General features: G+C 35.3%; 10 protein-coding genes and 1 long non-coding RNA gene across 13 annotated transcripts; 5 read left to right on the top strand and 6 right to left on the bottom strand.

Annotated features, from left to right (window-relative positions):
* Positions 1–6,885: 6,885 nt before the first annotated feature.
* On the bottom strand, positions 6,886–7,407 carry LOC102807183 (uncharacterized). The gene has a single exon (XM_006818510.2). It carries the CDS (start codon positions 7,405–7,407, stop codon positions 6,886–6,888), a length of 522 nt encoding a protein of 173 aa, XP_006818573.1.
* A 452-nt stretch (positions 7,408–7,859) lies between these two features.
* LOC146742732 (uncharacterized) lies at positions 7,860–9,134 on the bottom strand. Its single transcript, XM_085500677.1, has one exon. It carries the CDS (start codon positions 9,132–9,134, stop codon positions 7,860–7,862), a length of 1,275 nt encoding a protein of 424 aa, XP_085356803.1.
* Positions 9,135–9,209: 75 nt separating this feature from the next.
* Positions 9,210–21,825, bottom strand: LOC100372071 (syntaxin-16-like). Of its 2 annotated transcripts, none has more exons than XM_006816850.3 (9): positions 21,535–21,825; positions 20,211–20,305; positions 19,067–19,119; positions 18,849–18,955; positions 16,831–16,993; positions 16,018–16,127; positions 15,345–15,488; positions 14,945–15,025; positions 9,210–14,193 (listed from the first exon to the last, which is right to left on the bottom strand). In XM_006816850.3, exons 1-9 carry the CDS (start codon positions 21,676–21,678, stop codon positions 14,092–14,094), a joined length of 999 nt encoding a protein of 332 aa, XP_006816913.1. In that variant the 5' UTR covers positions 21,679–21,825; the 3' UTR covers positions 9,210–14,091. The 2 variants fall into 2 exon arrangements, with proteins under 2 accessions (XP_006816913.1, XP_002735079.1); XM_002735033.4 differs by having other exon boundaries at positions 21,598–21,825.
* Positions 21,826–21,827: 2 nt separating this feature from the next.
* LOC100371920 (putative ATP-dependent RNA helicase DHX35) lies at positions 21,828–38,834 on the top strand. The gene is made up of 16 exons (XM_006816849.3): positions 21,828–22,035; positions 24,424–24,557; positions 25,212–25,382; positions 26,333–26,499; positions 27,703–27,876; positions 28,581–28,649; positions 29,256–29,384; positions 29,969–30,147; positions 30,472–30,673; positions 32,480–32,706; positions 33,483–33,577; positions 33,982–34,059; positions 34,372–34,420; positions 35,884–36,118; positions 37,229–37,340; positions 38,243–38,834. Exons 1-16 carry the CDS (start codon positions 22,002–22,004, stop codon positions 38,279–38,281), a joined length of 2,094 nt encoding a protein of 697 aa, XP_006816912.2. The 5' UTR covers positions 21,828–22,001; the 3' UTR covers positions 38,282–38,834.
* LOC146742731 (uncharacterized) lies at positions 38,515–44,988 on the top strand. The gene is made up of 3 exons (XM_085500437.1): positions 38,515–39,097; positions 40,027–40,302; positions 40,449–44,988. Exons 1-3 carry the CDS (start codon positions 38,887–38,889, stop codon positions 41,636–41,638), a joined length of 1,677 nt encoding a protein of 558 aa, XP_085356563.1. The 5' UTR covers positions 38,515–38,886; the 3' UTR covers positions 41,639–44,988.
* LOC100374170 (AFG2-interacting ribosome maturation factor-like) lies at positions 44,929–46,896 on the bottom strand. The gene is made up of 4 exons (XM_002735044.4): positions 46,547–46,896; positions 46,220–46,399; positions 45,574–45,686; positions 44,929–45,061 (listed from the first exon to the last, which is right to left on the bottom strand). Exons 1-4 carry the CDS (start codon positions 46,807–46,809, stop codon positions 45,012–45,014), a joined length of 606 nt encoding a protein of 201 aa, XP_002735090.1. The 5' UTR covers positions 46,810–46,896; the 3' UTR covers positions 44,929–45,011.
* Positions 46,895–56,927, top strand: LOC100374019 (borealin-like). Its single transcript, XM_002735043.4, has 8 exons — positions 46,895–47,046; positions 51,013–51,153; positions 53,462–53,590; positions 53,807–54,036; positions 54,171–54,265; positions 54,614–54,724; positions 55,301–55,439; positions 55,621–56,927. The coding sequence occupies exons 2-8, from the start codon at positions 51,018–51,020 to the stop codon at positions 55,765–55,767; spliced, it is 987 nt and encodes a 328-aa protein (XP_002735089.1). The 5' UTR covers positions 46,895–47,046; positions 51,013–51,017; the 3' UTR covers positions 55,768–56,927.
* Positions 56,928–58,771: 1,844 nt separating this feature from the next.
* On the top strand, positions 58,772–77,899 carry LOC102802226 (nibrin-like). Its single transcript, XM_085500434.1, has 15 exons — positions 58,772–58,871; positions 59,306–59,356; positions 63,821–63,903; positions 64,006–64,157; positions 64,544–64,703; positions 65,478–65,581; positions 65,870–66,184; positions 67,602–67,693; positions 69,100–69,424; positions 69,869–70,382; positions 71,738–71,845; positions 73,185–73,352; positions 75,784–75,900; positions 76,924–77,025; positions 77,456–77,899. The coding sequence occupies exons 1-14, from the start codon at positions 58,841–58,843 to the stop codon at positions 77,008–77,010; spliced, it is 2,307 nt and encodes a 768-aa protein (XP_085356560.1). The 5' UTR covers positions 58,772–58,840; the 3' UTR covers positions 77,011–77,025; positions 77,456–77,899.
* Positions 77,900–78,194: 295 nt separating this feature from the next.
* On the top strand, positions 78,195–83,026 carry LOC146742730 (uncharacterized). 2 transcript variants are annotated; one of them, XR_014929725.1, is made up of 4 exons: positions 78,195–78,582; positions 79,316–79,385; positions 79,850–79,902; positions 82,327–83,026. It is a non-coding gene; the product is annotated as an uncharacterized LOC146742730 (long non-coding RNA). The 2 variants fall into 2 exon arrangements; XR_014929726.1 differs by lacking the exon at positions 82,327–83,026 and adding an exon at positions 82,145–82,267.
* A 1,716-nt stretch (positions 83,027–84,742) lies between these two features.
* On the bottom strand, positions 84,743–107,526 carry LOC100373864 (xaa-Pro dipeptidase-like). Its single transcript, XM_002735042.4, has 15 exons — positions 107,440–107,526; positions 97,456–97,639; positions 96,926–97,053; positions 96,680–96,743; positions 94,772–94,819; positions 94,481–94,542; positions 93,505–93,549; positions 93,194–93,316; positions 92,605–92,673; positions 91,694–91,771; positions 91,288–91,436; positions 90,401–90,585; positions 87,308–87,415; positions 85,602–85,685; positions 84,743–85,084 (listed from the first exon to the last, which is right to left on the bottom strand). The coding sequence occupies exons 1-15, from the start codon at positions 107,457–107,459 to the stop codon at positions 84,974–84,976; spliced, it is 1,458 nt and encodes a 485-aa protein (XP_002735088.2). The 5' UTR covers positions 107,460–107,526; the 3' UTR covers positions 84,743–84,973.
* Positions 107,527–112,001: 4,475 nt separating this feature from the next.
* LOC144352606 (uncharacterized) lies at positions 112,002–116,103 on the bottom strand. Its single transcript, XM_078009530.2, has one exon. The coding sequence runs from the start codon at positions 116,039–116,041 to the stop codon at positions 113,420–113,422; it is 2,622 nt and encodes an 873-aa protein (XP_077865656.1). The 5' UTR covers positions 116,042–116,103; the 3' UTR covers positions 112,002–113,419.
* Positions 116,104–121,896: the final 5,793 nt, after the last annotated feature.

Genomic DNA, 121,896 nt, shown 5'->3' with positions numbered 1-121,896 from the left:
CCTGAACTACTCCCGTTGTACCAGTGCTACCAGTAGCAGCAGATAGCAGTGCAGTTGCCGATACTCCCTGGACACAGAGCACGAGTTTAAATTGTAGTGCAGCTGCTTCGCCAGTGTGCCAGATACGAAGGAACGCAACATTGCACATTGCTGTTCAATGGAGAGTGGAGTGTTCCCTGCAGCATCGATCAAGTCTCTAATTTATTTTATTTTACAGTGTACCCCCACCCCCTGCTGTTATTTGTTCATTAAAGTACAGGAAACCGTATATATTGTGTTGTGTTAATTTGTTATAATCGTTACTGGTATATTTCTTTCTCTGCACAGTCTCAGTTGTGGTGATATACATTCACCAAACGATCCCCACCCCGTGACAGCGGATGAGCTGAGAGGGAGGAAACTTATAAGATAAGCACGCTACCAAAGACAAAGACTATTAGACCGGTATTAAAGACAAGCTCCCCGATCCTGAATACGGTGTAGCCCCATAAAGGCCCCCCCGCATTTAACGTCACATTGGTGGCAGCGGTGGGATACAACTGGTGCAGAGGAGGTGAACCAGAGAAAGCAGATCAAGGCGACTCCAGTAGCAGATCCAGAAATTGCAAAGCCGATTCCAGTAGAGAGTATCCAGATTGAACCAGTAGCTGATACAGAGCAGGGAGATGATCAGCAAATTTTTGTTGATACATTAAGAGAAATACAGTTTGCACAGGCAGCAGCTGGTGATACTGCAGAGCTTAAAGATCCAGTGGAGACTGAAAAAGAGGGGTTTGTGCAGCCAGAAGGTAAAGCAGAGGAGCTGCCCCCACAGGTGACACCAACCTCTGGCTATGGGACCCAAGAAATGAGTAAAGCTGACCTGTTGACTGGCAGTAGAGTTACAGCGGAAAAGCGGAGTGAATCAGCAGTAGCAGAGAAAACAGATATACCATGGAGGCTGGATACAGCCACACCACGGTATCGATCAGCATTGAGAGGGAGACCAGCTGACAGAGCAGATGACTTATGGCTTGGGTACACCTGGGCACAATCAACTGGCAGATGGCTGACAAACCCCACCTCAGATTTATTTGAGGAGGTAAAAGAGAATCCAGAGCTGGTAGTTAGACCAAAGTTGTACAGAGAAAAAGCACTGAAAGGAGAGGAGGCTTTCCGTCAGAGGGGCATGTATGCTGTGACAAAGCCTAACATAATTCCAGAAAAATTTAATGGGAAAACGCCATGGAGAAATTACAAAGCCTATTTTGAGCAAAGTGCAATTGTAAATAATTGCGATATGGTACGCAAGTCGAGGTATTTAGCAGTGAGTTTGTCCAGTTTGGCGCAGAAAGTGCTGACCCAAGAAACAGATGGTGGAGAAATACCACATCAAGAGTTAGTTGCAAGATTGGACAAGAGATTTTGTCCCGGTGGGCAAGCAGATACCCATGCGGCAGAACTACAGTTTAGGCAGCGCAAGAAAGATGAAAGTTTGCAAGAATTGGGTGAAGCTATATGTGATTTAACAGAGATGACCTACACAGGTATGGACCCTGCTTCCCAAGAAAGGCTGGGCAGGCAGTATTTCAAAAATGCAATCCCTGAGAAAGGAATAAGAGACGGTATATTTAGAGCAAATCCAAACACTTTTGACCAGGAGATACAGGCTGCATTGGAGACTGAGTCACACGTGATGTCAGAGAAACAAAGACTGGCTGAGCAGTACCCCAAATTTAGCAGAGTGCTGAATGCTGATTGTGACTCGGAGGTGATGGAGCTGAATGAAGGAATGAAAGAAATGGGGTAGGACAATTTCAACCAAGCCTAATAGCAGAACAGCCATGCAGTAGGGGACCAGGAAGGATCAGAAAGGTGGCGCCTGATAGGAATTGAGTGTTATAGATGTGGTGGACGGAGGCATATAAAGAGAAACTGTACCACCCCACCAAGCAGATACGCTGGAAACGCATCAAAACTAACCCCAGGGACCAGGGCTGGGTCGGAAATGCAGACAGGCCCAGGCAACCCCAACAAGCAGTAAAAATGGTGCAGAGACGGAGGGGCAGGGTACACAGCAAGGAGAAATGAAACTAGAGGAACCAGATACAGAGACCCCCCCCAAATGGAAAGTAGACCCCTCCCTACCGTACATGACTATACTAGGGCGACAGGCCGGATATTTGTGACAGACAAAGGAGGTGGATTGCAAAGATATTTTTAATAGATACTGGGGCATCAGAAACACTGCTGTAAAGAAAACAATATCAACAGGTGGTGCAGAGACCTGCATTGGAAGTAGAAAAGATGCTAAAAGCCAGTTTTATTGAACCAGATTGTAGTTCCTAGACCTTAGACGATATTATTATGTACGGCAGAGATGTATATGAGTAGTTAGAGCGTTTGGAAAAAAATATTGGACAGATTACTGGTAGCCGGGTTAAGACTCAAGCCAAAGAAATGTGACCTGTGCAGAACCAGTGTAATGTATTCGGGTCATATACATGTAGTGTCAAAAGATGGTGTAGCGGCGGATCCAGACAAAGCGAGAGAACCATAAAGGAGTGGCCAACGCCAAAAAGTGTGAAGAATGTAAGAAGTTTCTTGGGGATGGCGTCCTACTACTGCCGGTATGTACAAGGATTTGCCAAAATAGCAGTACCTTTGCATAGATTACCGGAGAAAAATGAAGTGTTTAATTGGGATACAGAATGTGAGATTGCTTTCCAGGTATTAAAGGAGTGTCTGATGTCTGCCCAGTACTAGTGTATCCACAGGAAACGGGGGAATATGTGCTGGATACAGACGCAAGTGAAACAGGTATTGGTGCTGTCTTATCACAGGTCCAGGATGAAAAGGAAAGGGTGATAAGGTATGGCAGCAGGACGCTGAGTAAAGCGGAAAGGAATTATTGCGTCACAAGGAAAGAATTACTGGTATTGGTGAATTTCGTGAGATACTACAGGCAGTACTTGTACGGTAGGAAATTCACCATCAGGACTGATCATGCAGCTCTAAGGTGGTTGTTGAGTTTTAAGTGTCCAGGAGGAAAACTCGCCAGGTGGATCGAAGTCCTTGGGGAATCCGAGTATAAGGTTATAGGCCAGGGAAAATCCACGGGAAAACTGACGGGTTATAAGGAGACCATGCGGGAAATGTGGTTGGCAGGGGAAACATAGCGCTGTGATTTCCAGGGCCGGAGAGTATAGCAGTTCATTGCAGGATACTCCCACTTGCATGAGGGACACAGAAAAGGTGAATATGGGAAAAGGAATAGTGGACACCAGGATGGTGGAAGCGGAAATGGAGACCCAGGTATGGGCTGTCAGAATTCAACCTAAGGTGAGCGGTGATCAGATAAAGGAAGCCCAGACGGCTGATGCGGAAATAGGTCCAGTAAAGAGGGCGAAGGAATGCGGAATCAGACCAAAATAGGAAGAGATGTCACGGTTGGCGCCCGCCGTGATAGTTAATTGAGGAAGCTGGAAGCAACTCGGAATAAAGAAAGGTGGAAAGTATGCGACGGTTGTGATAAAGACATTAGAAGAGATCGGATGAAAGCGAAAATTATGAACCAGTCAAAGTGCATTTTTGTGGAATCAGATGAGGAAGACATGAAATAGAACTGAACTATAAACTGTGAGTGAATAACCCTGTATGGGAAATTTGCACTGCCGTGAAAAATGTATTTACCTTTATTTGGGTGGCATATATATATTTCCATTTGGATTTAGTGTAACTAGAAATTTAAAAGTAGAAAACCTGCACTTGTGCGTGAAGAATAAACTACTCCATATTTAATTATTTTTGACGTATTCATGAAAACTAGTTTTTATTTTATTTGTGGCCAGAAAGATCTCAAACCACATTCCTACTGCTGGGCTGCAGACCAGCATTGGGAGTTTGGGGAGAGAGGTTAAATTGACAAACAAAATGGCAGTCAAAAGTCAACTTGAGCTGTGACTTGTGTCCTTGATTTTGTGTACTATTTCAATTGAGAGGATAGACTTCAGATACTAATTATCACCCCAAAGTATAACCAATTTCAATTTTCCAAGATAATTTATGTCTGTGAAAAAATGCTATGAAATCAACCCTGGTGTGTTGAACTCAGGGGGGAATAATGTGACATAAATTGTAAGTTAAAAGTACAGAGCCCTGGCTGTGTGAATGAAAAGCGCACATGTTTGGATACTTTGCAACAACCCATTGCACATGTTTATTTTTAAGACTGCTGATACAGTCACTGGATTGTGTTGTCAGCAGAAGTTGAGATACATACATCCTGTCTCTCCCTGTGGCATAATGGTGTGTCTCAGACAGTGACATGGTGATTGTGAAATACCTTGGAATGTGCTGAGCCCAGTGTTGTTGGCAATGAAAATAGATATGACATCATTGACCCGAGTCTCCTACTTTAAATTGGTAGAGCTTGGATTAAGAGTGGTTTATTCCACTACCAAAATTGGCATCCTCTGTACACTGATTTGTCGACTATTTCGAGATAACCAATCATTTCGTTATATACATTTTATTATTTGCATGGCCATAAATTAACTAAGGTATTTAAGTTGAGACATAAGGGAAAATCTTTAGTCAGGAAGGTGACCTGACTTGATCCTGTAACATCTTGTGATGCTGATTCCTGACTCCAGTGAGCTGTACCCTATATAGGGGTACATATGCAGACGTGCTGTGCAGTAATCCCTGCTGATCAACAGGAACCACTGAAGCTCACTGCCTGAACTACTCCCGTTGTACCAGTGCTACCAGTAGCAGCAGATAGCAGTGCAGTTGCCGATACTCCCTGGACACAGAGCACGAGTTTAAATTGTAGTGCAGCTGCTTCGCCAGTGTGCCAGATACGAAGGAACGCAACATTGCACATTGCTGTTCAATGGAGAGTGGAGTGTTCCCTGCAGCATCGATCAAGTCTCTAATTTATTTTATTTTACAGTGTACCCCCACCCCCTGCTGTTATTTGTTCATTAAAGTACAGGAAACCGTATATATTGTGTTGTGTTAATTTGTTATAATCGTTACTGGTATATTTCTTTCTCTGCACAGTCTCAGTTGTGGTGATATACATTCACCAAACGATCCCCACCCCGTGACAGCGGATGAGCTGAGAGGGAGGAAACTTATAAGATAAGCACGCTACCAAAGACAAAGACTATTAGACCGGTATTAAAGACAAGCTCCCCGATCCTGAATACGGTGTAGCCCCATAAAGGCCCCCCCGCATTTAACGTCACAATATATTTCTGTGAACGATTATTTGAATATTTGCTCAAAACTGCCAATTCCACTACTTCTAAAAATACCATACTGGTGTTTTGATATATTTATTGTTGATTTCCTAGGATGAGCTAATAAAGAAATTTTATTTTTGTGACAATATTTTATAATTTGGGAAAATAGTTTTTGTCAATTTCCTGAATGGACAATTAACATTGACAAGACAAATGTTTTTCACAAAGAAAAATTGTATTAAAAATTCAGTTTTACAAAAACAAGAAACCAGAGAATAAATTAGCTTGATATTAATGCCCAATAAAAGACACAGACACAAGAGTTGCCGAAAAATTAAGGAGGGATGAGCTCGCGCCGGCAGGCGTCGTGGCGTTCCTGCCTCATGATGTAAGTCGCCTGTGACTGACATCATCAGGCCTGAAGCGTGGTACCTGGGCGTAGCCTGCCACCAGCAGTGACTGTACGCGCAGGCGTCATAGATGGTTATCTCATGACCGGAGTCTCAGATTTGACTCGCAAGGCCATAAGGAATGACATCGTGGTACCTGGGTCAGCCTGCATGCCCTGTGGTGGCAACCCCCTTACTTTATTCATAAAAGAAACAATTGAGCACAAAGAGTGCCAAATGGTACAGTATGACTTGAAAGGTTACATAATTACACATGTTAATGACCAACAGCAGGGTGGGTGGGTGGTTTGCTGATTTCTGGAATGGACCGATGTGGACTCGTGTAGAATCGAGAGTGAACTGATTAGCTAAGGTTTTTGGTGGCTATTTAAGCCAAATGATAAAATGCCAAAGGTCAGTGTTAATCCCCAAGCGACGCGATGGGTTAAGACTGTGTGTGCTTGAATGAAATGCCAAAGTTCAGCCTAAAGTCTCATTATGCAAAACAATAGGTGTAGGGATTAAATACTGTGTCCAGTGTGCATTAACACTGGTTACAAAATATATGCATATTTGTAACCAAATAATTAATGCCCAATAAAAGACACAGACACAAGAGTTGCCGAAAAATTAAGGAGGGATGAGCTCGCGCCGGCAGGCGTCGTGGCGTTCCTGCCTCATGATGTAAGTCGCCTGTGACTGACATCATCAGGCCTGAAGCGTGGTACCTGGGCGTAGCCTGCCACCAGCAGTGACTGTACGCGCAGGCGTCATAGATGGTTATCTCATGACCAGAGTCTCAGATTTGACTCGCAAGGCCATAAGGAATGACATCGTGGTACCTGGGTCAGCCTGCATGCCCTGTGGTGGCAACCCTCCAAATTTAGAACATGACGATGCAGAATAGGAATGTGGGAAAGCTAGACTATTAGTGACAATAAGTGGAATAACAGGAAATTATGCTAGATTACAGACTTAACGAACTACTAAATTCACGAAACATGATAATTGCGACATAATTCAAAGTTATCGATATGACAATAAGTGGAATAACAGTAAATTGTGCTAAATTACAGACTTAACAAAATACTAAATTCACAAAACGTGATAATTGCCACGTAAATCGAAGTTATAAAACGAAAGATACGAATGCCAAACATTGATTAGAAATAAAACTTAAGCAACCAATAAAACGGCGACAAAAGGTGAGTGCTGGGTGACAATGTCCGGTGTCATGGAAGTGTTCTGTATTGCCATGTGTCCGCTTAGGCACTAACAAGACGTGAAGGTACTGACCGCAGGACTGCCACTGGTGTCGTGATGTAAATTTGATATGAATCGCTTCGCCATCTACCTAAGGTTTTGATGAGCCAATCAGGGAGGTTGGCCTTGGCAGCGGATGTTGCTGCACCACTGCGAAAGCTGTGTGTTGAGTACAGGTGTGCATTTTGGACACCAGCGCGTGTGATTAGTTGACGCGTTATGTCATTGAGGGCTTGACGCGTAAGAAAGAGACCGTTTCGGAATATGAAGGCTGGGTGATGGTCAAACCTCTGTTGTAGCTGCTGATATTCTTTGTATGCTTGTACTGCGCAAACAGATGATCCAGATGGGGCAATGACAATGTCACAACCCCGTCTGTATGGATCTGTCTTTGATGTCTTGATTCGTATGGTAAGGTCGGTGCCTGCGAGGATATCAGAGTTTAGAAGGGTGCGACGGCTGTCGTATGATGTAGTTGTTGGTGCTGTAAATTCACTCACACGTAAGAACCCGAAAAATGCCATAGTGATAGCTGCCTATAGCATTGTTTTATCATGTGCATGTAGATAGGGATGTGATCGGATTTCTGGTTCTAGCAGTTTCATAATATCAAAGGTGATTGGTAGGCGTTCACACGATGTCTCTCCATGAAGACGCTTGATGCCCTGGAGGGTGTAATGCAGCACCATGTTATCATTGATGGTGTCAGGGAAGCCGCTTTCAATGTTCATGCGGAGTATAGCTGCTAGGTATACTTTAATTGAACGATATGCAAGGCCTTGTGAGGCCAAGTATGTGATGAAGAGCACTGTGGATTGCTGAGTTAGCGGCAGCGGGGTTATGCCATGGCTGTGACAGAAATTGGTGTACTGGAACAGCCCAGTATGGTATGTTCTTCTCGTGTTCAGCGCAATGCTATGATCAATATAGTGGTGAGCTTGCCTTACAAGGTTCTGAAGGTTTCCAGTTGTGGTGGTCATATGACGTCCAGCTGGCGTAGATCTGGAAACTTGGTTGGGTATCGATCCGCTTGCGGTGCCAGGCTGCGAAATCTGGAGATCTGTTGACGAGATAGAGAATCAGCAATCTCATTGTTGATACCTTTAATGTGTGTAACCATAACATAGAAATTGTTCTGAGCTGCCGTGAAGAAAATACGTCTGATGAGGTGCATGATGCGAGGGCAAGGTGTCGACCCTTTCTTCCAGATCTGTACAACTGACAAATTATCACAATGAAATAAAATACGCCTCCCATGCAAGAGATCGCCCCAAATTAGGCAGGATAGTAGGATGGGAAGAAGCTCTTTCCAGGCGATTGATAGGGTAGTGTCTGATGAAATGTATGTTGGCCATGTGGCTGAGATCCACTGTCTTTGGAAAAATGCACCAAAACCCAGAGTGGCTGAAGCGTCAGTATAAAGATCTATATCAGCTGCTGATGTCCAGTTTGATGCAAGCAGTGGTGCCGTGCCATTCCAGCTGGGTAAATAATCGCACCACCATTTAACATCTAGTCGAAAGTCCTCTGTGAGTTGTATGGTGTCTTTGAGGTTGGGAACTGATGTACTAATGTTGATCATACGCCTGAGAAATATGCGGCAAGCTGGAATGCACTTGCATGCAAAACTAAGAGTTCCAATCAGGGAGAGTAGTTCACGTTTTGAACACGACTTGCGATAGAGCCAAGTTGGTAATAATGATGATAAGTCACTGAATTTATCACTTGGGAGCCTGATGACCATGTCAACAGTGTCCAACTCGACACCTAGAAACGTTATTGTTGTAGATGGGCCTTCTGTTTTGTCAGTAGCAACCGGGACTCCTAGTTCTTGGCAGGTATACAACATTTTGTCTATATTTTGCTGGCACTGGCTTGTATTTGGAGGCCCAACAGTAAGGTAGTCATCAAGGTAGTGCAAGATGTCTGTAGAGCCAATGCGATGTGCAACTATCCAGTTAATGGCGTCTGCTAGTTGGTTGAATAGGTATGGTGCAGAGCGTAATCCAAATGGTAACACACGATCAAAGAAATAGTGATCTTCCCAGTAGTAGCCCAGAAGGTGCCAGTCTTGTTTCCTCACTGGACATAGACGAAAGGCATGTTTAATGTCCATTTTTGCCAGTAGTGTTTGTGGGCCATAATTGTTAATCATAGCCACTGCATCATCAATACGGGAGTATGATAGGGAATGATCTTCCTTGGAGATGTTAAAGTTGACACTTTCAAACTTTGGCTGTGACAGATCCATAATTATCCTATAACCACCGTTTTTCTTTATGTATTAAAAATTCAGTTTTACAAAAACAAGAAACCAGAGAATAAATTAACTTGATATTATTATAATTTATTATCTTTTTACAGCATGGCAATGACATTTATTCTTACTTGTGCTTAACATGCAACAAATAGTATTCCCCCCAACACGTGTCCAACCACGCATGAACATTATAATTGATTTACAGCTAACTATTAAATCAAACAACAGTCATCCATTGTACAAGCTTGAGCAGTGACATGGACTGTCCTAATTTTAGTCTGACTGATGCGCCAGAGCTTTGCAGAATAGAGGGAGACACCTGGATTGTCAATCCAATTGTTTCCTTTGCATATAAATGACAGATTTCAAATGGAAACAGTTGAGTTTAAAAATGTTATAAGTATATTTACAATAATAGACTTCAGTGTAATACACAAGTCATTTTTATAAATTTCCTCTTCTATACAGCCATTTTGTAGGAAACCAGTATCTGGTTCCGGGTGATTGCAAATCTGTTTCATACTCTACAAGCAACATTGCCTTGTGGAAATCTGGAGGGTTCAGACTTACATCATTTTAATTTAAAGAGCGAGTTCACCTCACAATGAGTAATTAGTCTGAACAAGTGTTCTATTTTTTAGTATAGTACATTGGTTATCCTGTTCTATCTTACAAGTCAATTTCAAATACTGTGGAATACTTTATTTTCGCTGGAATTAATTTTCGCTGAAAGAGCTTTTTGGGTGTTTTGTATGGAATTTATTTTCACTGATTGTTGTTGAGTTTAATATGAAATATAGGAAAAAAAGTGTATTTGCTGGATTTTATTTTCACTGAATCATCCCTTCAGCGAAAATAGCGAAAATAAATTCCAAGCGAAAATAAAGTATTTTACAGTAATGAAAAAAATTGAATACAGTAAATTACACAAACCACTATGAAAAGTTATACTAGCTAATTTTTTGCAAGATTGGTCAGTTTGAACTTTATATTAAGTATGACTTTATACTTTATAATGAATTCCAGACTTCCCATTGGTGACATTGATGCCGCAATCTAATTAAAATAACAAGTACTGTATATACAAGCACTTGTTTTTTTCTGAACTCTCATTTTTATGTTGGATTTTGCGGTAATGAGACATAAACAAATAATTGCGAAAGGTGAAAAAATTCAGAAAAGTTCACAATTTAATCAAATTGTTAATGCTGCTGAATAGAAGTACAAAACAAGTTTACGAAGCACAGTACAGGTATATCAATCACAAGAAGAAATCATAGAAAGACTGAACTCATGTGATCAGCCTACTCATACAAGGCCAATACATCTTACCCTAGTAGACATGTGTACCCAATGAACAGTTAAAGCAGATATGGAATACAAATACCAATCCCTGAACTAATAAAAATGATGGATGAATAAATAAACTATTTACATCTCACAATTGCATAAAATTATTTTTCCAAAAAGTAACAACATGTATTACCACAACTAAGTTTTGAAATCTTGCACTTAAAAATATATAATCTTGCATTTGTATTCAGCTGTGCATTGACCAATACATATGCAGTGGCACAGGCAGGCTATACAACATGACCAATTCCGTAACTATTCATATTAACAGATTAAAACGCTGTGTTGTGTTGGTTATTATCTCAGTAGCTCCATTAATAAGGAAAGAAATTCAATGTTCGAAAGATTAGCCAGAGAATGGCAACTTTGGTACAATTTACATCACAGCCTCTGACCACATTGTTATGCCATGCACTCAGTAGTATTGCAGGTTGTTTTGAAGTTGTTCTTAACATCCCCGGCTTGTGATACAAATATACAATGCTTGCTATGAAATGAACATCTATATAGAACACACTTTATAGTTTAAATCTTTCACAAAGAGTCTGAAGTGGACAAATCCCATTATCATCTTTTACTATAGCATTAACAAATTATTACAGTAATAAATAAATTTCACTGCTCCAGGATACTACCGTAAATACATTCTCATAAAATTGAATGGAGTCAACATTCAAAAAACAATTCAGCACAAGTTTTTTTGACAGGTGCCAATTTGAAACAAAATTATTCTCACTAAAGCTACTTACCCAGCTAACTGTATTTTGACACAATTAACATGTAGTGTTACAATTATGCTGAATGTCGCCCTCTAGAGTACAAGGCACCATCAACGATAAGAAAATACGGCATATACTGTTATGGTAATATTTCAGCACCGATGACATTTATTTCTATAGTCATTACACAAAGGCGACCTGATAGACCTTGAACAATAATGACCACAGAGATTCCAATGAAAGCGAGAGCACAAGAAGACTTGTTTATACCACTCAAATAGGATTCCTTTCTTTGTCTGTTGGCTCCAAAATTTGAGTCAATTTCCAAAGATATTGAGGAATATAAGAAAAAATGCTGAAAAAGGTTAAGGGGTAAAAACAAGTCCTGTGATTCAATGAGATCGCATCAGTCATATACGTCTAAGACCTATAAAACCAATGAAAGTTGAGCTGTACAGTACATGTACCAGTCTTTTTACGACTCCAATTTCATTTCACTCATTGGCAATGTTTGAAGATTCACATTTGCTGAACAAAAAGAACATCAATTAACAATAATATATTTTGATGACTATTTACAATTCATTTCTCACTGTCCATTCTGAAAAGTATGTGGGGAGATTTAGATGTGGACAGCGATGGTTAAAGCATCATGTAGTCCCATATGACATGTACAATGTGTAAAAAATACATTGTTTATATGAATTTGAACGGATGCTACGTGACGGCTGTGGTGCTTTAGAAAGCCGGGCAAGCGTAATTGGATCTGGATGCTAGTACATAGCAATTGGGGAACAAAAAATGCATCGGCAGAGTAACGGGCATTGATTTTCTTATGCATACCATACTCTACTACACACACACAAATACAAACCATCTCATGGAACATGACAACACTGATAATAAAGACAAGCAAGTCTGACATAAGACAATGCAGTATATACGACTGGGAGAATATCAAGAGTGTCTTGTAGTGATAATATCATCGGAGTACAGCAATCACCCTTTGTGAAATTTTCTCCTCCTTAATCACATCACATAAATTTATGATTAGAATAGGAATTGAAATAAGAGAGATGGATCAGGAAGCCAAGGTGATTAATGCATAGTAATACATGTATAGGTGCATATTAAATGTTCAGTATTGTACATCCTAGAATAGTGAATCATATCGTGTATATACACTATATCAAGTGACTGTCGCACTGTCTACATAATTTACATGACTATTTATACAATGGGATCTGGTAATACGCAGGATGGTGGAAGTCTACCAATTTAATCCTTTGGGACACAAAAGACACCCTGGTGTGTGGATGGAATTAAGACGGAAAAGCGATAACATTTCTATTCTAAAAACAAATAAAAATAAAATAAATTTTGATTTAATACAACACAAAAAAAATAACAACAGAAAGAAAAGCAACAAGCATTATTTTCAACATCAAGACAGTTATACAGACAGGTACCCGGTAGGTAGCAAAGTAGACTATAAACATAAAGGGGTTGCAAGCAAATGAGAGAAGTTAAGGTTCCTTACATTATACATGCACTCTTTCACTTTGTTAACATTAAATTAAAGAATACATTCAGTCTTATATGTAGAAGCAACTCAAAAAGCAGATGGGTGGAGGGGAGAGAAACAGATTGCATGCAGTATTGATATTATTTTGTTGACAAAATAACAGTAACATCCAGTTTGATTGCATATGACCACTTAAATATTAAGATTGGTAAGTATGCAACAAAGGACAGAAGAGCATGTCTATTGCATTGCTGTGAGTCTGGAGACATGTGTAATAAGTTATTAACACTGTCTATGTATTGTTATTTACCGCAATGTCTCACCTTGGTGGCAGTGCTATGGGCAGTACTGTGTCAACCACAGTCGATGCTGACAATGCAATAATGCAGCACACTTGTCGCATGGCATGACAAGCGTTCCTATATTCAGTATGTACAAAAAAAATTCACGGCATTCTGTCGATTGTTGTAGTAGTATAAAAATTATCTAATAATAGGGCCTGAAAGTCACAAAAGTGGTCATTTAGTTTCAGCTTACAAGGCAGTTATTAGTTTTGGGTTTGAAATTAGGTGCTAGCAACTACAAAAAGTTCAAGCCAGGCAGAGTGATAATAAACCCTAAACATTTGTATCTGTTGAAAGGAATGACTCAAAGATAAAAACTGAAAAACTTTTACTCAGGACAGATTACACACTGATCAGAGTTCAGTTTGTCAGACATTGCTAGCAGGCAACTTTACCCTGGACACTGTTAAAAGGAGTTTTATCCATTGAACTACTTCACAAAGCACATGTAAATTGATTTATACTCAAAATTATCAACCATGCATGAACCAACCTACAAATATACAATAATAACCTCCCTACTGATTGTTATATAGGATACTCATCCTACGGTGAGTCTAGGCCACATTATCATGCATAGAATTATCTCCAAATCCAATACAGCCCTGTAAAAATTGTATTTTACTGTTATTTTATAATGCACCCTATGGACTATGGCAGCTGGCATCTGTCGGAAATCTATGTACCAGCCATATCATCAGTGCTTAACACACAGTTCAGATGTATCTAGATGATATTGATGTATCTAGACGATATTGATGTATCCAGATAATATTGATGTATTCCGACACTATCAGTGTATATCACACAATAGTGATGTATCCAGATGGTAGCAATTTAACCAAGTAGTGATATATCCAGACGATATACCACTCGTCAATCAACAACACCTCAGTAGACAATACCAGTACGTATATTGTGATATACAACCGTAAATACATCTGTACAAAATGCAGCGAGTAGTCTTCATTTCTTTATATACACTATATATAGCTCATATCTATTTTCTAGGTTTTCATTGCTATAAGTATTACTATAAGAATTATTATTATAACAGCTAAGACCATAATAAATAACATCTTTTTGTTCTTCTTTTGGTATTTTTCAGCCTGTAATACAGAATATATAACTGTGGTTAGGACATGTCTGTTTGTTGCATGTGTGAGAATTATTCTAAAATTATTCTCAATCGTTTTTCTTCAGCCATGAAGAGTCTCCACATAGCTGAATATTCATTGTTTTTTTAAGATTTGTGTAAAAAAATTTAAAAATCTTATTATTCAGGGGTTGCGAATAATTTAAATTGCACACATCAAACCTAATCACCTTGCTTTGGAGAGGAGAAGGTTGAAGGTGATTTCTATTACTGTATGTAAAAATCGCACCACCGGTAATTTGTTTTTGATGGTTGTTCAATTCTTCCCATTCCCTTAGGGAGGGGCAAGTTGAATCTTGCACAAAAAAGATTATGTTTGCTCTGCACACATTTTCATTATCCACATCCTGTTAGTATGCAATTATTTTGGGGGGAATAAATTTGTTCACAGTTTCTGTAATTTTCATTGAATTCAATCTTAAATTTGAATGAAACAGAACACAATGTGACATTACTTCAAGCTTTTGATCAATAAATTTTAAATTATCACAACATTTTATGTAGAAAAGAGCAGACTATAACTGAAAAGAGCAGACTATAACTGAAAAGAGCAGACTATAACTGAAAAGAGCAGACTATAACTATTTTGTGGATGGTGCTTCTACACTTTTCCACTCAAAAGGTTAAAAGTATAAACTTACTCCCACGTTGATTTTGGCAAACAAATGAACAGTATGGATGAGGTCACTATAAAGTGAAGTTACCTTTTGCAACTGCTTCATTCCTTGCTGTACTGTCGTGGTCGTTTTTTCAATGTTATAATCTATCCTATCTAAAATTGTACCCTGAAAATGAAATATGTCGTATAAATGAGAGAAATTAAACATTGTGTGGCTCAGATTTACTAGCAAGGCCAATCTTTTGTATGTAATATCACTGTATTTTTCTGCAGTGATGCATGAGCTAATATCCTCTGGTGTACAAATAAATAAATTTCTTTGAAAAAAAAATACAGCTTTAGAGAATAATTGAGAAATCAATGAAGAAATTGGAAATACTTTACACATTGACAGCCGCACAAATTTTTACTCAATATATATATATATATATATATATAGACGTTGATCTCTATTAGAGCAAATAAGATGCCAAGGACATAATTACCTGTTCTACCACCATAGTGGCTAAATCTCGGAATACCTCGTTGAGATCTGATATAGACTGGACAATATGCTGGATAGCTTTGTCTCGTTCCTCAACAAGAGCAGTGTTCTCTGCAACCATCTGTATATGGCCTTCTGAAAAACCCTGAGGTAAAAAAAGGATAAATGATCATTATGATCATCAATTTTCTCTAAAAGAGTCACTGTCTCCTTGAGACCCATTATTTTACACTTGAAATGCATTCCCATTTCTTGAACTTGAACACTTTCATGGTTGTCAACTTTAAACCTTTGAGCATCATAATTTTTCCCACCAACATTTTGGTGCGACATTTCGCCCGTTATATGTATTTAAATTGACATAGCTTCTTATTTCATTGCTACAAGTATTGATTTTGGGAAAATTATAAAAAAATTATGTGGGTTTAACTTTTGTGATGGTAAAAAAAAAAGATAACTTTGGAGCTTAAAAAGTTAATAGTCACTCCCACAGAATAGTTGCATTCAAAACTTGCTGTGTTCCTAAATAATGATGATTGAAATTCAAAATTGTTCATGAAAATTTACGAGTGACAGTCAAACAATTATGGAAAACACACAAACCATAGGAATGCAGTATTTAGGTTTTCACAATAAGAATTATAAATGAAATTAACATGGCATATCATACGTACTTTATCATAAAGTTCATCATCTATTAGATTTTCTTCTGCCATTAACGAACTGCCCGGAGACATACCAGTATCAAAGAACTGTTTCGCCCTTTCTTCTCGACTTTTCATCCCTACAACAGAGTAATATAACGATTGATACACAAGCATTCCGTAAAATGTTGTCTTTGCATTAATTTGAAACGTATTTGTACATTCAAATTTACGTCACCAACACTGAACGGTTCCAGAATATTTATGTCATACTCAAAAACTGTCCTTACATCAGATAATTTAGATACAATCCAAGAAATAAATGAGAGTAGTCACACATGTACAAATTTGGTTAATAATTTGTCACTGGAATTTCGGGCCGTTTAATATGTATCACTAAATTATTCCAGATTCCAAATTGATAAAAATGCTTTAGAGGAAATTTAGAAGGAATTTTAAAATTAAAATAGCCACCATTCAGCCATCTTGAATCTGATGGTCAAACAAATATACCTGCATATGTGCAACAAGATGTATGATGTATATATAAAGTTTGAACATAATTAGTCAAGGCATGTCAGAGATACAGGTCTGGATGGACTGACTGATGCATACATGGAGGTGAATCCATAAGTCCCTGTTTTCGTAGTGCATCTGAATGGATATTATTATTATAATGTAGGTATGCCCAAACAATATCCTGATCCACAGTCAGTTCCTAATATCCTTAGTTCTTGAGATAACCAAGATAAGACAACTTAAGTAAAAACGTTCAACTTCTTATGTAATCCTTATGTTGCCAAGAAGTGATACAAGTTCAAATATATCACATATACCACTTACTTTTTAAGTATGCAGACTGGCCTCGCCTAAAATTTATTGATAAATCTTGTAAACTAGCTGCTAATGAAGACATAATATTTTTAGTAACTTTCCGTTCTTGTGGGGTAGCCATTCGACTTTTCAGTCCTATTTGCTGTATGTTCCGCTGGCATCTATGGAACATCTGAAGAATAGAGAAATAAGAATAGCATCAATACACAAGATATGGGTATAAACTACAATGTACAACTCAATATGTACGGCTCAATGGTGAACATGTGTTTTGGAGAGTAGGATAAATTTAATGAAGGAAGGAGTTCATTTTCTGTTCAACACATTGAATGACCATAGTGCCAAATACGCTACTATTAACATATGATGAGAAACTTGTGACACCTTTAATGTGTTACTTTGGTAATTAGGTAATTTTGGCTGTTAACAATCTGTCATGAAAATTCTAAACACGGTAACTGTAAACTGCCATACACTTGATGATGATGGTATGTGGTTGTACATATCTGATATTAAAATTGCATTTGAAAATGCCAATTCAGATCTAAGATTTTAAGGATTGCAGCCAACATATGTTTAATATGTTAAATTTTGCTGAATTATTCATTGTGACTGTCTATTCTTAAGTCAGAACAAAAATTGGCGTACCCAAATTAGTTTTTGAATTACAAGCCTTAAGCTGTATGTATTTTGACCAATTTTCATTTCAAAATGGCCGCCGAAGCAGGGCTTACCACTGTTTCCATGGAAACAAGTTTGAGCACCTCTACATTTCATTTATTCACAATTACAAATTTTTCAATTTCTAGCCGTGAATAAAAGAACTATACTAGAACACAAAGGAACAGATCCTATAATTTGATTCTATGATGACATCGCTAGAGGCTACCATATAAAAATCAATACTCTAAGTAATTACATTTGTATAAGGTTTCTCAATAGAGTGAAGTAGATAATAAAAATACTTGTTTGCTACACTCACAATTTCCATCAGAAAACACAGCACGGATATAGAATACTGGTGACGAGTGTCCATAGAACAGTATTATATTCACTAATTTGTGCAACAAAGTAGCAATAAAAGGAGAATAATTGCTAATTTAAAATACTTTAAAGGTCATGGCAGGATAAAATAAAGGGATATTGAGACATATAATAATATAGTCTGGGGAATCTAATGTATGTACGACAAGCAGAATAATCACTGAAGCGTATCGTGTCATATAATGTTATAATACCTCAATCAGACATGAGAGCCACCAAGTGAATATTATTATGCGGCTGAGGAGTTTCATAAATTTAATTTGAGGACTAATGTTAGAAGATAGAGCGGCATCTTAAATCTCGAACCTTGTATAGTAATAATCAGAATTCACAATTTTTGAGTAAACAGTAACATTTCCTTCAGTAATAATAAGTTTATTATGGTAGGTTACCTACTTTAAACGGTCACATATGTTCTACATTACACTTACAGTATGATTATGATTAGAGTCATCATTGTCTTGTACATGTATTGTGTATCCAAATATTTCCACTTGAATACTGTAAGGAGGTTAATTATTCACTGGGTTTTAATTAATTTTGCTTATTTCACTGACTGGGAAATGCGCTAAAATCAAAACCCAGTGAATATGTATAATTTAGCATAGAACACATTATCTAAATGATAAAACCGTGAATTTGTAACCCACTGAATATGCCTGAAATGGTAAATCAGCGAAATTTAAACCCAGTGAAAATTAATCATTTTACACTAAGTCAGGTGGTGATACACACTGGCAAAAATACAGATTGCTTTAATATGTTGGGCAACTGATATAAATGCAAAAAGCCTTATGTATGACCTACATCCAGCACTTCCAGGAGGTATTTTTTTTCTATAACATCATTAACTTGCAATATTTTAAGACCGAAAAAAAGTGTATTTGAACTTCTACTGTTATGTTCATATTAATATGCTCAGTGTGACTACTGGAGTTGTATAATAAGTAGGGAGTTGAGAGTAAAAAAGTTATATTTATCACCTGTGTGGTCTCTTGAGTTGTAATTTCGATTGCATGTTCTTCGTCTACATTGTCATCTAAAGTGGGTCTATTCAAGTATTTATCATGTAAACTAGAAAGTTCTTTCACTGCAATGAAGACATAAACACCAATTATTAAAAGCGTACATTTATCACATTTTTTCAATGTATATATAAACTTAGATGGAGATTATTAATAAGAATAGTATCATCACATACTTTTTTGTTTTATCCTTGTAATATCATATTGAATTTCTTCCAAGAGATCAACCCTGTCAAGGAAAATCAGAAACAATTTTGGGTTAAAACAGTTCAATATGCATTTATATGTATTCAGTTCGGAAAGCACCAGTGTCTTTATTTACAGTGACTATACCTGTGCTATGCAGCCAAGGCAAACAAAAAGCATGTCTGGTAGCTACAATTGTCTTATTTTGCCAAAATTGTTGTTATATTTTTAGTAATTTGGGTTAAAAATTACATTATATTCCTTGTATACAATAAATCAACTTTCTGTTCGGCTTTGATCAGAAGAGCACCCATATCATATATAAACAATTTTGTTGCTTTCAATTTGGTGTAATCATGATATGTTGAGCTGCTTTTATAACTTTCCACTAAACTAGTACATGTATATATAAAGCCAGCACTGTAATTTCCAACTGACTATTCCTAGAACGTGTTGAATGCTTGATAGTCAAAGTTTGCCCCAGAGCAGTGGCAAGAGTTATTGAATAAATTCTGAGGAGATGAACCTTTGGCTGTACCACGGTTACTAAAAAACAGTTAGTAACTGTGGCTGTACAAACACAAAATCAAGTGCATCATAGACAAATCTTAATGAAAAATCATCAAATACACATTAAATTTTGATTTTTGTGCATTAGTCATCTTTAAATTGTTGATCAGAAAAATGCTGTATTTGATAAATAATGACACTCTAAGATGCTGAAAAATTCATCACAAAATAATCTTGGGAAACGCTTGATAATATGCAGCTATTGCAAAAGGCTTCTCATTTGGACTTCTTGCAAACACAGTAACCGTAAATATTATTACATCATATATATAAACGGCTTTCAATAAAAAATAGCAAATCATATTTATATGTTTATATTTCTGAAATTGCATTTTTGTTCCACAATACAAAATTATTTTATACTAGTAATAGCTTATATTTGTTTGATAATAGTAATTATAATAGTAGTATTCCTTGAAATATTTTCAAATTTATTTTATTACAGCTTGACCAACAATCTGAAAATACAAAATACAAACAATTACATCGGGGTTTTATACTAGCGGAAGACAATATGCTAAAGCTAATCTTTGTATGACTTTTTCATCTCATTCTAATACATACCAGTCTGGCGGCAATCCTAATCCTTTTGTAACCCCTATACCCGCTTCTGGATCTGTTGTAACACTTGACACTAACGCCATGCGATCATCAGCAACCTGCATTAAAATGAGTTAGAGACGAAAAGAGAATTTAAACTGAAAAAGTACATAGAGTAAATATTAAAGTTGTATAAATTACACAACAAATATTGCTAGAATAAAAGTTATTTAGTTGAAGTTCAATAATAGAATTGAGTTAAATATGCATAATTGAAAGTTAAATGTCAAAAACAAAAGGTAAATGTTAGTCAAGACATAGGACAGCATGCTGAAAATGCAGGGAAGTCCTTAGAAATGTGTTAATTTAGCAGTGTTTTGAATACAGCTCGGTTGATTTGGCTGTTGACTGTATTCTAAGAACAACTCTGACCGAGTGTGAGACAGGAGAAGAAATTCATACCTTATCCACACCATTACCAGAGGCAAGCAGAAAGATGGGAGTAAAAGCAGTTAAAAAGTCAGGAAATCAGGTTAAAAATATCATGTTATTTTCAAAGCCATGCCATCAACCAATATGTGTGTTGATCTTTCATTTGATAATTTTTTTCAATTGATTCTACAGTGTATATCTCTATTAAATATATTAAGTCTATGCTATGTTCATAACATTTTAATCCTGATGAATTCCTTTTTTGTACACCATCAAAACCAATCATGCAACTCTGTGTTCACGTAACAAGAACATCAGATTGTGAAACTTTCATATAAATATGATGCTACCAGCTCTGATCCACATACAAAAGTTCATTACCTATGAGTCATCATGCATTCAATGAATATTAAATTAGTGTGACATTTTTCTGTAGTGTTAATTAATTACCAGAGAACAGGTTACAAAAGTGGTTCCTAAATATGTATTTTATTTTTTGTTATTCCATTAAAATGAGAACATGCGAATAAGATTACATGTTGATACTTCTTTTAGTGATGATATTAACTATGCATCAAAATTATTCCACAAATATTGATGGATCGCAATATGCAAATTCTGGTCTCCTAGCTACCATTTACTGAATTCACGATCATCGCTTACATCTGCGAATTATTAACATCAAAAAGTCAATGCGATAGATAGATTCAGATCAGAGAAAATAAATCATGCAACCACCGGCCAAGCTCTCGCATCCAGAGACAATCTTGGATGATGGCATGCCCAGAACGATGAGTAAAAGTAGAATGGACCATGCTTATTAATAATGAATAAAATTATTCAATGAAACGTCCAAATGATGAGCACGGATACACTTAAGTTAACAGAACGGAGTCTGAAAACCGCTTTTACTCACCGCAGCCGCAGCTGAAGCTGAAGCAGAGACTGAGATGGTAGTAGGCCTATAGACTGTACTCACTTGCTCTGAGAAAATATGCCGATTTTGCATGGCATTGTTCCTCATAAGGATGAAAACTTCTGTCAAGCTCCGAGTCGCCATTCTGCTTTGCTTCTGGATCAACGCATTCACAATAATTATTGACAGAAATTTAGAAATATATAATATATTTTTTTGATATTGATGCCAATCTACACTTCCTATACCGCCATCTTTGATGTGAACGTCACCTCCCACAATCCTAAGCGAAAAGCCGGAAGTAATCGCGGTCATTTTGAAATCGATCAATCCATGATCACACACTGTTTATTCAGTATCTGAATATTCCACGAGCTATATTGTTAAGTCGGCGTACTGCGACACATGAGACATGACGATCATAAGATAATGTAGCTAAACCACGCCCACCTCACCCATCTGTAAACATGTCAACATTGAAACCAAAATTTTGGAAGCCAGGTAAGAATCACCGATATTTGTAAGTCATGTGACTAAAACTATACTATTTCTATAAGTTTTGATGTTGATATTAATCCAGTATTCATAAACATGAATACATTCATAAACAATTGATACTCATTAAAATTTAGAATTCATCATCTGGCATGTTGGTGAAATCGAAATTGGTCACGGTTGTTTTTCCAAATCATATTATCATGAAGTCTATTTCGTCTTAATTCAATTCAGTTTTATTATAAATGACCTATCAGAAGACTTCAACCTCAACACAGACCATATGCCAAAACTCAACAATAAAGCTATATCAAATCTGATGTATGCTGATGATATAGCCCTGCTGTCAAAGTCAAAGTCTGGACTCCAAGCAAACATCAACTCCCTACAACAATACACAGAGAAATGGGGCTTGGCAGTAAACACGGAAAAGACAAAAACAACGATGTTCACAAAAAACGGACATAAATCAGAGAATACTTTTTTCACATACAACAAAACAATACTACAGAAGACAAATCAGTTCACATATCTGGGCATCAACATCAACTCCAATGGCACCATGACAAAAACAACACAAATACTGGCAGATAAAGCAAAAAAAGCAGAACGTAATCTATCAACAATCTACCCAAAAAACAAGAACAACATCAGATTGAAGACCAAACTATTTGATACTATACAACAACCTATACTATTATATGACTCAGAAATATGGGGAATACATATAAACATACAACAATGGGACCACACAGACACTGAAAAATGTCACCTAAGACTCTGTCGCCAGATATTATCCCTAAACAACAAAAGCAGCAACATCGGATGTCGAATGGAATTAGGAAGACTGCCACTCTTATCTTTAGTACAACAAAGAGCCATAAAATATTATCAGCACATCACCAAGAGTGGATCAATAACATTTGCATATGACGCTTTAATGGAGATGAAACAACAGTGTTATCCTAACTCTTGGCTGCAAAAACTCAACAACATCAAAACAACTTACAACATTGACATCAATAACATTAATAAAGACCATTTATATCAGATATCTAAAGACTACTACAATAAACTATGGAATCAAGACAATAACAGAGAGAACTCAAAACTACGGACATACAGACAAATAAACAATGAAATTAAACAAGCACCATATTTAACTAAATTAAATAAACTCCATGATGTTGAAACACTAGCAAGATTACGGCTTAGTGCCACAAATTACAGATTGAAGTAGGAAGACATACTCGTCCGAAAACAGCACTCAGCAAGAGACTATGCAAAACATGCAATGTATTAGAGGATGAAATCCACTTCATTACATCTTGTAAAGCTTACTCTTCTGAAAGAAAGACTCTTTACGATGAATTTAACAAAATATTTACTAATTTACATGAGATGGACATAACAGAAAAATTCAAGACAATCATCAACGCATCAGATATACATTTACTGAAAACACTAATCCAATACATTAATAATGCAAACTTGAAAAGAAGCATTTAGTAACTTTCTTTGTTTTTTTGATACTATAATTAATTTGTGTTCATGTTTATTAATTTAACTTTATTATTAAGAGCCCAAAAAAGGTTGTAATTTCTTTACGGTGATAATAAAGTTTTATTGTATTGTATTGTATGGTGCACACGGATTCTGCACTCAACTGGGAAATGTGTGATGTCCAGTCGCATGACTCAATTCATACTGGGATCAGCGCATGTCATATCATTTGCAATTATCTTATAAATCCATAATAATAATTGGAAAAGTAACCAAAAATGGATAATTTAAAGACTGTATTGGCATGAATATTTTTTATATAAAATATTTATAAATATAATTATAATTTTCAAATCACTGCTAAAACAATTCGTCCAATGACAACAGCTCAGCTGATACCTACCGTTTGTATAGGAAATATATTCCATGTGCTTGATGGTAGTAATTTGTTTGGATTTGAATGATGCATGAGTGGCTGGCGAAAAAAATATTCATGCTTTAATTCATATAATCTTACTGTAAAGGGAGCAATGAATTTGGAGTTCTTCTCAGCATCGCTATTAACTGTCTGCTCAGGTTGTTTTTCACTTTTCACTTAACTAGTGTATATGGCGTTCTGTGACATTGCAAAGAACATGCAGTAATTTGGATTACATGATGTACAATATACTAGCCTTGCAAAGTAAGCAAGTTAACATAGAAATAAATCATATCACATAGTACATGATAAGGTATGCATCCAATCAAATCTATTTATTTTTTTTGGGTCTAATATGCAACAGTAAAATGAAGCAGAGGTTTGTGGGAGACTATGTTCACGATGAGTTTGTGCACTACAGACTTGTGTGTTCCAATATAAAACTGTTTGATTCATTTCATAACTCAATAAAGGAACTGACGCTCCTGGAACTGGTCTCCATGAGGAAAGAGAACGAATAAGTGAGGGAAGTGGAGAGGTAGTGGTGTACAATCCACATGTGTCGATATCTATTGAACAGCAAAGACAAAGATTACCAATATTCAAGGTATCTGTTTAGTGCATTTGAGATCACAAGTTTGATGTTACCGGGGTACTTCAAATACATGTTATTCCTGGGAGTGGAGTGGATTTACATCACAGAACGTGTATTTTTAATTTGATTTAGATATGATTGTGTGACAGTGCTCACTAGTAGAATGGCTGCTGCACATGCCAATACTTGTCAATAATTAAAAGCATTACCTGCAGAATTTTTACTTGATGACAAACCTATAAATATATTATTCAAGGAATTTTGAATATCTTATTTTTTTCATGAAAAGCACATGCATCTCTAATTATTCTATGCTGAATAATATATCTTATTTTGACCCCAGATTTGCTTCTATCATTTACATTAGTACATACAGCTAGCAAATACGATATACTGTTAAATACTTTATTTTCGCTGAAGGAGTGATTCAGTGAAAATAAAATCCAGCGAATATACTATTTTTTCTATATTTTACATTCAACTTGCCAAAAATCAGTGAAAATAAATTCCATACAAAACAACCAAAAAGACTTTTCAGCGAAAATTAATTCCGGCTAAAATAAAGTATTATAAAGTATTGGAAATGCCAATTAATTGATTGATAGATTAAATCACTAACTACCTGTAATGTACCGGTACTCACCATGTTATCTCCTGTTTTAATAGCATCGCAATCATATACTGTATCTAGTGGAGAAATATGAGACTGTGGTGATAGTTGGAGAGACTGGATGTGGTAAAAGCACTCAAATACCACAGTTTTTAGCAGAGGCTGGATGGACAGCTGAAGGGCACATTGTAGCCATTACACAACCCAGAAGAGTAGCTGCAGTCACTGTAAGCTTCAATTCAATTCAATTCAATTCAATTCAATTCAATTCAATTCAATTCAATTCAATTTAATGTTATTTCAGTGTGTTGTATCATGAAACTTACATTCTTACTACAAAGAAAAAATAACTATCTATTTGTTCAGACAAGGGAGATTGCACATAAAGGTGTGCACATTTTTTTCAAAACATTGTACCATAATGTCATTTTGTCTCTTAAATTCAATAACAATAGAAGATGCATGCCTGAGCAAATGACTTGCATACATAGACAAACTCTTAGATTGAGTCTGCATAGGTTAAATAAGTTACAGACCAAGCCACCAACTTTATTACACTCTAATGCTAATAACCCAAACAAACGCATCTTCCTGATTTTGGCGAGTTGGGGATGGACAAAACTTTTTCGGCAGACATGTGAATTAAAAAATAGATACATGATTACCACTTTCTTTATCATTGTAGGTCATCTAATCATATTAGAAAGGAATTTTATTTAGCATTAGAAACTTCACTGAGAAACAATGTTGAATCTTCATCACTAATGAATAGTTTTCTTTCAGGGGGGTTGAATTATAGGTTCAATTTCCTTTTTGGTGATACACTATGGAACATAAATGAAAATGTGGGAAATACCTCATCAGCTTTAATCAGGAAATATGTAACTGATTTATGGCATTATAGAAAAGAAATGATGAATGTAATTTAAAGATATGTATTACTGTTTTCATGCTGCCGATATAAAGGTTGAATAAACATTATTATTATTATTTTTATCTGAATGAAAGTGCATTGGAGCAAACTGGTTTGGGATGAAAAAACTGAACACCAATTTAATTAATAAACATGTCTTGATCTGCCCATAGCTCTCCATGGTATGGAGGAATCACCTTCAAGTTCTTTTAATAGTTATTACAATCGGCAACTTATTGGTGTTGCATTTCATTTCTGTGTCAGGTAGCTAACAGAGTAGCTGAAGAACGAGGCTCTATCATTGGTAATGAGGTCGGTTATAACATTCGTTTTGACGACTGTACCGATGCCACTACGACCAGAATCAAGTTTCTAACAGATGGTGTGCTGGTCAGGGAAATGATGAGTGATCCGTTGTTAACAAAATATAGGTATTTTTTTATTCGCAAACTTCACATATAACTCAGGTCACATGTATTCACATTGATGGTTGAATGAAGGTTCTAAAAATATAGATTTTGAACTTGTTTTGACTTCTAACTGCAAAGCACACAGTGGGAGTCTTTGCAGTTAGTGTGTCTGTATATGTATGTATGTAGGTGTGTGTGTCGATCTATTCCACTGATATCTCAAGAACCATATACAGTGTATTGGTTTTTGATGAAACTTGATGCATAGATGCTCTGGCTATTCCCAAACTGTTCCACTGATATCTAAAGAACCACTCATTAGATTTTGATGAAACTTTGTATCTGAATGCTCTGTGACTATGTGCAGACCTTATTAGTTTTGGGTGAAAAATCTGTACCTATTAATTACCTGATTTGCATAATCATTAGTCAATATATCGGCTTATCCACTAATATCTCAAGTACTAATCATCACATTACAATGAAGCCTGGTACATAAATGTCATAGGACAATGCACAGACCTGATAAGTTCTGCTGATATTTATAGTACTAATAATTACATTTCAATGAAACCTTGGGGTACATTGATGCTCTAGGATATTCACAGACCTGATTAGTTTACATTAAAATCTGTGAATATTAATTACCTGATTTGCACAATAATTAGTCAGTTTTCAGCTTTTCCATCAATATCTCTAGTACTCTAGTATTATTTCAATGAATCTTGGTACATAAATACTCTTAAGACATTGCAACAATCTAATGTAATCTAATGTCTTGGGTTTATATACATGCATAATAATTACCTAATTTGCATAATATAATTAGCCAAATACAAGCATTTTCACATATTTCTCATGTACTATTCAACAGATTTCAATAAAACTTAGTACATGTATGCCCTGGGATATTGCACATACCTGATTAGTTTTTGATTGAAGTCCAGTGCATAATAATTTTATTTTTGAATGCTGTATTTGCTCTATTAGAAGAACATCTGCTGAGTGTAAATATAGATGGTAGTAAATACAGTATTCCTTATTTACCTCCAATACCTTCAGCACACAGGAGTTCTTTCTAAGCTTTCTTTGATTTGTTTTTAATACAGAACTATTGGCCGACTAGTGGCCATTTTGTTACATAATTTCATTGAGATTTTTGGTGCATGTTGCCGTTGCTTGCCTGTATCTATTTTTCTATCCTTGATTATATTGTGTTTACAGCGTAATAATGATTGACGAAGCACATGAACGGACCCTTTATACCGACATCATAGTAGGATTGCTGAAAAAAATACAGAAGAAAAGACCAGACTTGAGGCTAATAATCTCATCAGCAACTCTTGATGCTGAAGCATTCAAAGACTTTTTTAACAATAATGAAACAAATGATAAAAGGTAAAAAATAAAGTTAGATTAAAACAAAAAATTTCACAAAGTCTTATGTAGCATGTAACAAGACACGTTCATTAAACATAGCCATTGCATTTTTCAAAACACAAAGGCTTGAGATTTCAACATGGTTTCTGTGGAAGTCTTTAATATTAGGTAGTCTTATCAATTTTTAGGCCTTGAAAATGTCTAAAAAAATCCAAAATTTGTTGCTAGGTCATGAAAAGTTTCGGAAAACATTTCAGTGATTGAGAATTGTATCCTCAGACTTGACAATGTGCTCAATTTTTGCCTGTGTACTATTCACTTTCTTCAGGCTAAATTTAACTAAGATGTTGTTTGAAATGATTATTCTGATTCCATATTCATTGCATATTCGATGAGCTGAGACATTAGCCCATTACCGCATTAGTGCATCGTGACTGGGAGTAGACACTATGCACTTCCAAAGAGTCAAAATCTACATCAACTTATTTTACTCAATCTATGAATGATTTATTCACATAAAGATGTCATTCTTCATGTTTCATATTTTCTGTCATTCACGTGAAGCGATTATGCGACTGATTGAGAAAACATGGTATTCTAAATGTTCTTGTGCAGTCTTGTGTCAGGAACTTTGCTACTTGCTTAAACAGAGCTCAATCACAATAGATTGTTGTGAGTGTGTGAGTGTTCTAATATATTTTTTTTCTAATTTCATAATAAAGCAAAGACACTTCAACCATTATATCAGTAGAGGGAAGAACATACCCAGTGGATATATATTATACTATAAGGTAACAACATGCAAACATAAATATTAATCTACAGTCTATAAGGTTTAATGTACAATTCTTTGTGAAGATGCGTTGTATAATGTTAATTCAATTTACTCTGCTACATTGTAGTCTCACTTCTAGTAATGTAGATGTACTGTAAAATACTTTATTTTTTTGCTATTTTCGCTGAAGGGATGATTCAGTGAAAATAAAATCCATCGTATATACCTTTTCAACTATATTTCACATTCAACTCATCAAAAATCAGTGAAAATAAATTCCATACAAAACACCCAAAAAAAGCATTTTAAGCAAAAATTTATTCCAGCAAAAATAAAGTATTTTACAGGATATTAATTTTTTTCATTTTAGTCAGAAGAGTAAATTACAAAATACATTTATCAATATCTGGAATGCTGTGCAAAAATTAGTGAAAATAAATATGTTTTCTATTTTCATAAATATAATAAAATTATCATGCCAAGTTCACCCCATTGACCTCAAAAAAACAAAAGTTAAGAACATTGAGGTATTAAACTCTAGAGGGCACTATTACATAAATACTCCAGCAATCTCCAGCAAAACCATACTTGTTTCAAAACTGTTGATTTTCCTTGTTCCCAGTCCTGTGCCAGATTACATCAAGGAAACAGTAAATACTATCGTGAAAATACACAAAACTGAACCAACTGGCGATATATTAGCATTTTTGACGGGACAAGATGAAGTTGAAAATGTGGTGTCACTTGTAATGTGAGTATAACCACATATTCATTAATGTAGAACTTAGTGGCATGAAACAATACGACAATAAAAATCTTTTAGTCTTGAGTGCTTTTCTAACATCATTTAACATTTACAGCAAGTCTCAGAAGTATTGGGGCAGCCAATTTCCAACTCGCTAGCGAATTGGCTAACTGCTTCAATGGGTTTTGACTAAACAGTTGGCTTTCAAATTTAATAGAAGAAATATGTTACAAGTATATAAGGTAGTTGTCCTTGTTTAAACCACCCCATTAAATTTTCATATTTGTGTATTTACAAATAGATTACAACTGGAAAAACGTCTTTTGCAATTAATTTTTTATCGTAGATTGGGTGTACTATTTTTATCAAATAAACAATATAATGCAAAAATGTTGATGTGCAAGCCTTACTACATTCCGTTTTTTTATGTGGTGATGAAGAGTGGGTTACCGTAATAGTGTGCAGTGTATGGTACATTACAGAATTGCCCAGTGTCTATTTAAAGTTTAGTAATTTAAGCTTTACACATGTATAATACTAATACATCACAAACTACTATAAATATACTAATGGTATTCATGTTTTGACAGAGAACAAGCCAGACATATGTCTGATAAACAGTTGAAGATGAAAGTATTGCCGATGTATGGTGGCTTGCCAGCATCTGAACAAATGAGGGTGTTTGAGAGGACATCGAAGAATACCAGGAAGGTTGTCATAGCAACCAACATAGCTGAAGCTTCTATTACCATTAGTGGTATTGTACACGGTATGTTATACTTGGTCATTATGTAACATGTTGTGTATGTCCATCAGTTTGTCTGTCTCTGTCAGACGAACAACAATTCTGAACAAACAATGATATCTAGATCTATTAAACTTATCTGTGGATTTCAAAGAGATCTTCAATAGTAATCACTTGGGTTTCACACCCTTAACTTTATCAACCTTTGATGCAGACTGCTGTACCATTCTTAAATTAACCCTGCTCACAAATGGGAACACCTGTTCAGTGGAGTTTTCTGTATTATGATCATTGACATACATTCTTTAGAAATGGGTTTTAATGCCCGAAATAATTTTTGTTTATTAGTTATAGATTGTGGGTTTGTGAAACTGAGAGCGTACAATCCAAACACTGGTCTTGAAGGTCTTGTTGTGGTGCCAGTATCCCAAGCATCAGCTCAGCAAAGATCAGGGCGAGCTGGTAGAGTGAGATCTGGTAAAGCCTATAGGTTATATACAGAAGAAGACTTTGATAAGTTGCCTAACTCCACAGTGCCGGAGATGCAAAGGTACATTTAGTAGTAGTGTTGGTATCTTAACAATTTGATAAGTTGCCTAACTCCACAGTGCCAGAGTACAAAGGTACATTTAGTAGTAGTGTTGGTATCTTCACAATTTGATAAGTTGCCTAACTCCACAGTGCCAGGGTACAAAGGTACATTTAGTAGTAGCGTTGGTATCTTAACAATTTGGTAAGTTGCCTAACTCCACAGTGCCATAGATGCAAAGGTACATTTAGTGATTTTTCAATCGCAGTCGGACAAAAACAACAACGCAACTTAATTAACAAACAATAACGTGAACGTTAAACAAAGGAATCCTGCAGGTAGGCCAGACTCTCTGGTTCTCACCACAAGGGGTTACGATCCCCCCTACCAATCCCTAAGCAGAAATAAAACACACTACAATGTATAAAAACTACGTGGACCACACTACGGGTAAATAACTGACTACAAGGAAACGTGTTGTTATAAGGTCTTTTAAATAATTAAAAGTAAGTAGGATCATAAGATCAACGTGGCAGCATGTAAATGCGTGTACCACCCTACGTAGCGTACTTGATGCTCGGTGCCAGACTCACCATGAAGTTCGTAACCAGATGTTCTGCAAAGCGGGAGTGAAAATCGATTATATACAGATATTGAGTGCTTCTCCATCTCGATTGCATAGTGCGCCCCCAACAGCCCAAATGTTATCAAACGGATGTAACCGATTAGTTAAACGGCAGTACTCAAACTCTAAGTTAAGCCTAAGATTTTTAAAAATAGGTTCTGAAAGAACGTCAGAAACATTGTCGGTGTTAACCTTATGGCGTATATCCAAAGAATTCCAACACTTCAACAGATCAGAATAAAAGTTAGGTCCATGAAAGGATGAAATATCAATGCTGGTTAACAATAACTGTGATGTGTATTTGAGTTTACCTACTTGGCTGAAATAATAATCCGTGAACTTGAAGCAAGGATGTCTGTATACTGAATATAAATATTTGTGAACATATTTAATGCGCATAGCTTTAATTTTGCTGAATAGATAACATTTTGACCTCCCTTTTCCAAAGGTAGATACAAAATTTCCGCAGAAACCCAATGCCGACTGTTCCATAAAAAATTCACAAGTAAAGACTGAATGTAATTAACAGTGTCAATAGGCGGGGAAAGACCGGCAACACGGTAAAGCAAATAAGAAGTAACGTTATTTAGTAGTCGCGTTGGTATCTTAACAATTTGATAAGCATTTATGCGGTAGAAGATACTGTTAATTTTGAAAATATGCTCTTACCGGTAGTCAAATTTCATTTTATTTGGTAAAAATTGTATCACAATTAATATTCAATGTACGTGAAACTGTGAATTTTGCTACTGGTTCATTGACTATTGTAAAATGACTAATTTTCACTGGGTTTAAATTTCACTGATTTAGTGTTTCAGGCATATTTAGTGGGTTTAAAATTCACGGTTTTATAATTTGGATAATGTGTTCCATGCTCAATTTTACATATTCACTGGGTTTTAATTTAGCGCATTTTCCAGTCAGCGAAAAAAGCCAAATTAAAACCCAGTGAATAATTAACCCCTTTACAGTATTTTTGTCCCCTGCACCAGAATATTACACAATCATAGAACGTTGTCACTACAGCAACATGTGGTCAATATTTTTATAATGACAACCATTCTTTAATTTGCCTTAATGTACATATTAAATATGTCTGGCTGGAACATTAATTAACAATCAGATCTTAAAATGTTCTCATATTCTTATAAAAATGTACTATTCATCATGTTTGTATCTACTCAACATTTGATTTGTTATAGAACCAACTTAGCAACAGTTATCTTACAACTCAAATGCCTTGGTATAGACAACGTATTGAGGTTTAATTTTCTCTCTCCCCCATCGTCTAAAGCCATGATACGTGGCTTAGAACTGCTCTATGCATTGGGGGCCATCAACGATAATGCCAAGCTAACGGAACCACTCGGTGTGAGAATGGCAGAGTTTCCACTCGATCCAATGTTTGCCAAGACACTTCTTACTTCCGGTTAGTTCAGTTAAAATTGTGGTTGTTGTTATTCGAAGTTTATAATATGCAGAAGTCAAGTTATGACTCTCATATCAATGCTCATATCAATGCTCATATCAATGCTCTTTTTCAAACCAAGTGTAATTATTTTTAGTTGCAAAAGTTAAATTTTTCTTTTTTTTTCAAACATTCTGACAAAAACCTTAAACAAAAGCGCATTTTTAACTGATGCATGCTTTGAGATAAGCCTAATATTATAGTGAAGATTCTCTGGTCACTTAACCAATTCCAGATGATATTCAGAGAGAAACAATGAGTCAGCAGGCAATGTGCTTAATTACAAAATTTCCTTGACTTTTAACATATGGCTTTATTTTATGCTGTTTGAAATCTGGATCAAAAAGTACCACTTTTTACAAAAAAACACACACATAAAAATGGTAAAAATGTTTTGTGATAACTTTGTTATACAAGGTATATATATAAAGTTATAAAATGTTCTTGTCCTGAATTATTTGGAAATTGTGATGGATACTATATTTTTACAATAATGATTTAAGACAAATATTCCCTAAAGAATTTATTTTTGTATGTTTTCAGACAGTTTCTCTCTAGAAAAAATATTCCATATTGAGAAAAAAAATCCTAGAAGTGGATGACTCCTGCCTAAATCTATAACTTTTGAAACAAAAAAATATGATATTTCTGCTTTATTCAAGGTTAAATTAGGACAAACAACATCAAGGTCAACATTTCTTGCATATATTAAAAGTTGTTGTACAATATTCTTACAGGTACATTTGGCTGCTCAGAAGAAATACTTACAATTATTGCAATGTTACAAGTACAGAATATATTCTTATCACCGTCAAACCAGAAGGCAGCAGCCGTGAGTTTGAAAACACCTTTAATTGTGCCACGGTTATATGCATGCATTTGGTTTTTGAGAAAAAATGTGTGAACACAATATCGTGTGACGACAGTGGCACTCTAATATCAATAATAGAAAATTCCCCAAATATCAAGCAACAGTCATCTTTTTAATAACATTCATTTACTTTTGTTCAATCTTTTGCTGGGTTTGTATCTCACCATAGAAAATCTGTTTCTAATGATGAAGTGCTACTTACATGAATTAAACAAAAGTACAAAAGTTAAAAGAATGCCAATAATTAGGTCACATGACGAGTAATGTTTCTCAGTTTGTAAACATATATTGTTTGGTATCTTTTAGGGGAATTATCATGTTTTAAATTCTTGTATAAATAGCTCTGATCACATTTTATTTTTCAGGAGAAAGCCAAAAGGAAGTTTTCTGTGGCCGAAGGTGATCATATAACACTCTTGAATGTGTACGAGGCATATATAAAGGTAACGTTGAATAGGTTACACAGTTTGTCTGGTTTCCATGACAATAGATTTCATACCAATCACAATATTACCTCTGTCTTGGGCATCAATGGTACACAAAATACAGCGTAAAATTATTGTGGTAAAAGGTATTAGTTGAAATGAGAAATCAATGATCATTATGATCATCAACATGCAGCACATCGTTTTCTAAAATGGAGTCAGTATGAAATTCCATATTCAAACATGTCAGTATAGACAGCAAAATGTTATTGTTTTCTCAGGCAGGTATATCGGTTGTTTGTTTTGTAAAAATCTATTTGTATATTTCAGTGTGGAAAAAGCTCTCGATGGTGTCATGAACATTACCTAAACTACAGAGGTGAGAAAGAAATATTGAATTATATGATAGTTATGAAGTGTACGTCAATCGTTAAATTATTATGAGTCTGGTCAATAAATTCCAGTTGTTTATTTCCAAGCTTTGAAAGTTGATTGTTGTTCAAAAGATAAGAATTGCTGTTGATCAAAGTTTGGTGTTGGCATTCATCCATCCATCCATAAACAAAAATAATTGACAATTTAATACTTTGTTTCATAGTGGTTGTCACATCAGATTCATGATCGGTAGACCAAAGTTAAAATCCTACCTTAGGCTGAACATCAAAAGGGTCGACCCCTACCCTGGGTGAGTGTACCACAGACTCAATGGGAAGGCCAATTCCACTGGCCAAGAGTCATTCACTAACGAATGTGACTTTGGAGGAACCTAGGTTAAGGTCCGTAGGTGCTTGTGTTCGGCCGAGCCTGGTTGACGCCAGGATAGCGCATTAAAATTGCCATTTGATAGGGAGATGGCCACACAGCCCTGTCATGTAGTCCCAAACAGGAAACCACTTCTGTGGCAAAATGCACTATGTGTCAGCACTAGCATTTGCACTTACATTTTGAAGAAAAAAAGTCAGGAGAGACAACAGCGACATTCAATGTCCGGAACTGTCGCCTGGCACAAAAACATTATAAAAAAAAAAAAAAAATACTTTGTTTCAAAGCTAGATATAAATCCCAAGAGAATACATAAAAGACATGTAGACAAGTAACTATAATGGATAACACAGTCCCCATGAGTTATCATTACAAACCTATTTTTTCTCACACCAATCAATTTATCAAGTTCATGTGGCCAAGTCATTTGTCAAGCATCATCAGTGGATAGTGGTTGGTCGATCTATTGACATAATTAACATACTCCAGCTGATATTCATGAATTTTAATTTGTTTTGCTACATATAAAGTGCAAGTGATATAAGGCCAAATTATGAATACACCCACAATATAGCATTCAAAACAATAGATGTATGTTCTGAATTACTGGTATGTTGGTAAAGTGGATAGGACCTTAGGAGCTCTACCAACGAGCAAGTTGAAGTTTTGTAGAAATGTTATATTCTATGTGGTTGCTAGGAACACATATAATAAATTATTCAAGAAAATTGATGGACCATACAACAGATATGAGCAAAATAATGTCAAAAACTCTGAAATGGTCACTTATAGGCATATTATATGGTTGCTATGGAACAAATGAACAATTTGGTAAAGATATCTATGATAACTTGCTTGTGTGTATTAGCATGGTCACAGTCCCTCTATCACTGAGGGACCATGGTTTGGTTGATGGAAATCTGCCAAAACCAACAACTCCAATTGGGACAATTGGCTCATCCGGCTAAATTTTGTTTCAGGGCACGACCTGAAGCTAAAAGTATTGAAATTGCCTGTTTCAGTGTTCTCTAGTGTCTTTATTGTAGTGAGCTAATAGCTAAACCTTACTCTTATTATCAGGACTTTGCAGAGCAACGTCAATCCGAGACCAACTGAAAAAGATTGCCAAGAAATTCAAAGTTAAAATGTTGAACAGCGAAGGCGTTGTTGATGTCATATGTCGGTGTATTGTAGCGGGATTCTTTTCTAATGCCGCTAAATTGCATCCAAGTGGTTCATACAGGACTATTAGAGATAATTACACATTGTACATTCACCCTACATCAGTGTTGTATGTGGAAAAACCACCCAAATGGTAAGCCTTCTACATGACCTCTGTAGGTTGTACATTCTGGTACTTTTGGTAGCATGAATACACAACAATCTCATTATAAAATCAGTTAGGTTTTTTTTTATATATATATTTTTTAATTTTTTTTAAGTATGAATTTAATTATTTACTTGCTGTTAGTGTTTTTAAAGTTTTGATAGAGTCAAAATAAAATAAAATATATGAAAAAATACACTTTGTACTTACAATTCATCAGATTGGAAAGCACAATAAACAGTACTTTTTCAACCTGGTTTCAGAAAGAAAAAAAAAAAACATATTTTAAATTTAGTTTTCCAAAAAAAATAATCCCCACCCAACCAATATTTATGCCATGTCATCTTTCAGAAAGTACATGGATGTACAAGAATTTTCACTGAAGGGAAGAATCAGTGAAAATATGTTTTACACTTGACTCATAATAACAAAATCTGTGAAAATAGACAAAATGTCTTTTCAGCGAATATTAATTCCAGCTAAAATATAGTATTTTACAGTAAAATCGTATTTCCACAATTTTGATAGAAGCAGACATGAAAAAAAAATTGTCATACCACTGGACATGTAAATTTTAATTTTTATCAGCCTCACTGGATAGTTACTCCTCTGGCATATTGTTGGGCAGTAATTTCAAACACTAGTTTTCTGTCAAAACAACCTTTTTTTATATTAATTCATACTCCACAGTAAACATTAAGATGTAATATTAAAATATGCTCAAAAATATTGTAAAATCTGTATTAGGAGCCCCATCCCTAATGGAAGTTGTACCCATTCATTTTGAACAATTGAGAACAAAAAAATCACAATTTCTCATATGTGTCTCATATTTTATAGAAGCTGCATCCCCTCTACTGCTTCGTAACATTTTTATAGAAGCTGCGGCTTCTAATACAGATTTTACAGTACTAGTTACAATATTTGTATTTAAGTTGGCAGAGAAAATTATGTGTTTGATCTCACTGCAGGACATGTATACCAACACCATGCTTGACCATTCATTTTTCATTAATTAATCTACAAATTTATTTGTCAACTGTACTTAACACCATGTCAAAAGCTTCAGTGTCTAATGAACTGTGTTCATTTACACAGGGTTATTTTTAATGAAATTCTGCAGACAAATAAAGATTATATGCGAGATATCATGGTGATAGATGCATCATGGTTATATGAACTGGCACCACATTATTACCAATATGGAACGGTGAGATTTTTGTTTTTAATAATCAATTCATTTTGAGAACCATGCAAAATAAACCAGTTATGATCAGCTGTCTAGCTGGGGTGCTTTTTAGTCCCAGTTCAAACTATTATTTTGGGTTATATCCGAGTATCTGTCCATTCATCCACAGCTATGCTTTAACCAATCTCATTCAAGCTTTACATAGAGACAATGTGATGTGACTTGCATCTGCACGTTGATTATCTTTGTCATTTGTCAAATTTGCTCATTTCTCATGGTCAGTTGTGTTTGGCAGTTGACCCTTCATAAGAATAAATACTGTTCCACTGTTATTATTGAAGAAAAGTAGTTTGTTTACTTTTTATCTTGCATTTTTATCCTGGTATAAGCAGTTAATCACAACACAAGATATTTCAGTGTAACACCCAGACCTGTGGTCAGCGTCGCAGGGAGGAGTTTTCAACTATACATGTGTAGTACAAGATGAACGTCCTAACATTTAATGTAGAATTACATTATTTATTACTCGGTAACTTTATTTGATGCAGACGTGGTGGAATCGGGGAAGAAATGCTCTCACTCCATAGTTCTGCAAGTGTAAAAATTCAGGTTCTGTACAATGTAGTATAAACGCTTGACCGTCTGTGTAACGAAAATAGCAGGCCATTTTTCAACCATTATAACTTAATAGTTAGCTTGCTGGAGTGGTAATTTCTAGCATACTCATATTGAGGGAACTTTTTCACCTACTTGACCGAAAAAAGGGTCAATACTCAAATACCCTGTCATGCCTTCCCTAGACCAAGATGGGTGCTGCAGTCATGCAGTTTGACAATTTTATCAAATACAAATAAAGTTTTGAATCCAATCTAATATTGAACCACATCTTAATCTGCTTAATCCCTCATATCTTGTTTTTTCAGGAGAGAGAAATTGGAGCAAAAAAGGCTAGACTGGAATAAGACCAGTGTAATTTTCAGAGGAAAACTGTCAATCAATTGAATGATCATCACGAATATTGTACATGCTTTCAAGGGCAAAGCTATCATCTGCATGATATATCAACAGCAGTCGTCCAATACAATGCCAACACGTAGACTTGTCCTTTGTGGTATTCTAAATAAAGCAATAATCAGCCAGTTGACTAGAACACACCACATCACTTGTATCATAAACCTTTCAAAAAAGTAGTGGGTAGGGAGTAGAGGGCATTCGAGTCAAAGCATATACTGTATACAAAGCAGAATTTGTTATGTACAAACGTGCTGCTTTCTGATTGTTGGGTGTTAGCCAATCCGACAGAATCTTGTAAATAGCTTCACATCGATTTGAAAAATTAAATGTTGCAGTCAGGTGTATGGGGGGTTTACAATTTGAAATGTCTTCCCAATTTATAAATAAGTTATTGCTAGTATGGAGTTTATCGTAAAATCTGTATTAGAAGCCGCGTCCCTAATAGAAATCGTACCCATTCTTTTTGAATAATTAAGAATAAAAAATTCATTATTTCTCATATGTGTAGATGCTCTTATAGAAGCTGGGTTGCATTATACTATTTTAAGGTTGTATGCGCGGAAATGCACTGCGCATACGTTCTGCGCATTTGAAGCAGACTTTCAAGATGGCTGCCACAACAAACAAGTACGCTTCGCGATCGCCGAATGCACGCAAATTTAAAGGATTTTTGACCGAGAAAGAGAAGAGAAGAAGATTGGCAGTTATCCAGGCGAACCGCCAACATAAGAAAGTTGCTGAAGTAGTTTTAGAATCAAATTCAGGTACGTACGTACGGTGTCAGTTTACGACGTAAACTTTGGTTGAGTCGTCTGCAACTGTTATCCACAACTCGAATCAATATATTTTCACATTTTATTTGTTTTTATGAACATCAGATTATGCTTATTTTGGGGGAAACAGTGTTTATTTTTTCCTAATTCCTGTTTCACTAAATACAGAAATTGTGATAAAAAAAATATTTGACAACGAAGTTTGTCTGTCGCGTCGTCTGCAGCTTTCATTAATTATGACGAGGTGCCTTCAACGCGAACTGGTAATTTTAACTATACGCACAAAACCCCCAATTTGAGGGCATGATTGTCCTCACACTTCCATATAACCAAGGGGATACAATTTTAACTATGAATAAACAGCATGTTCAAATATTTTCTATATTTTGCTGTTTTGAAATCCATATTTATTTTCCCAGTGTTATAAATTTAGAGCATTGAAATTTCATCTGTTTACTCTTCAGAAAAAAATTAACATGTAACATGATGAACTTGCGGCTGTGTTAAGGAAATTAAAATTAAAATACTTGCATATTATAGTAGATACTTGAATTTTATTTTTCTATTTGTTATTGTGTCAAATATTTTTGTTCTAAATACATTGTAATATATATTTTTGGACATTTTCTCCCAATAAATGTTTTTTCTGAAAATAAGCCATGACCTAAAAATTATTGTTATTTTTCACATTATCTGAATGTGAGAGAGTTTCTGTTTTGCCTATGGCTCCTTTGGAAATGATGATTTTGGAATAATGGTTTCTTTTTATTTCTGTAAATATTCATACATTTCTTACGAATAGCACAGATAGTATGTTAACATCTTACTGTTGTCAATATCTGTTAGCCAGTATAGTAGTGCAAATTGCATGAAATTTATTTACATGATGACTGTAATGATAATCTGATTTATCTTTACAGAAGTTACTTCAGAAAGTGCTATAAATTGGAATGTTGGACGCAGAATAGTACAGCTGTCTGTTCTAGCTGAGGGATTAAAAGCCTGTGCTGTGTGTTGTGAACACCTTGTTCTGGTGGATTGCCAGGAGGAGAGACGATATGGTCTTGGTAGTGTACTGTATATACCTTGCCAGAGATGTGGTGCTGTAAACCATGTGTATACAGGTTCGACACATAGGAATGCCAAATCAAACCAAGGATTACCTATATTTGATGTAAATACCAAATTAGCCACCGGTAAGATTTACAGGCAAACTAAGGATTCATCTCAATTATTAACCTCTTATGGTCATATATTGGTGATCATACTTTTAGTAATGTAGGGCAGCAAAAACTAATCTTATAAAATGTTAATCTAAGTTGTTTCTTATTTCATAACATAGGAATGGTACACAGTGGAATGGGAGAGACTCATGTGAATAACTTCCTTGCCTCACTGAATATACCGGGTATACACCACAAGACATTAAAGAAAAGAGAAAGAGAAGCAGGTGTTGGTATTGAGAATGTTGCAAAACGACTGTGTGTTAAAGCTCTTACTGAAGAACAAAAACTTAGTTCACATGAAAATCAAGTTGATATTTCCTTTGATGGTGCATGGCAGCGCCGTGGCTCTGGCAAAGAATATAACAGTCTGTCAGGTCATGGTGCTGCTATAGGGGAAGCAACTGGTAAAATTATGGGATATGCTGTGCGTTCAAAGGGATGCAAAATTTGTGAAAATGGGGATATGAACACAAGAAAACATGACTGTCGTAAAAACTGGACAGGGAGTTCCAAAGCTATGGAAGGAGATATTGCTGTTGAAGTGGTAAAAACTATTAACAAAACTAGTGCTAAAACAGTATCTTTAACTATGGATGATGATACAACAACCATTCATAAACTAAGAACAGAAATTAACCAAGATATTGAAAAGAGACCAGATATGAACCACACCAAAAAAGGTCTAGGAAATAAATTATATGAACTTTCAAAAACTCACAAAATATTAACACCACGTGTTATCAAGTATTTTCAAACATGTTTTTCCTATGCTGTTACTCAGAACAAAGGTAGGCCAGCTTTAATCAATAAAAACTTGCTTGCCATTGTTCCCCATGCATTTGGATCTCATGAATCATGTGATCGTAAATGGTGTGGTTACCAACGTCAGCCAGATACTTACTGCCACAAACGTCTTCCATATGGTAAAGATCTTTCTGGGGTAGAATTGCGTAAAGATTTAAAATCTATTTTTGAAATTTATGCTGCATGTGCAAATAAACTTTCTCTTATGAGTTCAACACAAGCCAATGAAAGTTTTCATAACACTGTTGCTTCTAAAGCACCAAAAAACAGACATTACAGTAAATCAGAAAGTTTAAATATCCGCATTGCAGCAGCAGTTTCACAGAAAAATAGTGGATACACATATGTTTGTAGTGTTAACAAAGAAAATGGACTATCTCCTGGAATTGTTTCACAGGTGAGGGGAATAAAACTAGACAATAAAGCAAGAAAAAGAAAGATGCAGACAGAAAACAAAAAATACAAACTTAGACGTATACAATTAAAAGTTAAGAGAAGGTGACACATACAACACAAACATTGCAATTAGAAATGACATTGATATTACATGTATTCCTGAACCAGTTAATGCTCCTGTAAGTTTTCCAGTAAAAATACTTCAAGATTCTCCTGTTGTTGTATTTGATCTTGAAACAACATCATTTGGTATTGATTCCTCAATTTGTCAGATTGCTGCATCTTATGATGGTAAAATATTTGATGAGTATGTTGACCCCTGTCAGCCAATACATCCAGCAGCATCCAATGTAACTGGGTTGACATATACATGTGGTAAACTGTTTCATAACTTTAATTTAGTACCAACATTATCACAGAAAGATGCTCTTGAGAGTTTTATAGAATGGATTCCATTAAATTCTGTGTTAGTTGCACATAACTGTAAGAATTTTGATGCTAGGATTCTGGTTAGTTCTGTGCAAAGATATGGTCTTTTAGACAAACTGAAACATAAACATTGCTGCTTTTCTGATACGCTCTCTGTATTTCGTGAAATTTTACCACCTCGATCATCTTACTCTGAAGAAAACCTGGTTAATGATTATTTACACACTGAATACAGTGCTCACAATGCAAAACATGATGTACATATGCTTCAACAATTGATTGGTAAATGTAATGTTGACATCAGCCATATTAGTAAACATAGCTTCTCTGTTGATTTTATTATAGAAGCTCTTGAATTTCTATTGTGTAAAAAGAAAAATCTGTCTTCTCTTAGTCAACTAATAAGTAAGAAGGTAATTACAAAGTGTATGGCTGAGAAAATAGCTGCTTCTGGTCTGGCTTTTTGTCACTTGAACTTGGCTTATAGCAGAGGAGGGATAGATGGATTGGTGAAGTTGCTTAGTGAAGATTATTTTGGTCATCCACGGGTAACCAAACATAAAAAAACATTCTTGTCACTATCGCAGTTTTTTGAAAAGAAGTAACTATATTTAAAACAATGATTAATGACTCTTGTGATATTTTTTTAGTTCACTAATCCATCCATTCATTACATGACTTCTTTGAGAACACTAGACTGATATTTGGTATGTAAATGTCTCATAGGGTGAAAATGGGATTATTCATGCAATGTTGGCATATTTTCTGAAAAGAAAACACTTTTTTTGTCCATTGAAGGTTATTGTATCTAAATATGTGTATTTATATCCAGATTTAAAAAAAATTAAATACATACAATTGTATATTAATAAAATGATAAAGCAAGTGTTATATGATTTTAAAATATGTGAAATATTTAATTATATTAGTATTTATGGACCACTTTTATTTATTTATCGATATATGAATATTTAAAAAAACAGAACACAAAATAAATATTACTTACAATTAAACAATACTGATCTTTTTGTCACTTCATGTATGGTAACACTAGTCATACTCTGCCTTGTATGTATGTTACAGCACACCACACCCCTCCCCACCACCATACACACCTGTGCCCTAACTGAGAATACAATGCTTTCATCAGTATCCCTCAGAAGAAAATAATACTTCAGTGCATTAATAGTGGCTTGACTTTGAATTTCTATATTTCCAATGAAAGGTAAGAATATTCTCCCAAGCACCCAGCCAATATATATAAACTGTACTTCATATATAAAACAATATAATCTACTGATGTTGGATGTACATGACCATATTTGATGTACCCCGGTATGTATATTGACAAGGGGACTGGCAAAGGTCAAAGGTCACGCAAATGATCCAACATGGCCACCAAGATTATTGAAACTGACAATTAAACTAATTATTTCTCAAAAAGTAGTGCATTAACATACCATTTTCAATGTATAATATGGAATAACTTCATAAGCACTCGACATATACACAATTTCAAGAGATTTCCATGGATGAAATTTTTTGTAGGACAGTTTCTATGAATTTTTTTATCTAAAATACAAAACCAAATGAAGGAAACTATTGTTTTCTTTAAATAGGTAATTTCTTAAATTCATTAGAATTGAATTTAAATATGAACTCATATTATGTGCTGATAGGATAAAACCAATTTCAGTAAAAATGTGGATTAAGACCGAGTATAAATGACAACTTAAGTTATTTATTAAAGCTACTTAAAAATGCTGACTCAGCATAATTGTGAGTTGTGTATCTTAAAAATTAGTACATTAACCCCATGTTTTTTTCTTTTCTATGAGTTTAGAGTAACATGTCCTGTACACCTGTAGTATTTTAAACGATTTTCCATGGGTTTTTTATTTTGTAGCATACATCCTTAATAGAAGCCGCGGCTTCTAATACAAAATACAATACAAAACTAATTTAAAGGGGAAGTCAAGCAAAACAACACAATGACCCCCCAAGAAAAAGCTCCACAAATATAGGAGAATGCAATTTACAGTTTTTTTATATCACTTTTCATTCTCTAGATATTCAACATTTCATCAGTATTATGTAGTCGGCCATCTTGATTCTCAAGCAAAGGATCATGGATAAAGTATGACATCATAGTCTGTTGTCAGAAAATGATTTCATCTATAACATGGGAAATACTGATGCAAATTAGTTCAAATTTTCATTATGCATATTACTCTTGTATATGATTATAGTAATGTAATTAGAATGTTACAAATACACATAAAATGAAGATATTGCCAAAAATGTTAAAAAAAATAAAAATCTTTATTTTCGTTGTGAAAAATAGAATGACACTTTTTTGTCCACTTTTTATGGTCAACAAGTAATATATCACCTATATAACCTACTCACACCGGTAAATTGTATATAATATAAGGAAATTTTAGCATTTGGTAGAAAAACATAAAAATAAATATTTTCAGTTCTGTTTCCATGACAACTTTTTTATAAGCATGTTTGACAACAGTACATGTATGCTACCCTGTTCTAAACTTTCAGCCAATATGAAGTTCAACTTTTGAAGTATAGATGAAATGATTTTCTCAATTTCTGACAACAGACTATGATGTCATACTTTACCCATAATCCTTTGCTGAAGAATCAAGATGGCGGTCTACATAAATTGATGAAAAATTGAATATCTAGAGAATGAGAAGTGATAAAAAAAAACTGTAAATTGCATGTTCTTACATTTGCCGAGCTCTTCCATCGAGGAGTATTATGTTATTAGCCTTAACTTTCACTTTAAGTTGGCAGAAGAAATTATGTGTCGTGTTTGATCTCACTGCAGGACGTGTATACCAATACCATGCTTGACCATTTTTCATTTGTTGACTGTACTTCAACACACAGCTTCTAATACAGATTTTACAATACTTACTGCAATGAACTGTACATCAACACATCAGATTGTAACAACTATTCTGTTTTAATAAATACTTGATACATTAAATTGAAAAAAATAATAAACTGAGTATTTTGTTTTTTCTGAATCAGCTGATTGAATATTCTGCCATGAAGAAGGTTACATGAGCCAGTGCACCTACAGGTTGAAAAAAAAAATGTCAATAAACTATGGTAAGCAGATACACTCGGAGTGGTATCATAGTGAATCAATGCAACGTACTTGAAGCCACAATCTCGAAACATTAAAGGTTATACAGGAGTTTTCATTAGAAAACTACAATTTTTAAAAAGGTCTATGACCTCTTTAGTAGTCATTGTCCAAGATCAATGACTTGTAATTTCATCTCTATACATATGTGCGTCAACACCTGTATCTCTGACATGCTTTGACCAATCACATTCAAACTTTACACATACATAAGCACATTTGATTTATGATCAAATTCAAGATGACCAAATCTTAGTCATGCATAGCCTTATTTCATTTATCAAGTTGGCACGTCCATTGAACAAGATGGGTTGTTAATGCACATAATTTTTCAGATCAAATCGAAAATGGCAGACTGGCATATCTGGCCTTATTACCCTGTATACTGGTAAGCCCTGCCTCCGTTCTGTCAACCCCAACATGTTTGTCCAGATACTTACTACCAATCTGATCATGCATAGTGCCAGACTTCTCCCATTCCATTGACAGATTCTGTACATATTCCAGATTCTCATACTGAATAAAATCTAATAAAAATTTACGTTTGCTGTATCTTGTGATAATTAAGGAAAGAACTTTATTTGTAAAACACAACAGTGAAGATTTATAAATTTTACAAGATGAAACACAAAAATTAAATTGTTAAATTTCTGGTTAGCTTTTGAGGGAAAAATATTCTTTTCTTAGAATAAAACATTTGCATGTGGTCAAGAGAATATTTTTTTTTTTAAGGGCAAGACTGAGAGTTGACTAATGCGTCATTCATTTGTGCTGGATTTCAGTGAATATAACAAGAATATTTGGCTGATTATGTCCTATGTTTAATTGAGCCACTTGTATAATGTAGGTATCTCTGTATAGACAACTGTCGGGTGTTTTTACTGTAACAAAATTCTCATATAATAAAATAATCCAGCTTAAGAACTAGAACTAGAATTAGTATATGAATTATGGCACCCATATTGAACACAGTCCAGTTTACTATTTAATTATGTTTGGAAACCTCAGAATTCAAATTACTCTTGTTGTATACGACACAAAAACACACTTTCTGCGTTCTGATAATTCTTTAAAATTCAAGGATACTGTTGTGTTATACTTCGGTTAATATCATGTAACCATTCCAACATGTCGGCTATTGATGGTTCAGTTGAGGATCTCTCAACAGATCTGTCAATGCCAATGTTCGATGCTTGTCTTTGGTAAAGCTCCATACATCGTAAGTACTGTTTATCAATTTGTTTGTGGACTTCAGATAATATTTCCCTGAAAAAGAAAATGTATATAATAAAGTAATTAACTATAGAATAGAATAGAATAGGTTATCAGATTAATATAATATGAAATATAATTTTGCGTAATGGACTTGGATATGGTGGACATATTTAAAAAGTGTGTTCTTGCTCAACTCACAGCCTATCGCGCAGTTTTTCCATAACAATTTCCATGGAAATGGTTAGTTTATATTGGAGCCTTTCCTTCAAGTCAGTGAAGTTCTTCATGGGAGTAATTTCTAACTTGACTTGTTGACAACTTCTCAACTGTTCACATAAGTTGCTCAAGGATTTCAACGATTCCAGCGATGCTTCTATTGTTTCTTTCCATTTCTTCTCCTGCAACTCGACAATTCTGAAAGACTTCCTTAATTCTGTATGTAACGTATCCCCATGCTGCATACTCTCTTCAAAACACGAAGACAAACATCAACACTCCACATGTTCACAAGTGACCTTCGACATGTATTTCAAAGGGTCATCAATGAGGGCGCACTAAACTATAGTCACATGACATGTTCTTGGCTTTTGATTGGTCGGTGTACCATCGTTTGAAATAGTGGCGGTCATTATTGTTCGCAATCTGTGCTCCCTTTTTAGGTGACAACTGGTTATATTTTCATTTTTAGGCGATCGTTGGTGAGTATGTGGCATTTTAATCACTGAAGGAATGGTATTGTATACTTATCTGGGAGGAATTTTAGGGTAAATCGTGTTACAGTACTCTTTTAAGAATTCGAATCAAATCAAAATGGTCGCATGATATTTAGTTGTATTTTGTTGTGTTTCATAAATTGAATCAAAGGTCACGTTGTTTCGTCGAGAAATGATGGTTACCGTATGTCTAATGCGAGCAATTGCACTCTCCATAATCCATGTTTAATTTAAAATGTGTATTTTGTTATTTAGGGAAATATAATAATAGTCCTGGGTCATTTAATTTTTCGTCGTGAAAATAGTAATCGTAAAATAAAGTTACATCTTTGTCATGGTTGATTTTGAAATCAAGAATAAACACAGTAAAGTCATGGACAACCATAATAATGTTGTTCATATTTGTATATATAGTTTGTTTCCCTTTGTATAATTTTAGTTTATTGGTTATATCATGGAACTATAAACCCCAGGAAGAACAACCACTTTGTTTCCTTTGAACTATGATAGTTGCCGCGATGTCAAATGTTTATTTTGACTGTTTATTTCGTCGCATTAAAAAATAAGCCGATTTACGCAAATGAACGTTTATCTCCAACTATCGGTCATTTTCGGAGTCAATCGGGCGACTTCGGGAGATCACGTGATCGAGTTATTTCGGTTATAGCATAAAAAAACAATGGCGCCAAGACAAAAACACTGATAAATGAGCGACATTCAACGGGGAAAAAAAAAAACACATTGCCACTTCTGGCGATCGAAGGGAAACACGGAATAAGTCGGGATATGTCGACAACAAACGGCATACCAAACCCCATGCTTCGCAAACTTTCGCAACCTTATTTTTTCGAGGGTTGAAAAAAACAATAAGTAATTTAAAAACGACATTGAAAATTATGAAAACTCGCTAAAACTTCGACCCGATGCATGATTTCCGGTACAATGAAGGTCACCCTGCAGACCGACTTGTTTGCGCATGCGTAGTGAACGAAATATTTTACTGCGCAGATATGAAATTTTGTTTTCAAGTTTTCCGTTTCCAGCAAAGCGGTTGATACGGGCGTATCGGCGGCAACTAACATGGAGTATGACTAATGTTGTGGAAACAAAAGCGAAAGCACTGTAAGATAAACTAAGACAAAGGTTTTATTAATCCTCTTTGTTTCGTTGTTCTTCTGGTGTTTATAGTTCCATGGTTATATTTTCTGTGAGATTAGGCTTTTTAATTTGCCTTGAAACTCTAACAAGTAATCTTGACTAAATATATGTGTAACTCGACTACCTCGGAACTCACTGAAGTTCATTGATTAAAATTTACTGTGTACATGTCGGATATTCAATTAGTATACTATCCAAGTTGAACACCCTTTAAATTATCAGTATTCGCCACAATCCAAAATAGTTGTAGGGCGACCTAATTAGCATACATTTGCATATTAATTTGCATTTCATTGACATTCTAACATTTATGTCACAAACTGCAATACACACTTTTTTTCATTTAATTGAAACATGTTTACAATTTAGAGTCTTTTAAATAAAAAGAAATTGAACAATATCAATATTTTATGCAATGCTCGGCTCAAGTAGCCTGACATGGAGGCATGAGTAGCGCCCTCACCGGCCGAACGGCATCAGGCCACACTAACGCCTGACAGAATAGTGTATGTTTCGTTGGCAAGATCAATACTGCAAATTTGCAAAATTCACTCCTTCTTGCAATGAGTTTCTTTGAATATTCATTTTGGTGGTCATGGTAACACCGTCAAAGCCATGTTTGCATTGTTGGCAAAAATCAAAGATTCTTTTCAACAGGATGATAAACATTGGGCAGAAATAAACTCTGCTATGAATGATTACTCTTTGATGGCTGTCACTATTTGACGTTCCTGCAATTTGATTGGTATCAACAAAAATCGTCAGGGTTGAAAAACTACGTTCTGTCAGGTGTGTGCCCGGGGGGTCACTCAATATTAAAACCTTACACCATGTGCGTTCTTGCTAAAAAATAATAGGCCCCTGGGGCTGGCAGCACATTGACAAACCCTACCCCCTATTGTGGACGCAATGTAAATTTAGTACCCCCTAAAGCAGACATATTGAAGGAAAAAAACACCCCCTATTTCAGGCATATATTGAGAACATTCACAACTTTGCCAGGATTCTTATTCCATCAGATACCATTATGCAATTTTATGTTCAGCTCCGAGTGACTTTGGCATGAATGCAGGACAGAAAACCCAGAAAAAAGCAGGAGCTGAATGCGAATGAGGCCGAGGCAGATGGAAGTGTGAATGACTCTGGGGGGATGACTTTCTGTATGCGGTTTATTGTAATCGACGAAACGGGATAACACACATAATGAAAATTATACTGTAATCAGTGAAAATGGGTTTTATACGCACAATATTCACAAAATATTTGCTGAAAATAATAATATTTAATACGCATATGACTCGTTTCGCTAATTACAGATAATCGAAAATCTGTAATCAGCGAAACATGGGTCTGACACGTACAATATTCACAACTGTCAGACGACACTTGACCAGTATATTTACCTTTCCATTGTGTATTTAACACCATGAAACATTTGTCGAAAATAACGGTATTTTAATTAGTGAATGGTTCGTTTCGCCAATTATAAATAATTTATAAAAGTTTTATACTCGACTGAAAGGTAAAAATACTGCTCAAGTTTCGTCCGATAGTTGTGATTATTGTACCTGTAAGACCCTTGTTTCGCTGCGTGATTGCCGATTTCCGATTATCGTTTACTAATTAAAATCCCGTTGTTTTCGGCAAATGTTTTAGGGTGTTAAATACACGACTGAAAGGTAAATATATTGATGAAATTGTGAAAAGATTTCTTATTGATGTCATGGATTATACAAGAGATTATGTAGATTAGATTTATTTGCTGTATTTACTTTAAGCTCAAAAGTTTCTTTTTTCATTTTATAGTATGTGTATATACAGTATTTTTCCAATAATTCTATTGCAGCTCCTAATTACAAATAAATAAATAAAAATACTGGTCAAGTTTCGTCTTCAGCCGCGGAGTTGGTTTATTGCTTAAATATTATTTTCAGCAAAATTTTGTAAATATTGTGCGTGTAAAACCCATTGTCACTGAATACAGTTTAATTTATATTATGTGTGTTATCCCGTTTCGTTTCGTTTTGTTTCATTTCTTTGATTACAATAAGCCTCCGTATGTTCGTGTTGGAAGTAGCGGGAATGTCCCGGTGGGAAAGTTTAGGTGGACGTTCGCGGCCTGGTCTGGGCTATGGGTCCGCCAATTCGCGGCCTACAGCGGTGTATGGGAGTGGTTGTTGCAAGAGGGGGCCTACAGAAGGCGCAATTCGATTCAATGTGGCTGACCGACGCCCAAATTTCCTGTAAAAGCATTAAATCGTCATTTTTTACATGTCCGGAGCGGTTTCTCAGAGATGACTAGGCCAATTTAGATCAAAGTTAATATGTTGATCATACATATTGGGTTATAGGTACACGTGATATTTTTTTCGTAGTTCAAATAAATATGGCTGACTGTCGGCCATTTTGTTTTTTATATACCCATCCTACTTTCTCTTGAATGCAATGTACATTTCTGTTTAAATTTTGTCTGAAGCTACAATGTAGTATGCCAAGAAATACATCTGCACCAACATTATTTTTGTGATTCAATTCAATATGGCTGGCTGACGCCCAATTTTTATGTAAAAGCACTAAATCATAATTTTTTACAAATCCATCTGCTATTAATGGTTTCAATCTAATCTCAATGACTTTATCAGCATCAAATTGATATGTCAGATTACAAAATTTTGGACAGGGACTGTGTGGATTTATATGGCGATTGAATTGCAGATACAGTTTTCAAAAGTTGACTAGAATTGTTTGCGAAAGCATTTTGTGAGCTCACCATAAATTTCTAATGATTTTCAGCAACCATGCCCAAGAAAAGAAAAACTAAATTAACCAAAAGAGCAAAGCCTAAACTTCCTGATAGTGATGACCAGGGTGACCTATCAGAACATGAACGATCACAAAAGTTGGAACTATTCTTACAAGATTTCGATATTGAAGGTAAGGTAAAGTTTTTCTTGAATTGTTTAACGATGTCTTCCACAAGTCTTTTATTAAATTTTTTAAATTCTAATCTAGTAATTCCTTTTCTTTTCAACCTTGTGTATGTTCAGCTGCTGTTTTTTAGTGCTATGTGACACTAGTTTTGCTTACAAGAAGAATAATCCATGTTGGAAAGACTTCTTTTTGTACCCCACAAGCTTAACCCTGTCTCTAACAGTAACTTTCCAATGGCCACCAATTCAATTGTATATGCCCCTGGAGATAACTATGGATCTCCTTAAAGTGCCTGTGAAATGGCTGCTATTTTCACGCCTAAAATTATCATTTGATACATAAATATTAATAATTTTTATGTTTCTAAGCATGAATTATTTTTTTTAAGTGAAAAAATGTGTTTTAAACTCAGTCTACGGCAACTTTATTTTTGTGTATTTTAAAACGAGGCTCCTCATTAGCTTCTCATTTGCATACAGAAATTCCCCTTGTGACGTCAGAAGGGGAAGTCGCATGGCAGCTTGCATTGCCAATACGTGTAAATAAGGCAAATTTCTTGTGCAGTTTTCTCGTCTTTGACTAAATTGTCACTTATGTACTTGTTCGTCCAGGAAGAATGAACCATAATGAATACATAGTATCAATTTTTGTTGCATGGGGTTGAGTTAGATGCGAAATATGTCCGTTCTGGTGTAGCTGGTAACCGTGATCGTCACCGACACCGGCGCACGTTTGTACACTGTCGCTGAACAAAATAGAATTTGACGTCGGAATTATCTCGTTATTTAGCAGGTTACCAGGCACGTCACTACACTGTTTTATTTCATCGATCGTCTGAGTAAAACTTTCAAAATTAAAATAAAAGAGAACATATTCTGACATTCTAAACATTAGACTATAGTGATCACTATAAAATAATTAAAAAAACGACAAATCACAGTTACTAAATAAATGACAGCCGCGTGGAAATAAATTGACTTTTTGTTGAAATAGGTGAACGCGCCGGGTCAGGACGAGGGCAAGTGCGTTAAAAGCGGCGTTTAATTGGATAACAAAAATAATCGAGATGGGCACACATACAGATAAATTCAGAGTGGATTCGAGTTAGCGTGATCCATGGCGTGATTGTCATAATTATAATAATTCTTATTTCATAAATTATTACGCAGATCAAGCTGCAAGCATGGAGGTAAAAAAAGAACAGAGGTGTGAATTCAACATTCAACACCAATCACCAAACAATTCATAAACTTTTAGCCTTCGAAAATGAAAACAATTAGAAGTGTGTAAGGGCTGTGTAATTTCCTGTTTGTCCGACGCTTCGTTTTCGTGTCACTGTCAAAATTATTGCTACCTTTTACCTAACAGGGACTAAACGATAAAACGATAATCACGATCGCAAAAAAAGTCAACTCATTTGAAACACTTGCCGGACGTCTCTTTCTCTCTTCTAAAATCCGCCTCGGTGATCATGGGCTGGTCCGGAATCTATTTCTTTCAAAAGTGTTGCGCCAGGTTTACGTTAAGTGGCTTTCGTCCACTGATGTCGCACCTTTGGATCGATTAGTAACGTCTGAATACATACACTATGACTATACGTTTCACTGCAACTGCCCACAACACAACAACTAAAAACTCTCTCAAAAAAAAAAATAGACAAAAAAAGAAGAAAAAACGCCGACCGAAAAATGTATATCGTTTAAAACTATACTGAATGACCAGTGTTCTTACGGCTCGGGGTATGACTTCCTCTCACATTTTGTCATTTGGTGGCGCACTTTCGGCGAGAGTCGGAAATCCGGAAACAGTCGACCGTTTCAGGATAGGTGGGCGTGGCTACAACACGAGAAATATCCCAAATTTACTTGGATACGAGTAATCATTTTCAGCAAAAAAAATCAATAACTGCCCATTTCAGTGGGACACAGATCTAAAATAGGAAACGTGAGGGTGGGCATTGCACAGGCACTTTTAGAGGGGCATATGTAATTTTATTATGGGGTCTTTGAAGGGTTAAAGTAAAGGGTACAGAAGTCTTTCTTCAATGTTTACTACAAATCATTCAATATTGGTACATAACCTTGACAATTTTAAATTCATTTCATAAAGGACTCACAAAGCCCACCCCCATCCCACCCAGTAGAAAAATGAAACGCTCACTGCTGCAAAGTTTTCAATGATTCGTGAAACTATTGCTGTTTATTGTTATTTTACAGTGTCACAGGGAAAGCCGTCTGAGACAGTCATGTGATGCACCAAATGTGCCCATGTGAATATTCATACTAAAACATCATTTTTTTGCCTTTCCTAGTAAATGATAGGATAGCAGCTATGCGGAAAGAAGCTGAGAAAATGTGTTCATTGATTAATTCTTCTTACAAAATGGAATTATTCAAACTTCCAAAAGCTATGAGAAACTTAAAGAGAACACAGTTTATAGGTGAGTACGTCAGCTGTTCTATCAACAAACTTTTCCATGTGTTTTTGTTTACCATATTTGCTCTATTAATAGCACATACACTTATGTAATAAATCTGCATAGTATTTTCCATAAGTCAAACATCAATATATTTTTTTTACTGTGAAATGTAAATAGCTTTATTTCTATGTGATTGACAATTTATACTAACTCAGTTTCTGTATATTTTGTTTCCAGCAAAGGGTGGCTCAGTGAATGCTGTTGTATTGGATGAAGTCACAGAGGGCATAGACAGACTAGCCAGTACATTGGCACCCATACTCTCCTGCAGTAAATCCACTGCACGGGTTCCTTTAGGCAATGTTGGCAATACAAAGATTAATGAATGTACAAATCTGGATCCGGTGACGATAAAAGAAGAGGTGTTGTCATCTGAAGAAGTGCAGCCAACAGAAACTAAAAAAACGGTTTGTGCATATGATTGTATTAGTGTGCCCAGCTTTGCTTCTTTTGTAAAATGACATGTATAATACATTATTTATGCTCGTTATTTACAATGCTCAGGTAATTTGATTAATGTTGTTGTTGTTTTTCAATTCAGAGAGGTAAAGGAACCAGAACAACAAAAGCTAGAGCAGCACTGCGAGAACAAAATAATTGCAGTGATGCGCCATTAACTGTAAGAAGATCTACAAGGTACGTATCATACAAAATATTCACTTTTGTTTTTAAAAGTTGCCACCATTCTCACACACATGAGATTTGCTCAGTCTTCAGTTCAACAATAAGAATTCTGTACATTTAAAATTACAAAGGTGTAGTTCTGTAAAATATTTGCTATTTTGGCTGAAAGGAAAAATAAAATAAAATGAAAATATCTTTCTTCCTGTATTTTACATTCAACTCATCAAAAATCAGTGAAAAAAAATGCATACAATGCATGTATGTGTTTGAAACTCTCGCTCAAAATTTTTCAACATGTGGTTATTGAAGTTGAATATTTTTTTACACATTTACTTATGATATAACTGTTATTTTTTGCAGAAAAGGGGCGCTTAAAAATCAATTGGTTACCCCAGCTATGAATACTGGCAGGCACAATGCCTTAACAATGGGATGGGATACACCAGCAGTCACTCCAAAATTTGATCCCAGGTCAGACCAACTTATCACTGCTTTTGTCACTAATATGATGAGCCTTGTTGGTGTCCTTCCTTAACCTTTTTTCCATGAAAATTGTTGAAACTTGCCTTTCACTGTAATTATTCCCTGTCAGATGGTTTGTGTATGCTCAATGTGATTTCCTGAGCATATTGGACCAATTTTAATTATGTCTGTCCCCCAAAACATAAAAAAAAACTTTTCAAAATTTGTTTTTCTGGTATTGGCATCACCCATGGTGGGTTACTGATGCACATCTATTTGTTCTTTCGTCGGTTTCGATGAGATTTAACCAATTGACGACCATTTTGTTCTAAAAACAACAAAAAACGTGATCATGTTATTATCCATTATTATTGATAGGACTTTACAATGAATTAATTCATACATTAGGAATTCAAATACACCTGATTTGTGAATACATTTCTCAGTGTCAACTTCCATAAAGGGAACACCAAGCCTTGTTTTTATCATATACATTATATATATATAAATATATAACCAGCATCGTTTGAATTAATGAATTAGAGCTTTGCAAGTGTGTTCCTGACTGTTTTATGTTATTTTTAGGCTTCCGGTCACCCCTGCAGTCATGAGGGAACCCAAAGCTGGTGAGCGAATCATGTCAATGTGTGGCAGTCCATTAACCAATCCTTCACATGCTGGAGCTAAGGTTCCAGAAGCTTACATACCATTAAGAAATGGACAGGTATAATTGGCATGGTCATATCTTTGTTGTATCATATGTCTGTGATGTTCTTTTATCTCATCAAGTTGAATTTTTTAACTATCTTCATTATGCTCAATAGCACCTCCTCGCTCTGTATGATAATTGAATTCCTACCCTTGAACATGTCATTTCAATTCTATTTGTATCTCTATTTCTATAGGCAATCCAGCTAAAAGCAAACCAAAATATACAAGATTTAGCTCTCACAGAAGTGGATGACCACACACGGAAAAACTTGCTAGTATTACAAGAACAGATATCCAAAATTTTAAAAGTCAAACCTTTGAAGGCGACAACCCAATCATAAGGCTGATTTTTTGCGAATATTGTGTTACTATAGTGCTATGTGATAGTATATTGAAGTATTTTTACACTGCAATCTTACATGTATGTGTGTTAACAATTATTTGCACACCTTTTAACTCTTGACCAGTGGAAGAATGACTCAATCAAGAAACTTAATCTTTCTAAAAAGCAACATGTACAAAGAGAAATGCATATCAAGCTAATCTTACATTTTAGTATAGTGGTAGTTTACTAAACATAATCCTAGTTCTTAATACTGTGCCAGGAGGGAGAGGGGGAATTTTTAAGAATTTAAACATATTATTGCCATTATATGGTGTACTTCATCGTGTTGTGTGTAAATAACAATCAATCCAGAGTTGTTGGCAGTGTCTCACCACTCGCCCACCATCTCATCATGTCTCATCATCTCTGTGTACAATACAGCATGCCAAGTTGTACTCTTAGTAGTATGGCATAACAATTCAGAGCAGAGTGTACCAGATCAGATAATCATTTTACTATTGTTTGTATCCTATTTAATGCGATTTAATATCAAAGTTTATTCATAAACTTGACACAGTCTCTTTTTGTGTAGAATTGATAAATCAATCTCAGACGGGGGAAGCTGCTAATAAGCATAATGTGAAGGACGATGGAATGAATTGCAGTGTGTACCTATCATTTATAAGGATGCCTGAATCATCCTTTGAATACACTTTGATGTATTTTATGCAATGTAAATTGACTGGTTAATTGTGTCTTGAGACAACTTAACCAAGCCTAGCCCCAGGATGTAATTATTTTGGTGTCAGGGAATTACCTCGTTGCTATGAACAGTGCTATGTGAGTCAAAGATGTGATTGTGCAATACCAACGCCTCACTTTAATCAATTTTTAGTTTTTGAATATCTGAAGCATCTTCATAGTGACTTGCATTATTTGTACAGATTTTGTACTGATAGTATTGTTCTATAATCTTATTAGTGTCACTACTTTTCATGATTTGTCGTAATCTCAATGTTCTTGATCTCGTTCAGGAACTAGTCTTTATTCTTGTGGAGGTCTTTCTTGAAATATATTATAAGTTGTGTGATGGATGTTGTACATGTAATAATTTTATACTTTATTATTCTTTATTATATCATTATGTACTTGTATTATAAATAGAATTTTGTTGAATCTTTGTGTTTCTGTTATATATACATATACCATTTATTATAACATGCTAATGCTTCCATGGCCCACAAATCTGCATATTCAGTACCAAAAATTGTGCAAAATTTTGAGAGTTGCAGGATTTTGATGCAAATACATAAAGCATAAAATAATATAAATTAAGTAGAGTGCTTCACATGAATGTGTTTATGATCGACTTGGTGTATCATAGTGTCTCAATGATAGGCATGTGCCTCTTTCAAGGGGTAAGCTGTTCTGCACTTGAAACCATTCCTGTTTTTACGTAAGCAAAGCCAAGTCTCATCTTTTCAGTACCGCCCTGTACTAACATCAATTGTATAACACTCCTGTTTTCAAGCAACACATTAATTTTTTTTTCCAAATTGTATGGTTATATTGTTGGACTTTCCATTATTTTCACTTGGAAGATTGTTTTGAAGATTTTTTTCACTGATATGGAAATTTAATATAAGCATACAATTTGCAAAACAAAAGCATTGCTTGAAAAGAGGAGTGGTTTACAGTTGGTGTTAGCACAGGATTTTATTGAAAAGATGAATTTCCCCCAAAATGCCATCTATAGTTCAATTTTCTATCCCACAATTCTTTGCAAAATCCAATATGGAGTTACGTAACACATTTCTTGCCTATAGGATGAGAAACAAAATTGTCAAAGTGTTGGTTGGTTTGGGAGTACTAGGTACCAATGTTACGATGTGTGAATGACTTAAAATGCAGAATTCCCTCTAGAATTGGAAAAGCCATGTGGAAAGGAAGTTTCGGGCCGACTATCAGACAAGAATTTCCATTCAAGACTACCGGTACACTCTCAGTATTTACCCCGAATCCAATGTAGCAATCAGAAACATGCTCTGGATTCAAATCCTACATTGAGTCGCCATATTTTGACTTCAGTGCAAATGTTGCCCATATCCTCTGTAAAGACTTCTATCTGATTTTGTGTACTCCCTGGGCAATATATTTGAGACCTGATGGATACATTTTGTATGAAGTGGCACTGAATGAGAAACCATATGCATCTTGTCAATTGTACAATCAGAGAATATAAATCTATTTTGATAGTTCATCCTTCTTTCTGGAATACCCCTGGATCCAAATTGTTATTGACTGTACTGTTGTACAAGAGACCGTCCACAAACGACACGCTGTAGGTGGTCTTTAATAGGGATTTTGGATTAATTTTTGATGGATCACCAACTCGCACGTTTGAACTGTTTGTTCAGAAAATAATGAGATTGTACAGTTGCAACAAAAACTTATTTTATTTGAGTTGAGATTAAAAATTTGTTATAAACAAAATGCTAATCATTATTTTGGTCTCTGGACAAAGACAAAAAAGTAAACATGTTGCTGACAGGATGGAAATTGAATTGAATGAAATTTTAAAAAAAATAGCAAAAATTATTATAAACTTAACTGTGGATTATATTGATTTTCTCATTATGCATCTCAAAGCAGGGCTATATTATTCTAGAATACAATAATTTATTTCATATTCCTCTCCACACGAGAGTTTGTTCTAAGCTAATTTTTTGTCTATAAAAATATTCTCTATCAAGATTGTTTCCAAATCTACAATGACCAACGACAAACATGCGATATAAATTATGTTTAATAGTAATAGTACTGTCATCCAAGTTTTTGTTCTGGTAATAATAAAACTGAATCTAATCATTGAAATCCTGTCATAATATTGTTGACTGAGCTCAAGGCAAACCGCCGACCACTAGATTTAGATAACGCCCTCTAACTCACAACCTGACTTTTCTAATAGGTCAAAGGTCGTCATTTTTTTTTTTTAACACCATCTTTGAAAGTTCGCATGTCTGTCTGATGTTGAATCCCATTCCCATTATTGCTATCCCATTCCATAATAGTTAGCTTTAATAATTATTATGTGGCTGTTGAAAAGTACCAAGAATGACGGTAGGTGTATTTTCACATGTTTCCATCATTACAGTGTTTTCAGAGGCATAATCAATTTCAGCGCCAAATTCGAACCGTGTTAAACATGGTCTTATAATTTGGTGAAATATGAATTTCTCATTTGAAATTCGTAGTTTGGATGATATTTAACAAATGATCAATTCCTGGGACAAGAGAACATAGATAAATCAAATCCCCCAACCATAAACAAACGCCTCATATTTTTCACACATTACAGCGAGTCTCAGAAGTATTGGGCAGCCAATTTGCAAACTTGCTTGCGAATTGGCTCACTGCTTGGGTTTGCAAATTGGCTGCCCCAATACTTCTGAGACGTGCTGTAACGGGTTAAAAATATGGTTGCCTGATCTCTCAGTTCACTACCATAACAACAAAAGTGCACAGAATTATCTTACGATTATCTTCATTTGCAGGTCGTGAATTTTATATCTTAGTTGGGAAAGAGTATGTGATTGGCAGGAAAGGTATTCATCACTTTTATTGTATCTTGCTAAAATGCCCTCAAACTAAAATTACGAATGATATTGTTTAAATTTTACTGAATTTGTTAATAATGATTGATTAGAGTTGCCAAATAATGCATATTTGATGTTTCTGGAAACAGTTTAAAAAATACTGTGGAGGTAAGCAGGTTATTTTAGTTCATTTTGTTATTTTATAAGTTATTTCATAAGTTATCGCTAAAATATGTAGCAAAAATATAGATTTGTTGCTGGTCAGGGCGTGCATCAGTTGACTGGTCTCAGCTAAAATATTGGGAAAATGAAAGAGAAGACAAAAAACGATGCGTTACTACATCATTTTAAAACAACTTTGGAGCAGAAATAAAATTATTGTTTAAAGTACAGACATAAAAAACGACATCCAAGTTAATTTTTGACTCCCATGTGCGAAGCACAAAATGGGAGTCTTTGCAGTTAGTGTGTCTGTATGTGTGTGTGTATGTGTGTATGTGTGTATGTGTGTGTGTGTGTATGTGTGTCCGACTGTTCCACTGCTATCTCAAGAACCATACATCGGTTTTTGATGAAACTTGGTGCATAGATGCTCTGGGCCAATGCGCAGATTTGATTAGGTTTTGGTAAAAATCCATGCTCGTTAATTACCTAATTTGCATGATAATTAGCTAATTTTTAGCTGTTCTATGACTGTTCCACTGATATCTAAAGAACCACTCATTGGATTTTGATGAAACTTGGTACATAGATGCTCTGAACATATGCGCAGATTTGATTAGTTTTTGGTAAAAATCCGTGCATATTAATTACCTAATTTGCATGATAATTAGCTATTTTTTAGTGGTTCCATGACTGTTCCACTGATATCTAAACAACCACTCATTGGATTTTGATGAAACTTAATACATAGATTTTCTGAACTAATGCTAGGTTTTGATTAGTTTTTGGTAATAATCCGTGGATACTAATTACCTAATTTGCATAATGATTAGTCAATTTTTGGTTTTTCCACTGATATCTCAAGTACTAATCATCACATTTCAATGAAACTTGGTACATAAATGTCATATGACACTGCACAGACCTGATAGTTTTTATGGTAATATCAGTACATGTAATTACCTAATTTGCATAATTAATTAATTTTCAGCTTTTGATATAAGTAGTGAGCATTACATTTCAATGAAACTTGGTACTTACATACTCAAGGACTATGCAGAGATTGATTGTTTCGGATAAATATTTGTGCATATTAATCACCTAATTTGCATAATTAGTTAATTTTCAGCTTTTCCACAGGTATCTCAAGTACTAATCATCGCATTTCAATGAAACTTGGTACATAGATCCTTTAGGACTATGCAGAGACTTGATTAGTTTCAGGGTAAATAATTGTGCATATTAATTACCTAATTTGCATAATTAATTTTCAGCTTTTCTACTGATATCTAAAGTACTAATCATCACATTTCAATGAATCTAAAATTATGCAGAGACCCAATTAGTTTTTGGTAAATATTTGTGCATATTAATCACCTAATTTGCATAATTAACCAATTTCCAACTTTCACACTGATATCTCAGGTACTCCCGTAAAAACCCTCAAATAAGAGCCACTTTGTAACACTTTCATTTCTGGGTGGTGCTTATTTGAGGTAACATGTTGACAACCCTGTAGCCAGTGGCTCTTAAACCAGGGTCATCAAATTTTTTCATTGTGAAATAGGGAAGGGGATAGGCAAACACACGCACAACCAAAACAGACAAGTAAATATTAATGATGTATCATTGCAATTAATTTATTCTGTAAAAATACTGTTATGGGAATAACAAATGTCAAATAAATACGACGATTCGACGTTTCATCGACAATGTGTAGCAATGCCTGAAGTCACGTTTCACTGACAATGCGTAGCGATGCCTGAAGTCGGATTTGGTAGCACTCTCAGTGTCTGACCCAACACTCGAATCACTTGTACAATTGTTTACCAAGTTTGGTACGGCAAACTTTTTTCTTGAAAACTGGGAATAACTTGCGTGGCTGTGGCTGGCGTGGTGGTTGATTTGGTGACAATATAAAATAGTTTCGGATAGAATTGATCTGACCAGCAGCGACAGGAGAGGACATACTTGCAAAGGAAGCATGGAACGAATGATAAAAATGATGCCCAATCACTTGTATTTATGGCAAAAACAATAAATAAAAACACGTTTTTCTATAGATTTGTACAGCTTGGGTACTTGGGCATTGTTTTAATTGCGCTAGACGTCTGACAGTACAGCTTTGGTTTATATTTCCTGTTTCATAATCAAGCCAGCTTATAATGATATTCACGTACTTCACAGTCCACGCAAACAGGGTCAAACTATAGCCCCACCCCTATATAACCAAATACGAAACGATACCGAGAAAGTAACAATTACATGTATTAAAAATAATTTCCTGTGACCCATCGGAGAGACGAAATCATTCACGAAAGCCCAGGCCTGTTACAAGGCATTTTCTGATTGGTACAAGTTCAGATTATTTTCAATTCTCACAAATAGCTAATTTAAATATTTGGGTCAGGCGGGTCACGTAGACTTCACTTTGCTGTAAGACAAGTTGATCGCACAAGTTTGTGGAACAAATCCATTCGACTTCAATTTTGATTATTTTCGGCAAGAGAGTCCTCTCCAAACTAATGCCAGTTATTTTGTTACTTCCCTGAACATTTTGTCTCGAATCATCCAAAAACGAACGTCTCAAATAAAATGCAAAAAATAACCCAAAATCACGATCAGCGAGAGTGGGCTGCGTAATCATTACATTCTCACAGTCGGAGCTACGTCACGATCCCTCAAACGTTGCCATGACCGGATTAACACCTCTGTTTTCCCCCACGCTAACCAAATTCCCCCCACGCTAAGGAAAAAATCTTTTGTTTTCTGCTGACTTCCTGTTCCGGTCCGTCTGTGAGAATGTATTTTCGATACCTCCGATTTACCGATAAAGGCGTTCTAAAATCGTGACGTTCTTTACTTGGTTATAAAGACAACATTGACAATGAATATCTCAACGTGTCCTTCGGTGTTTCGGCAAAAAACATACTAGTAGTTACTATGAATAGTTTGTGAATTGGTCGATTGTGTGTCAGAAATATAAAATGGACAAGTTGACAGTCACATTCACGCTCTCAGTGCATTTCTTTCATCTATCATTCTTCCGTTCTCAATTACACAGGACATCAGGCAAGTTATGGGGATAATCTTTATTTGTCTCACACATTCTGTGCGGCAATAAACAATGCAGGTGGAAGTGAGGCACGATAAGCTCGATGTCTGCCTGATTGTAAACAACCGGGTGGCTGGCACTTATTTCTGGGTTCTTATTGACAAAACCTCTGAACTCTTGGTGGCTCTTAATGGAGGGTCAAATGTAACAAATTTTCACTGAGTGGCTCTTAATTGAGGGTGTCGCTTATTTGCGGGTTTTTACGGTAATCATCACATATCAATGAATGTTTATACATGGATGCTGTAGGACAATAGACAGACCTGGATAATTTAGGGTTAAAATCTGTACATATTTATTACCCAATTTGCATAATTAACCAATTTTAAGCTTTCACACTGATATCTAAAGTACTAATTTCCATTTTAATGAAACTTAGTACAAAGATGCTCTAGGACAATGTACAAACCTAATTAGTTTGGGGTAAAACTCTGTTCATATTATTTCCCCAATTAGCATAATAATTCATAATTTTTTGGTTCTAATCACATTTCAATTAAACTTGGTACATAGAGTTTTTGTTACATTGCGCAGACCTCATTAGTTTTACAATCAAATCTGTTCATGTTAATTTTCTGATTTGCATAATTAGTTTTCAGCTAAGTAATTTCAAATTATATTTAATGTGTCTCCAATACTCTCAGCACATGGGAGTTCTTTCTAAGCTTTCTTTGATTCTAATAAATATACAAGTACTAGTCATTAACCTACATAGAAGAGAGAAATGAAATCAAAAATGACAACATAGAAATTCATCATTTTGGGCTGATTTGCATTAATAGCTGTAATTTTCAATCTTTTTTCTCAGATTTTTAGTAAAACTTTTTTTGACTTTAGTCAATTTAGTGTCAATTTGCAACGAAAAGGTGACTATATGAACCTTAGTTTTCACATTGCATTTTATGTGATTTGTAGGCTCACTTTGCCTATGCAATTGTGTCAGAAACGATATTTTGGTAAGATTTTGTCATCATTATGTGGTTATATTTAAAAAAAAAAATGTTGAAAATCAGTTATCACTTTAAGTAGAAAAATATTCCCAAAATATCGATACATGTATGTTGGGTTACCGAAAACGCAGGATTTGTTTTACTAGTATTTTGCCTTATCACCAATGCTGAGAATTATGTACAGTTCTCAGTTTACAACTTCCTTTCCATTCACAATTAAAAAAAATCTTTTTAATATGTTCTCAGATTGTTGCATATTGATCCAGAATGACCAATCCATTAGCAGAAAGCATTCAGTACTTTCTGTTACTCACTCGGAAGCTAATTTGGTAAGTGGTGTATATTGTTGTTTGTGATGATTTTTTCGTAAATTGTCCTGTGATACCTAGCCTGGAACCGTGACTATGAAGTGATTTTTTTTTTTTAACCAGTCACATGTACAAAGACAAGCTACTCTGACGATGAAAGATTGTTCCAAGTATGGTACATTTCTAAATGGATGTAAAGTAGACAGTGGATCGTCTAATACATTGAAGCATGGTGACATCATTGTATTTGGTTCCCTCAAGTCAAACGAATGGAAGTACGTACAGCATACATTCCCTAACAGCAGTTGTTGCTAACCATTATATTTCCCTCCCAGCCACATGTTTTCACTTATTTTTGACGAGTTGATTGTAAAATATAGGAAAAAAGGTATATTCGCTGGATTTTATTTTCACTGAATCATCCCTTCAGCAAAAATCGTGAAATTAAAGTAAATTCTAAGCGTAAATAAAGTGTTTTACACTACCCTAAATATCAGTTGGACATTCAGTCAGCTGAATGCCATGTTGGTTTACAACATTGGCAGCTACTTGTAACACACACACAATGTGACTTGCGTTATTCAGAAATGTTGTGGCCGGTGTATTATCAGCACCCATGAGTGGTTTAGTTAATTAATTGTAGTTGCTGCATTATTTTCAGAGTTTGTTACCGACCATTGATTGTCTGTAGCTCCTGCTTGGATAGCACCGAAAAGAAGTTTGTGAAATCGAAGCTGGTTAAACTTGGCGGCCATATGGTCAACGAGTGGACAAAAGACACTACATTGCTTATTATGAGTAAACTCAATGTCACTGTTAAGGTACAATGTATCAATACATTCATGTACTTGATCCCTTCACCTCTTGACCTATAAAGTCAAAGGTCACCATGCATCCCAGAGAAACCCATATTGAGAAATTATTACGCATATATTATATTTATAACAGATCTTAGACACAAATGCCTACTGAAATATCGTTAAGAACAAATAAAGCCATATATACTATTTCATTCACTCCTATCATCGTATCCATGGTTATCAATATAACAATGATATTTGGAACAGTAGACATGATGACGATGAATGAAAAACTAAGGGGGACGTGGTTCTTTCACTCTCATTAGATTCTCTGCACCCATTCTCATCTAAGGTTGATTTTTTTTTATTTCACTATACAAACTCTAAATTTGCTGATAGTCTTTGATGTTTTGAGTATCCTGTATCCTCGGGGGCGGACATCCGGGCATTTTCACCGCTTGGCAAACCTGGCGGTGAAAACAAAGGCCAAAAACTCGCAGAAAACGGTACTTTGGGATGGTTGTTGAGACTCCCCTGAACAGTGTAACAAGATTAGCCCTATGTGTGTAGCATATATAAGTTTGGTTGTTCAGGATTACTTCAAAGTTGAGTTTGTGTTGTTTTCTCGAATTTTCACCGGCTCGACCGGCGTTCCACAGTAGCGCGCACAGAGCCCATAGAAATGCATGTACAGTGGTGCGCGTCTTAGCAACGTGGAGCGTCTTGTGACGTAGCTCCGCCCCCGACGATAGTGGCTGTGGGAAGACACTAAGTGTTGGACAATTTTTCTTACAGGTTATAACCGCTCTCATACTCTGCCATCCGATAGTCACTCCACAATATTTGGTGAACTTAATTGACGCTATGGAAGGCAAAGCAGACATGCCTACTCCTAAAAAGTGAGTAGAAAGTATTTAAAAGTATTGTAAATGCATTAATTATTAATAGGTTTTTAATTTTGTGGATAATCTATAATCTTCTAAATCATATTCACATGAATGTGTAAAATAACAATAGAACTTATTGTTTTCCTGCCAAATTCTTGAACTTAAAATCCTATAAATATACTCTGAATAGTGAGAAATAAATGCCAGTGAAGATACAGTAATTGATTGTATTGAATGTTTGCATAACTGTTGTAATGTCATAACCCATAAATTTATGCAAATTTAACTTAAACCATGCAGGTTTCTTCCAGTCTTAGTTGATGCTGCGATCAAGAATGATGATGTCTCATTTGCAGCTGATGAAAGACGAAAACAAATATTTAAGAATAAGACTTTTATTTTCCTGACACAAAAACAGTTCAAGAGATTGAACTTGACAGTGAGTTTTGGTGGAGGCAAGGCTATTCTGATGGAGGAAGGGAGTGATGACGACGATGATGATATTCTTGTCACAGACAATACTTGTGTAATGTCTGCTGACCCTCAAGATAGTTCACAAAAGCTATCCCAGAATGCCAAGGACTGGATTTCACATGTCATGGACTACCTTAAAAAGTAATTTGTCTTGTGTTACTATGATTTGTTAGCTGGGGTCTATTTTTGTTTATTTTCTGATAGCTGAATATCTCTCCATTATCAAATTTATTTTCAATTCTTTCACTGATTGAATAATTCAAATTTAAACCTACTACCGTATTTATCCGGGTAAGAGCCCATGGTCCTGAACATGGTAAATTGACAAAAAATGGAGGTGGGCCTATGCTCGAACAGCTTCTGCAAAAAAAACACGAAAATTCATGAAAATTAACAACATGCAGATCGAACTGCAGCAGGGAATAGAATGGCAAAAGAAAACATGAGATGGAAATAAATGAACAATATGCAACATTAGAAGTAAAACAAAAATAATTTATTGCTTATAATGTGATAAATAAACCAGAAATAATAGAAATCAACAGTAAGGAATCATTTGAATTAGAATGTTTCCTATAAAAAAAAAACCATTACGTGTTAACTCAAAATGAACTAAAATGTCAGGCGTTAAAATTATTTCCAGTTTTTACAAATACCAGATCAACTGTCATACAAGATCAATAATAATTTACCTGAAAAATTACGAAAGTTCATAGTTGTTTGAAAAAAAATTCTCAGTTCTCTATTTGTACGTTCTTTGCCATCTTCGTCAATGTCAAAACTCTCAAAGCCCAAGTCAGTGTCACTGTTGCCGTCGAACAAAATTCCTACAGTTTTGTCCTGAAAAAAAACTTGAAAAATAAATGTAAATTTTGTAAACAGCAGTGAATGCACTGCCCTGAAGGCAGAACGGAAATTACCTATTTCGCGTTCACCCATTTACGCGATCAGCATTTATTTTTCAAGAATCACAACAGACTGTAAGGAAGTCAACTGTTAACACAACAAACAAATAATAGGTTTTTGTTATTTATTTATTACAAATGTAGAAAAAGACCTCAATTTCTTTATTGTATCAAAATTGGGGGATGGGCATTTGCCCAAGCATGGGTTCTTACCCGGATAAATACAGTAAATATATTTTGTTTTTACGGTTATCAGTTTTAATTACAATCTTTTTAGGGGTGGGCTATTTGAAAAATGATGAGAGAAATAGTTTTTGACTACCTAGGAACATATAGCAATTTGCCTATCTGAGCAACACTTTTACTTATGTCAATTAATTTTTTTTTTTTTTGGAGGCTCTTGAAAGCCTTCCATTTCGCTATGTAGCTCTTATATTTAATGTGGTGAAAAATTATTTGTGCATGCTGGATTTGTTCCGGAGCAGAACTTAAACTGCACATGGCAATGAACTTCTCGTTACTGATATAGGATTTTACAGAGTGTATATGATTTATTACTTCCCATAAATATATTTTGCACACATCACATCGTCTCTTGTACTAATAATTATGTTGCATTTATATTATTTTTGTATAATGATGTCTGTTTGCAGCCATAATCTAAGAGCCATTCAAGATGCAGAGTTGGGTCTAGCTGTTCTGCACTGTTCCTGTCAATTTCATTGCAATCCCAATATCTCACAAGGTAATTACTGAGGTAACTTTCAACGAGTTGACAATTTAGCAGTTTGGCGATTTTTATTGCAAGGTTTGGTTTTGCAGCATTGTGCTGTTTAGTTGGTAGTGATAGGATTATACACACTGTTATCATGTTATAGATGTCAGTATGCTAAGCATTGTGCATGCTCAGTAACAAACCAGCTTAGTCTGTTATTCAGTCAAATTGCATGTGTTTTTTGTTTTTTCTACATATTATGTTTTTTTTTATACCTCTGTTAGTTTGCAAAACATTAGATGTAGTATTTTCTAAATCACAAAATTTTACCCATCAGAAACCGCTTGGACAAGGTCTGAAGAGCAAGGACTTGTTTGATTTTTGTGTGTTGGATCCATCTTTCTGATCAAATTTGGCTGCCTGGTATTATTTTTTCTATATGACAGGGTGATTTCAACCAAACATTGCAAACATTGGGTCGCAGCCACACATTTTAAACTTTTGAGATCTAATTTAAGATGTTTTTTGGTGGTCATTTTGTTTTTACTATAATCCTACCTGTTTCTCCAAATCAACATTTAGTACTGTTTCAAACCTTTACTGCTACCCTTAAATTTGCATTCCTACTTTGTATTATAAGCAGAACATCTCCCACTAGTTATTTGAATCACCATGAAAAAAAATTATAAATTCAGTTGATATTGCAATCAAACACTGAAGCTAGTCTGGTGTAGACTTGCATACAGTTCCTTGTTTATTTGTTGTTTTCTCAATAAAATAAAATGTGAGAGTGTAAATTGTGAAAGTCGGGTTACTGCACAGAAAACTAGGGACTTGTGACCCTTGCAATGAGTGTTTCAATGACATCACAGATTGGCGTGATTTACTCAAAATTTTGACCTTAACGCTGATTGGTGGAATATTAATGAACCTGTCAATCATTGCATCACACACTGAACTCGAACCGGTGACAATCATCACCGGGGTCGCAAGAGGGCGTCTGCAAGGCTCGCAAGTCCTTTTTTTTTTTTGTACGGTAACCTGACTTTCGCGGTAACTTGGCTTTCGCCTTTTACACTCCCACAACATTTTATTTTATTGAGAAAACAACAAATAAACAAGTAGCTACCGATATATGCAAGTCTAGTTTTTGGTGGTCTAATTTTCATTGTTGTAATCACTTGCGCACTTCCCGTAATTAAGAAGGTTTTTTAAATTTGATTTCATGATTCTGTCGGATAAGATTTCTTATGAACTGAACAAAATTTAAATCCCTTACAGAGATCAGTGAGATGTTTTCTACAGATTATACAAAGACGGAATGTAACTTAGTCTTGGTCACTCCATATGATTACAAAAAGTCAAGTCACTTAAATTATTTATTGAACAGGACTAGATTGTTTACAATGACTTGTTTACTCTTGTGTTCTCTTCAGCGGGTGTGAATCTTCTCCAGCCTCTGCCGTCACAAACACTGGGTACACAAGAAATTTTAGCAGCGGATACGGAAACATCACAGGTTTTCACGCAACACAGAACGCAAAACATTCTGTCAAGAAGTTCTTTTGCCATTCCCTCCACCAGTGAAAGTCAGATAGCGAGTAAACGGTTGAGAGTAAAAGAAGAAAGGGTGTCTGGTAATCAAGAGTCGTTAAATCAGCGGACGACTGGTGTGAGTTTAGAGGGAGGGACTGATATTTCAAGATTACCTGAAACTCCAGAGTCCAAAGGAAACAAAATGAAAGCTGGTGCAAGGAAAAGGTTAGAATGATTGATGATGTCAAATCAACAGTACTGATAATGTATTTGTTGTATGCAAATCTATTGTGTCCTATGGTCAATGTTTACAGTTTTGGTTGTGTCTAGTTTGTAATTACAGATTTCTGTTAATATTCAATAATTGATGTGTGTCGTAGTCCACATCTTTCAAGATTATGTCAAAACCGCTGTGATGTGTTGACTCAGGAACACACAAAACATCAAAGAAACCAGAGAGCTTTCAAGTTTAACTTCTCGTTTATCCGCCATTTTCAGTTACACCAATGGCACTACTTTTTACATATCAATACACTTGGGTGATCAGGTGACATATAACACCATTACTAAAGTTTGTATTCTGACGCATGCAATAAAATAGTCCCAAAAAACGTCACAACCACTTTGACAGGTGTCTATATAATAAAATAAAATACAAATGTCTTTCAGGGAAAGAGAGGTTGATACAGGAACGGCTGATGAGGTTGGTGTGAGCAGTATTAAACAGGAACCTCTATTGTATGATTTGTCAGAAATTCAGTCCAGCACATCAGAGAGCAATTTACAGAAACTGACAGCTCCCAGAAAAATAACTACAATGGTTGAGGAAGAAGTTGTGAGACAAAGTCCGAGAAAGCGTGCGAGAATAGCTGAAAATCAACCTACAATTTCAGAAACTCTGCAAAAAGCAGCGGTTGAGGAAAAACTTTTGAGGAAAAGTCCTAGAAAAGTAAACAAGGAGTTGGTCACTATAAGTACGCCAACTAAAAGTTGGCAAATAGAGAGTCACTCTAAAAAGCGAGATGATGAGATTTGTGATGGGAATACTGGGACGAAAACTCTTTTAAAACAAGAAAGAAATAACCACAATGAAGATGCGGCTGCCACCAGTAAAAGAAAGAGGCTGGATATCTCTGATGATGACGACGAGGGCCTATGGAGGAAAAGACCAAATATAAAACAGGTTTGATATTATTTTTTCAGCAGTTCTTAGAAGAGATACTTTACTATTGCAGGCATGAGTGTAAGCTTCTATTGTTTTAGTTTGTTGATTGGACGGATGTTATGATAATTTTGTGATTTTCCCAATGCATTAAACCATACTCTATCAAAACCATATCATTCAAAACTTAGTTCAGGTTTAGTTTATTTATTTTTTGGTTATAGGGAGTACCTTGTAGGAGTAATTTTCAAGAAATTCCCTTGTCAACTATGTGTTAGCCCTCAGTGATAGAGGGACTGTGGTTAGCCATGTCCTTCCTTGATTTATCAAGATTGGGCTAAAATAGCTGAAGCTAATTTGAACTCAACAGATTTCTGTTTGTTAAAGTATCGCAGTTACCACCATTTTCAACATGAGTTCTGTGCACCTTTGAACATTTTTTTTGTAATCCACACCAAAATTACCTCTGTAGTTCCAAATGTTAACACATAAAATGGTGGAATATGTAAACAGTACCTCGGAAGCTGGCTATGCATATGTAAACATTACTTAGGTAGCTGGCTATGCACATGTAAACAGCCCCTAGACAGCTGGCTATGCACATGTAAACAGCACCTACACAGCTGGATATGCACATGTAAACAGTACCTACACAGCTGAATATGTACATGTAAACAGTACCTAGACAGCTGGTTATGGACATGTAAACAGTACCTAAACAGCTGGTTATGCACATGTAAACAGTACCTAAACAGCTGGTTATGCACATGTAAACAGTACCTCGGAAGCTGGCTATGCATATGTAAACATTACTTAGGTAGCTGGCTATGCACATGTAAACAGTACCTAAACAGCTGGTTATGCACATGTAAACAGCCCCTAGACAGCTGGCTATGCATATGCAAACAGCACCTAGACAGCTGGTTATGTACATGTAAACAGCCCCTAGACAGCTGGCTATGCATATGCAAACAGCACCTAGACAGCTGGTTATGTACATGTAAACAGCCCCTAGACAGCTGGCTATGCATATGCAAACAGCCCCTAGACAGCTGGCTATGCATATGCAAACAGCCCCTAGACAGCTGGCTTGCATATGCAAACAGCCCCTAGACAGCTGGCTATGCATATGCAAACAGCCCCTAGGCAGCTGACTATGCATATGCAAACAGCCCCTAGGCAGCTGGCTATGCATATATAAACAACATCTACAGCGAGCTATGCTGCTTAAAAATTCCTTTTTTGACAACTAAAAACTAATTTTCCAGTTATTTGCATGCTATAAATAATGTAAGAGACATATCACCATGGATTCACTTGTTTGGTACCATGGCAATTAATTTTATCAGTATTACATACAACCATTGTTATTGTAGGAAGTGGTCCAAGCTACAAGTGAAGACCATTTACTTGATGACGACCAAAGGCAGCCATTCACTGGTGATATTCCACAAGGTTTTATAACAACACTCAAATCAATCAAGGTATAAACTGTATTAATAGATACTCCTTGCTTATGGTGGTGAAGCCTTCTGCATTCATGACCCCTAAAGGTCACACATCCTGGCACTTATGTCAGGGTCCAAAAACAGATACAATTTCCACTATAATACCGTAATTTCTACCATGTTTAAACTATTTTTTACATTTCAATAACAAATTCTGTAATAATTTGTTTTGGGAAAATTAATCAAGAAGTATGCAGTTGATAGTGAATTTGTTCTCCAAGCAAGTATTAGTATGCACACGGCCGTTAGGTGTCTCATGCATGTCACTCACATCCCATCCTTGTTGCCAACAAATGCTGAAAATTGATAATCACTGAACTTATTTCAAACATTGCAAATTTATGAACCAGTATTTGTGCCTTCATTAGTGATATTATAATTGGTTCATTCCAATTTATTCTACCACACTAATTAACACTATCCTCGGAAATGTGAAATTGTGAGCACTCATTCTCTTTCTATTCTAAAATTTGATTTGGTGAATTCGAAAATTATTTTAACATTGGGCGGTTAGGTGTGAATACTTTGAGTTTGATGTGCCAAGGGTAGACATTTAACACTGGTGTTTGGATATACTGGATACTGGACGGAATGTTACCTACCACTTGATATTATGACATCACACTATTGTGTATCTATTCACAGAAACTGAAGTGTTAATTTTGTAATTCCTACACTTGTGTCTGGATGTGTGCATGGTGTTCGTGATCACAGTTAACACACTGTCATTAAAAAGTTATTTGTGTATATCAGACTTCACAAACTGTTACACCAGTCAACTGTGAATGATATTATGAACCTTTGTGTGATTCATATCATCAACTCCACCAGGGTTCCTGCATTTAAAGTTGTATTCCCACTTTGTAGATCTGTAGGAACTGCCCACTGACCCGCCTACAGCTTTAGATTTTGTATTATTCATAAGAAATTTTATGCAAGAGAATCCTGAAATCAATTTACAATTCCCTGCTAATATAAAGTAGACTCTGTCAATTACATCACTGTCCCTCTAGGGACTGTGATTACACCAATTTTTTGTGTTTGATTTGGTAATTAGACAGAACAATCTTCAGTGTAAGCTAGCTACAATATTTGTTGCCATAGCAACTGATTTTATCATTTTCAATGGTGATCACAATCAGTGTAGATGTTTTACATATAATACCTCCTATGTTAGAAGATCCAGGCCCTCAGCAGGTTTATGTTTTATAACTGAATTGAAATACTACAGTTTATACTTTATTAATAGGAAAGGTGATTAAGTTTATTGCTGGATGAATAATTGAATTTCAAAATTTGATTTTTTTATTTTCAGGGTCAATTTTTAGTGAAGACAAACACCGAGTACCAGAGAGAGGAAGATCAACCAAGCAAACTCATTGAATTGGAAGAAAAATCTTTGGTTGTAAGGCGGCCAAGACCACAAAATAAAACACCAGTTGAGGGTGATAAAGGTGTGAAGAATTTCAAGAAATTCAGAAAAGTATGTTTTAAAAACGTGCAGAATCACATACACAATCACATTGATATTCAGGAAAAAATATATACAAACAAAATTTTTGTTTGATACCATTTTGAAAATATTGATCAAATGAATGATCAGTGAAAAGCAACTTTTATCACATTTTACTAAATAAACCTGCATAATTTCAACTAATTTATCGAACAAAATCATACAAAAATACAGTAAATAAAAATGATGCTTCACAGTTTTGGTTGGAAATATTACTCAAAAAACTTAGTCACTTAAAACATGGTTACTCTTAGTAACCATGTTTAAAACTATACCAGTATTGTAGAATGATTGATTTTCACTTCCAATTAAATTTCACAGAAGAGGTGGGTGAATATTAAAGAAATTCTATGATTTGCATTTTATTCATGACAAATCCATGACAATAAATTACGAAAACTTGTCGCGTTTTTTGGAGAAAATTAATTTGGGTTAAAATAGTCATACAGTCATACACGACTTTTATCATGGCTGACTTTCCAACTTGATTTTCAAATTTCTGAATATGCAATTTAAATTTAATTTTGTTAGAAATGTGAAATGAACAAGTTCTAGAATTTGTCTAAGAATAGCCTTTGTAATCAAGTAGTCGATTGGTTGTCATTGTCATTTCATTGTTATTATCACTATCAATCCTCAAGTTTAATCCATGATTGCTTAGGATGGTATTCACACATTTACACCTACATACTTGTTACATAATGGTAGGAACACCTCAAAACCATACTGCTAATTGTTATTCACTTAGGGGATTTTGCTAAATAATGTGTGTTTCTTCTGTTATCAATAAATTAGCCTTAAAGGATCAGACCCGAAAGAAAAAAAAGGTTTTTTTGCACCCCCTAACCCTAACCCTAATTTTACCCCTATTCTTCAGTGCTACACAATTTAATTGTACATGCACTCCTAAGGATGCCTATATTTATCGAGAGGAGACATGTACTATTGAATTAGATGGCTGGGATGAGGGTTAGAGCATGGTTTAGTAACCATGGTTAGAGTTAGGGGTGGGGTGCAAGAGGAACTCTTTCGAAATTGATGCTTACATCCTGAAAAAAATTCTGACAAAAAACTGCTACCAGATACGTGCCAATTTTAGTCTGATGACCAGAAATAAAGATAATGTTCTGGTTTTGTATTTTAAAAAATCTTTAATCATAGTTTAGTTTTATCCACACTATTTGGTATGTCCATGCAACGACATTATCTGTCTTCTGTCTATGCGAATTGGGGACATTTCGCCCAATTACCACTTCGCCCGATTACCTGTTCGCCTGATTACCTGTTCGCCCGATTACCTGTTCGCCCGATTACCTGTTTGCCCGATTGCCATTTCGCCCGCTTACCAGTTCGCCTGATTCCTCGTATGTTTGGTATTTACGTGTAGTCAAAACAAGATAACGTAGAAGTCGAAATTTGTTTTTATAAGGTGACGAATGTGAAGTTTACAACGGGGTTGTAACGTAATTTTATGCCATTGCGGCCATCTTGTGTGGGTCATACTATTTATGTATCGGGAGGAAACAATGAGTTGAGGGACTGTCACACCTTTTTGTTTGATGGTGGTAGTTCCTTTAGTAAAACTTTATTTTTCCTTTAATATTAGCATTTTTTGGTAACTTGACACAGTAAAACACAAAGCTACAACAATTCAACAAATTCAGTTGAGGAAAAACTTTTGAAATATTTTACTAGTATTGTGTTTGTTTTCCCCAGTTTCACTTCCAATATTGCATGAACTTTTTGTTTCCTGGAAGGGGGGAGCAATGAAAGTAAAGATATAATGCATAATTTACATTTACATTACATTTATTTATTTACCCTCGAATAAAAATAAAGTAGCACACCAGGTGCTAATACAATCGAGCAATATAAAAACACACACTGTACAAGACAATTTACATCTTTGATTCTTTTTTTAAAAATAATGTAATAATAATTTTATTATTCAGTGATAAAATGTCTTGAAAAAAATAGAATTATTTATATTAATTATATACTATACAATGTTGTGCATAAAATGCGCGGATTGAAATTATTCTGCCAACGAAACCACTGTGAAAGTATTTTATTCAAACACCGATGGTGAAACAAGTGAAAAATCTGTGTATGACGGCCGATGCATACCTGTAACATCGGTAAATCGAGCGAAAAGGAAAACGGGCAAACTGGTAATCAGGCGAAGGAGTTCGGGCAAAGTGGATTTCGGGCGAAGTGACTGTACCCCGTCTATGCAACTACAGATTTCTTTTTGGGTCTTATAAAGCAGGTGTTAAATATCATTATGCAAATATGGCCAGCTCTTTGGCACCTCTATATTGTCATATTCAACAATAACATTGTTATGTAAATTAGACTATTGATATAATGGAATGCACTCTTTGACTGTTGTCATTTGCAGTGTGGTTATCCAGGAATGACTCAAAGCTTGCCAAGGATCATTGGTGGTACTGACTTAGTGGCGCACAGTAATAAGCCAGAGAGGGAAGTAGAGGAATGGTTCAAAGGTCAAGTACAGGTGAGATCTTCATGCAGCATGAATTATGGTGAACATGTATTTCATCGATATATATATATATATATATATATATATATATATATATGTATGTATGTATCAATGCCACTTACTTGGCAGGTTGATGAACAAGTCACTGTTGAATATGCACATATTTTTTTTTCCAGATCTGAAAATCCTAAGTGGGGCTTTTTCACGATTTTCATCATAAATTAAACAACTGAGCATGCTCAGAATAAATATTTAGGTTAGATAGTAATGCTAGGGTTTTCAGTGACATCATGACCTTGATCTGAATCAGTGACAGAAATGGACCACAATCTGGTTTTTGTTTGGTATTATGAAAAATTAATGCTGAAATCTTGAAAAAAAGTGGTCAGGAATGTTGTATATTATATCTTTAAACTGTAAAAATTGCATTCCATTATAAAGAGCCATCACTGAAATATTGGTTCACAAAGTTGAAGATCAGTGAAAACACTTTGCAGTTACTGTTTATAAATCTTGGCTTCAGTTGTCAGCAGCTAGTGGATAAATGGGTCATACCATTACGAATCTCAGTAGAAACTGTAGAGGGGGGTCAGGGCTACATTTTAATGGGAATTATAGTGGTGATACTGAAACAAACCCAGGTCCTGGTTTTAAAGACCTGCATTAACAAAGAAGTCAAGTTGTTATTAAAGTTCATCAAGGTTTAATCAGATTTATGCATGCAGTTTCTTCAGCATGTATACATGTATGAAACAGTTTGGTTGCGTCAATGGCAGTTTTCAGTTATCAGTACAATACTAAATTAAAGGAAATCACTTTATGATGAGTTGTGCCCACATAGAGTACATATTAATTCACCTGTTTGCAGATGTTCCATGTATATTAACATGAGTATTTTATAATTTAATGACGGGGAATGTGACATTCATGTCTTGTTTTGATGAGAAAAATGGGATTATATCGCATGTGAAATGAATAGACTATGAGTGATGTACTGACAGCATCTGTCTAGCGTTAATGTTCTTTACGTAACAGGTTGACAGCCAGCAGGATAAATCCGATAATGTAGCTGATGATCTGTTTAACTGGCAGCCAAAGGGAAAGAAAGCCAGAAAACGATGATACAGTGCTTGCAAGGTTTGTTGCTATTTCCGTTCTTACTTGATTCAATATTGTGATTAGTTTATGAATAAAAGGTTAATGATGATTCAGTAAAAGGGCTGAGCATTTCAAATTGCCATAGCAACCAGTGACTATCCCATAATGCTTTTCAGTATTATGTCATCGATGCAAGACCAATCAGATGTTGAGTACAGCAAGCAATACATTATACTGTGATCAAAAGTAAACATATTCTATCTCAAAATGTGGATAGTAATATTGAAACTTTGATCCACATTGTGCGAGTGTGTGAGTGAGTGTAGTATAGTCCAGTGTTGCCATGGTGAAAGCAGTGATCCTAAAGTTTTCAAGCTGAAACCTTTCACAGTAAATGTTATAATTGATCCACTGTAGTTCGATAATAAAGATGTAATATGATATTTTTGTTTCTGCTATATTTTTCCAGATATCGTCTTTTCTATTCTCAAGTGACAGTTATGTGATGAAGATATTAAACACATTTAATATTGCTACAGTTTTGCTGCATATTGCTGAGATCATCAATCTGTTGTGTCACATGACGAGTCATCATTTTTGCCACAAGGATTTGATTTAAAACAAATTGTCGCATTGTTCTAGTGAAATCAATTTCATTCATTTGACGTAATTTCCCAGAATGCATTACATTGAAATTCAGGCCACACTATCAATGAATCATCTCTTTTTGGAGCTACCACCTGAAATTGTTCTTGGTCAAAGATGGGAGTTCACATGTCTTGGAACTGCATCAGAATACATGTGGACTTCCATAAAATATTTCTCATGACAATGCCTTCACATTTGATTAATTACTATTTTCCTGATCATAGATATTTTATATAAAATGCAATAAAATTGAGTAGAAAAAGTATTTTTTCATTGGTGTATGACAATGTATATAAGAGTTGCACATTTAAATAAAGACAACCCTGGATGTGAATCTCATATTTTGGCATACAGGAAGTGAGATTATTTCTGAGCAAGTAAGTATCACACCATTACTAGTTGTTGGTTCTTATTATTTTTACTAAACCTGTGATATCATTAAGGAACAGTCAATTTCTGAGTCTTTATTATGCCATAATATCTTGACAGCAACCACCATGTTTCAGAATAATTTGCTGCCAAACAAGATTGAAAATTGTTTTTTTCCCTCCTCTGGTGGAAATCTTTGTGTATACAGAAATAAATAGTTTAGACCATGTGACAGATTATGCTCTTATTCTGAGTTTAACCTTTTCACCACCAGTTTCCTTTATCACAAAATAGTCTTGCTTATAGTAAAAAAATAGTCAAATATTTTGAGTGAAAATTGACTCAAATTATGATTCATTTCCAGACTTATTGAAGATTATAAGAAAAAAAAGTGCAGATAAATTTGGGTGAGAAAGTCTGGTGGTGAAAAGGTTAAACATAGAATTCATACCATGTTTAAGACACTAAATATCATTAATTCTCTCTTGCTTGACAGACGGCCAGCCAGCTGACTGAATCAAAAGTTGGAAAAGAGTAGGTTGGAACTGGTGGATGGGCTTAGTCAACTCGCTCAATGAGGTTTGTTTTATTTTGTCATCAGGAGAAACTAATTAGTGAAAATCTTCCTGTATCCAAAATGAGAGGTTAATGATGATTTAGTAAAAGGGCTGAGCATTTCAAATTGCCATGGCAACCAGTGACTATCCCATAATGCTTTTCTGTATGATGTCATCTATGCAAGACCAATCAGATGTTGAGTACAGCAAGCAATACATTATACTGTGATCAAAAGTAAACATATTCTATCTCTAAATGTGGATAGTAATATTGAAACTTTGATCCACATTGTGAGGGAGTGTCTGAGAGTGTGTAGTATAGTCCAGTGTTGCCATGGTGAATGCAGTGATCCTAAAGTTTTCAAGCTGAAACCTTTCATTGAAGTAATCATATTTACCAGATACTGTCAATGTTTTATTTCTTAATTTTAGTCCATCTTGTTTTTTGTGTTCTTTGTTTCTTTGACTGTAAGGTTCGAAAAAAGTATTTTATTGTAATGCTTAAAATTTCTCCGGGGGTCTTAAAACGATATCAGTGAGCAAACAGACTTAAATACAAGATGAAATATAAGCAAAAAAATGGAAAATAAACTTCAACTGCAATATGATGGAAAAACAGAAATGAACAAATGAATATAATATCACTGGGATTATTATCAATATCGTCGTAGTTTCTGAGAAGTTGTATTTGCCTTCATCATGATAGGGATGTAAATTATATTTGAAATAACTAATAGATAACATTTTTGTTACAGACTGACTACTAGTGGAATCAATCAGATCATATAGCTATAACAAGGTGAGATGGCCAAGATTGCTTGCAAGGTTTGTTTCTGTTTTTTACTGATTGATTTTACTTTTCAGTTCAGTTTCAGTTCACTTATTTGGTGAAAACCTTCCTGTATCCGAATGAGAGGTTAATGATGATTTAGTAAAAGGGCTGAGCATTTCAAATTGCCATGGCAACCAGTGACTATCCCATAATGCTTTTCTGTATGATGTCATCTATGCAAGACCAATCAGATGTTGAGTACAGCAAGCAATACATTATACTTGTGATCAAAAGTAAACATATTCTATCTCTAAATGTGGATAGTAATATTGAAACTTTGATCCACATTGTGTGTGTGTGTGTGTGTAAGTGAGAGTGTAGTATAGTCCTGTGTTGCCATGGTGAATGCAGTGATCCTAAAGTTTTCAAGCTGAAACCTTTCGTAGTAGTAGTAATATTTTTTTGTTCAGTTCATCAGGCAGACACTACATCACTATTTATTTTATTTTATTCACAGTCATCCCATCTTAGGTGTGTCCCATCATTGGTATCCATTTGTAAGTATTGCAGGTAAATATACTAGTAGTCTGATGTGATATAAAGAAGATGAGTGTAAAGAACTTCATTTTCACTTGGATTTTATTAGTCCCTGTTTGAACTGTCTTATATCAGAACCCAATGGACCAAATCTGTTCATTCTTTGCATGTGCCTCGTACTTTATCTGGGACATATGCACATGCAGTGGTTTACTGATTCAATCGAAGATTTTTTTTTTTGTGGTATATCAATTGTCAGTTTTTGTTCAAATTTGGTATGTACATTGCATGTCCATGACAATTTGTTTTGAAATCAGATCAAAGATGGCTGACTGGTGGTCATCTTGCTTTTTGACCATACTACTTTATCTTCAAGGCTGTGGTCCATTTTCATTCATATGTGGCTCATATATATCATATATATTGGAATACATGTCCAAGTCAGTTTGTTTTGAAATCAGATCAAAGATGGCTGACTGGTGGCCATCTTGCTTTTTGACCATACTACTTTATCTTCAAGGCTGTGGTCCATTTTCATTCATATGTGGCTCATATATATCATACATATTGGAATACATGTCCAAGTCAGTTTGTTTCATGATCAGATCAAAGATGGCCGACTGGCATCCATCTTATTTTTAGCTCCGCTGTTGACTTTGTCGGGCAGAGCTTATCATGAGTGATTGTATGTCGTCATTCGGTGTCAACATGTTATCGTCCGTGTCAACTTTTTACTTTTTCGACTTTTGGTTGAAAATCAGGTAGACCTTTCTCAGATTTGTTCATTTTGTGATGATATCTTAAATTCTCTAATTTTAATGAATATTTTTGGTAAAAGGTGATATTTTCGACTTCTTGTTGAAAACCGCAAGTCTGATTGCTTTGATATTATACATAAAGGTACCTCGGGTAGACCTCTCTCAGATTTGTTCATTTTCTAATGATATTTTCAGTTCTTTAATTGAAACGTGCATTGCTGACAGCGGAGCTATCTCAGCCGAGAGGCTGCTTGTTTGTCAAAATGTGGTATCTTAGACAGGATCTGTCAGTTCTCAAATTTTATACAAACATTATACATATTGAGATACATGTCCATGATTTGTTTCATATCTCTGTACATGATCCTGGACAAATGAAATTCAGTTTGGATAGGAAAAATGTATGAATATCATATCCTGTTTAATTTCTGACCATATATTACTAATTTTGGAATAGTTCAATACATCTAATTTCCGTTGACCAGCAAATTATTAACTAGGCTTTTGGTGCATATTAACATGAATAACATTTCCCCTAATTCCAATGGGGACTGTCATTGCTGAAAGGTGAATCAGTGAAAACAAATTCCGGTTAAAATAAAGTGTTGTACAGTGGCTGTCTCCATTCCTGTTACCGGTAGCGACAGTCTGAATTATCACAGTGACACAAAATGTGCATTTTTTTTTTTTTGAATAATGATTCCTCTGCTAAATTATTTGAAACTATATCTAGTCAAACCACTCGAGATAATTCATTAAAATGAATTCATTTATATGTTGATTAGAACATTTTTTTTTTATGAATCACCAACTTATACATCTGACATATTTGTCCTGAAAATAATGATAGTATGGTTGCACCAAAAACAGTTGTGAGTTGATTAAAATTAAGCAAGTTTCATTTGAGGAAATTAAATTAAATTTGACAAAAAGGTATGCCAATCAGCAAAAATATTGCTGAAAGGATGGTCTTGGGACTTCCTAAAAGTGGTAGCTAAGATAGGTTTGTGTATCAAAGTAAAATAAGCTATGAACCAAAATCATTACATGTAGTTACCACACTTGCATTTTGCATCCACATTGTCATCTATAGAGGGCACTCTTCACCTAAAAATGTTTATACATTTTTGCAGAAATGTAAACCGAATAGGCTTAAATGAACATTTCCTTTGATTATATAATTTTCCACACATTCGCAATACAATTATGTTTTTGATGGAACTAAGAACCATTTTCTGCTACTGTCGAAGAGTACACATTTGTTAATGCTCAATATAAGTTTGTTAGTGTATAAGGTTTTCAGACTATGTAGTTATGTGAAGATGATTTCCTAAATATTTTTTATTCTACCTGCTCTTTGTGAAAGGTTGATGATGATACTTGCACATGGGATATGAGCAATCACTATGACAACCCTTCATTGCTTGTGCTTCACAGCATTTTGTACTAGTTCACAGAATGTCTAAGTACTCTGCATAAAGTATACACTGATCTTTTAATTTGTATTCTGTCTATAGTTTTGGTAGATTATCTTGTGGGAAGATCAACATCATTGTCTGTCCATCCATCTAGAAGAGCGTTGTTTCAATTGCAATGATCATTCGTTCTTTAATCTGAAACCTTTCATAAAGACTTTTAAATCAAGATTATGTGCACTTATTGGTACTTGAGTTGTGAAAAATTACTTTTTGTTTTTCAGTGTTTTCTAATTCTCAGGATATCCAGTGTTGATGGTTTTTGATTTCTGAATATTTGTGATCCAGCAATGCCGTGACATCTTGCTAAGTTTAAAAAAATTGCGACTTATTGAATGACCTTGTGAAAATTTTCATGCATTAAAAATGGATTGTTTCATTCTGTCTCTTCAATTAAATATGGTTTGGATATCCCAGGGCGTTGGGGATGTAAACCTGTTTTTGGTACAATTCAAGCAGCGGGTAATTGATATTCATAGGCAGGATTGGTTCAGCGAAATATGTTGCACTGCTAAACTAAGGTCATATTGTAGTTTTAAAACCATGCTTGAACAAGAAAGATATCTTTTTGTAGTCACAGACATGTTCCAGTCATAGATTGCGCATTGAAGGGCAGCGCTATACAGTGTTGGAAATTGATGAAAGTTTTGATTAACTAATGTAGAGGACGAGTAGTATTTTGTTCTTGTTTGCCAATTATTTCACTCGATGAGAAAACAATTAATTCCTGAGTATTTTTGGCATCTTCCCAATTCAGAAAAATATTAGTTTAATGTGCTCAAAATCCGCAAAGGTACTACGTAATCTTGGTAAATTTCTACATAAAGCATTTAAGCTTAGAAGGGAGTTTTCGTTATATATATGTTACAGTGCCTGTGGCCTAAAAGACAAACATTAATAAATACACAATGCAATATGTGTGAACTACATTGTTTTATATGAACTTTCATTTTGATATTGACAAGATTAGTGATGTACAGAGTTTTAATGTGATATTGTAATGGAAATAAAAAAATCTTTAAAAGCAGATTGCCACTACATCATGCATGATGACCATTGCCCTATCAACCTTTAAATGCCACGTCAGCAGATAGTGTTAACCCAACATGGTTAATGCAGGTTTTTGACTCCCGTGTGCGAAGCACAAAAGGGAGTCTTTGCAGTTACCCTGTCACTTTTTTTGTTCCACCGTTATCTCAAGAACCACTAATCAAATTTTGATGAAACTTGGTACATAGATGCTCTGGGATAATGCAGAGTTGATTAGGTTTTGGTAAAAATCTATGAATATTAATTACCTAATTTGCATGATAATTAGCTGTTCCACTGATATCTGAAGAACCACTCATTGGATTTTGATGAAATTTGGCACATGGATGTTCTGAACTAGTGCGCAGATTTGATTAGTTTTGGGTAAAAATCTATGAATATTAATTACCTAATTTGCATGATAATTAACTGACTTTTCCACTCATTGGATTTCAATGAAACTTGGCACATGGATGCTCTGAACTAATGCACAGATTTGATTAGTTTTGGGTAAAAATCTGTTATTATTAATTACCTAATTTACATAATGATTAATCAATTTTCAGCTTTTCCACTGATATCTCAAGTACTAATAACATTTCAATAAAACTTGGTACATAGGTGTCCTATGACACTGCACAGACCCGATGGTTTTTAGGGTAATATCAGTACATATTAATTACCTAATTTGCATAATTAATTAACTTTCAGCTTTTGATATTTCGAGTAGTAATGATCACGTTTCAATGAAACTTGGTACATAGTTACTTGAAAACTGTGCAGAGACCTAATTAGTTTTTTGGTAAATATTTGTGCATATTAATCACCTTATTAGCATAATTAGTTAATTTTCACCTGATATCTCAAGTACTAATCATCACATTTCAATGAGACTTGCGACAGATATTCTAGGACTATGCAGAGACCTGATTAATTTTGAGATAAAAAATTGTGCCTATTAATTACCTAATTTGCATAATTAGTTAATTTTTTGCTGTTCTATGGCTGTTGCACTGATGTCTAAAAACCACTCATTGGATTTCAATGAAACTAAGACTATGCACCATATTAGTTTTTGGTAAATATTTATGCTTCTTAATCACCTAATTAATACTAATATCTCAAGTATTGATCATCACATTTGAATAAATGCTCTAGGACAATAGACAGCCTGATTAATTTTGGGTTAAAATCTGTTCATATTAATTCTCTAATTAGCATAATTAATATTTTTTTGGTTCTAATCACATCCAATGAAACTTGGTACATTGTGCAGACCTTATTAGTTTTACACCTAAATCTGTTCATACCTTATGTGCATAATTATTTTTCAGCTATTCCATCAATATCTCAAGTATAATTAATTTTTAATGTGTCTCCAAAACTCTCAGCACACGGGAGTTCTTTCTAAGCTTTCTTTGATCTCAGTTTGTGATAACGTGTATTATCCCATTCTACAATATTTCAACACTATATGGACGCACAAGCTTTTCTGTAAATTCAAACCATGACAAGATTTAAAATGACAAAAACTATCAGATTATAATTAAACATGTGCTTTGGTTTAGCTGAAAATTATTGGACAAATTCAGGGAGATATTACCAGACATGTTTCTTATACCCCCTTAATAATCACATCATGGGAGTTCTTTTATTGTGATAAATAAATGTTTTCACTCATTTTCATCACAAAGCATTTGCTGTTTCGTTATTCTTAAAATCACATGATCTTAATTCAAAATAAAGAAAGGCACAAGTACATTTCCATGAATTGCATTAAAATCTGAACAGAATAAATCACTGTTTTATAACAAACAAATAGATATTGGTACGGTTCATGATTTACTGTCTGGATTTGGCCATGAAGGCTTCAATCTCCTCTACAGTACGTGGTACACATGTAAGTAACTCCATGCCATCTGCTGTGATTACAATATCATCTTCAATTCGCACCTATAGGGTAATGAAAAGGCAACAATAATGTCAATGTCTTAAATTGTCCTAGGATTTGTATATAGATCACATGACATCAAAGATGAAACCCTGTGTGCTCAAAATAAACCACAACCTGCTACTATTTTAGAACATAAAATTCATCTTATCCAATGCATAAACAAGGGCGTAATTAATAAAACCAACATGGCCACAAATAATTGCATAAGTAACCAAGTTTTAATGCAATTAGACACGCCCAAGAAACGGTTCATGTTTCAGGGAGCTAAAATGGCAGTACATTGTGCATGTCTGAAAAATGAAAACAACTGCTTGTCCAAGCATACCTGAGCAATTTTTGTACTGTATAAGTCTTGTAAAAAAAAAAATGCCCCACCATGAGTGATATCAATATAACTATAATTTCACAATGCTGATGCACATATATGCGTAATCAATTTTTTAGGAGTAAAAAAAACTTTTTCTCAGCATGTGCCCTAAATAATATTTATCCCAGAAAAAGACTACCAATACTTACGCCACCAAAGTTCATGAATCTTTCAATCACTTCTCGGCACAAGAATTTAGATTGTTCGGGATTTTCCAATGCAGCTTCCAGTACCTGGAAATAAAAATATTGCATACATAGATTATTAAAACTACTACTGTACTTGAAATTCATAACATAGCCAAAATCTAGATAACACACCACCTGCAACCATGGTTTGTTCTTATTCAGTTTGGCTGTATTTGGAGGCTTTTAGCAGGCGTTATGTTTCCTTATGGAGTCCCTTATAGAATTAGATGAAGGTTTCCAAATAGTACTGCAATTTATCTCTTGCGTGAAGTTACTATATAAGTAACAGATCTTGGCGTGCTTAGTAGCGTCTTGATTCTGTGCACAAAAATGTTTTTATTTTAACCGATATCTTAAAAATTATATTAGCTACTATTTAAATTTAATTAACTGCATCCTGGTTACTAACGGCCATCTTAGTTGAAAGTTCTGAATAACGGTATTTAAAATTGCTTGATTACAGGTTGTTTCCAGAGTTCTAATTATTTTAAGTGAGAAATCCATTCAAACTAACTTGCTGAACACCGTAATCTGTCAAAAAGCATTCTTTTTGACTCCCGTGTGACAAAGGGAGTCTTTGCAGTAAGTGTGTGTCCGTCTGTTCCACTGCTATCTCAAGCACCATACAAATGCGCAAATTTGATTAGGTTTTCATAAAAAACCATGCATATTATTTACCTAATGTGCATGATAATTAGCTGATTTTTAGCTATTCCATGACTGGTTCACTGATATCTCAAGAACCACTCATTGGATTTTGATGAAACTTGTAACATAGATGCTCTGAACTAATGCGCAGATTTGATTAGTTTTGGGTAAAAATCTGTGTAATATTAATTACCTAATTTGCATAATGATTAATCAATTTTTGGCTTTTCCACTGATATCTCAAGTAGTAATCATCACATTTCAATAAAACTTGGTACATAGATATCATAGGACACTGCACAGACCTGATAGTTTAGGGTAATATCAGTACATATTAATTACCTAATTTGCATAATTAATTAATTTTCAGCTTTTGCTATTTCAAGTAGTAATCATCACATTTCAATGAAACTTGGTACATAGATATTACATTACGCAGGCCTTATTAGTTTTACACTCAAATCTGTTCATATCAGTTACCTGATTTACATAATTAGTTTTCAGCTATTCCATCAATATCTCAAGTACAAGTAATTTTTAATGTGTCTTCAATACTCTCAGCACACGGGAGTTCTTTCTAAGCTTTCTTTGATTACTGTATCTTGTCAAAACAAAACGTTGAAGAGATCATGTCATTAGCATCAGCCATGTTGGCTTTGAAGTCAATATGGCTAGTCGTTGGCATGTAGTGTGAAAATGATGGATGATTCCAAGATTAGTTGAACTTATTGGACTAATTTTATAAATTACAACTTTGTTATCTGGCACATAGGGCCTCAATCCGACATCTCCACTCTGTCCTTTCCGTCCATGACTTTGTAATACAATTGTAGTTAATAATAGGATTTTAATTTGATTGACATTTTATTGTGATCACCAATATCTTGAAGAACATACATATTACCAATATTAAACTGGTCAATAAAATATCAACATTTGAGAAAAAAATGATGGAGACAACAAGGACAGACATTTCTCTTCTTCTATTGTGCAAGGTAATAAAATTATTGAAAACTTACTGGAGCAATGAAGTAACATCCAGGCTCTATTGTAAGTACCATACCTTCTTCTAGGTTTCTTGTCGTTCTTAAACTGCGAAGACCAGGTTGATCAATTCTCTCTACTCCCTGAAACATTATCAGAGTGTTAAGGCATCACTTCCACAGCTTGGATCTGTAGCAACACGTGCAAAGATTGTCTTTCTTTCTTCAGACTAACAGTTTTTAACAAGAAGTCGAAAATATCACTTTATACCAAAAATATTCATCAAAATTAGTGCAAACACAGTTGGATCTTTCCCCCCGAAACATATCAGACTTTTAATCATCATATTTCAAAATGTAGTTTGTTCTAACCTTTTCACCACCAGACTTCCTCACCCAAATTATTCTGCACTTTTTTAGCTCCGCTGTCGACTTAGTCGAGCGGAGCTTATCATATGATATAATTTAATATTCAATACAGGCATTTATCCTAACATCTGGAATACAAGTATAATTACTCATATTTTTAAAAAAGGGGATAAGGATGAACCAGGAAATTATAGGGGGGTAGCAGTTTCCAGTTGTATAGACAAAGTGTTCTGTAATTTAGTCAATAATAGGTTATGTGATTTTTTCAGAGAAGCATAATATTATAAATAACAATCAGGCTGGGTTTAGAAAAGGTTATCAGACCACTGATCACATTTTTACTCTAAAAACAATAGTTAATAAATACCTGAACCAAAATGTTAAACTATATACATGCTTTGTAGATTTCCGCAAGGCTTTCGATATGGTTTGGAGGGATGGTTTATTTTATAAATTATTAAAGAACGGAATTGATGGGAAACTTTATCATTTGATTAAAAACATGTATAACAATACTAAAACATGTATTCGCTTTGGCAAAAAAATATCTCCAATATTTAATACAAATAAGGGTGTGAGACAGGGATGTACTATAAGTCCAATGCTTTTTAATCTTTATGTTAATGACTTGAATGACACATTAAAAGATTCAGTAAACCAGGTAACATTAAATAATTATAAAATTAACTCTCTATTTTATGCAGATGACCTAGTATTGATTTCAACAACACAATTAGGTTTGCAAAATGCATTAAATAAACTATCTGAATACTGCCACAAATGGAAACTCCAGGTAAATCTTAATAAAACCAAAGTTATGATTTTCAAAAAGGGAACAATGAGAAAGAGAGAGTTATTTCAATTCCAAGAACAAAATATAAGTTGTGTCAATTCTTATATTTATTTAGGTATAACTTTACAATCAAATGGAAAGTTCCAAGAAACAAGACAATGTTTAACAAACAAAGCTACTAGAGCAATGTATGCACTGTTGAAAGCAATGCCAAGAGAGACTGACTGTAGAACATTTATGCACCTTTTTCAGATATGTATTAAACCAATTTTGTTATATGGATCAACAACTTGGGGACATGACATACTAGACAATAATAGATGGGACAAAACACCAATTGAACAGTTACATTTGAAATTCTGCAAACAAATACTAGGTGTGAGTAAATTCTCCTCAAATGCAGCATGCAGAGCTGAACTTGGTAAATTCCCATTACTTATAGATATTCAGGAAAATCTTATTAAATACTGGTATCGTATTAGTGCCTTACCAGACAGTAATATTACAAAACAAGCCTTTGAAGAACAAAAACAACAAAATTTAAATTGGTTTACATCAGTAAAAAACATGGTCTCCGAAAATATTACAAACTTGTCCTCGTCTGTCATACCTCAAAAATTACCACACAGTAAAATAAAAAACATACGAAACAACATCCAACAAAGGTATGTAGAGTTCTGGAAGTTGAGTGTAACAAATGATAATAGAAAACTGAGAACGTATATAAAGTTTAAAGACTCGTACACTTTTGAACCATATTTGCTTTTATGTAATCTGAAACATAAAATCTTATTGACTCGTTTCAGAATAAGCAGTCATGTATTAGAAATTGAGAAGGGTAGACATACCCAACCCAAAATACCTTTAGAAGACAGAATCTGTAAGCAATGTTCCCAGATCAAAATTGAAAATGAAGAACATTTCTTCATGGAATGTCTTAGGTACCAAACGGAAAGACAAAAGCTATTTAATAATATCAGTATTCCAGAAGAATTGAAAAGTGATAACCAGATATTTAAATATATTATGAGTTCAAGAGAAGAAGTACTAATAAGACAAGTTGGTGAATACTTATACAAAATATTTGAAATCAGAAATATCAATAACTGACATTTTACTTTTACTTTAATTTTATATGTATTGTACTTTATTACTAACATTTTATTGCTGTTCAACCAATGGAAATTATTTCTAAGGATGCAATAAATTCATTATTATTATTATTATTATTATGAGCGATTGTCAATGTTTTACTTTTTTGACTTCTCTTTGCAAACTACAAGCCTGAATGCTTTGATACTTGGTGTGTATGTACCTTGGGTAGACCTCTCTCAGATTAGTTCATTTCATGATTATATCTTCAATTCTCTAATTTTGGTGAATATTTTTGGTAAAAAGTGATATTTTCGACTTCTTGTTAAAAACCAAAAGTCCAATTGCTTTGCTATTATATATATAGGTACCGGTACTACAGGTACTGGCAGATTTGTTCATTTCATGATGATATCTTAATTCTCTAATTTTAATGATTATTTTTGTCTTTTTTGGTAAAAGTGATATTTATTTTCGACTTCTTGTTAAAAACCACAAGTCTGATTGCTTTGATACTATACATATAGGTACTTCAGGGTGGACCTCTCTCAGATTTGTTCATTTGATGGTGTTATCTTCAATTATCTAATTTTAATGAATATTTTTGTCATTTTTGGTAAAAATGGATATTTTCAAATTCTTGTTGAAAACAGCAAGTCCAATTGCTTTGATACTATACATTTTCTAATGATATCTTCAGTTCTTTAATTGAAATGTGCATTGCTAACAGCGGAGCTATCTCAGCCGACAGGCTGCTTGTTTGAATTTGTGATGAAAAGTGAGAACTGGTGGTGAAAAGGTTAAATCAGCCACCTCTGAATCTGCACTGGAAATATCTGTTGAGTATAATATATATCTGATAGAAAAGTACGTACTTCAGGGAAGCCACCAACATCGTGGACATCCAGACCCATAAAATGCCCCAATCCATGTGGCATAAAAAGAGCGCCAATTCGATTCTCCATCAATTCGTCGATGTCACCTTTCAGTAGTCCATGCTGCAAGAGTTCTTGTAACATGACTCTTTCAGACAATTTATGCATGTCAACCCAGGACGTACCTTAGAGGGAAATTCAAAATTACAGGTGCTTTGTTAAACCATTGAGGTTGTTGATTGTTCTTGGGATGAGAGGAAACACTACCATGTCAGATTCAATTATTTGTTGTATTTGGGCCAATAATCACTGTCATCTTTAATTTGCTCCAAAATACTGTAAAACCATTTATTTTCACTGACATTCAATTTCACTATTTTAATGTTTCGAGCATATTCACAGTGTTTTAATTTCATGAATTTGTCAAGGAAACAAAGATTTTGATTGTTATTTTACATGTTCACATAAATTTAATTTAGCATATTTTACTTTATACCGAAAATAGTGAAATTAAAACCCAGTGAATAATTAATGCATTTACAGTAGCGCTGTGTTCTATTTAGTGTATTGATTACATGAATATTGGTGAATAACATGGATTTATAGGTACTGCAAAACAGCTTGAAATAGCTACGTGAAATTATTGCAAATTTGACTCAAAGCAACTATTAACAGAATCTTCATTTTATTATTATTATTATTATCATGTGCATATTCTCCTAAAAACATAAAAGACCATCAATAAAAATCACAAGAAAAATACAAATTAAAATTGTGAGAATATACTTTCAAATTAGCTACATCTTGAATTAGCGAAATTACAGATTAGCTAAAATAAGACGCTAGCTAAAAAGAATGATACCAACAATCAACAGAAGTTAGCAAACCTGGTTTAACTGCATTCATAACAGCTCTGCTAGATTTATATACCGCTTCGTAGATGATTTTCTGATCTGGAGTGAATTTACCATTGACCGGGAATGAACAGGTGATGTCAGAGGTGAAGCAATGGTATTCACCACCCATATCAAATAAACTGTAGAAATAAGAATGCGAATAGCGTCACAGAAATGCAGACTAGATTAGGTTTCCGATAATAGTAAAATCACATAATTTATGCATTTCAGCAGTATCACCATAACATCGAATATAACAATAATAACTCCGAAATTAATAACAATATTAATGTTCGCGACAGAACAAATACACATGAATTATTGGGTTCACAAACATGTTTGCTGCTTTTGAATCCCAAATAAAGACCACACAGGATTGTTAAATGTTTACACTTACCACATGTCTCCATCCTTGATGGTTTTATCATTAGGAGCACCAGCATGTCCATAATGCAATATAGCAGCATTTTCACCACTGCAAATACAAATAAAACTGTAATTTGCATGAAATTACTACCGTCAAATCTGTATTAGAAACCGCATCCCTAATAGAAATCGCACCCATTATTTTTGAACAATTGAGAACCCCAAAAAAATCACCATTTCTCATATGTGTAGATGCTCTAATAGAAACCGCATCCCCTCTGTTGCATTGTATCATTTTAATAGAAATCGCTGCTTCTAATAGAGATTTTACGGTACTATTGTATTTGATCTATCAGATGTGCATATCAACAATTGAATTTATAATAAATAATCAACATAATCTTTATCTATTTATTTATTTACCAATGCTGATGTTTTTACGTGATCAGTGAATACCATAACAACATACAGTGTATATGAATTGACAGTGTATAGGTTAAACACCATGTGTATTATTTACTCATTGGCTCTGTGAACACTGATTGGATATACAGTTATTGAAATTACTGCCCTCCCATACACCAGAGATGTGTCAGGCTGGTGAAAATTAAAACTTAAAACACCAGTGGATCTGGTAATATTTTTTTTCATGTTCTGCTTCATTAAAATTTAATGCATATAGATCCAACTTCTCAGATCTACACAAAATGGGTGACCAACAAAACACCGACATCATTCTGACCATTGCTAACTGGGTAAAACTTGGTGTGCTAACTTGGAATTATTTGAAAATAATTTTTAATATAGGGTGGAAGTTACCTGCCCTGGAGTCTCTAGTACACAATTTCATGAAATATCAAACACTGTATATACAAAGTCCACCTAACCATCCAGTAATGGATCACAATGTTAAAAAAACACATTCTGACTGTATAAACTAACCTTCCGGCAATACAGGTGTAGGAGCAATGTCGACATCCACCATTGTAGTAACAGTAATGCTGAAATAAACTAGAAATGTACAAGTAGTTACACAACAATCTTTGTAGGTACTGACCTGCAACAAACACCTTGAGTTCATGCTCGGCAACCACAATGAAAATAGCAATAGTATTTAAATAAACTGTAATAAGATAGGGAAATAGTAACGATCTCTTCTTAACTACCAAATCCACTCCGGTACATGATCTTTCACTTCTTATTTCTACTAAGAACTGAAATAACTGGTGAGATATACTATGAAGATCAATCCCACAGATTAAAAGATGATCGCCAGAAAATGCAAATCAGATTGCTGAGACAGACATCCACAAGTTTACTCTTTTAGATAGAACAAGTTTGAATACATGCTCGGAACTAGTGCAAAATGAGATCTTCATCACATGGTCACAAAGAAAGTTGCATGTGATGTAAAAACCATCCAATCACAAAACTTCTTACTTGCATGTGATGTAAAAACCATCCAATCATAATGCTTTTTACTTTATACATGTGATGTAAAAAACATCCAATCATAATGCTTCTTACTTACCTTTCCATTTGATATTCCTCTACTCCAGGTCTTATTTTCTTCATAATCTCCTTGTGTGCGTCACTACTGATTTTATTGACATATCTCATCACTTCAAGCTCTTGCGGAGTTTTAATAACTCGGCTATAAAAAGAAAAACATCAGTAACATTAGCGAGTTATGCCTGTCAAAACCAGACATATCTATTTTTTTATCTGCACAACATAAAATCTAGTCATATGAATTAGAATTGTGTTTCGGAACACAACTAACCAAGAAAGTACAAAATGTCATCATGATTATTCTCCCAGATTGACAAAAAATCAACTTACCATTCCATGATTTCAGGGTGCAATGCATCATAGTCTGTCTTAAACCTACAAATGATAGGAATAATATTTATTATTATTTTTTAATACACGTCTCAGTTGATGCCCATGAAAATTCTCGGTCCACAAAAATTTAGCTGAACTTGGGGACACTTGACATGGTAGCAAAGAACGGACAGTCAATAAAAAGCATCACTAAATCACAAATACACAGACTGTTCTTATTTTAATTCATGTATCAATTTTGCACAAAATGAAGACATGGTACGAAACCCAAATTTACCACGACTTGGACACATAATGGACACTTTATTCACAATTTTTATCCTGTAGTTGAAGAAGTATACAATCCTAAGGAACTAAGGACATTTTTGCAGAGAAAGATATCAAACCTGCGAATGTTACTGTATTAAAGCTGCTTAATTTTCACTGCTAAAAAATGGCAATGATTTGACCATTTCAAGAGTGTGGCAGTGTCATTTTTTAATTCTATACATTTGCATGATTTTCCCAGACTCCCACAATTTGTCTCATGAAAATAAAGTCTGTACCAGTATGACTGTTGTCGGTGTCGTACAATGACATGCATGCATACATACATAAATAGAACTGGACCCTATCGCTTTGGTAGCACACCACCTAGGGTAATCTTGACATGCCAACTAGACAAAACTGGTGAAGTAATGAACCCTAACCCTAACATACCACTCTAGAATATCGCACAAAAAAGGAAGAAAACAGGGAGCTTATTTGCTATATTAAAACACATTATGTAAATTTAAAGTGTGTCTATGGTCAAAATAAGTCATATTTTAAAAATCCAACATAAAATAAATGCAGTTCATGTTCATTTTTAACCACAAATACAATCCAGCCATGTTAATAAAAAACTTTGTACTCCTGTAATTATTATTTATAATTCACTCTTTTTCACAATCATATTTAATTCATATGTACAAAACTATTGTGACATACTCACTCATGAATCCCATCAAAAGCAGCAGCTCTACAAGTATGACCACTATCAGAATTAACTCCTTTCTGTAACACACAAGAAGAAGACGCTTAACGATAATGTTTCTTTAGAAAAGGGTGGAATGCCAGCCAACACTGGCCAACAGGTGCCGATAACATGTCAGATTAGAACAGAAATGAAGATAATCAGACTAGATCTGTGGGAAGTTTAAAAATTGTAGACCAGAATATATTGCATGAAAATGGTTGTCACAGTTGTCATAGCAACAACAAAATAAATACATTGATAACTCACTAAGAGCAGCAGAACAGATGGTTTCTTGGAATTCAAGACATCTTTCATCTGAAATCAATAAGACAAAGTCCCTGTCACCTTGCATAGAAAATCATACTACGCAATGTCCATGGAAATGTTTGGGACGTACGCCACAAATGTTCACATAAATATATAAAATACCATTAAATAGGTGATTTTCTATTCACTGCAAGATCTTGTGTTTTATGTAAAATTTGTGGCCCGAGTGTCTGCCACAAAAATAGAATGATTTGATTTTGAATTTCTTATTTTATAGCTCAATGTTGAAATGTCGATGTTTCAGAAGAAAATATGAATTGAGATAACCTTACTTCATAATGACTGGCCATCATTATACACAGCTGTTGATTTAAATTACTGTTAATTATTCACTGGGTTTTAATTTTGCTTATTCCGCTGACTGGAAAATGCGCTAAATCAAAACCCAGTGAATATGTGAAATTTAGCATAGAACACATTATCTAAATGAAAAAACCATGAATTTAAAACCCACTGAATATGCCTGAAATGGTAAATCAGCAAAATTTAAACCCAGTGAAATTTCATCATTTTACAGTAGTGTTATAACATAAAACTCTATTATGAAACTATTACTATTCAGTAATTATACAGTTATTTTTTGTTTACAGGCAAATACAGTTTTTTTGAAAATGTCATGACGTTTACAACTATAATTATGCAACACATTTTTGAGATGTCATACAAACGATCTGTAAAAACACAGTAGAAATGTTTTATAATTACGTCATAACGTAATTTTCTACAATGTATTTATTATGTTATTAATTAACCTTTTCACCATCAGACTTCCTTTCCCAAACTTTTCAGCACTTTTTTCTTGTATTCATCAACATTTCTGGAAATAAACCCCAATTTTGGGGCCAACAGACACAATTTGAGTCAATTTGCAGTTTTTACTCGAAGAATTCAGCTATTTTTGTACCAATCTTCTGACTATGCGTACTATAAACGCGTGAATTTGTGATGAAAAGAAGAAACTGGTGGCGAAAAGGTTAAATGTCAGTATTGTACCGTACCTATCATTGAATAATTTCACATCAATATTTTTATATAACATATTCATAACCTTTTTATTGTAAATGTTAAATTGACGCTTCATAAGAACTTTTTTAAATCATTGATAATTTTATATACTGCTATATAATGAATGGAAAAAAAAGTTACTGTAAAACATGTTAAAAAAGTGACATTCTGTTTTAGCGAATTGACACGAGGCATTATAGCAAAAATGTTAATTTCTCAAATCACGGTCATTGACGTTGCTATTTTTTGTCAATAGTGCCCATTTCTTGTTTTCCTGTACATAAAACAAAAGTGCAGTTTCCGTACGAGCAAAGAGGTAAATTAATAAGTGTACCAAAGTTTTATTTTCAGGAGCACATTTTCTGATTACAAAAATAGAACCTAAGCTGTGCGAGCACTATTGTCTGTACTGTGTAAATCTGCTTAAATTTCAAATACATTTTGGTCAATACTCATACCATGCTTTACTTGTATCAAATACCATAAAGAACCCAGCCAGTCTGTGTTGTGGTTACCTGATCCAAATGCAGAGAAAGTTTTGCTTGAATGAATGCCGCAATCATTGACGAGTTCTCATTACAGAGTTTACAAACTTTAAATATAAAATCTGCAACAAAGTTGCAATTATAAACAAGAATTTAAAATTATAATTATAAGAGGCCGTTTGATGTTACAAGAATGCGATGGACCAGTTTCACTGACACATGGCTGAGCACAATCATTTCGCAGTCAACATTGTTATGTAAAGCGAGTTAATGGCTTTTTATGATGGTAAAATGCAAAAACATTGTAACATTATGTTAATGGTTGCTGTGCACCATCAATGGTTGCTAGGTAACTTACATTGGTCACCCAATGACAGGTGTCCACTCCGTATTTCTCCTTGAAGTGACTCTCTGGATTTAACCTATCAAAATAAAACAACATTCACATGTACACAATTTGAGACAAACACAGTTTAAGAAGCAATTCTATACATTCACGAAATTATAAGATGAAAGAGAGGCTGACGTCTAATTAGCTCAACACATAGAAATGTGTACGTCACTTGCACTGAAAGTATCAGGTGGAGCAATGATACAAACTTGCCTTCCCATCCATACAGCATAGGAGTCGGGTAACTTTGGTGCAAACAGAATTGATTCCCCGCTGTCTACATCTATGGCACCATAGAAATCTGGTTCAGCAACACCAAATGTCCAGTGGAAATAAGACTCCTATGAATCAACAATTAATGCAATGTCAATGTCAGACCATGTACTTTGATGGTCAGCACTTCCCCACACCCCCCAACAACAAAAATTTAACGGTCATCAGTTTGACCATGCGTTTATTCTTATGTAGCATAAACATACATGCTACTATTGAAATACTGACAAATTTCCATGAATTTCGTGAATCTGTGAAATCATGGGTACACAATTATTATCAGTATCAATGGGGTACTTTTTGTTATCCCAAATTATTTTTTAAATTTCTTGGTTTTAAAAAATTGTCAACAACAAAAAAACAGTTAATAGTGGAATAGTTCTAAAAATAGCATTCCATAAATAATTTTTGGCAAATTTTCTCGAAATTCGATACTGTGACTGGCAAACAGTCCACAATCTAACAATCACCTGTCTAAAAACTTCATCTGTATCTGAACAATATCTCTGTTTTGTCTCGCCACCTTGCAGTAAAACAATAGCGCCTTTAGGAATACCCTCCTTTGCTCGTAATCTCTCACATAATCGGCGTCTATTTGTAGCAAATAGGTCCATAGCCACGCTAAGCGTGTGATCGCCACGGCAAAACACCGGTCTGTAATATAAAACATTAAAATTATCATTAATTGGTGCATAAAATAAGTTATCACATTATTATGCAACTCGTTTAATTATGTAGAGTGGATCTCAAAAAAATAAACAGGTGTAAGCACATTGCCTAAAATTGGGAAAAAAAGTTGTTTATAACAATTATTTAGCGAAGTCAATGTAAAAGTACAAGGGGCTAGGATAAGTGTTACTGTAAAACCATTTATTTTCACTGTGATTTAATTTCACCAGTTTGAGCATATTCTCTGGGTTTTAAGTTCACAAATTTGCCAGCAAGACAATGAGTTTATTGTTATTTTACATCTTCATGTGCATTGAATTTAGCGTATTTTCACTAATAAGTAATTATTAGTGAAAATAGCGTAATTAAAACCTGGTGAATAATTAATGCTTTTACAGTAATAGACCAATGCTGATAATGTATTTGACCACTAAGAAGCACATGTGCAAGTCTCCATACAAAATAGATCATACCCGGTTACTTTAATGATAAGGATTACACAGAATGTGTTGTACTGTGGAATACATTATTTTCGCGAGAATAAATTTTCACTGAAAAGGCTTTTTGGGCGTTTCGTATGGAATTTATTTTCACTGTTTTTTGATGAGTTTAATATGAAATATAGGAAAAAAAAGTACCGTATATTCGCTGGATTTTATTTTCACTGAATCATCCTTTCAGCGAAAATAGCGAAAATAAATTCCAAGTGAAAATAAAGTATTCTATAGTATCCACTTGTTTTACATTTGTTTGTGCTTAGCTGACCAGTCGATGAGAACCTAGAGTAAAAGTCTTCAAAAATGGTTTGCCCATTCTCATTGGGTACGACTTGCCACTTGCAAATGAGCCAACTCAGGGGTGGACCATTAGAAACTCTAGGGGCGACAAAATTGAAAAAAAAATCTGCACGCCTGTTTCTTAAGGAAAAACTATTACAATTTTACAGCAATTCATCATTGAAAAGAGATAACCACAAAACTAAAAGAAAACAAAATTTTGCATAGTTTTTCTGCCCCCCCCCGAGTTTCCAATGCTCTACTAGATAGGACTCGCCACTCGCAAATGTGTAATTTACTGAGTAAGACTCACAATTGAGGCTCAACTTATTCACTGGGCAAGACTCGCCACTCACAAACAAGGCTCAACTTATTCACTGGGCAAGACTCGCCACTCACAAACGAGTCTCACGTTATTCACTGGTTGAGACTCGCAAATGAGTCAACTCATTCACTGGGTGAGACGCGCCACTCACAAATGAGTCACAACTTATTCACTGAGTGGGACTCATCATTCGCAAATGAGTCACAACTTATTCACTGGGTGAGACTCGCCACTCACAAACGAGTCTCAACTTAATTCACTGGGTGAGACTCGCCACTCACAAACAAGGCTCAACTTATTCACTGGGCAAGACTCGCCACTCACAAACGAGTCTCAACTTATTCACTGGGCAAGACTCGCAAATGAGTCAACTTATTCACTGGGTGGGACTCGCCACTCACAAATGATCCTCAACTTATTCACTGGGTGAGACTCGCAAATGAGTCAACTCATTCACTGGGTGAGACGCGCCACTCACAAATGAGTCACAACTTATTCACTGAGTGGGACTCATCATTCGCAAATGAGTCACAACTTATTCACTGGGTGGGTCTCGCCACTCACAAATGAGTCTCAACTTAATTCACTGGGTGAGACTCGCAAATGAGTCACAACATAATTCACTGGGTGAGACTCGCCATTCATAAACGAGTCTCAACTTAATTCACTGGGTGAGACTCGCAAATGAGTCAACTTATTCACTGGGTGGGACTCGCCACTCACAAATGATTCTCAACTTATTCACTGGGTGAGACTCGCAAATGAGTCAACTCATTCACTGGGTGAGATGCGCCACTCACAAATGAGTCACAACTTATTCACTGAGTGGGACTCGTCATTCGCAAATGAGTCACAACTTATTCACTGGGTGAGACTCGCCACTCACAAACAAGTCTCAACTTAATTCACTGGGTGGGACTCACCACTCACAAACGAGTCTCAACTTATTCACTGGTTGAGACTCGCAAATGAGTCACAACATAATTCACTGGGCAAGACTCGCCATTCACAAACGAGTCTCAACTTAATTCACTGGGTGGGACTCGCCACTCACAAATGAGTCTCAACTTAATTCACTGGGTGAGACTCGCAAATGAGTCAACTCATTCACTGGGTGAGACGCGCCACTCACAAATGAGTCACAACTTATTCACTGAGTGGGACTCGTCATTCGCAAATGAGTCACAACTTATTCACTGAGTGGGACTCGTCATTCGCAAATGAGTCACAACTTATTCACTGGGTGGGACTCGCCACTCACAAATGAGTCTCAACTTAATTCACTGGGTGAGACTTGCAAATGAATCACAACATAATTCACTGGGTGGGACTCGCCACTCACAAACAAGTCTCAACTTAATTCACTGGGTGAGACTCACCACTCACAAATGAGTCTCAACTTAATTCACTGGGTGAGACTCGCAAATGAATCACAACATAATTCACTGGGTGGGACTCGCCACTCACAAATGAGTCTCAACTTAATTCACTGGGTGAGACTCGCAAATGAGTCACAACATAATTCACTGGGTGGGACTCGCCACTCACAAACAAGTCTCAACTTAATTCACTGGGTGAGACTCGCCACTCACAAACAAGTCTCAACTTAATTCACTGGGTGAGACTCACCACTCACAAACGAGTCTCAACTTATTCACTGGTTGAGACTCGCAAATGAGTCACAACATAATTCACTGGGTGGGTCTCGCCACTCACAAATGAGTCTCAACTTAATTCACTGGGTGAGACTCGCAAATGAGTCGCAACATAATTCACTGGGTGAGACTCGCAAATGAGTCTCAACTTAATTCACTGGGTGAGACTCGCAAATGAGTCGCAACATAATTCACTGGGTGAGACTCGCAAATGAGTCTCAACTTAATTCACTGGGTGAGACTCGCCACTCACAAACAAGTCTCAACTTAATTCACTGGGTGAGACTCACCACTCACAAACGAGTCTCAACTTATTCACTGGTTGAGACTCGCAAATGAGTCACAACATAATTCACTGGGTGAGACTCGCCATTCATAAACGAGTCTCAACTTAATTCACTGGGTGAGACTCGCAAATGAGTCAACTTATTCACTGGGTGGGATTCGCCACTCACAAATGATCCTCAACTTATTCACTGGGTGAGACTCGTAAATGAGTCAACTCATTCACTGGGTGAGACGCGCCACTCACAAATGAGTCACAACTTATTCACTGAGTGGGACTCGTCATTCGCAAATGAGTCACAACTTATTCACTGAGTGGGACTCATCATTCGCAAATGAGTCACAACTTATTCACTGGGTGGGACTCGCCACTCACAAACGAGTCTCAACTTAATTCACTGGGTGAGACTCGCCACTCACAAACGAGTCTCAACTTAATTCACTGGGTGAGACTCGCCACTCACAAACAAGGCTCAACTTATTCACTGGGCAAGACTCGCCACTCACAAACGAGTCTCAACTTATTCACTGGGCAAGACTCGCAAATGAGTCAACTTATTCACTGGGTGGGACTCGCCACTCACAAATGATCCTCAACTTATTCACTGGGTGAGACTCGCAAATGAGTCAACTCATTCACTGGGTGAGACGCGCCACTCACAAATGAGTCACAACTTATTCACTGAGTGGGACTCATCATTCGCAAATGAGTCACAACTTATTCACTGGGTGGGACTCGCCACTCACAAACAAGTCTCAACTTAATTCACTGGGTGAGACTCGCCACTCACAAACGAGTCTCAACTTAATTCACTGGTTGAGACTCGCAAATGAGTTACAACTTATTCGCTGGGTGGGTCTCGCCACTCACAAATGAGTCTCAACTTAATTCACTGGGTGAGACTCGCAAATGAGTCACAACATAATTCACTGGGTGAGACTCGCCATTCATAAACGAGTCTCAACTTAATTCACTGGGTGAGAGTTGCAAATGAGTCAACTTATTCACTGGGTGGGACTCGCCACTCACAAATGATCCTCAACTTAATTCACTGGGTGAGACTCGCAAATGAGTCAACTCATTCACTGGGTGAGACGCGCCACTCACAAATGAGTCACAACTTATTCACTGAGTGGGACTCGTCATTCGCAAATGAGTCACAACTTATTCACTGGGTGGGACACGCCACTCACAAACGAGTCTCAACTTAATTCACTGGGTGAGACTCGCCACTCACAAACGAGTCTCAACTTAATTCACTGGGTGAGACTCTCCACTCACAAACGAGTCTCGACTTAATTCACTGGGTGAGACTCGCCACTCACAAACAAGTCTCAACTTAATTCACTGGGTGAGACTCGCCACTCACAAACGAGTCTCAACTTAATTCACTGGGTGAGACTCGCCACTCACAAACAAGTCTCAACTTAATTCACTGGGTGAGACTCGCCACTCACAAACGAGTCTCAACTTAATTCACTGGGTGAGACTCGCCACTCACAAACAAGGCTCAACTTATTCACTGGGCAAGACTCGCCACTCACAAACGAGTCTCAACTTATTCACTGGGCAAGACTCGCAAATGAGTCAACTTATTCACTGGGTGGGACTCGCCACTCACAAATGATCCTCAACTTATTCACTGGGTGAGACTCGCAAATGAGTCAACTCATTCACTGGGTGAGACGCGCCACTCACAAATGAGTCACAACTTATTCACTGAGTGGGACTCATCATTCGCAAATGAGTCACAACTTATTCACTGGGTGGGACTCGCCACTCACAAACAAGTCTCAACTTAATTCACTGGGTGAGACTCGCCACTCACAAACGAGTCTCAACTTAATTCACTGGTTGAGACTCGCAAATGAGTTACAACTTATTCGCTGGGTGGGTCTCGCCACTCACAAATGAGTCTCAACTTAATTCACTGGGTGAGACTCGCAAATGAGTCACAACATAATTCACTGGGTGAGACTCGCCATTCATAAACGAGTCTCAACTTAATTCACTGGGTGAGAGTTGCAAATGAGTCAACTTAATTCACTGGGTGAGACTCGCAAATGAGTCAACTCATTCACTGGGTGAGACGCGCCACTCACAAATGAGTCACAACTTATTCACTGAGTGGGACTCGTCATTCGCAAATGAGTCACAACTTATTCACTGGGTGGGACACGCCACTCACAAACGAGTCTCAACTTAATTCACTGGGTGAGACTCGCCACTCACAAACGAGTCTCAACTTAATTCACTGGGTGAGACTCTCCACTCACAAACGAGTCTCGACTTAATTCACTGGGTGAGACTCGCCACTCACAAACAAGTCTCAACTTAATTCACTGGGTGAGACTCGCCACTCACAAACGAGTCTCAACTTAATTCACTGGGTGAGACTCGCCACTCACAAACAAGTCTCAACTTAATTCACTGGGTGAGACTCGCCACTCACAAACAAGTCTCAACTTAATTCACTGGGTGAGACTCGCCACTCACAAACAAGTCTCAACTTAATTCACTGGGTGAGACTCGCCACTCACAAACAAGTCTCAACTTATTCCCTGGGTGGGACTCGCCACTCACAAACAAGTCTCAACTTATTCACTGGTTGAGACTCGCAAATGAGTCACAACTTATTCACTGGGTGGGTCTCGCCACTCACAAATGAGTCTCAACTTAATTCACTGGGTGAGACTCGCAAATGAATCACAACATAATTCACTGGGTGAGACTCGCCACTCACAAACAAGTCTCAACTTAATTCACTGGGTGAGACTCGCCACTCACAAACAAGTCTCAACTTAATTCACTGGGTGAGACTCGCCACTCACAAACGAGTCTCAACTTAATTCACTGGGTGAGACTCGCCACTCACAAACAAGTCTCAACTTAATTCACTGGGTGAGACTCGCCACTCACAAACAAGTCTCAACTTAATTCACTGGGTGAGACTCGCAAATGAATCACAACATAATTCACTGGGTGGGACTCGCCACTCACAAATGAGTCAACTTAATTCACTGGGTGAGACTCGCAAATGAGTCACAACATAATTCACTGGGTGAGACTCGCAAATGAATCACAACATAATTCACTGGGTGGGTCTCGCCACTCACAAATGAGTCACAACTTAATTCACTGGGTGAGACTCGCAAATGAGTCACAAATTAATTCATTGGGTGGGACTCGCCACTCACAAATGAGTCTCAACTTAATTCACTGGGTGAGACTCGCAAATGAGTCACAAATTAATTCACTGGGTGGGACTCGCCACTCACAAACGAGTCTCAACTTAATTCACTGGGTGAGACTCGCAAATGAGTCACAACATAATTCACTGGGTGGGACTCGCCACTAGCAAATGAGTCTCAACTTAATTCAATGGGTGAGACTCTCCACTCATAAATATGTATCAACTTGTCGTGTAAATATTGATATGATGCATGTGTACATCCTTTTTATTAATATTTGATGATGGATATATAGCTTACATGCTTCATTAACCAAAGAGATAAGACAATATCAATATGGTCACATGCATTACATTTCCCATGCAGCTGATCACATGATACAGATCGTGAGAAACTATACATGTTCTTCACTGAACAATTTCCAGTCTGCCAGTAATATTGAAAAATTTAAGTATATCATGAATACATCAGAAATAAAACTCATTAAACATGTTATTACCTATCTTAAATCATCTTATACTCTACATGCTAACTTTCAAGCACAATGAAATTTTTCTTCTCTTAAGCACTATTAGTACTGTACCTAGTAGTAGTTGCATCTTTTTGTTATACTTTTATTACAGTTAGCTAAAATTGAGATGTAATTTCACAATACGGCATAATAACAGTTATTATTATTATTATTATTACATGACAAAGGCATATAAACAAGACCCTGATTTCGTAAAACATTTTACAATTAGTGGTTCATCTCAGCTCGTTTTTCCAAGTATGTCTCAGCTTCTTGAATGTAATCTTTGTTCATAACATATTTCCGTTTCTACATTCATAGCCACAAACAAGTGTTACTGACCCTAATTTTCTATGGTGCTAGTGATAAGATTAAGCTTGACTGCACGTGGAACTCTGATAAGAAAGCCATACCTCACAAAGTATGCACAGTGATATTACATGATTTTATTGAGATCTTCATTCCGTATCGTTAAGCATTATGAAAATTGTATACCGGTACCCTTATTTCTGTACCTTTGCACGCATACTGTAGACATGTTAATCTCACTATTTTGATATTTCAGCATATTTTCTGTGTTTTAAATTCCTGAATTTGAAGCAAAACAGTGAGTTCTATTATAACTTTAAATGTTCACATACATTTAATTTAGCAGATTTCACTAAAGCACAGTCACTAGTAGAGTAGGAGACTGTGCTGAAATGTGAACACTGGAAATACAACATATGTTACATTTGTCTCAGTTTTATTATTATTATTATTATATGCTATATACTGTTGTACATTAAATCACTTTCAAGTGAAAGAAGATGTCCACAGGGTTGCATCCGGGACTCCAGAGAGTATCATCTATTGAGATCTATCAGGGTTGGGATATCGAGGTCCCTGAAGAGAATGTCAAATAGTTGCCAACTTGAGGGGCTGAGTCTCAATTTCTATGGTCCCTATCGCATGATTAAACTCAAGGAAATGGCAACAACTCGACCCTTAGTTTTCCTATTGCATTTTATGTGTCATTAGCCTTGTTTGGAATCACCCATGCAATCATGTCTAAAACAAGATTTAGTCATCTTTAAGCCGTTATATTTAAAACAAACAAAAATTTCAAAATCACAGCTGTTGTCGCTTTAAGCATGGAGGTAGAAAAGAGAAGGAATGAGGACGCTATTTAAGCCCATGTTAATCTTATAAACATCCTTTGTCTTCGGTCTGGTTAAGCCACTTATTGTTTTTGTTTAGAAGTAGTTTTATCTACATGATGATAGCCGCTTATTTACACAAGAAAACTAGAGTATAACTGAAAAAAATAAATTCCGTTTAAACATAGTCTATAAAGTTGAATGCGCAAACCATAAATAAAAGAATTGTGCATGCGTAATGACCTTTATCGGACCACAAAGGTCATTTCACACTTATAGATACCGGAAATTCTGCATACGGACGCTACCAAGATGTGTGCTTACTTCTTTTCTGATATTTTTCATCGCAATAGTCGTCCAACTTCGGACATTGATTGAAAAAATCACGCAAATTTCCGCAGTGAAATTTAAAGATACATGATAAGATTATAACAAGATGTTTTGACGAGTCATTTTTCATTGGTGTGCAGAACTGTGCAGATGTCGAAAATCGCGCCTTTTGTAGTAATAGATTTCGGGCGTTGAGTACACTCAGCGTACGTTTTTCGCTGCATTTTGTATTATTGTTATTTGTTTGGGCATGCGCAGTGTGTTGAGAATCTTCGTGAAGCTTCCGAATACAGCCGAAACACATAAGCCAATTAACTGTGACATTGTACAGCGTGTTTGCAAACTAATTACAATGTGCACTGAGTAAACAAATCCAAAGCATCATGAAACCAGTGGAAACAATAGCGTCCTCACTCCTTCTCTTTTCTACCTCCATGCTTTAATACATTTTGGCTAGACAATATTTGTTACGTCCATCATCATTTTGTTGATTTATCAGTATCTTCAACTGCTATCTGTCGGCAATAGTTTGTTCACCCAGTACGGCTAAGGTTCAACATTCATATTTCATTCATATTTGTGAAATAAATTAAATATAGAGAATTGTTTTTATTTTTTAATTATTTTTTTCATATTTGATAACAATTAATTTTGTTACTACGTAATGTCAATCATTTTAATACAATTTGGATAAACATATTACTGTAGAATACTTTATTTTAGCTGGAATTAATTTTTGCGGAAAGCACTTTTTGGGTGTTTTGTATGGAATTTATTTTCACTGATTTTTGACAAGTTGAATGTAAAATATAGGAAAAAAGGTATATTCACTAGATTTTATTTTCACTGAATCATTCCTTCAGCGAAAATAGCGAAAATTAATTCCAAGTGAAAATAAAGTATTCTACAGTAGTAGTAATACCACATAACAGGTAGCCTGCTATCTTCTGGAAACAGTCAAATCTACTTCCTGTATCCTGATGCAGTACGTACGTCCCGAACACTCGTACAAAATAACTCAATATGAAATATAAGACAACCTTTAAAGAAAATAGTTTAGAGGTGAAATTAAGTCCAGGTGTAAGGGGCAAAGGTTTGTATTGTGATACAAATTGCTTGGCTAGGAAAATATCCAGCTTTCTGAGAAATTTAAGCAACTAAAACCACATGTTTTATAGAAATGAATTCAAGGCATAGTTTCAAGAGGGAGAAAACTTGATAAAAAATGGAAATAAAAATACCCGCTCAATGAACCTTGTTTTTTTTTTTCACGAACCAAACTACTATAAGTACAGACACGCGATACGATTGATACAATATGGTGCAATATTAAACTTTGATAACTGTGTGTTGACACAGTCATTCTATTCCACGCAACGATTCAGCACAATGTGTTCAACAGAGAGCTACCATTTTTAGGTGGTAACATTCATACATTTCATGTCCGGTTCGTGGTTTTCATTAAGCCTGAAAACGTGGACTTCAGGAAATCAACCCATGAAAACGATAAAGTGCGACATGTTTAACCACGAAAATAAATGTCAAGTAATTAACGAGAATGGCGCTACTCACTGAGCTCTAGCGGCTGCCATCTTCCCTCTGCTTATCTGGTTTGTGGACAACCCTTGTGCCAACGACCTATTTCACACGGGGGAAAAGGTCAAAAGAAATATATAATTTCTTACACCTGCCACTAGATGGCGCACTATAATACTACATCAAAATAAAATAAAATAAATATACAAAATAAAAAAAAGCCAAAACTAGGATTTTATTTTGATCAGATTGTACTGGGATCAATACGCAAACAATAATATGACAGAACCCCATCGAATCAAAATAAACTGCAGTACATATGTAATAATCAAATTTACTTTGCCTGCCTGATTCATTTTCTGCAGTTAATTCAATTGAGGCCTACATCCATGATATCAAAAACTGGATGACAATAAACATATTTCAACTTAATGAATCTAACAAAGAAACCCAACAGTCAAATTAACTCTGCTTTCTTTGTAGAGTCTTCCTCAAAACAAAGTTGATAATGTTCTGTATGATGAGATATTACTGTAAAATCTGTATAAGAAACCGCGGCTTCTATTAAAATGGTACAATGCAATAGAGGGGATGAGGCTTCAATTAGAGCATCTACACATATGAGAAATGACGAATTTTTGGTTCTCAATTATTCAAAAAGAATGGGTGCGACTTCTATTAGGGATGCGGCTTCTAATACAGATTTTACGGTAACTATTTGCCAAAGTTATTAGTGTTCCCACAGCGTTCTTGCCATATCACAACCATGACTGCTTTTGGTAGTTGCCATGGAAATTACAATTGTTATCTTGTTACAAATCTCAAAAAAAGGTAAACCTTACATACCAAGTATCAAAGCAATTGGGCCGATAGATTTCAAAAAGTAGAAAATAACATTTTTTACACAGAAAATATTCAGAAAAATTAGAGAATTGGAAATATTGTCACAAAATGAGTAAATTTGACAGAGGTCCACCAAAAGTACCTATATACAAAGTATCATAGAATTGTGCTGGTAGTTAAGAAGTCAAAAAAAGAATTGAATGACTAAAACGGGCACAAGTTGATTCTAATTCAGTCCATGGTTAAATCTGTTTGCAATATTGGGGCAACATCTGACAATAACTATGTTCAACGACCACTAAAAAAATAATTTGCAAATCTGTTTCCTTTCATCCATGTTGTATTTGATAAATCAGAAAATACCTAAGCACACCAAATTGTCCAACAGTAGTTCACAGTATTTTATCAGAATAGATTACACCAATTCATTACTCGCTACCGTTACCTCTGGAAAGCGGCATCAAAAATACTAACTCTATGCAGAAAGATAAACTATACTATCTTCATTGGTTGCCAGTTTGTTCTACAGACTTAGAAAGCCTTTAAATAATCTCACTCCAAGCCATCATGATCTCAATCTTATTTTAGACTTCAGAGATGCTTTAAAAAAAGAGACAAAACCATTTTGCAGCATTTAATACTTTAACAGGAACCCTATAAGTACACATACCAATTCAAGACAAGTATATGAAATATAGTTTAATAGTAAATGTAATAATTACAATAGATGAAAATACATTAATATAAAGGTGAGATATAAATCCACATACAACTCACAACGGTGTACATCTACGCATCATATTCTAAACCACTAATCAAGAAATAACTATCCATTACATCATACTTATCTGGATAAGACGTAGAAAATGATACAGACTATCAACTTAAAAAAAGTATACCCACTGGGAATAAGGTCAGTGCAAGAAATATTTCAAGTAAACTACTAAATATTCCCTCACAAAAGTCTTGATACAACAAACGAGTTAGGTGCATAATAAGATGTAGAATAGGCAGAAGACGCTAGATTCAACAACCCCCATGTTCATGAATAAGAAAATAACCCCACTGCACCAAGCAATTCAAACCAATTTAAAGTAAAACCATTTTTCGCTAACTAGTCAACTTTTAAGATAGAAATTAATCCAAAGTTGGGCAATAATTTCTCTAACCATTCATAAAATATAATCAAGTCAATTGATAAAAAAAAAATATATACAATTTTACTATATTATTTAAATACAGTTGACCATTATCATATATTTAATATAATCTTAATATTTAATAAGGAGGTAGATCTGAACATCTATTTAAAGTGTTTTAAAGCAAATATATGGCAAATTCACAGTAAAATATAACTGGTTGGATTTATTTTACTATACAGAAAATTAAAAACAAATTTTTGGGTCATCGGATCATTTTCACAATTATTACAGATGGTCTGCTAACAAAACAAAACTCACCCATCCTACAAAGAAAAGTGTCCATTTGTGGGGGAGAAAACCAAAATTATTTGTACAGGTTTCATTAGTAGTGCATACTACTGGTAGTACTCAAATTACAGAGGCATTTGTATGCAAGTTTTTCTTTATATGTGCTTCTAATAGAGTAAATACAGTAAATTTTTCAATTGATATATAGGCAACTTATCCTGTATATCGCCATAGAAATTTGTTGGCAATACGAGTTTAAGTAGATTAACCAGTCATCTGTATATAAATACTTCTATTTTTAATTTTAATTAGTGTTGGCTATTTTTGTTGGAGGGAATGGATCAGGAAAATAAAACACTTCCAAGTCATCATAAAAAATAATAATTTTCAACATCTATAAATTCAGCTAAAATAAGAAATATTTTGCAGTAAATGCCTTACGAGTTTAAACTAATGTGGTACAACAATTTTATCGCTGGGTTTTCATACTTCAATGGTTAGGTTAGACAACATCGATTACATTATAAGTAAAAATATTTTGTATTAATATTATTAAACTAAAACAACTTAAGTTTGAGATACTTTCTGAAAGTTTGGGGCAAGTTCAAGGCATAAAACACTATTTAAATAAATTTCATTCATTAATGGCAATCTGCTTTCTATGGCTGCAAGAAAATAACAAGCAGCCTATTGGCTGAGATAGCTCCGCTGTTAGCAATGCACATTTCAATTAAAGAACTGAAGACATCATTAGAAAATGAACAATATGAATAGTATCAAAGCAATCGGACTTACAGTTTTTAACAAGAAGTCGAAAATATCACTTTTTACCAAAAATTACAAAAATATTCACCAAAATAAATTAATTAGAGAATTGAAGATATCATCACAAAATTAACAAATCTGAGAGAGGTCCACATGTAGTACCTATATATGTAATATCAAAGTAATCGGACTTACAGTTTTCAACAAGAAGTCGAAAATATCACTTTTTACCAAAAATGACAAAAATATTCACCAAAATTAGAGAACTGAAGATATCATCACAAAATGAACAAATCTGAGAAAGGTCTACATGTAGTATCTATATATGTAATATCAAAGCAATTGAACTTTTGGTTTTTAAGAAGAAGTCGAAAATATCACTTTTTACCAAAAATTACAAAAATATTCACCAAAATTAGAGAATTGAAGATATCATCACAAAATGAACAAATCTGAGAGAGGTCCACATGTAGTACCTATATATGTAATATCAAAGCAATCGAACTTGCGGTTTTTAACAAGAAGTCGAAAATATCACTTTTTACCAAAAATGACAAAAATATCCACCAAAAATTGAGAATTGAAGATATCACAAAATGAACAAATCTGAGAGAGGTCCACATGTAGTACCTATATATGTGGTATCAAAGCAATTGGACTTGCGGTTTTTAACAAGAAGTCGAAAATATCACTTTTTACCAAAAATGACAAAAATATTCACCAAAATTAGAGAATTAAAGATATCATTACAAAATGAACAAATCTGAGAGAGGTCCACATGTAGTACCTATACATGTAATATCAAAGCAATTGCACTTGCGGTTTTTAACAAGAAGTCGAAAATATCACTTTTTACCAAAAATGACAAAAATATTCACCAAAATTAGAAAATTGAAGATATCAACATGAAATGAACAAACCTAAGAGAGGTCTACCCAAGGTACATATACACCAAGTATCAAAGCATTCAGGTTTGTAGTTTTCAAGAAGAAGTCGAAAAAGTAAAACATTGACACGGACAACGACAGACAATCACTCATATGATAAGCTCCGCTCGACAAAGTCGACAGCGGAGCTAAAAAGTATACTACAATATACTGCCCTCTGGATATGTCCCATACAAATAAATCAAAAATAAGTGACATCACCTGCAAAAACCTGAAAGTTTTAAATTCCCAGAATGCTTCATCATTAGGTACCGACAGTCGTCGACCAATCACAGATACTGATAAACTATTTATAAATACATTTTTGCATAATGTACTTTTTTGACTAGTGCATAAACTAGAATTGGTAAAAATAAAAAGATTTTTGCTTCCCCCTCCCCCCAAGTTTTATTTTTGATCGAAATACCACATTAGCGCGTTTGGAAATGCACGTTTTATGTAACCGTTTATCAAAACAAATAAAGTAGAGCATTCAGAGATATTCACCAGCATTCTCAATAAGCCTTATTTAAAGAAATATTTTTCAGTGAGAAGCCAAAGTTTTAGATGACATAACATTCCTCACATTTTTACAGGGATCACACATCCTCACTACATACAGAGGCAGGTATCGTTTTTCTTTTGCATGTGTAAAAAGTTTAAAATAAATGAAGTGCAATTAATAGAATTAATACAATACAAAAAGCAATTAACAACAGACATGGAATAATTAAATTGGACAAATGGAATAATTTGAAAACTTATAAATACATAATATAAAATCTAGAAATCTTTATCTCAGGAGATATTAATACAAAATTGGTGGGCACAAGCTTGAGGTGAAATAGTGTATTTTGGTGGCACACCACAAATTACATGGCATGTATGGAGCAGCCTTATTTTAGTTTTTTTATCTTCATTGCAAGACTTTGGAGCAAAGTAACAGCAAATTTTATATGTTATACCAGAAATTCTCAAAGGTACATCTTCAGAGATCAAACATTTCTATGCCAAAGTTGATAATGGCAGTAAAAAGGTATATACTGTAACCATTTCAGTTTTGCATATCAAATTTCATGAACATTTATTTCAGAGGCAGTCCCAACCACTTTCGCGAAATTCAACTTCCGCAAGCTGTCAAATCATGAACACATGCAACATTACTAGTAAATACAGGGCAACCACTCCTTGACTATTCGCCAATTTTCAAGTTACCAATACCAAGAACTAATCAGAAAAGATAATATGAATGTCAAGCATGCACACCAAATCTCCTTCAAATTGCTGATTTTTCCATTTTGACTTTCAATGATTTAAATTAACTGAAATGCAAATATTTTGTTTTTGTTTCTCTTCACCTATTCTCAGTACCACCAGGATTCATAGACAGAATAACAATACCAAGTAGTGAAATCGGTGACCTGAAAAGCTACAAACAGTGTAGGCAATTTTTTGCATACAGATTTGTTTTGTTTTTTTCTGGGAACAGTGAATCCAAATTCTCAACAAGGATTAGAAGACTCGCTGTGCCGCAAAACATAAAAAAGCAGCTTGATAAAGAGATTCAATGAGAAAGTTCTTCAAGTCAGACCTTACAGATTGTGTACATGCTTGATCAAATATATAAAAAACATTGTTAAATAATAATATATTTTTTTTGAATTAGAGATAAATTTCAAACATGCATCTATTTGAATGTAATATTTGTACAATATCCAGATAAATTTACCAGCAAAGAGCAAAATAAGGTAATCCTAATAATATAATGACTTAGATATCATAAAATTATTACAGAATATAGATTTAAAGTTATATGAAAGTTTTAATTGATTAATTATAAAATATTATTTGTAGTGTAAAAGGAAATCGTCTCACAAAATTCATTCACAAAAAGACAAGATTGCATTTTTCTGCTATTTGTACAATCTGTTAGAACCTGGTATTCAGCTAAAGTTGAAAAGAAAACACAGAAAGGCTCAACTCTAAATGGCAGTAAAGTGGTTTAGAATAGACAGATATTTAGTCTACAGTGATGAAGGATAATAACCAGGACTAGATTTCAGTTGCTACTTCTTCTTGATGTGCTACCTGTATTGCATCAGGTTCTAGGCATCTTTCAATGCCATCAGCGAGAGTCTCAAGTGTGTTCATGACTGAAGTACCCTCGCCACCTTGATGTTTATGTTGTTTTTGCTTTGGTCGATATTGATAGACATTTTGCGTCGCTGGAGTTGTCATTTGACTTTCTCCCGAGTGTGTTTTCATATGTTCAGTTAATATGGCTTTGTCTATGCTTTCAAATCCACATTGACAACAACGGAATGCTACCAAGCAATATTCAAAGCCCTTATTTTTGTTCTGTTTAACGTGTAACAACGATTCGCTATCAACTTCAATCGAACTCTCTTCCAGATTCTTTTTCTCGGGTAGAGCAGCTGGTTTTGTAACGTTCTTCTCTTGCTGTGGCCCGGTCATCTGCTTTGTATCGTAATCCAAGGCGGCATTGATGACACTGTTGGTGACATCATAGTTGTAATTAGGCTCACTGGCATGCCTCCACATGTGGGATTTTAAAGACGGGAGGTGACTACAGATATAGCCACAAAGGTTACACTTGTATTGCTCTAGCTGTTGCGAATTCTGCATTTCACCGTAGTGCTTTTTCATGTGGGATCGTAGACTCTGCGGGTAAGGTCCAGCAAAGTTGCAATATTGGCACCGATAAGGCTTCTCTGTGGCATGAAATTTCATGTGGTTTTTCACTCCATTCATAGTTGCTGAACTGTAGTCACAAATCTCACACTTGTACGGCTTCACATGCTCTTCAAGGTGTTTTGCTAAACCTTCTTTCGAATCAGCCGTAAAATCGCACTCTTGACAAGAGTACAATTTATTCATTTCACATAACTGCTTGTGCTGCCGAAGCAGATATCTTTGGTTAAAAGTTGTGTTACATGCTGAACATGTATATACTTTGTTTTCAGTGTGTGTTCGGAGGTGTGTACGAAATGACGATGAGGTGCACGTCTCATAGTCGCATGTATCGCACATGAAAGGAACACGTTCGTTATGTCCCCTGACATGTGCTCGCAATTGACTCTTGTACGAGAATGTAGCCGAGCACTCGGTACATTGATATGTACGTTGTTTGCAATGGTCCATCATGTGCTCCTGAAGATCATTGCTTGATTCCCCAATCACGTCACACAGTGGGCATTTATAGGGCACTCGCTCTTTATGCATTCTCAGATGTTGTTTCACATAGCCTTTATTGGTACTACTGTAATGACACAGTTTACACCGGAATGGCCGTGTCAGGTCATCCACTGTTTCTATCATACCGTCGAGGTCCACAGACCTCATGTCCACATCTCGCACTCCGCCACCAGCAGGTTTAGATGTGTCCATTAATTTTTCCAAAATTTCTTCCCTTGAAACATTTGGGTTATCATGAAATCGCTCAATAACAGTCAACAAAGAGCTGCTGATACCGGCAGATCTCGAACAAGTGCTATCGTTACTGTCTTCACTGAAAGTACTAGGACTGACAGCACCAGCTTTTCTTTTTTTACTGCGAGTAACCATTCCAGCATCATTAACTGTCCCGGGCCGTTTCTTCCCTTTTTCTGATGGGTCATCACTGACAACGACTTCAGTTTGATCCTCGATCTCAACAACATTTTCAATACATTCAGTTGAGTCAAGAGAATCTGGCTTGTAATTTGAGCAACTGATCTCCATATTGGTAGACTCCATATTGGTTGAAGGTTCTTCGTGTATCCTAGCTACTGGTGGAATAAATACTGATGCTGTACTTTTTAACTTATGGTCATCCTCAAGCGGGGGTGTTTTTTCCAGTGGAGTGCTGACTGCTTTTTGACTCCTCAAACCAGCTAATGTTGCAGCTATGAGTGACTCCAAACTGTCTTTGTTAGCTGAGGGGTGTTTCGTGCTCGTTTTTGGTATGCTTTCAGGCGATTCTCCAAGCACTTTTTGCCTAGACTTCTGAAGTAAAGATGCTAGCAAGTTACTACAGGACACACCAGTGTTGCCGGACGAACTGCCACTGCTGTGCTTATTGCTATTCATCTTCTCATCGGTGGTTGTATGTTCAACAATAACACACCCAATGTCCTCTTTCTTGATACTGACCTCAGATGGCTGTTTCTGTTGATCATCTATTCCCTGGGCAGTTTCACACGTCTGAAGTAACTCAGATTTGTCAACACTGTGTGTGCTGTTAGAACCAGTGGCCCCTTTGTTAATCTGACTTTCTACAGTATTCGAGATGAGCTGCTGCAAAGATGCAGTGGCTTTGGGGTGAATGCTACTGACATCATTGGTGTTTACATCTTCCTGCAAAGCTATTGAAGATCTTGCTGAAAGCTCCTTGCTGTTAAGTTTGTCAGAGCTGTCTGTGTTACTAACTGACAATTTCTCTACACACTTACTATTAACAGGGGAAGCACTTCCAGATGACGATTCCATTCGTTGTTTTGCCATACTTTGATCTGATTCATTTATTTCAGTCACAGCTGTTCTAATGATCTGAGGAATTTGGGGCTGAATGTATTTTCTAGCATATGCAGTTGAAATCAGATTTTCAATAGTTGGGAAGTGTTTGGAGCTGACTCTGACAGGCTCGCATTGACACTTGCTGATATTTGAACCCATCTCACAGCAAGTTTTACCACCTTTTGGACCACAGCACGTAGTTATTTGAGACGTAGAAGAAGCTGTCGACTTCTGAGGCTGGCCTGACTCGGTAATAGCAGAAAATAAATCTTCTATGTTTGGATAGGAACAGCCTTCCTCTCCAGCATGCCTCCAAGCATGAGCTTTCAATGTACAAAGTTTTTCACACACGTACCCGCACAACAGACACTTGAAAAGTGATGGTGCAGTTGGCTGTGGTTTTGAAGCAACTGTCTGACTGCTAACAGGAGAGTTAGACAAAGGTGAGGGATCACTTGATACTTGATCACCATCAGCTGGCTTAGCAGGCTCTTCATTCTGCGCACCTTCCATCTGCACTTGCACTATCCCATGCGGTGCAATCTTGTCAATGTGTTTCCACATGTGTTCTCGGAGAAGTTCTTCACATTTGCACGAGTAACCACACTCCGAGCATTTCAACATCAACTCCTGGTTTTGATTATGGATTTTGAGATGGTCTTGCAAGACAGACAATTCGACAGTGACAAAGTCACACTGATTACATTTGTACTTTCGACTAATCTCATGAGTTCTTTGATGTCGTGTCATGAGGTTCTTCATTGTTGTGGCATAGTCGCATAATTTACATTTGAACACCTCATCATCGGTATGCGTTCTCAAGTGTGCATAAAACAATGCTTTCCCTAATGTTTTGAAATCACACATGTTGCACTTGAAATCCTTTAGTTCCGGCTCCGGAACAAAATAAACTTCATCTTGACTGGTATTGCCATCCCGTTTAGATCTACTTGCACAGCACTCGCACACAGGAACTTTCTGTCCTGCCTCGAGATCCACATTTAATGCAAACAAACACGGGCAGGTCGGACACTTGTAAAGTTTGTCAGCATTGATTTCATCTCCACTAACTTGAAGCATTTGCCCAACACCTGAACTCTGATCCTCATTCTTAGTTCCCTCACAGACTGGACCTTCTACAGAAACATCATTATCAGCAGAGCAAGAAGATTGCAATTGCTCTTGTTGTTTCTTATTATTCCCATGTACTATCTCAGTCAGTTTTTGGATAACAATCGACAACGCTTCATCCTTATCATACTGCCTTCCAGCATCTGAACTATAAGGGGCTGCTGAACAACAGGTTGCCATTTCTGTCTGTTGTTCAATGGAACTATCATTGTTCAGCATATCTGATGTAGGCTGCAGAGCGATTCTTAGACATCCTTGAGCTACATGAGTCGGCACATCCCTAGTGGAAACAATACCGACTGGATAAGCCTCTCCTTGTTCTTCTGTGTGTGCAATTCGTTGCATATCTCCAGGAATGTAAAGCTGGCCCTGTTTGGCTTGGCCAACTTCATCAAGTTCTATACTCTCAACAGGCTCCACTAATACACGACTATTATCCATGTTGACTTCTAGTTATTCACTTCAGTTAACTTGTTTCGAATACCCACTTTAGGGTAACATTATCTGATGAAAAAAAAAAAAAAAAAATTAATAGTCACAAACATGGTTCATTTATTAGTTGCATGCAAAACCACCAAATTATCTGTTAAGACAGATTAAGCCAAATTCAAATTTTGCAGTACTGAACATGTTACCACACAAACAAAAAATGTATAAGTGGAAGAGAGCTTTCTCTTGTATATACCAGCAATGGAAACTATTATTACACTGGAAACTGTCAATTTCATCAGATGTTTCAACAATATTAGAATTCATTGCATGTCACTGAACATATTTAATTAAAAGACAAAGAAATAATTTCACCATAGAAACCAGTGTAAAAATGACAACATTTTGGCTTGTATTTCTCAACAATTTGTCCAGTTACCCCAAGTTTTTTTTTTTTCAGGAAATCCCATTTCTGTTCCATCTTATCAAGCCATGCAATGCTCACAAAAGGATGTATAATACACTCATTTTTGTGATCCATGTACAATAGGGAGCAATCCTTGATATTTCAATTTGAAGAAACTATTTTACTTTTTAATTAGAATAGCACAAACTATTAAAAATTTGTTTAAAATATATCCATCATTTTTATTTGTAGAAAAAGTCTAGCTTACAACACAAATAAATAATTACATATAAATTGTTACTAATTAGTTTGACAAGAACAGGGGTTGCATTAGTGTTTGATAATGTGGAGTCCCTGGGACCCACCCCTTATAAAATGTGTGGGTCCCTTAAAAATATGTGGGGTTCCTGCCGCGACCGCACTTTATTTTTCTAAAATAGTTTTTTGCACGAACTATTACACAATAAACATAAACAGGCATTAATCACATTTATATTGTACTTTATTTACATGTTCATTCCATCCTTTACATGTCAGCAATCTGCATTATTTACATGTTTTTTTTCTATTTTTACTGTTTTTAAAATGTAATGCTGCTTGTAAAAATTTTAAATCATTACTGGGTTTACCTTCAAGTTCTTCATAAGCCAAGATAAATGAGCTGGTGTCAGACTTAATTTAGACTTAATATGATTCTGACAAGAAAAGGCATGCCCACATGGAACCAACCGGGGAGGCGATCTTGCAAATAATGAATCGATCCATGGCTTCTAGAAAAGTGATTTTTTTCTCCCATAGTCACTTGTGTTATATAATTAAATAGTTCATTGTTTGATTAATATTGTCCACAGAAAACAATACACCCAAAATGTTTACATACTAGTACTCAGTAGTACCAGATTCTGCAGTAAATTCGCATCTGGGCAGTTTGGGTTTTTAAAAAAATAAATGGGACCAAGAAATTGGCGATTTTTCGACAGATTTTATTTAATATTTGTTATTTAAATATTTTGGCGTCATTTTTTGGACATTTCAATCTTTCCTGACGCCTAAAATAGAGTTTAAGTTTTTATTCAATTTCAAGAGTATGTTTTTTGTGACTAGCGTTAGTGCGCAAACTTCGTTTCGGTTCGAGTTGTTGTCACTGTAAATGATGTTAAATTAGTCTTCAAACGCTTAGTTTATCTTTTGAAAACAACTATTTTTTGATTTGAAAAAAAATCATGCCGTTTTCCGGTAAAAATCCAAGCCAAATGATCGTACTACAACATCAGCAAATCTCTTCCGCGTTGCGTTAAATAACATTAACATATTTAAATGAGCTATGGTAATTTGAACACGTTGGCGTTATCCAGCATTTTTTTTGGTTAATTAGAGATTTGACCTATTAGGTCAACCATGCAAGACAAAGAACATGGCGGATACTCGACAGCATCGAGCGTTAATTTGCGACCGGAATTATTTGCTTACGACGAAACGAAGTTGAATTTTATTTGCATTTCATTACAATTCAACAAATTTGTTTTTTTTAAACGTTATTATAATCACTACTGAGTAATAATCAACAATTGTGAAACGCAGCATGACTGGATTGCGCAACCGTGATCATTTGTTGCTCGGCAGTTGTGATCGTTTTTACTTTGTTTAGAATATAATTTCGTTACCAATTAAATTAGGAAAAAAAAGTTTATTTCACGTACCAGGTTCATTAAAGTGATTTTTTGGAGAAAAATTACCCTGCGTGACATTGTAAGTTTTAGGCGGTTAAATTAGCAGGTCACAGTGCATTCTACTTGTCTCAGTATTGACTGTCTCGTCATACTTCAGACGGGACTTCACACTTTCCATTGTGAAATGTAGATGCTAATAGGTGTTTTTGAAGACAATGGCACAGTGTTGTAGGTGAATTTAAAAGCTCTATGAACTTTGTATGCAGGACAATGGCATCGCAAATGCACACAATTCCTTTAGACCTATCATATTACGACCGAGAAGTGTGCTCACCGAATGCGTCCCAGGGACTCACCAGTTGAAAAATTCATGCGTCCCACAGAAAAACTATGCTTCCCGGACGCGGAATTCCGCGTTAACGCAATCCCTGCAAGAATGTGTGATACATTCTATAAATGGTCGAATATTTCTTGGTCAAAGTAATAAACTAGGGGCAATATCAGAGCATGGGTCATATTTAGGAACTCCTGCCAGAGCAACCGAACAAATCACAAGGACAAATTAACATTCCCAACAAAGGTATTCCCAGATTAACACCAGTTGTTTCTGACACAATAAACAATAATTCTCAACTCTGATGAAAGAACCAGTTACAGCGACAAAGCCCTACTTACTGTGAAAGCTACTCGCTGCATAAGCCACTCATCAAGAAGCTACTAGTTACTACCTTATACTAAAATATGTTTGGATATTTAGAGTAGTAACAAATTCTCACTTCCAGTCCGGTTAGATTTAAAATATACTACAAATATTAACATTTGAGATATAAGTTTTGGTATGTATCGGTTCTTGGATATTTCAGCTTTGTCATCCTATACTTCGTTCAGTAATTCAGACTTCAGTAAAACGGATACTTTCGCGATTCTGACACGGAAAATGCAAAAGCTTAATTAATTGCTGAGGGACGACCACTTAGGTATGTGCTCTGTAACTTGCAGCACATGAACCTAAAAGCTTTAGGCAATCAAACACAAAATTACTTTGCTTTAAAGTACATAAAGTATGTTCAAAGTTTTCACTTTTTCATAGCATAAAAACTGTTCATCCCCACTTATTGTGACACCCTCAAAAGCAAGTCATTTCCATTCCTCTCAGAGGTGAACAATGGTTCAGTCCCCTTTTTTTATGCTACAACTCAAAACAGTCTTTTAAGTGGTGGTTGGCACTGTCGTCCCTGGACGTCGTTTTGGTTCCAATTTACGTAGCTATCATCGAGAAAAGTAAAAAAAAAATCTTTCATTGCTTTGTCAACTAACATGCCAGAAATCAAACTAGCATAACAATACAATTTGACCTTTGTCGCCATTTTCCTCGATTTGCTTCCAACACCACACACCAGTGCCACACCACAGACCAACTAGAACATTTAAACTTTTGTTGGGAAATTCACGTGCATTAAATTGTGTTTTTAAGTCACGTACCATAAATTGCATTTTCTCAAGTTTGTTTCAATAACTGCAGTCGCACCAGAGATAACCAGAACATTAAAAAACATTCGTCATGAAGTTTGTTTTTGGAGTCCCTCACCATGGTGAATTACAGCACTAATATTGGTTCCCTGGGAATTTATAATCAAATAATACAAATGGTGTCACTATGCAATTTTTGAACTGCATTTATTTCTGGTGTAACTTTACATTTACGAAACATTTATGTTTCCCCCCTAAGAAAGTATCCAAATTTTCTGCCTAAACATGTTTTCAACAAAAGAATTATATAGATAGGTACAAAATACAACAGATTTCACTAGCATAAATTTATAAAATCTCCTGGACCGAAAACTAGCTAAGAAATAAAATGTTGCATTATTGTCGCCATGTTTATTTATCTTTGACTCGCCAGAGCGAATTACATCACGAATGTTTGTTCCCCGGGAGTCTGTAATAAAACTGAATTTACATCCTAAATTCATAAAGGTTTGTGTCATTCTAGGCATCCATTAGGTCGCAATTACCAAACTCGCCAAGGTAAATACATGTAGTCTCTCACCCCTTGGTTATTATCTGTCAAAATCCTTGGGCAAAGCTAAATCACAAGACGCATCTTGCTGTTAAAGACACGCACCACTCCACCATGTATTTCTATGGGCTCTGCGCAGGCGGCAGAGGAGCATCGCCCAAAAAGACAGTGAAAATAGCTAAAATCAAGAAAACAGCACAAACTTAACTTTGAAGTAATCCTACACAACCAAATTTAAATATGTTGCATAGGTAGGGGAAATCTTGTTACACTGTTAAGGGGGTGTCAACAACCATCCCAAAATACCGTTTTCTGAGAGCGTTTGGCCTTTTCACAGTGATGGTTGCCAGACTCGCCC

Source organism: Saccoglossus kowalevskii, chromosome 6 (genome assembly GCF_978046115.1).
Source record: "Saccoglossus kowalevskii chromosome 6, keSacKowa6.1, whole genome shotgun sequence".
Classification (NCBI taxonomy): domain Eukaryota; kingdom Metazoa; phylum Hemichordata; class Enteropneusta; family Harrimaniidae; genus Saccoglossus; species Saccoglossus kowalevskii.
The sequence above is the reverse complement of the archived record's forward strand: the minus strand, read 5'-3'. Positions and strand labels throughout refer to the sequence as shown.

What these genes read in the sequence shown, in the direction of transcription:
- LOC146742732 (XM_085500677.1), bottom strand. Translation starts at nt 9,134, where the DNA reads ATGGATCTGTCACAGCCAAAGTTTGAAAGTGTCAACTTTAACATCTCC.
- LOC144352606 (XM_078009530.2), bottom strand. Translation starts at nt 116,041, where the DNA reads ATGGGTTCAAATATCAGCAAGTGTCAATGCGAGCCTGTCAGAGTCAGC.
- LOC146742731 (XM_085500437.1), top strand. Translation starts at nt 38,887, where the DNA reads ATGCGCGGAAATGCACTGCGCATACGTTCTGCGCATTTGAAGCAGACT. An exon ending in AGTTTTAGAATCAAATTCAG is followed by an intron (nt 39,098 to 40,026) that starts GTACGTACGTAC and finishes TTATCTTTACAG; the next exon opens with AAGTTACTTCAGAAAGTGCT. An exon ending in AAATACCAAATTAGCCACCG is followed by an intron (nt 40,303 to 40,448) that starts GTAAGATTTACA and finishes TTCATAACATAG; the next exon opens with GAATGGTACACAGTGGAATG.
- LOC100372071 (XM_006816850.3), bottom strand. Translation starts at nt 21,678, where the DNA reads ATGGCGACTCGGAGCTTGACAGAAGTTTTCATCCTTATGAGGAACAAT. An exon ending in TTAGGATTGCCGCCAGACTG is followed by an intron (nt 19,120 to 20,210) that starts GTATGTATTAGA and finishes TTTCCTTGACAG; the next exon opens with GGTTGATCTCTTGGAAGAAA. An exon ending in TACAAGGATAAAACAAAAAA is followed by an intron (nt 18,956 to 19,066) that starts GTATGTGATGAT and finishes TCTTCATTGCAG; the next exon opens with TGAAAGAACTTTCTAGTTTA.
- LOC100371920 (XM_006816849.3), top strand. Translation starts at nt 22,002, where the DNA reads ATGTCAACATTGAAACCAAAATTTTGGAAGCCAG. An exon ending in CCGTTGTTAACAAAATATAG is followed by an intron (nt 26,500 to 27,702) that starts GTATTTTTTTAT and finishes TTGTGTTTACAG; the next exon opens with CGTAATAATGATTGACGAAG. An exon ending in GTGGAAAAACCACCCAAATG is followed by an intron (nt 36,119 to 37,228) that starts GTAAGCCTTCTA and finishes TCATTTACACAG; the next exon opens with GGTTATTTTTAATGAAATTC.
- LOC102807183 (XM_006818510.2), bottom strand. Translation starts at nt 7,407, where the DNA reads ATGGCATTTTTCGGGTTCTTACGTGTGAGTGAATTTACAGCACCAACA.
- LOC102802226 (XM_085500434.1), top strand. Translation starts at nt 58,841, where the DNA reads ATGTGGCTGTTGAAAAGTACCAAGAATGACG. An exon ending in AACTCAATGTCACTGTTAAG is followed by an intron (nt 64,704 to 65,477) that starts GTACAATGTATC and finishes TTTTTCTTACAG; the next exon opens with GTTATAACCGCTCTCATACT. An exon ending in GTCATGGACTACCTTAAAAA is followed by an intron (nt 66,185 to 67,601) that starts GTAATTTGTCTT and finishes GTCTGTTTGCAG; the next exon opens with CCATAATCTAAGAGCCATTC.
- LOC100374019 (XM_002735043.4), top strand. Translation starts at nt 51,018, where the DNA reads ATGCCCAAGAAAAGAAAAACTAAATTAACCAAAAGAGCAAAGCCTAAA. An exon ending in ACAAGATTTCGATATTGAAG is followed by an intron (nt 51,154 to 53,461) that starts GTAAGGTAAAGT and finishes TGCCTTTCCTAG; the next exon opens with TAAATGATAGGATAGCAGCT. An exon ending in TACCATTAAGAAATGGACAG is followed by an intron (nt 55,440 to 55,620) that starts GTATAATTGGCA and finishes CTATTTCTATAG; the next exon opens with GCAATCCAGCTAAAAGCAAA.
- LOC100373864 (XM_002735042.4), bottom strand. Translation starts at nt 107,459, where the DNA reads ATGGCAGCCGCTAGAGCTCA. An exon ending in CATCTGTTCTGCTGCTCTTA is followed by an intron (nt 94,543 to 94,771) that starts GTGAGTTATCAA and finishes TGTGTGTTACAG; the next exon opens with AAAGGAGTTAATTCTGATAG. An exon ending in GAGGAATATCAAATGGAAAG is followed by an intron (nt 92,674 to 93,193) that starts GTAAGTAAGAAG and finishes GTACATTTCTAG; the next exon opens with TTTATTTCAGCATTACTGTT.
- LOC100374170 (XM_002735044.4), bottom strand. Translation starts at nt 46,809, where the DNA reads ATGCAGCATGGGGATACGTTACATACAGAATTAAGGAAGTCTTTCAGA. An exon ending in GAAAAACTGCGCGATAGGCT is followed by an intron (nt 46,400 to 46,546) that starts GTGAGTTGAGCA and finishes TTTCTTTTTCAG; the next exon opens with GGAAATATTATCTGAAGTCC. An exon ending in AACCGAAGTATAACACAACA is followed by an intron (nt 45,687 to 46,219) that starts GTATCCTTGAAT and finishes AATTATCACAAG; the next exon opens with ATACAGCAAACGTAAATTTT.